The sequence below is a fragment of the Choristoneura fumiferana genome, chromosome 27, assembly GCF_025370935.1.
Source record: "Choristoneura fumiferana chromosome 27, NRCan_CFum_1, whole genome shotgun sequence".
Classification (NCBI taxonomy): domain Eukaryota; kingdom Metazoa; phylum Arthropoda; class Insecta; order Lepidoptera; family Tortricidae; genus Choristoneura; species Choristoneura fumiferana.
The window spans coordinates 7,879,907-8,009,635 of NC_133498.1; the positions used below are offsets into that span (position 1 = coordinate 7,879,907).

At 37.9% G+C, this 129,729-nt stretch overlaps 2 protein-coding genes and 1 long non-coding RNA gene across 3 annotated transcripts; 1 reads left to right on the forward strand and 2 right to left on the reverse strand.

The window, feature by feature from the left end:
* Window positions 1-42,165: 42,165 nt before the first annotated feature.
* didum (dilute class unconventional myosin) lies at window positions 42,166-108,305 on the reverse strand. Its single transcript, XM_074108508.1, has 40 exons — window positions 108,141-108,305; window positions 105,665-105,787; window positions 105,024-105,142; window positions 103,341-103,423; window positions 102,722-102,844; window positions 101,688-101,818; window positions 100,536-100,755; window positions 99,842-99,949; window positions 98,881-99,005; window positions 97,758-97,859; window positions 94,303-94,447; window positions 92,170-92,306; window positions 88,261-88,459; window positions 87,344-87,567; window positions 85,087-85,265; window positions 82,993-83,073; window positions 81,642-81,780; window positions 79,851-80,008; window positions 78,800-78,974; window positions 75,733-75,822; window positions 75,078-75,262; window positions 73,495-73,751; window positions 67,438-67,564; window positions 66,577-66,655; window positions 65,030-65,125; window positions 64,562-64,670; window positions 64,172-64,315; window positions 63,995-64,074; window positions 57,164-57,273; window positions 56,468-56,575; window positions 55,102-55,201; window positions 54,214-54,331; window positions 52,323-52,457; window positions 51,060-51,264; window positions 49,534-49,679; window positions 49,245-49,459; window positions 48,258-48,407; window positions 47,636-47,767; window positions 46,592-46,708; window positions 42,166-46,393 (listed from the first exon to the last, which is right to left on the reverse strand). The coding sequence occupies exons 1-40, from the start codon at window positions 108,165-108,167 to the stop codon at window positions 46,265-46,267; spliced, it is 5,430 nt and encodes a 1,809-aa protein (XP_073964609.1). The 5' UTR covers window positions 108,168-108,305; the 3' UTR covers window positions 42,166-46,264.
* Window positions 108,306-108,597: 292 nt separating this feature from the next.
* On the reverse strand, window positions 108,598-111,852 carry SIFa (neuropeptide SIFamide). Its single transcript, XM_074108507.1, has 3 exons — window positions 111,779-111,852; window positions 110,630-110,768; window positions 108,598-108,935 (listed from the first exon to the last, which is right to left on the reverse strand). Exons 2-3 carry the CDS (start codon window positions 110,766-110,768, stop codon window positions 108,844-108,846), a joined length of 231 nt encoding a protein of 76 aa, XP_073964608.1. The 5' UTR covers window positions 111,779-111,852; the 3' UTR covers window positions 108,598-108,843.
* Window positions 111,853-116,060: 4,208 nt separating this feature from the next.
* LOC141443526 (uncharacterized) lies at window positions 116,061-124,954 on the forward strand. Its single transcript, XR_012453045.1, has 3 exons — window positions 116,061-116,133; window positions 119,886-120,012; window positions 124,422-124,954. It is a non-coding gene; the product is annotated as an uncharacterized lncRNA (long non-coding RNA).
* Window positions 124,955-129,729: the final 4,775 nt, after the last annotated feature.

A 129,729-nucleotide genomic window follows, 5' to 3' on the forward strand; every position in this document is an offset into this window, starting at 1 on the left:
AATTATGAAAAAAGTTCAATATTTTCGCACCACACTTTTAAGGTTATATAAATAAAGTTTACCTACCTATCTAAAATACACCTTTTAAACTTTTTTTTACCAAAATTTGAAAATAGAAAAAATCATGGCAACATTAAGTTTAATTGTTTAGTGGCTGAAAGTCTCCGCTCTCATGACCAAAAAAAAAAAACAAGTTTTAGCGCGCGACCGCACTTGTCAAAGTTTCCCTCCAAACTAAAAATGGCTGCTGCGGTAAATTCAAACAATAAGATGACAGCTGGAGGTAGAGGTAATTGTGTGGTAATTTATTAGTGTATCCAATTACTATTAATTTCTCATACCACATTTATCCTTACTAGATAACTATAGGACACTATAGGTACACTATATACTACTTATTTATATTTACTAGCTGTTGCCCGCGACTCCGCCCGGCCCGCTTTGACTTTGTTATCGCTATCCCGCAGGGACTATGCACTTTTCCGTGATAAAAACTATCCTATCCTAAACTAAACTATATCTAAAAAAGGCCCCTGCGGCATTGTGCCGAAGATGCTGGCAGCATTTCCTCGTTGAATCGCTAGGTTAATTCTTAACTTAACGTAGGACTGTATAGGTCTTAGGACAGACAGACATTTTTGCGTCGGGGGCTGAAAATGTTGGAGTCCGACTCGCACTTGACTAGATTTTCTCGGTACTGTACGGGACCCATGCGCGGGCGCCGGTTTAGCACTTGACCGGTTTTGGGTTCGTGAGGCTTAAGAGGACGAATTTTAAGAAACCGCATATTTTCGATATTTTATAACAATAAACAGGACTAACGGGTATAATTAGTAAAGTATGCTGGCAACGCTAAAACTTCTTGTTTCGTGAATTTAAACCTTATTTCTGTGCGTTGAAAGTTCAACCTGAATTTGCGTGTATTTTGGTCGCTGGGTTAATGAGTTTCCTAAAAACCGTGCTCAAGCAGAATTTGGGGGCACACTGCCGGATTAATTTCACATGAAATTAATGGTCATAATATGAATTCGCATAACAGATTTGGTATAACATAATTGTGCATAACATTGCAAGTACTGGCAATGAATCCGTATAATTGAAATGTTCATAATATTATTAGTTATTTATAGCTTTAATTGTAGCGAAATGATTTTGCGTAATATTATCAGAGTGAGTGAGTATTATATGGGTCAGGCTGAATAGGTTTTTTTTTTGTAATAGCCCGATAATTTAGGTAATTATTTTCACATAGTAGTTCCCTTTTAGATGAAGTTTTAATTAACTTTTTAATGTACAATTATACTTTTTGATACTTATGCTATGGGAGCGCCAAAGTTCGCATACTCTTCGCTAGTCATACCGTAATTTTTGTCCGAATCATCGTTTGTCAATTTTTTTTCCACTTAAACCTAAAATTTTTCTGAAATTTTTAAATGGTCATCCTATAGAAAACTATAGGTTAGGTAGGTTTGTTTTATAACATTCTGAACAATTATTGGATTCAGAGAAAAAAGAGTTATGACAAACGATCATTCTGACAAACATTAAATTCGTTCTTTCAATAAGTATGCTTATTGCATTATCCTTTTAAATTAAATAGTTAAATTTATGCCAGTTCATCGTTATACCAATTTATATTATATATTTCACAGTAGGTAGGTGTGCCTATCTGTTGCCTAGTAGCCAAAGAACAAGTTGCGCTTAGTTTGGGACTTAGTTTAATAGATATCTATTATTTACAATAATAATAGTCGTTATGGTCACACCATTTTCACTCGCAAAGTAAAAAACAAAACGTGTTTTCCACAAGAGATAAAGTAACAATCCAATTAAATAGTATAAAGAAATAAGTATTGAAGATTTGTTGAATATTGTTTTAAACTGACGTCACTTAGTTATTCAATATAGTCAATAAAACGATACTTAAAATAACAAAGGAGATTTTTCACATCAACTTGTCTTAACAATAGAGTACTGTTTCAAGTTATTAACGTGTAAAGGCACTGCGATTATAAGGCGACTGCGTTTATTACCAACTACGTAAATATTCAGCGCTTTTGAGGAGTTTTTCACGTCCAATTACCCTTTCGGAAATTTATTATTTTCGGCAATTATTATTAGTTTGAAAAAGTGTCATGTAAAAGGGCCCTTCAACGTTTGCGGCCTAGTTGCAGAATAAACGTATTGGTTTTTGATTTTTTTGTTTAAAAGGATGAGATGGTGCTCTGAGCAAATTTTTTATGGAAACTGAAGCCAATTGCTCCTCTCTACCACTCAAAGGTTGACTGGCAGAAATCCCTTCAAAGACAAGTTCGCCTTTATATTTTTCGCTTTTTTACGTTAGCTTTTTTTACCAATATAGGTATTGTTTCTTTAAAAAAATATGGCTCTGTCCTTTGGAGGACAATTTTGCCAGTGTCTAGAAGTTTTTGCCGTTGTACGGTAAAAAAAATCTAGAAAACGAAATATGAGAGGTAGTGGTGGATGAACAATGACAGCGCGAATGGGCCTATATAGGTTTAAACAAACAATACCGATGCTAGCATCGGTTTGAGAAGTCGCAAAATTTTGATCATGCTAGATCTAATCAAACAAAAAAAACTACAAAGATGGATCGCGTCAAAGTTTGGAAGTGTGACGTTCTGTGCCGTGACGTCACCTAGAATTTCAAATGGCTATTATCTTATATATAGGGTTAGTCGAGAAAAAAAATCACCCTCACTACGTCATTGGGAGGTACCCTAAAAATTTTTTTCTTTTTTTTATTGTACCACTGTCGGTGTGACTGATATGTATATTCATGTCAAATTACAGCTTTCTAATACTAACGGTCTCTGAGCTTACCCGCTGACAGACAGACGGACAGACATGGCGAAACTGTAAGGGTTCCTAGTTGACTACGGAACCCTAAAAAAAGCTTGTAAAAAGTAGATTTTTTGCGTTTTTATTGTTTTTTGCATTGCGTCGTTACGTTACAGAATGTCGCCGTCTCCTGTGGATTTAACAGTTACGGTGAAGCGAAGGTTATTACTTCTACGGTTCATAAACATTCAACACGTTGTCATTTAAAGCAATTTCTTAGTCAACACGGTCGACTTATAAAAGAAACGATACGTTATTGCAAAGGTGTAAAACGGCTATCATAATAATAAGTACCTGTGCGACCGAGCTTTGCTCGGGCTGAAACTCTGTAACGAGCGTTTTCCCAGAGATAAGACCAAGCTAGATCGATTTGTCATCCCCGAAAACTCTACAAAGTTCATCAAAATCGTCGGAGATATTTCCGAGATCCCCAAAATATATACAAAAGAATTGCTCGTTTATAGGTATTAGATGTATGTAATCATTATTGTAATGTATCCTTTAATTTATCTTTTTTTTTTTCATTTTAGCATGAACATTGTCTGTACCTAATTCTTACTTATGCGAAATAAAGATTTATTATTATTATTATTATTATAAAACAACCAGCCGAGTGGGAGATGGATTCGCGTACCGAGGGTTCCTTACAAATTTGCAGGTGTTTAAATCATTCTATATCCTGAGGTGTGATGTTAGAAACCTCCCGAGTGCTCGGGCGTTACAGTTGTTTGTTGATCCATAGAATATATGGTAGGCTCAAAGGGCGCAAAGCACATTTTCAGGAGAAGATATCATTTGATTGTGATGTATTATCTCACTAATACTATAAATGCAAAAGTTTGTAAGTCTGTTTGTTACTTCATTACGTCTAAGCCACTGAACCGATTCAGATGTGAATTTCATTGCATTCAGATTTAGGTACCTCAGAAGGATAAAGGATAGTTTTTATCCGGAAAATTGCATAGTTCCCGCGGGATAGCGATAAACGAATTCTGCGCGGGCGGACTCGCGGGTAACGGCTAGCCATTTAATAATATTGTAAATCTGTTTAGAAAAAATATACCTGAGTTTCTTGTCGGATTCTTCTCAACAGAGGTTTTTCCGAATCGGTGGTAGATTTTTTTTGACATTCATAAGTGCCTAAATTGAATAAAGAGATTTCAAGCATAAAACTGGATTTTGAAAGGATGAAATGTGGTATGAGATAGTTTGAGATCCGAAAAAAGGAGTTTTATACCGGGAAAAATTTTTTTTACGCGAGATAACGAATTTTTTACTGGATTCGCCGTTAAGAGGTACTAAGTATTATTATAAAAGTTTACTTGTTTTTACTCTTTACTTTACAAAATGGAAATACCAATAAGAGTTCTTGACCACGGAACCCTAAAAACGTTACTAGAAAAAAAGGTGCAAAATACAAAGGCGGTTTCTGAAGGGATCTCTGCCAGTCACCCTTCAGTCAAGTTTGTGATATGCGTGACGTCAGATACGATCATTCTGTAGGAGCAGCAGTCGGTGTCCTTTCAGAGGTTTATCGTGGATACAATAAAATGAAGACGGATGATTTCTCAGATGAATCAGGATTTATTCAATTACAGCACAGCAACAAAATAACAAGCAGTGAGTCGACGGGCGGAAGACGAGATAGAGAGCAGTAGACAACCCATGGTGTTGTCATTACACAAAAGGTCATAAGGCATGCCATGCAATAGAGATAATGCATATCTACATGCCCATTCATTGTCAATCTTAACACTTCCCCTTATGCATTATAATCTAATGCCGAACACAACAAATTGCATGCTTGATGACTCTACATAGACTCTACATTGACTCTATATAGACTCTACATTAACTCTATATTGACTCTACATCAATCCTACATCGACTCTACATCAACACTTTATTGACTCTACACAATGCAAGATTCAAGTAGGTATACAGTCCAAACCATAAAATAACAACCTATCATGCTAACTTAGCATAAATAAACAATTCATGATGCATGTACACATAATCATAATTAGCAAGGCTTTACACACATTTTATTCATCAATAAACTGTTTCTTCTAGCACTTAATACCTTAGTTAGAGCATCGGCTATCATTCTTTCAGTACTCAGATACTTTACAACCATAAACCCTTTTTGCACTAAATCTTTAATAAAATGAAATCTAACATCAATATGCTTAGTGCGCTTATGACACAATTCTTTGTTCTCAATTAATTTATGCGCACTCTGATTATCATTATAAACAATAATGCTCATACGGGTATCTGGAAGTATCTCTGACATAAGGTTCTGAATAAAACATAAGTCCTTAGATACATCTGCTATAGCCATATACTCAGCTTCAGTACTACTCAACGCTACCGACCTTTGCTTTCTGGATTCCCAATTAACTGTGTTATTTCCCAGCTTTATAACGAAACCAGTATAAGACTTTCTATCAAGACAGTCATTTCCCCAGTCAGCGTCACTATATGCACTTAATGACAATTCCTTACTTTTTATAAACAATAAACCGTAATTAATTGTACCTGCTAAATATCGTAGCAAACGCTTGGCAGCTGACCAATGTGATTTCCCATAACAGTTATTATACTGACTAAGTTTGCTACACGCGAAAGCAATATCCGGTCGTGTACAGACAGACAAATACATTAATGAACCAATAAGCTGTCTGTACTTGAATGTGTCATCACTTAAACATTCATTTTTATTTTCCAATTCTAACTTAGTACACTGAAGCATAGGTGTATATACAGGCTTGCAATTAGACATATTAAATTTATTTAAAATGCTCTTTATGTACACAGTCTGGTCTAAAGACAAAGTCCCGTTTTTTCTATCTCTACGAACACGGATACCTAAGTAGCTTTGTATGGGACCCAGATTTTTAATGTTAAATTCTTTCTCTAATGTTTGCAATAGCTTGACTTTACATAAGCTATCTTTTTGATAAAACAAATAAAAATCATCAACATACAATGCTACGATAACAAAATCATTTTTTGACCTTATGTAGTACACACAAGGTTCACTTTTACTTTGAACCAAACCATTGTTACACAGAACATTGTGAATTTTTAAATTCCACATGCGACTAGATTGCTTCAGTCCATATATACTTTTTTGAAGTAAACATACCTTACTATGGTCTACATTATAACCTTTAGGTTGTTCCATATAAATGGTCTCTTCTAAATTTCCATTCAGAAATGCTGTAGTTACATCAATGTGATCTATATTTAAATCTAGTTCATTTGCCAAACTAAATAATATCCTCATGGTAGAGTGGCGTACGACAGGCGAGAATGTATCATTGTAATCAATCCCCTCCTGCTGCGTAAAGCCCCTCGCGACGAGTCGTGCTTTATGACATATAAAATTACCAGAGGCATCATTTTTAATTTTATATACCCACTTACTTTTTACCACATTGACGTTCTTAGGTCTGTCTACCAGTTTCCAAACCTTGTTCTTCATTAGCGAGTCGTATTCCTGCGTCATAGCAGCTCGCCAGTCATCAGCATCAGCGCTGGATACGGCCTCTTCATACGTAGTTGGCTCGAACGCACGACCATTCGCCATCAAAGATAAATCGTAATCGGCATACCTCTTGGGTAGAGCAGAACGCGTACTACGCACTGGACGCTCTGTAGAGGTCGAAGGTCGGGCTTCCGCCTCTGCCGTCACTTCCCCTCCAGCAGACGTGGTGCTGCCCGGTGAGCACTCTTTCACTCCCGCAGAACCATCAGATAGAGAGCCACTCTCACTTGCAGAGCAATACTCTTCATCAGCTCCATCTGAAAAATTTAATGAGTAATTATGATCACGTTTAATACTCTCTAAAATGTTGCTACTATCATTTACAACTCCTATATCAGTACTATCATTCCTGCTAATAGACTCGATGCTACTCTCATTTACATCACTAGGACTACTACTTTCGTTCCTATCACTAATTCCTATGCTACTCTCATTCACATACCTAGGACTACTCGTTTCGTTCCTACAAATTCCTATGCTACTCTCATTCACATCACTGACAATAGTACTCTCATTCCTACTGCTGGAACCAATGCTATTCTCATTCACATCACCTGACAATGACACATTGCAATTATCCTCATTATTTATAAATCCATAAATAAAATCCAAATTAAAATTATTGCAATTATCATTATTATTTTGTCGAAAATTATAAAACCTATTTTCTAAAAATTCTACATCTCTTGACAATACAACTTTTCTCGGGTCTAAACAGTCAGCCAACCTATAACCTTTACTTGTGTCTGAATAACCCACAAACACATATGGTTTTGACTTTGCATCTAATTTACCACGTTTAACATCTGGTACCTTTACATATGCCATACAACCAAAGACCCGGAGTTGACCAAGGTCCACTCTAGACCCAGTCCATACCTCCTCCGGAATACGTCCACCTAATGCCACTGTTGGAGATCTATTCTTCAAATATATGGCGGCCATCACAGCCTCACCCCAAAAACGGCGGTCCAGTCCCGACTGCTGCAGCATGCACCGGACTTTATTCATTAAAGTGCGGTTGAGCCTCTCCGATACGGAATTCTGTTGTGGACAATATGGCACTGTTGTTTGATGCACTATACCCTTTCTTTTCATGAAATGAGAAAGTTGTTTGTTGCAATACTCTCCGCCATTATCTGAACGTAGACACTTAACATACAGCCCTGTCTGCCTTTCCAACATACTAACTAATTCAATAAAACGGTCACATACCTCAGATTTCTTCTTTAATAAGAACCCAAATGATTTCCTCGTGCAGTCATCCGTGAAGGTGAGCAGATATTTCGCGCCACCCCAGCTACTCGGCAGTGGGCCACATACATCAGAGTGTATCAGAGCTAGCGGTTTATCAGCTAGCACACTTGCCCCTTTAGGAAAAGGCTTAGCGGCCAACTTCCCCTCAAGGCAAGGAACACATTTACCTTCCTGCTGTCCTTGGTTCTGTAACAAAAGATTGTTAGGTAACCTATCCCCAAGCGACTGCAAATCCCTCTGATTAATATGCCCCAGCCTCTGGTGCCACAATTGTTTTGCATCCTGAGTAGCAACTGCGGAACTAACAAACTCTCGCCCCTGTGAGGGTTTGTAGTTCACCACATTGCACGAATTCTCACCTATGCTCAATCTATACATACCGTTTTGTACAAAAGCAGACGCAACCCTGTTAAGCCCTTTGTCTACAATGACACACCCTGTCCTGTCGAACCTCACGCTGTAACCTCGACTAATGAGCCTACTAACAGATATTAAATTTGTTGAAAGACCTGGTACATACAAAACGCTACACAATTTTCTTAATTTACCATTTAAGTTCAAAAATACATCACCTATACCTTCACATTGCATTTGTTCATTATTTGCAACTGTCACTTTATTATTAAAAGTCTTCAAATTGACAAAAGAGTCCAGAGAATTACACATGTGCGAAGTACATCCAGAGTCCACGAACCACACATCCTGGTGCACCTCAAAACCTGCAGCCATGGCCTGGTCTTCGCTACTCTTGCTCCTGTGCTTCAGTTTCAATTTTAAACAATTTGCCTTCATGTGACCTACTTTCTTGCAGAAGTGACATCTTCCTTTAAATGATCTATTCTTCAAAAGAAATGCAGTGTTGTTCTCAGAGTCAGACTTCCTGTATTCCTCCTGTAATAAGCGGGCTCGGACAACCTCGCTGGACAATTTCTTTGTCATATTTGCGGTCTCCAAATTTGAAACAAGAGAATCATACTCAACAGGCAATCCACTCAACAATACCTCTGCTACTTCAGTGTCTTCAATTATTTTACCTATATCGGCCAATTGTTGAACATTTGTCATTATAGCTTCTATGTAATCTGACATAGACTTGAAATTGCAGAACTCTATTCTGTGTAATTGTCTTAATAAGAGTACTCTGCGCACCAAACCTGAATCTTCGAAGACGTCAGCAAGGCATTTCCACGCCTCCTTGGCGGTTTTGGCATTTCTTACGTATTGGTATAGGTTTGATTTAGTAGCTAAGCATATTCTTGCTAGGGCGCGCTGGTCACGCAGCACATCTCCCTCACTAGTACCAGTCTCCACAATGTCCCACAATCCATCATGCATCAATGACATTTTTACTGCGAATTTCCAAGAATGGTAATTGCGAGCGCCTTCCAGTTTTTCAATGCTGGCATGAGAGCTTGCGGCATGCATCACTGTCGCTTGCGAGTTCGCGGCAGGCATGTTGCCACGAGGTTCCAACACATCATCACCATTAGCAGGCATATCGCTCCAAAAAAAATATAAATATTTGCGCTTACTTGTGTTCAGTCAGATGCTTAACCTCATCCATCCACGTTCTTCGTGAACTGGGCATACATAACCTGTAGGAGCAGCAGTCGGTGTCCTTTCAGAGGTTTATCGTGGATACAATAAAATGAAGACGGATGATTTCTCAGATGAATCAGGATTTATTCAATTACAGCACAGCAACAAAATAACAAGCAGTGAGTCGACGGGCGGAAGACGAGATAGAGAGCAGTAGACAACCCATGGTGTTGTCATTACACAAAAGGTCATAAGGCATGCCATGCAATAGAGATAATGCATATCTACATGCCCATTCATTGTCAATCTTAACACATTCAACGGGGTCACGCAAAATGGCAAAAACGGAATCCTTATAGTTTCGTCAAGTCCATCTGTCTGTCTGTCTAATAAAAAAAGGAATATCTGTTTATTTCATAACAATTTTACAATTAGTTACATGATATTCCTAGCTAATCTTTATTTTATCTTTATTTTTTTGTCTGTCTGTCTGTCCGTCCGTCCGTATGTCACAGGCATTTTACTCGAAAACTACATCAATGAAATTTGGAGTACAGATGTCTTGTCAAAGCCGCTCTTTAGTTTTGTAGTTAAATTACAAAAATAAATATTTATAGGGGGGCACTCCAAACACGTAAGAGAAATTGAAATATATATTTTTTAACTCGCTTTAACGTGTGGCACATAGTTCGACAGCTCTTTTGAAAAGATAGTAAGGTTTCTCAAAAACTTTTTTGATTAAGTGAAGATTTCCGGAAATAATCGCTCCCAAAGTAGCAAAAATTGTGTCTCTCCCCCTCTATCTTGTAAACCGTTTGTCCAAAAAATATGGAAAGGTAACTCATAATAAATACTTTCAACGAAAATTGGTTTCAACATGATCGGATATACCGTTTTTGAGTTATTTCCGAAAAACTGCGCTCCTCAACAAAAGGACGTTAAGTGCCTTGAAGATACGCTCTTTTACTGGTAATAGATTTTAAGACTGTGTAGTAAGTGTTTTAATTGTGTTATAACGCACATAATATTACTTGTTTTTTTTCCTAATGGCTACGGAACTCTATCTTGGGCGTGTCCGACACGCTCTTAGCCGTTTTTTTGTTACACTTTGCATGGTGTGACTATGCACACTAGATATTTCCATTTATAAATTACCGGTTTCGTTATACGGCGCCGGTTACAAAAATTATAAATGTATGCTATGCACACCTAAAACTACTTACAACTACTAAGTAGTTATTAAGTAGTTATGCACCACGAGGTATGTACCGAACGTAGCGATAAAAAATCTCACGTTACTTTAAATTTTGTTTTTGACATCATGCTAGTTAGTTCTGACAGGTGAGAGCGACATCTGTTAGCGATATTTGATACCAGAATAAGAAATGGCCGAGAGCAGGTAGTTTCAAAATTTTTATTTATGCGCGGGTAGTTCATGAAACTCGTTTCGTGGCTTCGTTACGGCGCTGCTCAGTCACAACTAAAGGTACACCACGTATTTTTTAGGTGCACAAGATGCGTGTAAACGCTTTTCAAACGAGATTTAGTCACTCTTGTACTAAGTAGGTTTTTAGGAATTTTCATATGCCTATCCTCCTATACTATGCTCCTAGGCCAATGCTCATAGCGTATTTTTAAAGCACAGACGATGTGTACTTTGGGATCGCGCGTTTACGATGCCGGGAATTCCCAAAAAGCTAGTGCAAAAAGTTACACGAACTACCCGCGCATAAATATAAAATTTCAAACCACCCGCTCTCGGCCATTTCTTATTCTGGTATCAAATATCGCTAACAGGTGTCGCTTTCACCTGCCAGAACTAACTAGCATTATGTCAAATACAAAATTTAAAGTATTTTTATCGCTACATTTGGTACATACCTCGTGGTGCATAACTACTTAATAACTACTTAGTAGTTGTAAGTAGTTTTAGGTATGCATAGCATAAATTTATAATTTTTGTAACCGGCGCCGTATAACGAAACCGGTAATTAATAAATCAAAATATTGAGTGTGCATAGTCACACCATGTAACGTGTAACCTAAAATCATGTAGGACTCTGGGATATAAAGGTGACAAAACAGCGTGACCCCGTTGAGTCATCGTCTCTGACGTTGACTGACTGAGATCCATTCGGAAATAACTCTGCATTTGTAATTTACCCTTTTTAATAGCTTTATGTATATAATTTTGTACAAAAAAGAGGAAAAACAAACAAGCAAACAAACGTTTATATGTATAAGTAGTACTAGCTGTTTCCTGCGACCCGAATTATTTAAAAGTGGAACTCTTTTAAAAGTAAATATTGCTGTGCCCCACAGGGTCCATGATCATCACGTATCCTTTTGTAACATTTGTAACCGTACATTGTGGTGTGGATTTGTGGAAGAGCAATAAAGTATTGAATTCATCAGTGAAAAATTCGTTTATCGTTATCTCGCGTAAAATATGCAATTCTCCGGGATAAAACTGTTCTTTATCTTTGTCCTTTCTTTCCCAAACTATTCCATACTTAATTTCATCTAAATTGGTTCAGCAGTTTAAGCGTGAAGAAGCAACAGACAGACGGAGCTATTACCCAACCACACTAAGTTTACATCTCGCGTCTTAACAAGAACCGTTTATACTTAAATGTAAAATTCAACAAATAGGAGAGTAAAATTCGTAAGACGCGTATCGGCGACCAAGATGCTAGCTGCACTGACGCGACAGGGCGATCCAGGTGAGCTGGGAAGCGGGCGGGATTTCGCATTCCAGTTAGGTGCAAACTTAGCTTGGTCGGGATATACTTTCACATTTTAATATTAGTAAGGAACCTTTTAGATACGTCAACTAGTTCGGCAGACCGTGCTCGTCTCCTTGCGACTGCGGAGTGGGAATCGGGTCTGTGGCTGCAGGCGCTACCTTCTCCAAACATAGGTACTTTTTTAGACAACACCACCTTTCGCCTGGCAGCTAGCTTACGTTTGGGGGCATCAATAAATCAGCCACATCGTTGTCAATGCGGCGCCATGGTGGACATACTGGGTCACCATGGCCTCTCATGTGTCCGGAGCGCTGGTAGGATCTCCCGCCACGCCAGTATTAACGACATCATCCGTCGGGCCCTTGTCAGTGCGAGAGTTCCGGCAGTCCTCGAGCCCAGCGGGCTGGCCAGGACGACGGCAAGAGGCCTGACGGAATGTCGCTGGTGCCTTGGAGCATGGGTCGGCCGCTAGTTTGGGATGCCACTTGCGTTGATACCCTAGCACCGTCCCATATTCCAAGCACCAGCGTCACCGCTGGCGCTGCGGCATCTTCGGCTGAAAGCCTCAAACGCCGCAAATATGCCGCCCTGGGAACCAGCTACATGTTTGCGGCATTTGGTGTTGAAACCTTGGGCCTTGGGGCCAAGTGCGCGTCGGCTGTATAAAGATTTGTCGACGCGCCTAATAGAGGCCTCGGGCGACCAGAGGGCTGGCCACTATTTCGCACAGCGTATAAGTATCGCTATACAACGAGGAAATACGGCCAGCCTTCTGGGCACCTTACCCATTGACGGCGATTTAGGCCAAATTTTCATTCTATAATTTAATTATGTTTTATTATGTTTGTTTTTAACAATAAATCAAGCATCTAAAATCATTTACAAACACTGCCAGGCAAGACCGTAAGGAAGTAAGGATCAACAAATACGTCACTTTTGAATAATTTTGACCTACTGGGAAACTAGGTAAGTACATGATTGGTTTAAATACTATTGTTATTATTATTTTTTTATTCGACTGGATGGAAAACGAGCAAGTGGGTCTCCTGATGGTTAGAAATCACCACCGCCCAAAAACATTTGTAACACCAGGGGTATTGCAGACGCGTTGCCAACCTAGAGGCCTAAGATGGGATACCTCACGTGCCCGTAATTTCACCGGCTGTCTTACTCTCCACGCCGAAACACAACAGTGCAAGCACTGCTGCTTCACGGCAGGATTAGCGAGCAAGATGGTGGTAGCAATCCGGGCGGACCTTTCAGTAGACAGTAATATATATTGTAAAACTATCGATAGTGAGGTAACACTAGCTGCATTTTGTAAGTTTTTCTAACTAATTGCCACTGTCGTTGTAAAAAGACGACCTGGGCTTTCAAAAATAATTACAAACACTACCAGTAAATTACCTATCTTAAAAATAATCACTGGTAAGGAATACTCAAATCGATTAAAAGACATTTAATTTCTGCCTTATTGTCGCAAATTAACGCAACGTTAATTTTTATTCTATAAAAACAACGACATCTGTTGGCAATTGGCTCGTATGAAACTGAATCGAATGATAAAGAGCGTGTGGGTCGTTCACGAAAGTACATTCAAGTGCGGGTAGACTCTGGCCAAGCGAAAGCCGTCCACGCATTTTTTACGAAACTGTAATCTGGTATCATTTTTGAGACTGTCAAAATTAACTTAATTATGTTTATGTTTTTGAAATAATCATGTATGTAAGGAAGAACATATGTGATTTTGCCACTAACATCGATAAGCCAAAGGCTACTAGAAACACAGGGAAGCTTAAAGTTCCATCTTACAGACTGGCTAAAACCAAAAAGTCGTTTCTGGGAAATTGCATACTTTTTATAATAAAATTCCAAAAAATATTACAAACGAAACGGATACAAAATTCAGATCTATTGTCAAGAAGACATTAATATCTAAGGCGTATTATAAAGTTAATGATTATATCATGGACAGGGATATTTGGAAATAATTCCGATCCGCATTAGCGATCCCTTCAAATAGTGAACCTACTGTGTTAAAAATAAAGTTGTGTTAAATACTTGTGATGTTTACATATAATTTATATAAAAATATACCTCGTTGAGTTTCTTGCCGGATTCTTCTCAACAGAGGTTTTTCCGAACCGGTGGTAATTTTTTTTTGACATTCATAAGTGCTTGTTATAGCCTAAATTGAATAAATATATTTTGACTTTGACTTTGACTAACATATTGTCATTCTAGCCCGGCTTAGATAATTTTGATACTTCGTCTATAAGAAATAAAAAATATATAGATGCGTCCGTATAGACTCTTGCTGCGCATCTTCCTCGTACAGCTTCGTACCGCATCTTCCTGAAACGGCTACATAGCTTAGCATTAGTGGAAACGGTCACATAGTTTCGTAGCGTAGCTTTCACATCCTCGCAGGACAGCTGCATAGCACATCACTGGTGTAAGGCACCCTTATACTCACCAGTATCCAATTTACAACCACAATGACACACTTTATCCTTCATGTTGTCTATTTATTTATAACTAGCTGTTGCCCGCGACTCCGCCCGCGTTGAGTTTGTTTATCGCTGTTCCTAATGTCCTTTTATATGTTTCATCTATAGTAGTCGCAACGGGACTCAACACGATGGATGTAACTCGATTAAACCATCAACGCCCGTAGAATTCGTTTATCGCTATCACGCGGGAACTATGTAATTTTCCAGGATAATAACTATTCTTAGGTCCTCCCCCGGTTCTCAAACTATATGTATTATACCGAATTTCATCTAAATCGGTTCAGCGGTTTTAGTGGTTTTATTTAATAATACGTCATCATCATCATCCCAGCCTATATACGTCCCACTGCTGGGCACAGGCCTCCTCTCAGAACAAGAGGGCTTGGGCTATAAGTCCCAGTGCGGATTGGGAACTTCACACGCACCATTGAATTGCTCCGCAGGTTTGTGCCAATTTCCTCACGATGTTTTCCTTCACCGCAAAGCTCGTGGTAAATTTCAAATGTAATTCCGCACATGAATTTCGAAAAACTCAGAGGTGCGAGCCAGGATTTGAACCCACGACTCTCTGTTTAAGAGGCGATAGGTCAAACCACTAGGCCAACAAGGCTTTTTTTTTACTTCCAGAGATAATCTGGATTATTTTTAAGACATTTTGTGTAAACGAACAGTTACCGAAATTGATTCCGAGCACATCACGTACCCTTGTCGTAATCAACATTATTTCCTCAATCATAGAGGTATTCGATTAAATTACGATGTTAAGCTTATGAAGTGCTCGGAATCAAATCGGCAACTGTCAGTGAATGAAATATTATTACTTCAACTTGACCATCGCTAATTGATACAACGCTAACCTCTTCTAACACATTACAGCGACACCTGTCGGCAAACGGCACGCGTTATATCATATACTTAGAATAACCATGAATAACTGAATACGGATAGTTTGCAAATGTTTGTTCAAGTATGGGTATAGTTCCAAAAGCTTATTTAGTCTAATCTATCTCTTTTAAAGGTAATCAAGGATTAAAACAATTAATTATGTACAGTTAAGCAATGTAAAAGTGTGATAAAATGTTTTTAAATTATGACGCTGTAAATTCCGTAACCAGAGCGTTTTTATTTATATCTAAGAACATCCGTATATAGAATAGAATATGAAGAGGTATAAGCCTTTGGAGGTACAGCGTGACAGCCTCGTGACAACAGTGACAATAGCAGCAGTAGTACTATTAGATTCTGTGGTGACAGGCACTTGCTCCTCACGACTTCTAAAATATTGCGCGGGGAGTCGGATTGTCCCGAGCTTGTGGGTAGTCGTGAGATTGTTCGTCCTAGAGAAGTTCCGCTTTGCGGCCGCGGCTGCGTGCGCTCCATGACGGCAGCACCTGTGTGTGACCTGCAGGGCTGCTACGAAACTCGAAACTCGAAGCTCGCGTCGTGCGGTCCCTCTGGCACTTATACTATTTAATACGAGGGCGAGTGGGACGGTACGATACGAACTTCAGTTTCGTAGTAGCCCTGCTGCTCGATTGTCGTTGGCCGACTGTGTCGTGAATGTCTGAGATTTTGTGTGACGTGATGATGGATGATAAGCAATCTACTTAGTGTTTTTTCTCTCAATTTATATTTTTCTTTTTTTGCATATTTTATTTTATTTCGCGGTGTATTGGTCCTTAAAAACTGTATTGCCGTGTTTTATTAGGTTCTCTATCGTTTGCCCGGATTTCATATGCCATAATGTATCGTTTTCCATAATTTTCATTTGCCATAAAGTAATTTATTTCTAAAATAGTATTTTCTTCAGAGTTGATATTAAACTAACCTAACCTAACCTACTGCATTCTATAAGATAACTTTTTAAAAAATCCTGAAAATAGCACGGTTGTATATATTTTATGGCAAACGTTGGTATGGCAAATGAAATTGGGGCAAGTAAAGGTATAAGGATTTATTAAAATAGATAAATAAATGAAGCTAAAGAAAAAAAAGGTTGTTTATTGTTATATTAAAATTTTGTTGTATTTGTGTGTCTTTGTGAATGTGAATAAATTGATTTCTTTTTGTTTTTTATTTTTTTCAAATAGTGATTTCTTTTTATTCCTCTGTTATCTCCCTGGTGTCAATGGTAAGTTTGTAAATACTACGTTTTTTAAACATTTGACAAAATTGACGTAAGGTAGATCAGTTTATTTGAAAGGTTTAAAAACATATTGTTTAGGTGGTTTTATTAAATTTTTATTTTATTTAATCTTATTTATTATTTAGGTTAACTTTCAAATTATTATCCTTTAACCAGTTTATTATGTTACAAACAGTATTCTTAGTAAGTGTCTTTTATTTTTGCCAGTCACGATGACAGATGTCATCAGCAAACAGTATAAAATGATGATGCGTTAAGAGTGTGATGTCATTGAAAATCAAAAATACAGACACCCAATTCAATTCCCAGTCATCTTGAAATCTTATCATATCATAAGTAATTAATTTCATTTTGTCAATCCAACTGTCAATGTCATTATAACAAAGTTTCAGGATATCTTAGGAATCGAATTAGGTGACTGTACATAATTAATAGTTATTACGTTATTAGGTACTTGGACTTGACCATCTCAAACTGACAGAACGTTAACCTGGTCTAACACATTACAGCGACACCTGTCGGCAAGCGGCGCACCTTATATCCTATTAAATAACTGAATGTGAGTAGTTCGCTTCGCAATAACTTTTATATTATTTTATTTTGTTATTTAAACAACAATGATACACCCTTATACAAACAATGATAGGCTAGCAACCTGTCACTATTGTACCGTTTTTGTCAAACTTAAAACCTAAAATTGCTAAAAGTGGCTCCGAAGCGGTAACGTTTCGTGTGCTCTGCCTACCCCATTTGGGAATACAGGACAGGCGTGATGTGTGTGTGCGTGCGTGCGTGCGTGCGTGTGTGTGTGTGTGTGTATATATGTGATACACCCTTACGTTAATAGCTGAAATATGTTTACAATTAATTGTAGAAAAGTAAAAAAAGAAACGTGATTGACAAACGATGTATCATATTAATCAATCGCCTTAATGTGGATTAAATTATTACACAGGATTTTATAACACCATGTACACATAGTTTAACAAAAAGGATCCAAAGCACTGGCATGTTATTCTTTCAATTCGCTTTTGTTCCCACTGATAGTAGATCCAAAATTAAAAAAATATTTTTTGATGGTTGGATCCTTTTTGCTAAACTGCGTCGATGAACTGATTCAGTTCAGAGCTGGACGACTTTTTGAAGGACTGGCCCTAATGCAGCGGACAGAGAGCAGTGGAAGTATAATAACGCAATAAATTCAATTAATGATTTTTTCGGCCGAAGTCTAAGACTTCGGCTCCAAAAAACATATCTTTGGTTAATGGTCGGGATATTAAGTTTATAGACTACACTTGCGCTTACTGTAACTTAATTCTAACATGAAAACGAATCAGTTGTTTTTAACTAGACTCTTCGTTATTGCGACAACGTTAGCTTCTTCGGAACCGCGACAGCGACACCTGTTGACATAATACTAAAACAAACAAATTTTGGCCGAATGCGGGTAGTTCAAAAATAAATTCATGTTCGGGTAGTTCAGTAGCTCTAGTATAAGTTTTTTCACATTCCAATTCTGATACAATGAGGGCTATCGTTTTTAGTCTTACTAGATGGCGCCACTGTTGCGTGAGGTTTTTAAGTGTGGCTTTCAAAGTCTGCTATTACGGGCGTGAAAACAAAGTTTAGATTAAAATCATAAACCGTGCTATAAAAATATCGAGCAACCAGTCTTGCGTAGTCCTGTTTTGTTCGGAAAAAAGGGCGGACAAAAGTTTTCGAAAGTCAAAACTGTCCCAAAACACAGACATTCATTGCCCCTTATCACATAATTGCCATAATTAATTTCAGGTAATGCAAAATATTCACAAAATTATTCTAATTATAAATAAACCCGCGTAGCTCACCCAAAAACTGAGATTTGACTTTCGGAGACCTCACGCTACACTAGCGCCTCTAGCGGCGAATTCATACGCGATAGCCCTCATTGAATCACTCATTTTTCAAAGATTTTACCAAGGACTATAAAATAGTCCTTGATGTTACCAAACGAAGTATGCTTTCGCGCCAATTAAGAGTTCGTTTTTTTTTTGCTTTATTCGTCTGTCCGAACAGGCTAAGGTATACAGCTATACAGCCTCGTCATCAGGACTTATACCTACTATGAAGTGCAAAATTCGAACTTCGTATCTTGCCGTCCCGCTGGCGCTAATATTTTTTAATAAGAGAGTGAGAGGGACGGTGCAATACGAACTACGATTTTCGAATTTAATAGCCCCTTAGTACGTTATCAGTTTTTAGCTCATGTTTATTTATTTTTTTCTGGTAGGTACATTGGAAAATAGTTCAGTAGACTTTATTGCTTACTAGCAATAATTAATTTAACAAAATTGAAAATGTTCAATATAATAAATAGAGAATAACAGTAGATAAAGTGGGTATTTTAGTCAATGTATTTGTAAAATTAATAAGTTACTATATTGAACTAAGGAGCTAAGCAGTTTGAAATAGGCTGTATGGACTGGACACATACCATTGTTATTTACCGTCATTTACCTGCAGTGTTTTTATCCTTAAGAACTTTTTAACTTTTCTGATGATTCTGATGATTTCCTTGAAATTTGCGACACAAATTCAGCACTGGTTGTTAAAAAAAGTGCATAAGTGTGACTTACAATAACACTGAACTAAAATAATTTCCTTGCTCACCCGCGACCTTACGATAGCTAAGCTTATGCAAAATATGCTTGTTCATGCAATGTTAAGGTCGCGGGTGAGCAAGGAAATTATTTTAGTTCATTGATATGGACCTCCGCAAAGTAACGCCTGATTCAATAAATTATTTACAATAACACAACTAAGTAGGTATAAACAAGGACTATGTAATAACTAGCTTTTGCCCGCGGCTTTGTCCGCGTGAAATTCAGTTATCGCGCGCGGATCCCTCGAGAACTGTGCATTTTCCGGGATAAAAAGTAGCCTATGTCACTCTCTGGCCCATAAACTATCTCTATGCCAAAAATCACGTCGATCCGTCGCTCCGTTACGACGTGAAAGACGGAATAACATACCAACACACAAACACGCACACTTTTGCATTTATAATATTAGTATGGATTAGTTAAATAATCAGTCGCCGTACTATGCAACTTACTTCGTTAATTAGTATATTTCTACATACGACGACAGATGTCGGTAAGAGTGCCAACTCATTTAAAATTCGTTGTTTGGTTTCTCAATTACAGCGGACGCACGTAAAAGAACTGATAGCACAAAAGGAGAATGACTGAAATGAATGAAAAAAATGACAAAATCTTGCTGTCATTACACGAAATGTTGTAGCTGTGCGTGTAATCTTTCACTTAAAATCTCGTAGCACTACCTATACGTGGACGTGTATTGCAAACTACCCGCTGAAGGATCACTTTTTATTCATTAATTACATTTAACACCAGATGTCGCTGTCCTGTGTCATAACTGGCCAGCATTGTGTTAAACAAGAATGTTTAATCTCCAATTTTACATACTAAGCATTGCTCTACATACTACATGTAATAATTTTTGCAGCCGGAGTTGAAAAGCAACGACAACGGCCTAAAATCTTAACTCTTAAACGAGAAATTCTTGTATGTTCGTATATTTCGGGAATCTAGAGTATGCAGGGGTTTTCGGGTATGAAAAATCGATCTGGCTTATCTCTAGGAAAACGCTGGTTGCCGAGTTTTAACTCGAGCGGAACTCGGTCGCCCAGGTACTACAAGTATACTCGTATACGAGGGGGAAAACGAGCATGCGGGTCACCTGATTGGAAGCAATCACCGCTGCCCATTGACACCTGTCAACACGAGAGGCATCACAGGTGCGTTGCCTGCCCTTTGAGAGACTGATCGTAGGCTCATTTTTAGGGTTCCGTGCCCAAAGGGTTAGGGGTATTACTAAGACTTTACTGTCCGTCTGTCTGTCTGTCTGTCACCCAGCTGTATCTCGTGAACCGTGATAGCTATATAGACGGTTAAAACAACTAATACTAAAAACAGAATAAAATAAATATGGGTGGGCTCCCATACAACAAACATGATGTTTTTGCCGTTTTTTGCTCGATAAGTATTTATAACAGTAGACGCTTGAAATATTCACAATATTTAGTTGTACTTATATTCACTTTAAAAATGTATAATTAAATTAAAATAAAATAAACATTTAGGGGCAACAAACGTGATTTTTTTGCAGTTTTTTGTTAATGGGTAATGTTTTATAGATAAAGGTACGGTACCCTTCGTGTGCGAGACCGACTCGCACTTGGCCGGTTTTTGATCCCTAAGCTGCACCGCTCCGGAAATGCTGTCCCAGGAAGCTGGTTCCACATTTTTGTCTAATATTTTTTTTATATATATAGAGAAATAAAAATAAACATAAATATTTTAATTCTTCTCAAGAAAACAAAATAAAAATAAAAATATAAAAAACAAACACTTGTCCCTGGCGTAAAGGTACCTATCAAACTGGCCTCGTTGCCACGCTGAATGCCGATGGACAACTTTTGCACCACGTACGAAGCCGCTTTCCCTCCCACTTCCCGAATGAAGGCAACAGCCTCTGACCCCCAGCACCCAGTAGCCATATAATTCGTAATAGTATTTTGTAATTGGGACCTGTTGGTACCTACTCTTACCGACATCTGTTGACGAAGAAGTATACTAATCAGCGAAGAACGTTGCGTAGTATGGCGATTGTGAGTTAATTTAATTAATTATAGTCGTGGTTTACACTTAGCTGTTTTATTGTAAGTTACATGTATTCACTTTTTTTAACTAGGTATCAATGCGGGAATTTGTGTTGTGAATGGCCCGCTCAAGGACATCAGTGAACTGTCGTTTGTCATATCTGCCACCAGATGGCGTTGTAATTTGTCAGAACTAACTAACGTTGTGTTAATAAGTGACTTAAACCAAGTGAGCTACAGTAACGTATACCGGTGTATCCGTGGCTCTAGTGTTCGTGATCCTGTTCACTATCTTTTTCTATGCCTTTTGTCAGAAATAGATGCTGAACACGATCGCGAATCCCAGGGTTTCAGATAGTAAGGCCAGAGCTGTCAAATTTCCGAATAAAAAAAATGTGTTACAGAATTTACTATTGAACGCGCACGCTTTGCTTCATGAATTATTTTAACGTACTTAAATCCATACTATGGTAAAACGTATGTTTGTAGTAGATTTCAACTGCAGAAATTAAAAAGTAACCGAAAGTTTGTTTATTGATTTAAAATTCAATGTCATTTTAACAATTTTGTGCATCTCACGCTGATAATAGTCTAGTTGATGATAGAGTGGTATGACGTGGTGTCACTTTTTAGTAGACGGATGAAACCTTTTTATGTTTTTTTTTCCTATCGATGCCGGCTATACTTAATATAACTGAACAAAAATAAGTAGATTTTCTCTTACATTTTAAAAAATATCAATGTATAAGTAATTTTGCTGTAAGTAGATAAAAAATATGGACAAAACCCAATAATCCCGTAGCTCGCTGGCAACGAGCACGGTAACCTTGAATGAAACGAACTTCTGCGTTATAAGGCTATTTCTGTAAAAAATATCAATAGCAAAAAGACTTCTTTATTTCTTGTGGCAAACAAATAATCAAAGTAACATACATAAAGTTATAAAAAAAGTGTACATAAATAAATTAGCTATTTACATAACAGGGACAGTGCGGCTAAAACGCGACGATCGGCTTCGATGAATAATAATTTTACCTGTTAAGACTATATGCATAGTATCATGGGAAGAAACGTATTTATACTTGGGATGTTATGAACATTGATTACTATTAACAAGTATCACGTTTTATTAAGCAGATTTTTGCTGTGAGACAGTCAGTGTGTAAAGACGTGATATAGTGTTAATAGTGATCCAAGTTCAGATGGATTTTTCCGTTTACTGGCGAGAGGGTGAGCTATAAACAAAAACTATCCTGAACTCACACAACATTTGCAAGTTCCGCCACGCGACAGCGACATCTGTTGGTGTAATAACAAAGTAAAGGCTGACCAGGAATAAAAAACCTGACGCGAGGGCAAGCACTTCTACGTTTTATATTGCAACATTCTTTATACTTAACGGTGTCAGTGATGTTATTTAAAGGAATATTTTGTAATGCTTCAGACTTTTTCTATGGCAAATACTTTTATACATTGTGAATTATTTTCCTTCCAAGGAAGGCTATGGATAATCTTCAGACTCTCTTCACTTCACAAAAACACAAAATAATAACAATACGACGCGCAAACAACGTTAAACTTTGGCAGCAATAGACAGATGATATTTGAATTTATTGTAACCAGTGTAAGAAATTAGTTCTATTGGTTTTCCGCAATAGGCGAGGTTTTTTTAAATTCTGGTCAGCCTTTAAATTTGAGTGCGGTTAGATCAAATGTATAAATGTGCGAGTAGTTACATTAACCCGTGTGTCCGCCAGTGATGAACCTTAAACCTGATAATTCCTTAATTTAATAATCACTTCTACACTATGCTGCGGCTGCGGCTACATTATCAGACGCACTTTTGCGTTGTACGGCTATTTCTGTAAAAATATTAAAATAGTAAAAATACTTCTTTGTTCCCTATTATAGCAGCAGGATAAAAAGTTTTTCTAAATTCATGTGCGGAGTTATATAGGTACATTTGAAATTTACCACGAGCTTTGCGGTGAAGGAAAACATCGCGAGGAAACCTGCACAAACCTGCGAAGCAATGCAATGGTGCGTGTGAAGTTCCCAATCCGCACTGGGCCCGCGTGGGAACTATTACCCAAACCCTCTTGTTCTGAAGGAGGCCTTTGCCCAGCAGTGGGACGTATATCGGCTGGGGTGATGATGATGATTATGACCGGGCCAGTGCTGCTAAAACACGATGATCGGTTTCAATGAATAATTAGTTTACCTGTTAAGACTTTGTATATGTATGTGTCAAAGTTGTCTATGATACTATGTACATAGTATCATGTGAAAAGTATTTCACCAAAAGTCACTTGAACTAGAAATTACTGTTAACAGTTACCACACAACACAAGGCAATAGTCCGTTTAAAACGAACCTACTGTGTTAAAAATAAAGCTGTGTTAAAATAACGTTGTGTTAAATACTTGTGATGTATACATGTCATTTAATAATATTGTAAATCTGTTTTAAAAAATATATATATACCTCGTTGAGTTTCTTGCCGGATTCTTCTCAGCAGAGGTTTTTCCGAACAGGTGGTAGATTTTTTTTGACATTCATAAGTGCTTGTTGTAGCCTAAATTGAATAAAGATATTTTGACTTTGACTTTGAAAAAAAACGTAATTGTTAATAATAATCCTAGTTCAGATTACTTTAGCTGTTTACCGGCGAGAGGGTTGAGCTACATGACCGACATACATCTAACACTGAACTACCTACCTATTCTTAATTCTTGCAACGTTTTCAAGTGCCGGTTCCGATACGCGAAAGCGGCACCTGTTGGTGTAACAACAAACCAAAACTGAGTACGCGTAGGTCAGAATAATAAATGTGCGGGTAGACCTTAAGTCGTGTGGTTGCCAGTGATGATAAAACCTCAAAAAAAAAACCTTAATTTAACAAGCACTGCACTTAAAAAATAACAAATATCACACGTTAGAGGCATAATTCCTGAAATTGGTAAGACCTGATAACCAGTGTGGTAATTTGTGTTACGAATTGCCCGCTCAAGGACATCGTGTACTGTCGTTTGTTAGATCTGCCACCAGGTGTCGTTGTAACTTGTCAGAACAAACTAACGTTGTGTTAATAGATGTGACTTAAACCAAGTAAGTTACTTTGATATATACCGGTTTCAAACCTGTGGCCATATTGCTTGACACTCTCGAATTCGCGATCTTCCTCAGTTTCTTGCTACACCCTATAGCTTTTGATTAGTTTGGACAGAAGGAAGATTCCGAGCACGATCGGGAATTCAAGTGTTTCAGGCAATAAGGCCGAACCGAAACTGCTCTGTTAAATTTCCAAAAAAAAATATGTGTAACACGAAAATTTACTACGAACGCACAATGAGGGCTATCGCGTATGAATTCGCCGCTAGAGGCGCTAGTGTAGCGTGAGGTCTCCGAAATGTCAAATCTTATAGTTTTTGGGTGAGCTACGCGGGTTTATTTATAATTAGAAAAAAATTGTGAATGTTTTGCATAACCTGAAATTAATTTTGGCAATTATGCGTTGCGGGGCAATGAATGTCTGTGTTTTGACACAGTTTTGTCTTTCGGAAACTTTTGTCTTCCCTTTTTTTCGAACAAAACGAGACTACGCAACACTGTGGTTGCTCGATATTTTTATGGTACGGTTTTAAAGTATATCAAATATGATTTTAATTTAAACTTTGTTTTCACATCCGTAATGACAGACTTTGAAAGCCACACTTGAAAACCTCACGCAACAGTGGCGCCATCTAGAAAGACAAAAAACGATAGCCCTCATTGTTTTCCAATTTAATCTTATGTGTATTTTTGACAATTTCAGTATAAATTCTCGTAACTTTGACATGTACAAACTATGATGTAATTTTATACTGAATGAATAAATAATCGAATCTAATCTAATCCAATCTAAAGATTAAAGAAAAGATAATTACTTAACTATTTAGGGTTATTATTATTATCTACGTTAATTATAGCCGTTTTCGCTAAAACACGAATTCGGCTTCAAAAAACATTTCCATGTGGTTAAGGCTTTGTGAATGACTTCATGTAATTTCAGTTGTAGTAACAATGTAGATTCATGTGCAGAATTGGTTATTATTTACACTAAGTACCTATCTTACAAACTAAAGTTACAATTTAAAGTCAAAAGTAGTCAGAAATATTCTGATTCTGAAGCATTCTTAACTGAGACAACGATTGCTAGTTTCTACACGCAACAGCGACCCCTGTTGGGATAAAAACAAACCAAGTCCGAGTGCGGGTAGTAAAAAATTCACAAATAAAATGTAGGTAGTTCATAAAATAGGTCTGGCAAAACTTTTCGCTCTCACTTGTTTTTGATATTTGTCATTTTCATTTTAATTATTACATTTAATTGATTAAATTATTATAATTATTTAAATTCATCACTAACATCTATAGCTTAGGTAGGATGAAATAAAATAATATTATGAATAACTAAACGAAGTTTATGCAAGATATGTGTGTTCATGCAGTTCCTCCACCTCCAACTGTAACACACACAAATCACACAAACCCATCTATCACCACCACCACACTACACTGACGCGTTTCGAACTCAACCAAAGCTCATATTCAGAGCAACACAACCGTACATCTTATAAATGTCTATGATCGCTCTTTTAAAGCTACTAATTTAGTTTTGTTGTTTTTAAAATATTAACAAAAACATGTTTTCTTTTCATATGCACACTTTTTCTTAATTACCGGTAACTAAATCAAGAGAGAAACAAAAGTGTACCTAAGTTTATAACAAAAAATAAAGTCCGTTTTATTAGTTGTGAAGAAAGTACTTACCATCTGATTTTTACCGCCTTCACTATTGATTTTAAAATGAACGCCACAACGAACACATACATACCTACCAGTTTTACGTATATAGAAGAGAGGGCCGTACGAAAAATAACAAAATTGCTTCGTCACCTCCCAGTTATGCAGTGTCAGGACCGACTTCATAACGGCCGTTGACTATATATAACAAATTCATCATTTAAACGTATTCTTATACTATAACAATGAATTAGCCTTTAAGAGAAGTCTCTTCGTTCCATTCTCCATACAAACGTAGTCCCGGTCTAATTTGAAAACTAGGCAAAAGAAATAGATGACATTTTGTAAGTATGGACTAGACGTAATTATCTATGCCTGTGGTTTTTCAGATTTTCATATAAATGTGTAATATCAGAATTACAGGAGCTCAAAAGTCGACAAATAAAAGATGTCAACTTTGCACGAGAATTACAGACTAATAAAGCATTTTTACAAAAATCGAATATGAGGACAACGAAACCCAAAGTTCAACCGCCCAAATCTTGAAAAAGCCTACAGCTATCTCGATATAAATTACGGACGTCGTTGCGGAAGGCATGGGGGGGAGGGGACGGCTGCGAGCGCTTATGTCACGAGCGATAAAGACAGCAATATCCCAAACGAATACTTAACGCGGCCGCGCGGCCGGCAGGGAAACTTCTCTTAAATCAATGCTTTCAAACTTCGGCAGTTTCAGATTTTAGTTTAGAATTGTTTTTTAGACAAAATATGCTCGTACCATACGTGACGAACACTGACTTACAAGATACGGGCCTTGCCTAGTTTGTGAGTCAGGATTCAACTTTTTTAATTACTTATGCTATGTTTAACCTAAGTTTTTTTTTCTTTGTAATTGTTTATTTCATCTCTTGTGCAATTGTCTTATTGAATAAAGACTTTATTATTATTTTAGTATTCATTACTAAAAGCACGACACATTTGTCTAACTATACATTACATATATCGGTAAAAATGTACCATTCTTGTAATAATATTCACGTTATTTCCTTTTATACGAAGGCAACAATGTGGAAATCAAAAAATTCAAAATCTAAATCAAATATGATTTTGAATTTTGACTTTATTTTTGATCTCCACATTGTCTTCGGAGTCATACAACAAGTTTGGTATCGTTGGCCAACACCAATCAATATATTTGTTTTAATACGCACCAAGTACTCGGCCGAGAGCACTGTCTCGCCCGCTTGCTCGGTACGTGCGATCAAGCCATTAATGATTATCTATGCTTCCAATCACTCTTCCAATGATCAGTAAACACATAAATTAAAACACAATCCTGTTTTGAAATCAGTAAAAGGGTGGGTAAAAAATTTAAACGATAATTTGCTAACATTATTTATTTAATCTGCACTTTACAACGAAATATGTACGTTAATTAAATTAACTACACGATGGAATGTAACTCACAGCACACCAAACGATATTTAATTTTATGATATATTTTTAATTATAAAACAAGTGTATGTGTTAATTAGTATTCAAATGCGTAAGCTGCACCGCTCCGGAAATGCTGTCCCAGGAAGCTGGTCCACATTTTTGTCTAATATTTTTTTTATATATATAGAGAAATAAAAATAAACATAAATATTTTAATTCTTCTCAAGAAAACAAAATAAAAATAAAAAACAAACACTTGTCCCTGGCGTAAAGGTACCTATCAAACTGGCCTCGTTACCACGCTGAATGCCGATGGACAACTTTTGCACCACGTACGAAGCCGCTTTCCCTCCCACTTCCCGAATGAAGGCAACAGCCTCTGACCCCCAGCACCCAGTAGCCATATAATTCGTAAATAGTATTTTGTAATTGGTACTTGTTGGTACCTACTCTTACCGACATCTGTTGACGAAGAAGTATACTAATCAGCGAAGAACGTTGCGTAGTATGGCGATTGTGAGTAAATTTAATTAATATAGTTGTGGTTTACACTTAGCTGTTTTATTGTAAGTTACATGTATTCACTTTTTTTTAACTAGGTATCAGTGCGGGAATTTGTGTCGTGAATGGCCCGCTCAAGGACATCAGTGAACTGTCGTTTGTCACATCTGCCACCAGATGGCGTTGTAATTTGTCAGAACTAACTAACGTTGTGTTAATAAGTGTGACTTAAACCAAGTGAGCTACAGTAACGTATACCGGTGTATCAACCTGTGGCCTTAGTATCCGTGGCTCTAGTGTTCGTGATCCTGTTCACTATCTTTTTCTATGCCTTTTGTCAGAAATAGATCCTGAACACGATCGCGAATCCAAGGGTTTCAGATAGTAAGGCCACAGCTGTCAAATTTCCGAATAAAAAAAATTTGCTTCATTAATTATGTTAACGTACTTAAATCCAAACTATGGTAAAACGACTGTTTGAAGTAGATTTCAACTGCAGAAATTAAAACGTAACCGAAAGTTTGGTGATTGACCTAAAATTCAATGTCATTATAACAATTTTGTGCATCTCACGCTAATAATAGTCTAGTTAGAGTGGGATGGCGTGGTGTCACTTTTTAGTAGACGGATGAAACCTTTTTATGTTTTTTTTTTACTATCGATGCCGCTAAACAAAAATAAGTAGATTTTCTCTTACATTTTAAGAAATATCAATGTATGAGTAATTTTGCTGTAAGTAGATAAATATATGGACAAAACCCAATAATCCCGTAGCTCGCTGGCAACGAGCACGGTAACCTTGAATGAAACGAACTTCTGCGTTATAAGGCTATTTCTGTAAAAAATATCAATAGCTAAAAGACTTTTTTATTTCTTGTGGCAAACAAATAAAGTAACATACATAAAGTTATAAAAAAGTGTACATAAATAAATTAGCTATTTACATAACAGGGACAGTGCGGCTAAAACGCGACTATCGGTTTCGATGAATCATAATTATATCTGTTGAGACTATTATACATAGTATCGTAAGAAGAAACGTATTTATACTTGGGATGTTATGAACATTGATTACTATTAACAAGTATCACGTTTTATTAAGCAGATTTTTGCTGTGAGACAGTCAGTCTGTAAAGACGTGATATAGTGTTAATAGTAATCCAAGTTCAGATGGATTTTTCCGTTTACCGGCGAGAGGGTGAGCTATAAACAAAAACTATCCTGAACTCACACAACGTTCGCAAGTTCCGTCACGCGACAGCGACACCTGTTGGTGTAATAACAAACTAAAGGCTGACCAGGAATAAAAAACCTGACGCGGGCAGCACTTCTACGTTTTATATCGCAACATTCTTTATACTTAACGGTGTCGGTGATGTTATTTAAAGTAATATTTTGAAATCCTTCAGACTTTTTCTATGACAAATACTTTTATACATTGTGAATTATTTTCCTTCCAAGGAAGGCTATGGATAATCTTCAGACTCTCTTCACTTCACAAAAACACAAAATAATAAACATACGACGCGCAAACAACGTTGAACTTTGGCAGCAATAGACAGATGATATTTGAATTTATTGTAACCAGTGTAAGAAATTAGTTCTATTGGTTTTCTGCAATAGGCGAGGTTTTTTTTAAATTCTGGTCAGCCTTTAAATTTGAGTGCGGTTAGATCAAATGTATAAATGTGCGAGTAGTTACATTAACCCGTGTGTCCGCCAGTGATGAACCTTAAACCTGATAATTCCTTAATTTAATAATCACTTCTACACTATGCTGCGGCTGCGGCTACATTATCAGACGCACTTTTGCGTTGTACGTCTATTTCTGTAAAAATATTGAAATAATAAAAATACTTCTTTGTTCCCTATTATAGCAGACGAATGATCAAATTTACATGGTATGGATAAAAAGTTTTTCTAAATTCATGTGCGGAGTTATATAGGTACATTTGAAATTTACCACGAGCTTTGCGGTGAAGGAAAACATCGCGAGGAAACCTGCACAAACCTGCGAAGCAATGCAATGGTGCGTGTGAAGTTCCCAATCCGCACTGGGCCCGCGTGGGAACTATTACCCAAACCCTCTTGTTCTGAAGGAGGCCTTTGCCCAGCAGTGGGACGTATATCGGCTGGGATGATGATGATGATGATGACCGGGCCAGTGCTGCTAAAACACGATGATCGGTTTCAATGAATAATTAGTTTACCTGTTAAGACTTTGTATATGTATGTGTCAAAGTTGTCTATGATACTATGTACATAGTATCATGTGAAAAGTATTTCACCAAAAGTCACTTGAACTAGAAATTACTGTTAACAGTTACCACACAAGGCAATAGTCCGTTTAAAAAAAACGTAATTGTTAATAACAATCCTAGTTCAGATTACTTTAGCTGTTTACCGGCGAGAGGGTTGAGCTACATGACCGACATACATCTAACACTGAACTACCTACCTATTCTTAATTCTTGCAACGTTTTCAAGTGCCGGTTCCGACATGCGAAAGCGGCACCTGTTGGTGTAACAACAAACCAAAACTGAGTACGCGTAGGCAGAATAATAAATGTGCGGGTAGACCTAGAGACCTAGAGTCGTGTGGTTGCTAGTGATGATAAAACCTCTTAAAAAAAAACCTTAATTTAACAAGCACTGCACTTAAAAAATAAGAAATATCACACGTTAGAGGCATAATTCCTGAAATTGGTAAGACCTGATAACCAGTGTGGTAATTTGTGTTACGAATTGCCCGCTCAAGGGCATCAGTGTACTGTCGTTTGTTAGATCTGCCACCAGGTGTCGTTGTAACTTGTCAGAACTAACTAACGTTGTGTTAATAAATGTGACTTAAACCAAGTAAGTTACTTTGATGTAAACCGGTATCAAACCTGTGGCCTTATTATCTGATGCTCAAGTGTCCGTGATCGTGTTGAAAATCTTTTTCTATACCTTTGGACAGAAAGAAAATTATCAACACGATCGCGAATCCAAGGGTTTTAGATAATAAGGCCAAAACAGCTGTCAAATTTCCTAATAAAAAAATGTGTAACACGGAATTTACCACGAACGCACGCTTTGCTTTATTAATTATTCTAACTGAAATATTAACTATGGCAAAGCGTATGTTTGAAGTAGATTTTAACTGCAGAAATTAAAACGTCACCGAAAGTTTGATTGTTGACCTAAAATTTATTGTCATTACTTACTTATAACAATTTCGTGCATCTCACGCTGATATTAGAGTGGGATGGCGTGGTGTCACTTTTTAGTAGACTGAAGAAAACATTTTACGTTTTTTTTTTATTATAGATGCCGCCGGCTATACTTAATATAAATATAGCTAAACTAAAATAAATAGGTAGATTCTTTCTTACATTTTAAGGAATATTTATGTATAACAAATTTTACTAATCATCATAATCATCCCAGCCTATATACATCCCACTGCTGGGCACAGGCCTCCTCTCAGAACAAGGCGATAGTTCCCACGCGGGCCCAGTGCGGATTGGGAACTTCACACGCACCACTGATTTGCTTCGCATTGAATTATTTTCCTTCACCGCAAAGCTCGTGGTGAATTTCAAATGTAATTCCGCAAACGAATTTCGAAAAACTCAGAGGTGCAAGCTGGGGTTTGAACCCACGACCCTCTGCTTGAGAGGCGATAGGTCAAACCACTAGGCCACCACGGCTTTATAAATACCTACTCATATTTAAGCAAAGTTATGGACAAAACCCAATATCCCCGTATCTCGCTGGCAACGAGCACGGTAACCTTGAAACGCACTTCTGCGCTATACGGCTATTTCTGTAAAAAATATCAACAAAAATACTTCAGGTAACTTGGCAGACAAGGCTAACATTATTTTCAACTAACGTCAAATGTAGTAGGTACCAATGTTTTCACTACCCATTTTGTTTTTGTTGATTATATCTGCCAGCAGGTTACATTCTCGGGTGACAGAACTAGTTATTGCTATGTAAATTAGAAATTATTCAGTGTAAGAGGATTTATTCTAGTTACCTCAATAATTAACTAACGTACTTTTCTCTACATTTTTGAACCTGATTTCGTGTTTTGGCGAATTCGGCTTCTAAAATATACTGTTGGGCTACTCTTCGATAAGATCAAAGCATACGACAGAGTATCCGAGAATACGAGGAACAGTTCATAAATGGTTCACATCCTACCTACAAAATCAGAAACAATACGTACAGATCGACTATTACAAATTATTTGTATACAAAATTTGGCGCCAAAAGTCCGCCATTTTGATTTTTCAAGAATTTCATGAACCCAGTGTCACTCGCGTTATCAAGACGAATCCAATGACGTATAATTTATAGAAATCGGTTCAGCCGTTGAGTAGTTACGAGAGGACATAGGAATAGACATACAGTACATCAAACAGTCGCAGTCTTCGCAGTCGGGTAATAAAAAAACACAAATGAAATAACGATGATCTCCTCACGAATGCGTTGTAAGACTTGATCCATTCCTCAGGGAAGTGTCTGTGCGTGTCTCCTATTCCTGGTCTACATCAATGATCTGTCAAGGGTATTAGACTCAGAAACAAGATGCATAATTTTTGCTGACGACGTCTCACTATTGTTTAATGGCGCAAATAGCGCTGAATGTAATATGAAACTTACCTACACACTTTACACAGTAGCAGAATGGCTTAAAGATAATAATTTAGACCTAAATTTAAAGAAAACGAAAATTATACAATTTAAACCAAAACAGAAAACATCTTTGGAATTAAAGTTAAAAGTAAACAACACAGACATAGAAGACGTATCCCAATTTAAATTGTTAGGTGTAACGATAGATTCTGGTAGGTGTAGACTGGTGAGTTCATATTCAAAACATAAAAACAGAACTATCCAAATGTATATGCACTAAGTGTTCTAAAAGTCAGAACAGATTTTGAATCTACCTTAACTGTCTAATATGCGTACGCGTTTGCCTGGCTTCGGTATGGCTTAATACTGTGGGGGGGTTGTTCCGATGCACAACAACTATTTATTATGCAAAAAAAGTGTATACGCATTCTAGCGTACACACGTATTCCGGAAAGCTGCCGCCAGCACTTTCAGTTATAATAATGTACTCTGTGGCCAGCACTTTATAAATCATAAAATTTAACCTTACCCTCATAATACATACTGGAATCGGCGCTTTTTACCTACGGATATAAGTACCTACGACAAGGACACAATATAAAAATAAATTGCTTTTACCAAAGTTCAATGCAATGTTTTGCAATGTTCAAAAAGGTCCCCAATATAAGTGTCCAAGTCGCAAATAAAATCCCAGAATCGATTAGGCAAGGAACTCGTTACAATAAATTCAAAAATAAGTTAAAAATGTTACTACTTTGTAAATGAATTCCTTAATGATGAAAGTATAAAACACTATAAATGTAAATAAATCTAGTATTAACTGATACTTGATGACATATTATGTATTTACATACTAACTCCACAAGATAATATAATCTAATCATAATCAAATCAATATAAATGCATGATTTTAATTGAATTCAATATAAATATGATACAATGTAATGTTTAATTTAATTTAATTTAGTTTTAATTATTATTGTGTGCCCTTGCAGGGCGTCGTGGAGTGACTAATGTACCTAAATGTAACATCCTTTTGAAATGTACATGACTTTACAGTGACTATAAAGGTACATCGCAGAATACTGAAGGACAATGAATTCAGTTGATCAAACAAATACCGCAATGTAGTAAAACTTTTTTTTTATTCGTCTGGATGGCAAACGAGCAAGTGGGTCTTCTGATGGTAAGAGATCACCACCGCCCATAGACACCTGCAACACCAAGGGGATTGCAGATGCGTTGCCAACCTAGAGGCCTAAGATGGGATACCTCAAGTGCCAGTAATTTCACCGGCTGTCTTACTCTCTACGCAAGTTCTCGCTTAGTCTATAAAAGGGGCTTAATGATCTGAAACAATTAATTTGCTCACGCGCGACCTTATGATAGCAACGTGTTGCAAGCTACGCTGAGCTGTACCGCTCCGGAAATGCTGTCCTAGGAAGCTGGTTCCACATTTTTGTTTAATAATAATTATAACTATTTAAATTTTGTAATTGGTACTGTTACCGACATCTGTTGACGAAGAAGTATACTAATCACGAAGAACGTTGCGTAGTACGGCGATTGTGAGTAAATTTAATTAATATAGTCTTCGTTTACATTTAGTTGTTTTACTGAAAGTCACACGTATTTACTTTTTTTAACTAGCTATCAAGACGTCAGTGTACAGTCGTTTGTTACATCTGCCACCAGGTGTCGTTGTAATTTGTCAGAACTAGGTAACGTTGCGTTAATAAGTGTGACTTAAACCAAGTAAGTTACTTTGATATATACCGGTTTCAAACCTGTGGCCATATTGCTTGACACTCTCGAATTCGCGATCTTCCTCAGTTTCTTGCTACACCCTATAGCTTCGATTAGTTTGGACAGAAGGAAGATTCCGAGCACGATCGGGAATTCAAGTGTTTCAGGCAATAAGGCCGAACCGAAACTGCTCTGTTAAATTTCCAAAAAAAATATGTGTAACACGAAAATTTACAACGAACGCACAATGAGGGCTATCGCGTATGTAGCGTGAGGTCTCCGAAATGTCAAATCTTAGTTTTTGTGTGAGCTACGCGGGTTTATTTATAATTAGAAAAAAATTGTGAACGTTTTGCATAACCTGAAATTAATTTTGGCAATTATGCGTTGCGGGGCAATGAATGTCTGTGTTTTGACACAGTTTTGTCTTTCGGAAACTTTTGTCTTCCCTTTTTTTCGAACAAAACGAGACTACGCAACACTGTGGTTGCTCGATATTTTTATGGTACGGTTTTAAGGTATATCAAATATGATTTTAATTAAAACTTTGTTTTCACGTCTGTAATGGCAGACTTTGCAAGCCACACTTGAAAACCTCACGCAACAGTGGCGCCATCTAGAAAGACAAATAACGATAGCCCTCATTGTTTTCCAATTTAATCTTATGTGTATTTTTGACAATTTCAGTATAAATTCTCGTAACTTTGACATGTACAAACTATGATGTAATTTTATACTGAATGAATAAATAATCGAATCTAAGCTAATCCAATCTAAAGATTAAAGAAAAGATAATTACTTAACTATTTAGGGTTATTATTATTATCTACGTTAATAATAGCCGTTTTCGCTAAAACACGACTTCGGCTTCAAAAAATATTTACATGTGGTTAAGGCTTTGTGAATGACTTCATGTAATTTCAGTTGTAGTAACAATGTAGATTCATGTGCAGAATTGGTTATTATTTACACTAAGTACCTATCTTACAAACTAAAGTTACAATTTAAAGTCAAAAGTAGTCAGAAATATTCTGATTCTGAAGCATTCTTAACTGAGACAACGATTGCTAGTTTCTACACGCAACAGCGACCCCTGTTGGGATAACAACAAACCAAGTCCGAGTGCAAGTAGTAAAAAATTCACAAATAAAATGTAGGTAGTTCATAAAATAGGTCTGGCAAAACTTTTCGCTCTCACTTGTTTTTGATATTTGTCATTTTCATTTTAATTATTACATTTAATTGATTTAATTATTATAATTATTTAAATTCATCACTAACATCTATAGCATAGGTATAGGATGAAATAAAATAATATTATGAATAACTAAACGAAGTTTATGCAAGATATGTGTGTTCATGCAGTTCCTCCACCTCCAACTGTAACACACACAAATCACACAAACCCATCTATCACCACCACCACACTACACTGACGCGTTTCGAACTCAACCAAAGCTCATATTCAGAGCAACACAACCTTACATCTTATAAATGTCTATGATCGCTCTTTTAAAGCTACTAATTTAGTTTTGTTGTTTTTAAAATATTAACAAAAACATGTTTTCTTTTCATATGTACACTTTTTCTTAATTACTGGTAACTAAATCAAGAGAGAAACAAAAGTGTATCTAAGTTTATAACAAAAAATAAAGTCCGTTTTATTAGTTGTGAAGAAAGTACTTACCATCTGATTTTTACCGCCTTTACTATTGATTTTAAAATGAACGCCACAACGAATACATACATACCTACCAGTTTTACGTATATAGAAGAGAGGGCCGTCGAAAAATAACTAATTGCTTCGTCGCATCCCAGTTATGCAGTGTCAGGACCGACTTCATAACGGCCGTTGACTATATATAACAAATTCATCATTTAAACGTATTCTTATACTATAACAATGAATTAGCCTTTAAGAGAAGTCTCTTCGTTCCATTCTCCATACAAACGTAGTCCCGGTCTCATTTGAAAACTAGGCAAAAGAAATAGATGAAATTTTGTAAGTATGGACTAGACGTAATTATCTATGCCTGTGGTTTTTCAGATTTTCATATAAATGTGTAATATCAGAATTACAGGAGCTCAAAAGTCGACAAATAAAAGATGTCAACTTTGCACGAGAATTACAGACGGATTATACGAGGTTTATGCCATTATTGTTTCTTCCTATTCGCGATTCTGCACAAAATAAATTCCACACAGCTGAATTTGATCACATGCGTAATGCTTCATAGTCCTTATTTCTACGCAATCTTGTTTCTTCCTATTCGCGATTCTGCACAATATGAATTCCACACAACTGAATTTAATCACACACGTAATGATTCACAGTCATTATTTCTACGCAATCTTGTTTCTTTCTATTCGCGATTCTGCACAATATGAATTCCACACTACTGAATTTAATCACATGCGTTATACTTCACGATTCTGTAATTATTATTTTTTAAATCTCATACATAACCGGGAATCGAACCCGGTCGAAATTGGGGTCGAGAAAAAAAAAGACTATACGATTTACTTAATTTTACACCGAATAGCTTAAACTACTCGTCTGATATAGATATATGAGGTATCAAATGATTCTTAATTTGTGGTAGTCGGCCCACAAACGTTTATGTCGCGTCTTAACGGGTCCTGTCAACGTTTGCTGAAGAAGATAGAAATAATGGGGGTCTGAGTCTGATCTGATCCACTAATGCCCGTTGACATCAAACTCTGAGACGACTCACAAGCGTGTAGAACCACTTCAGGTATCTGAAATTAATAGCAGAATCGGAGTGGCTGCTGCTGCCTTCGGGAAGCTTCGTCTCAAGGTGTTCCGTTCACATAACTTATAGCTCGCGACCATGATCATTTTTACCGCGGGAAAAGTGACTCATGCGACTAGGAAGAAACAAGATAGTATAGAAGATAGATAGAATTAAAGATAAAGATAGAGATTATGATAGTATCGTGAAGTATAACGCATGTGATTAAATTCAATAGTGTGGAATTCATATTGTGCAGAATCGCGAATAGGAAGAAACAAGATTGCGTAGAAATAATGAATGTGAATATTACGTAATGTGATTAAATTCAGTTGTGTGGAATTCATATTGTGCAGAATCGCGTATAGGAAGAAACAAGATTGCGTAGAAATAATGACTGTGAAGCATTACACATGTGATCAAATTCAGCTGTGTGGAATATATTTTGTACAGAATCGCGAATAGGAAGAAACAATAATGGCATAAACCTCGTATAATCCTTACAGACTAATAAAGCATTTTTACAAAAATCGAATATGAGGACAACGAAACCCAAAGTTCAACCGCCCAAATCTTGAAAAAGCCTACAGCTATCTCGATATAAATTACGGACGTCGTTGCGGAAGGCATGGGGAGGAGGGGACGGCTGCGAGCGCTTATGTCACGAGCGATAAAGACAGCAATATCCCAAACGAATACTTAACGCGGCCGCGCGGCCGGCAGGGAAACTTCTCTTAAATCAATGCTTTCAAACTTCGGCAGTTTCAGATTTTAGTTTAGAATTGTTTTTTAGACAAAATATGCTCGTACCATACGTGACGAACACTGACTTTAAAGATACAGGCCTTGCCTAGTTTGTGAGTCAGGATTCAACTTTTTTAATTACTTATGCTATGTTTAATCTAAGTTTTTTCTTTCTTTGTAATTGTTTATTTCATCTCTTGTGCAATTGTCTTATTGAATAAAGACTTTATTATTATTATTATAGTATTCATTACTAAAAGCACGACACATTTGTCTAACTATACATTACATATATCGGTAAAAATTTACCATTCTTGTAATAATATTCACGTTATTTCCTTTTATACCAAGGCAACAATGTGGAAATCAAAAAATTCAAAATCTAAATCAAATATGATTCTTAATTTTGACTTCATTTTTGATCTCCACATTGTCTTCGGAGTCATACAACAAGTTTGGTATCGTTGGCCAACACCAATCAATATATTTGTTTTAAAACGCACCAAGTACTCGGCCGAGAGCACTGTCTCGCCCGCTTGCTCGGTACGTGCGATCAAGCCATTAATGATTATCTATGCCAATCATCGGTAAACACATAAATCTAAACACTAGGTAAGGGTAGGTAAAAATTTAAACGATAATTTGCTAACATTATTTATTTAATCTGCACTTTACAACGAAATATGTACGTTAATTAAATTAACTACACGATGGAATGTAACTCACAGCACACCAAACGATATTTAATTTTATGATATATTTTTAATTACAAAACAAGTATATGTGTTAATTAGTATTCAAATGCGTTTCTATTTGCTACTTAAATCTTGTAAAGATAAGGAGCAGTTGCAGGTGGCTTAAAGTGAACGCCCTTTTTATGAATTGGTTAACAATGAACGCCCCTCTTATAAATTGGTTAAGAATGAACGCCTCTAAACCCCTTTTTCACCTTTATCTGTCAGTGTGTCGGTCTGTTAGAGTTTTATTTTCAGGCATTTTCACTTTAAATGACGCCTTTTTCAGAATTAGGTAATTCTTGGTTCTTCTCACTCAGAATTAGGAACCCTAGATTTTCACGAAGAAAAAATGTTCCCATTTTTCCATAAAAAATGTACGAGTCAATTTTAACGACCCAAATGAAAAAAAGTCACAAAAGTGCAAAAATAATCAGGGTCATTTTTATTCTTCGTCAGAATCGATAGTGCTCGTGATTCTGAGTAAGGAGAACCCAGAATTATCTAATACTGAAAAAAATAAATAAAGCGTGGTTTAAACTGAAAATGTCCTTTTACCATAAATTGAAATTTTCACAAAGTGTACTAACTGTTGTAATAAAAAAAATTGTACTACAGTTTCGGAGCAGTGGAGGTCAAAGGGGGAGTGGGGGACCTAGCAACGAAACATTATAAAGAAGAAATATCAAAAGTGTCTTATAAACACTTTTTTTTTCTTTATGATGGTAATGAACTCTTGGTGTGAGAGTCCGTTACTGGGCCGTTTCAGTTGTAATTAAATGAAGGAACACTTCAAAATACTAATTAACACAGTAAAAGTGATTAAACTACAATATTGCCCAACATTTTGATTTCATCATTAAATAAGTGTAAACAATAAATAGCCCAGATTTTATTAAATAATTAATACAAAGATATGAACCATATTGCTTTTAATTGTTATTATTAACAGGAACGTTTGAGATCTAGGGTGGGCTCAACAAAAAAGTTTTTAACTTGACTTAAAAAAGGAAACAAAAGTACTAGTGAACGAAAGACCCAGTCCTAGACACTGGGTCTTTTTTCTTTCCTTACGGCCTGGATCTACTATACGCGAGCAGCGGCGTAGCTAGCGAAAATTCCATTATTCGGACGAGATAGGGCGTTTTCACAAAAAAAAGTTTTTTTTAATTTTGGAAAAAATATGGTTTTTCCTACTCAGAATCAAAAGCACAATCGATTCCGATAGTTTAAAAAAAGTCCGATCACGAAAACAAAGATAGGTTACAAATGCCTAGGTATTTAGTTAATCATCAAACTCACTACAAAGCAGCAGGGCTACTACGAAACTCGAAACTCGAAGTGCATGTCGTATCGTCCCTCTCGCTCTCGTATTAAATAGTACAAGTGTCAGAGGGACCGAACGACACGAACTTCGAGTTTCGTAGTAGCCCTGCTGTTAATTGATAACGCAAACGTTTTAAAAAATCTCGCTGCGCTCATAGCGAGTACTGGTAGCCAAGCCGTAACTATAAATTGACTTCAGTTTCTAACTTGTTGGTACAGAAAATACATTTTTCACACCTCTCCTTCAGAAAAGTAACTTTTCCTCCCTGACGAGAGGGAGCAAAGTGCAACTTTTCTGTTCAAGGCTTTTCTAAGTGTTTTATTGCAAATGCCATTTTTTGAAGTTGATAATTGTAAAGCCACGCCATTTTCTATGCTGGTTGTTGTTTAATAATATGTAGTTTTTTTTTTCAAGTTTCTTAATGCTCGGTGTGAAAAGTTGTATGAGCCACTCGGGAGCAAAATTATTTTCATCTTGGGCGTTAACACTTGAATCCTTCATTACGCTCAGGATTCTACTTTAGAATCCCTCGCTACGCTCAGGATTCTATTGTAGAATCCTTCGCTACATTCTGGATTCAAGGTACGCCCTCGCCGTAAATACACCATTTTGCTCCCTTGTGACACAAATAACTATTTAACCTCAGAATATAGAATAAACCAAAAGCCGCGGTACAAGTGTAGTGACAAGTGTTTATCGAACCAACTGTATCGTCGCCCACTGTGGAACCTTTCTGTAGAAAAAGTCATGATGACATCGCATGGACAAGAGAATTAAGGGGACACTTAAGCTTTGACTTCCTAGGACAAGCGGTGCCGTCATTATAGCGAGCATAATAAGCAGTGAATGACGTCACTAGAACGTTGTCTACGTAAACACAAACTTATATATAACACCCCTCTTTTTGCGTCAAGGGTTAAAAATGGCGCTGTTTCCTAGAGAGCGGTGTCAATTACCGCCGCTATATGATGGCACCGCTGATTCTATTAAACCAAAGCTTTACTGTACAGTAAAGGATATTTTTCATCGGTGGATAATAACATCCTAGGTTTTGTAACACGACAGTACCTGTCAAAATACATATACATTTTTATAACATATAAATACAATTCGATATACATTTTTTTATTAAAATTTGAAGAATTATCCAACAAGAAAGTTATAATTGAGCATCTAATAATACAGAATAATACCAACATTCTAATACTTTATAACACGCTTAAAAGTATAAAGATAAAACTGTGAAACGTTTACTTTCCTAGCTTCGCTCAGCGCAGCTTTCCCACTGGTGGATTTCATCATAACTCACTAGTTCATTACTTATCATTCGACATTATTTTATTTATATTTTTAAACGTGCGATTTCTTTAATTTTAATACATTTAGTACCATCAAGTATTTTTTATATTATTATCATTAAATAGGTTCTATTTAAGTCAAGTATTTTTCAAGGAACACATTATTTTTTTAAACGAAATTAGGTATTTGCTAAATTTTAATTTACCATATTAGAAATGTCTATTATATTTATCGGAAATGGACCTATTATTTATAATTAAACATAATAGATGTTCTGAAGGCAATTAATTTCATTTAGCAATTATTAAGTAGCGTTTATAGAAATGTCATAAAAGTCCTATGATAAAAAATATATTTTTAATACCATTGGAATGTTTTAAAATTAAATAATACAAATTATCTTATTTTTGAACTAAAAAAAAACTTTTACTAAAAATAAATAAGTACCGAATCAATACTGGTCACAATATCAACAAAAATATAATACACATAATTTACTTTCACATAAATAAATGGAATTTTATAATTTTAACCGTGTATTAAGCACCTAATTTATAATATATGGTAACATTTAGTAATCGATACTTTTTTTTATAAAAAATGCTATTTATTCTCGAGTTCATCTGGAAGCAGAGTAAATAATATTTTCCCCTATAATGATATCAATAAATTAATAGAAAAACTATTATTTATATTTATTTAATTGGATTGAATTGTGTTGTTAACCTCCGACACAAAATAGAGGTGTTACAAGTTTCACAGTGTATCTGTGTTCTTATGGCATCGTAGGTATAAAATAGAACGAATGGGCAGATTCAAATTAAGTTTTTTTACCAAGTTTAACCGCAAATATTCTTAGCAAAGTTTAAGTAAACTCGGTTTAACCGCTTTTGAGATATTGAACTTGGAAATAAAAATGTGGGGGGGGGTTTCTTATAAATATTTTTTCTTATAAGCTTACGAACATTATAACAAATTGTCATAATTCATAATATCATATATTTTTTATTCTATTAGCAAACTTGGTATAATAAATCTACAATTAATATATCATATAAACTTTCAGCTAAATTCAACTTGAAAAGGCATGCCGCAGCTAAATTTTATATGGTCGATTATTATGTGAAACGTTATTATGTGAATGCTTCATCTACATATACTCTTTCTCTGTTTTTAGTCTAAATTAACACATTTTACTATCTTAATAATTAGTTATAATCTAATAATATTGGAATGATATAAATAAATATAACAAATTTGAACTAAGTGTAACAACTAACGTACAAAATTTATAAACAGTTAAAAATATAAAACAGGAATAAAATTAATTCGTTGATATAGGTAGGTAAAAGTCAATAATAACTTTAGATACAGAACATTAAAGACAAACCCAACAATTTATGAGTTTTACAAAGCACAATTCAATGACAAGTGATTATGTCAAACAATATTATGCGAATTTGTGTGCCATAAAATGTTCTCGACTAAAGTTATTAAAATTGTATTGGAAATGCTAAATCAAGCCTTTTTCGATTTGTATATCCTTAATTCACGTATAAACATTATATTTTACTTTAAATAATATTAAAATGTCACGCCATACAGTTCTCTATAGTAACACTACTTGGTCTAGTTTCAAACAAAACATTGTATAAATGGTCTATGGCAAATGTCCTACAAAATTTCAGTTTTTTTTATCAAATAATTATGTATTTTGTTTCTTGTACAAAACAAAAATGGCACCGAAATATTAATAATTTCAATTTATATGGCAATCACATAATTTCTAGGAACCAAATAAACACAGTAAGACGTTAATTAAGTGTATCAATGTACCACAATAAATTAATCTCAAAAGCGCTGGAAATATTATTGAGCAGTACATTTCAATTGCAAAGTCATCAACATATATTTTTAAAAAAAGGTTATGATTTTGCAGTCTATGTATGTATCCACAAAAACTGTAACCCTTGCTATTTACCAAGGTAACAAAGTTTTTGTTCATTGTGGTGGATCAATAGTGAAATGTTTAAGCCACATTCACATTTCTGTCGTGTTGTGTTGTGATGCTCTCTGTCTCCCTCTTTCTATAGCTTTGACGCGACACAACACAAGCCGTTACAACACACTGCATCAGATAAACGTGAACGCAACCATATACAATGTATGAAACCGATACCGTTCTGATGCGTCACGACACAACACGACAGATAAGTGAATGTGGCTTTGATTTGTTAGGTTATCATAAAATATTGGACACGTAATTTCTTCTTATGTTAATTAAACAAAAAAACAGTCAAGCGCGAGTCGGATTCGCGCACAAAGAGTTTCGTACCATTATCTAAACAAGTTTGTTGTATGGGAGCTTCCTTAAATATTTATTTTATTTCAATTTATTAATTTATTTTAAAAGTGATTACACAACTAAAGATTCTGTGAATATTTCAAGCGTCTACCTGTTGCTGTTATTAATATCAAGCGAAAAACGGCAAAACAATCACGTTTGTTGTATGGGAGCCGCCCTTAAATATTTATTCTATTCTGTTTTTAGTATTTACAATACAATACAAAAATTCTTTGATGCACACCACAAATCAGTACACGAAATCTATAACGTATAATGTATTTATTATTATAAAGGCCACAGTAATACATAATCTGTGAAAATTTTAAGTGTTTAACTATAACGACTCAAGATATAGAGCCCTGTGACAGACGGACGAACAGACAGACAGACCTTTGGGTATGAAACCCTAAAAAATGATGAAGATATAGTCGGTTAAAGTTCCGCGTGCCGACACTGGCCCCACTCCAGAACTTTGACCCTCATCTTTGCCATTTTTTGTTTGATTGACTAACAAAAAATAGGAGTCCAATATTTGATGATAATCCAACAGATAGACTAACGGACTGTTTCACCACCCATTCATTAATTTTATAAAAAAAAAATTAAACACTAGACACCAATTGACATGGTCCCAGACTTAGCAAAGCTTGTACTATGGATACTAGGCAACGGATAAACATGCTTATATAGATAAATACATACTTAAATACATATTAACCATCCATGACCCGAGAACATTCGTATTGTTCATACAAATATCTGCCCCGGCCGGGGATAGAACCCTGGGCCTCAAGCTTCGTAGTCAGGTTCTTTAACCACTTGGGTATCCGGTCGTCACCTCAATTAATGTGATGCCGTCTCCGTCTATTCGAACAAAACAAATAGAGACGGCATCAAATTTAATCAATGGGTGGTAAAACAGTGGGTTAATAGAATAATATTTTATTTACCCAGGATATTACCCTATTATTTCTTTATGTACTTCTCCGAATTGTGTGTTGTATAGTGTTAAATAACGAGTCGTTGTACTATTGTATTGTATTAATTATCTACGTATATTTGTATTTACTGTCCTCCGTAGCGCCGAAATACTTCTTTCGATTTTAAACAATGTTTTAAGTACAGCTTTTTTCCTCCCGTAAGGCGTTTTACGCTGGGTTTTCGGTTTTATAAAGAAGGCTTTATAATGCCTCAAACTTGGTAAGCAAGCTGCCTATGAATTCTTTTATGGTAAGTACATTTTTTTTCTTCCCGTAAGGCATTCAGATTGCCGAGTCTCACTCCCATTTTGCCGCACTATATTTGTTTTTAAATTATGTTATTTTATCTTTTCTAATGGCTGTATGTTATGCGTTGCTTAATATTTTTTTCTTATTATTATTTTAAGCTGGTTTTACATAGAAGAGCTCTATATTCAATCTTAGTAAGCAAGCTGCCTATAGCTTTTTGTTTTTTTTTTCCGTGCATTACATTATTAAGTACAGTTTTTTGTCATGCCCTGAGGCGTTTTAGACCACTGAGTTTACAAATAAGGCCTTATAAAATTTCCAATGTTTGTAAGTAAAATGCCTATGGATTTTTGATTGTTTTTTTTTTCCTTCCGATAAATTATTAAGTACACAGTTTTTCTCTTCTTATAATACGAGTACTTCAATCTTGATAAGGAAGCTGCTCATGGCAACTTTTTTCTCTTTTTTTCTGGGCCATATAAGGCCTTAATCATTTTAAACAATCTTGACCTGTACTTTTACTCAAAAATGTTTTTTTTTTAAATCACCAACTGGTTTATAACGAAAATAACAGTGCGAATGACTATGTCAGTCAATTTGATTGTTACTAGAAATTAGGTAGGTATTTATATTGTAAAAAAAAATAGATAGATTCAGAATAATGAGGTCCAAGGAAACAATCGTGTCTGTATCGAATTCTAGGGACCTAATATAGCACGCTAAGCGCTCTCTCCTACGTTGAGACGTTTTAGTGTCTTTATTAGGGTAAATAAGCTTTTTCTTAATTATTGTAATCGCTTCTCAGTAATAAACATTATTTCCGTGTAACGTCTGGTTTAAATCGTCGCTTCCCGCCACTTCCCCTTGCTAAAAGGTTCTATATAATTGCAATTAATAACTATCAGTTCTTCTATACCTTCTATTTTCAATGCATTGCTCCTCCAAGGAGAAAGACGATGCCGACTCATACACGAACGAGGATTGTAAAAAATAAAATGCATTTCTTGATTCTCAGTTGTGTTCGTTTTAACGGCGACGTAAAGCTCGTGGTAGTAGTTTAGAAAAAATAATTTCGTTAATATTATAAAATTACTCACGGGACAGCTATAAAATGAGAGGTTATATCCATGTGCCTCTCAAAACAGCTCACTCTTCAGCTCATACATTTTGATAATCAAACAGCCCTGTCTGATTTTTAATTTAGTTTTTCATCATTTCCGTGCAGTATAAATATTTTCTATTGCGCCTTGAAAAGCAGGCTTTAATGTTACAACACACTTAATAGCAGCTCTAGCTCAAACAATGTTTTATTTAAGTTTTCTGGCCTTATAAACCATATGGGCCTTATTTTATAATTTCAGGTCTTATGAACCTAATGGGTCTTATTTATAATGTCAGCTCTTATAGGCCTTATGGGCCTTATTTATAACGCCAGGCCTTATAAACCTCATGAGCCTTATATTTTGGTGAGCAGTCCCTCTAATCCGAGGACTTCTGGCAGCTCGATGTCTTCCAGGCGAATGGGTGAAGGATCGAAGGGGAATTGCACGGAGAATATCATCTTGGAATCCATTAGGAGGTTTTGCTGGTGGCAAGAAATGGTTTTATAAGTTAATGGTATTTATATAAACTATAATAAGACCCATGCGTCAAAATGGACCAAAAAGCAGCAGAGATGAAAGTTAGATCATTAAAAAGGTCTGCTTATCTACTTTATTTCGTTCTATAAACTAAAATATGAATATGTCAGTTTTCCAATGTAGTTAAATTTAACGATACTTACTGGTTCTTTATCAGCGTTGGGAGCAGCTTTCTCTTGCATCTTCTTCTGTATCTCGTGGATGAACTCCCTTGTTACTTTGACCTCGTATTCCTCGGCCGGAGTGTACATGTTAAGGATCTGGGGGTTGAAGAGGTGATACGTTGGATTAATATAAATATAGAAGAATTATATGTTGGACATTAACAAATAATTTCCCAAAAAAATATCAAAAATGACAAATATCAACACAAGATATAGTCAGTGAAGCGAAGCACCCCGCGTCACACCAGGCACAAAGGTGCCCAATTTGTTAATATAAATTAGAATTTAAGTTAATAATAAGGTTGAATCAATATAAAAAGCAATAAGAAAACAAACAAGACAAATTTTTAAATAGTGTAAATAAAAAAAAGTTAATTTACAAAAAAAAAATTGTTTGCAATCTGCTATTTAGACGCGCATTCTTCCCCTTGACACACACGCACATACGGATATATTCATTAATATTGACTTGATTATGACGTGAACAGACTTTGATCCAACTTTAAATTGATTTTGACTCGACTTTGTCTTATCTTTAACCTGACTTTCATTCAGCTTATGACCCGAATTCGACTCAACATTGACTTGATTTTGACTCGATTTTGACTTATCTTTAACCTGACTTTCATTCAGCTTATGACCCGAATTCGACTCAACATTGACTTGATTTTGACTCGACTTTGACTTATCTTTAACCTGACTTTCATTTAGCTTATGACCCGAATTCGACTCAACATTGACTTGATTTTGACTCGATTTTGACTTATCTTTAACCTGACTTTCATTCAGCTTATGACCCGAATTAGACTCAACATTGACTTGATTTTGACTCGATTTTGACTCGATTTTGACTTAACTTTAACCTGACTTTCATTCAGCTTTTGATCCGAATTCGACTCAACATTGACTTGATTTTGACTCGACTTTGTCTTATCTTTAACCTGACTTTCATTCAGCTTATGACCCGAATTCGACTCAACATTGACTTGATTTTGACTCGATTTTGACTGGACTCTGACTTACCTTGCAGACTTGCATGGCGGTGAGGTTGGAGCACATATCGACTGTGCTCTGTACATCCGCCATAGACTTCCTGGCCTGTAACAGCTGCACTGCTTGCGTGATCGGTTTGAGCACGCTCAGAATCTCTTCAACCTGGAATACAAGGTTTAATATAGATTATTCAAGCAAATATGGTTAAAGAAAGGTCAAGGTTATAAATATAGGGCGCATCAAAAGGTCATGGTCACAAATACAAGATGTCTCCAAAGGTCAAGGTCACAAATACAGCTAATCAAAAGGTTAAGGTCACAAATACGAAATGTCAAGGTCGCAAATGTAAGATGTGTCTAAAAAGGGTAAGATTACAATACAAGATGTCTCAAAAGGTCAAGGTCACAACTACAAGATGTTTTGAAATGTCAAGGTCACAAATACAAGGCGTCTTCGAAAGGTCAAGATCACAGACAGAATGTCTGAGAACGTTTGTTCTGTGTCACCCCTTTTTGGGGTTGCACTTTATTAATAGAGAGACATTTATTAACATAATATATTCGATACACAAGACACACATTGGGACGGAAAAAATTTCGGAAGAACATCGTATTAAATATTTTAGTTATTGAACACCATTTTCTATACTCACGCTCTTCTGTCCGTACTCGGCGAGCTGTTCCTTGATCCAGGTCTCGAGATGGCTGATGTTGTACCGGATCTGGAGCCCCTTGGCCCAGCAGCACAAGTCTTTACGCAGCAGCAGCTGGTTCAAGCTGTACGCGCAGATGTAGTAGAACAACTGAAATGATGAATGGTTCATAATATCTTGAACTGGTACAAGTTTTATTGATTGGATTTTTAACGTGATCGATATGGCAGATAGCTACTAGAAGAAAAAATGGATTGCAGATGACAGTAACTTAAGACAGGTCATTGATGCGACAGTTACCTAATTACTCGAAGGGCTGTAGGCCCGATGGCCGAAAATAATGATGCTAGTTAGCGAAAATAATGGTGGTAGGACCTTGTGCTAGATCCGCCCGGATTGCTACCACCATCTTGCTCGCTAATCCTGCCGTGAAGCAGCAGTGCTTGCACTGTTGTGTTTCGGCGTGGAGAGTAAGACAGCTGGTGAAATAACTGGCACTTGAGGTATTCCATCTTAGGCCTCTAGGTTGGCAACGCATCTGCAATACCCTGGTGTTGCAGTTGTCTATGGGCGGTGGTGATCTCTTACCATCAGGAGACCCACTTGCTCGTTTGCCATCCAGACGAATAAAAAAAAAAAAAAAAAAGGAGGTAGGCCCGAAGGTCGATGATGATGATGACAGTTACAATAAAATACAATACAAAGACTCTTTATTGTACACCAGACATAGTAAGCGATACAGACAACAAATTATTAAAATTACAAGGTGAGCAATAGGCGGCCTTATCGCTTAAGAGCGATCTCTTCCAGGCAACCTTTTTTACTTAGTTGCTTGAGGGTTGAAGAGGCCCGACGGCTGCTGATGATGGTGATAGTTACCTAGCTGCTCAAAGGGGGGTAAGCCCGACAGCCACTGATGAAGATGCCAATTAATTAGCAGCTTTAGCCCCGACAGCCACCAATGATGACGATGATGATGATGATTACCTGTTTAAATATGCTGACAGTGAGCGGCGCACTGTTATGATGGGCGCGTAACGTGGCGTGCGCCTGCGCAAGCTGCTGCTTGAGGCGCGCGGGGCCGGCGCCGGGCGGGGACGGGGGCGCGCGCGCCGGACCGGACAGACCGCTGATCTCCTCGTACTCCAATATGGCGCCGACGATCAGACGTTCGACTTGACGCTCCAGTAAGTTGATTACGCCTGACGAGCATACGAAAATTTTAAGATAGTGTGAAAATTATTATGATAATGACAATGATAATAATGGCACTGACCTTGATATATCCAGACAGCGGTGTCGCTCAGCAGCTGCCGATACTCCGACAAGTCAAATATGCGGAGGCATTGTTGGTTTTGACGCGGCGTGTTTTCTTTTTGGTAGATCGCGTCTCCACTGTACTGGCGGAGGTTGTTCAACAATCTGCAAGTGTGTTGTATTGTATAACTCTTTATCTACACCCATATAGTAAATCCTCAATTATGCGTTCAAAAACCATAGGTAATACCAGCATTACATTCATTCAGCATTGGATTCTATTATCAACACGGCTGTATTGTAATGAGATTTCATACATCATTACAGCATTTGGGGGGCGCCGCGACCACGTGCAGCAACAGGTCGTCGCGGGCGCAGCTCGTGGGGCAGACATACCTACCTAGTTAGAGTTAGAGTTAATGCAGGTCATTCTCAATGGTTCGCGGAACACATGATAGAGGATTTAATATATGGATATAGATAAAATATTGTATGCAACTGTACGTAATTAGGCCTTAAAACACTCATGTGACCCTATAATAAACCCACACTCGTGATTTAAGGACCCCTATTACGATAAAGTTGCATAAAATACTATTATTGTACATAAAACACATGAAATAACAGTTAACAAGAGAAAGAGATAAAGGTGAACGTATCCCATTGAAATAATAACCTTAAGAGAGCCAATTTCAGACTAAGAGACGATTAATTAACGAATGGGATTCGGGCAGTAAATACAACTAAAGTCTCCCCGCTCTCACACAAACCTCACACCTTTTCCTTAACCTTTGCGAGCCTTTTGTTAATTGTATTCTTATGTATTTTTAATATCATGCTTGTTTTGAAAATCTGACTGATTTATTACTTACTAGTTAGGTCCTGCAGCTGAATTGAAATTCCGGGATTATTAAAAATTCCCGTGGGAATTGCCGAAAATTAAATCGCTGTTTTCATTTACGTTAAAATTAAAACAATCATGGTCAAATTTCATGACTCCAAGCCCAGCGGTTGTTGTCTCGAGATTTGATTCCTATCCCTTGGGAATATCGGGATAAAAAGTAGCCTATGTGTTATCCCAGACGTGCAGCTACCTACATACCAAATTTCATGACTCTAAGCCCAGCAGTTGTTATTTGGAGATTTTATCCCTATCCCGTGGGAGTATCACGATAAAAAGTATCCTATGTTAAAACATCCAGGTTACAAACTAACTTTACGCCAAATTTCATCCAAATCCGTACATCCGTTTCAGCGTGAAGAAGTAACAAACATACTCACTCACTCACAAACTTTCACATTTATAATATTATTATAATATAATAATATTAATAAATATATGTATATATATATAATAATATCCTACTAATATTAATAATATTATAAATATATATATATAATATATATATATATATATATATATATATAATATTATAAATATTAGTAGGATATTATTTTAGCAATCTACAATCTTCCCCCACTCTCCCAAAAATAATTAGTCGGTTTAACATATTCTTTTATGGAGCTTGTTTATTGGAATCTCACCTGAGCATGTTAGCAAGCCACAGCGCATTGTACTCCACACTGTCGGCCCTCTTCTTCAACACTTTCTTAACGCCGTTCCTGAACGCCTTCATCAGCTGGTGCATCTTGGGTTCGTCGTCCACGTGGTCCATATGCCGCAGCATCATGAACAAGATGTACGCCGGCAGACCGGGCAGGAGGGACATGGCTGTTCTGGGCTTCAGGTCTGTCGGCAAACGGGTATAGGTTAGCGAACTTGGAATAAAACCGGCCAAGAGCGTGTCGGACGCGCCCATGATCGGGTTCCGTAGCCATTACGAAAAAATTGAGTAATATTTTTCTAAGGATTTCGTATTTTACACGGAATCTTCCAAGTTTAGGTATATTTTATACCTTAGGCTGCTATTTACTCTTAAACTACTAATAATTCTCAATCAATCTTAGCCGTTATGATTTTCCTTGTAACTTTGATATACTTACTACCATCCTGAATTTTTAAAAAATTTTCCACCCAATAGTTTATATTTTATAGGGAGGGGGGAGGGACGCTCGATGAACAGCTTGCTCACTGAATCGGAAAATCATCTTGGCAACCCCCAAGGATATTTTTCGTTTTATTTGTTGCAAGTTATTGATGTCATTTTACTCATTAGGTAACGTATGTATTTTTGATATCAGTTTAAAGTTTTTTGATATTATGTAATATTTATGTAATCAATGAACTAAAGCAATAACTTTGCTCACCAGCGACCTTACAATAGCTAAGTTTATGCAAGATATGCGTGTTCATGCAGTTCCTCCACCTCCACACTGTAAGAACACACACAAATCACACAAACCCATCTATCACCACCACCACACTACACATCTGTCTAACATCTGGTAGCATGGTGTTCTATTATATTGCTCTGAAGATTAGCTCTAATTGAGTTCGAAACGCGTTAGTGTAGTGTGGTGGTGATAGATGGGTTTGTGTGATTTGTGGGTGTTCTTACAGTGTGGAGGCGGAGGAACTGCATGAACACACATATCTTGCATAAACGTAGCTATCATAAGGTCGCGGGTGAGCAAAGTAATTGTTTTAGTTTATTGATATGGACCTGCGCAAAGCAACATCTGATTCAATATATTAGGTACGAAATCACGGAAAATTAAAGAGGGTTTAGCCCTTAAATTGAGAAAGTTCATGGTTTAAACCTCGTCATTACTTTATAGTCCAAAAAATTATACAAAAAAAAAAATGCAAAAAGATAGTCTAAAGTTATAGGTTAAAAGTATACCTACCCAGTATAAGTTTCTTTATTATGGTCCCCTCGTCTTGCACTTTGTATTCGAACATGCCGAGATACTCCCTCTCTTTCTTGCGCGTGACTGGCGCTATCTCGGGAGCGAGAGAAGCGTTCTGTGGCACCACGACGTCTGAAACAAAAATGAACGTAGCAAATACATGCTTTTTTTTTGTTTCAAACAAAAGTATTTTACAATAATAATTGGTGTTGTCTACTTTTTACAATGTTATCGAAATCATTTCGAGATATTTAAACGCAATCAAAGTAAAAAGTAGAGTAAAACTCGAGCAATAAACCCATTTTCCCCTCGACGTATCTATTCACCCTCGCCGTACCAGCTCGGATGGCTATACGAACGTTTCGGGTAAAATGGCTCGTTTTATGCTCTTGCCGCTCCGCTTTTTTTCTACGGCAGTGCACAGTAAGGCCCTACGCTATCTGTCGCGGGTGGACTGCGCGGGCGCACGCCTGCGGGCGGGTGCAGGTACAATCCTATGCACGCGACGCGCGCAGTCAGCGCTGCTCACACTATTGCTCAACAGGCGGCCACCCGCGCCGCGCAAGCGTCAGCTAGGGTTCTCTACCGTTTGCCCGAATTTCATAAGCCATAATGCATCGTTTCCCATAATTTTCATTTGCCATAGTTTTTTTTTATTCGACTGGATGGTTCAAAAAGTTCAAAAGTTCAAAGTTTTATTTGCTATATAAACGCAAAACGTTTGCTATGGCAAACGAGCATGTGGATCTCCTGATGGGAAGAGGTTACCACCGCCCATAGACACCTGCATGTCCAGGAGGATTGCAGATGCGTTACGTTGCCAACCTAGAGGCCTAAGATGGGATACCTCAAGTACCAGTACTTTCACCGGCTGTCTTACTCTCCACGCCGAAACACAACAGTGCAAGCACTGCTGCTTCACGGCAGGATTAGCGAGCAAGATGGTTGCACAAGGTCCTACCACCTGCAAATTTATGTCTGAAACAGTATTTTCTGCAGAATTTATATTAAACTAAAAAAATACGAATGAAAATACGAATGTTTGTTCTCGGGTCTTGGGTGTTTACTATGTATTTAAGTATGTATCTATCTATATAATTATATTTATCCGTTGCTTAGTACCCATAACACAAGCTTTGCTAAGCTTACTTTGGGACTAGGTCAATTGGTGTGAATTGTCCCGTGATATTTATTATTATTATATTATTTTATTAAACTAAACTAACCTAACCTAACGTATTGCATTTTATAAGATGGCATAGTTCTACAAGCGTGTCAACCGCTATCAGTGTCCTGTCGCATATATTGAAGAAATTAGAGACCGTGAACAAGAAATTTTAATGAATTGTAAGTAGCATGCACACCATATAGCTTTATACAGGATGATTTCGGGGTTTAACTTGAAATTATGGTCACCCTACTTTTTAATCTCCAACCTTTTTTGAAACTAACTGTCTTTGCTAGAACACTTTAAGAAATTATGAGTAATTATGTCACATTACGCCAAAGTCAATCAACATGAAAATAAAGATTGAAAGAGTAGGGTGATTATCTCCATTCATTCGAGTTTCTTTATGTTTTGGTTGCTGTACAAAACAAATTAAGGCATAAAACATTAAAGTATGTTTGACGCTCATTCTTTCTGAAATCACTCTGTATAATCCTTCCATTTTACCTAAATCATTTCTTCAGTATAAGCGACAGGAAACTAATAGCGGTGGAAACTCTCATAGAACTACCCGATGACGTTAAAAAACCGGAACACCGCACGATTCTATAATTTTATGGCAAACGTTGGTATAGCAAGTGAAATTATGGCAAATAAAATTATGGAAAGTGAAGTGATCCGTTGAGCTTGTAGGTTAACACGTTAAGGTAGTGTCCGTACCGCTCCCGTCGAGTATATCGCTGACGTCATTAACTCCGGCTTCGCGCAGGCGCGTTACGAGCAGACGTATCTGGTTCTTGTAGCGGCGACAACTCTCTGATAGTTTGTCGACGCGTTCCTGTACAAACACAAATAATACAATAAGATATTATTATAAATGATTGAGCTTCGCGAATGTTTCAAACAATAAGGTTCTTTGATTGAGCGTACGTTGGTATCTACTTTAGATAGCTTAAGTCTTGGTATACTCTCTCTTTGGGTAGTGAAGTGCAGAGCAAGTGGGTCTCCTGATGGTAAGAGATTACCACCGCCCATAGACACCTGCAACACCAGGGGTATTGCGGACGCGTTGCCAACCTAGAGGCCTAAGATGGGATACCTCAAGTGCCAGTAATTTCACCGGCTGTCTTACTCTCCACGCCGAAGCACAACAGTGCAAGATGGTGGTAGCAATCCGGGCGGACCTTGCACAAGGTCCTACCACCTGCAAAATCATATATTATATTATTTGGGATATTGTTTCAAAATTCTCAAGATTCTTTTTTCAATGAACCATTTGTACTTTATGAAGTACGTTCGGCCCTTAGTCTTAGTGTTAATTCGTCCTTTATAAAGTACGCGAGGGCCCACTAGGCTATACTATGAAGTGCAAAATTCAAACTTCGTTTCTTGCCGTCCCGCTGGTGCTAATATTATTTATTACTAGAGTGAGAGGGACGGTACGATACGAACGTCGATTTTCGTAGTAGCCCCCAATATCGATGCAGTTGGGATTTGTAGATTAGAATGTCTAAGCCTGCCTGCACTGCCACGGCAACCAGCATCCCTTGAATGGTGTATATGTAAATATATATTTTTTTCTTTTAATAATTTTGTTTCATCCTTTACCTGTAAAGCTAGACTTTCAGCGGCGAGCTTTATGATCTCGTTTTGTGCGAACTCTTGCTCTTTGTTCTTCGGTTCCTGGCTCAGTTCACCGCTTAGGATCCTAAAAATCAACATTTTGTAGTAGGGCCGACTGAGTTAAAAATATCATTCTATTCAGTCCGACAGTTAGATTATGAAAAATATGGGACACGTATTTTTTGGTTTATCAAATTATTAAAAATCGAAGCTATAGATCATCAAACTTCCGGGGTGGGGGCTTGTGATGTCACTATTAGGTAAGAATCGTACCATAGTAACTTCACTCGAAACTTCTAAGCACTGTATCTTCGTCATTTTGTGTTTGTCAAACAAAAGGAAAAATACGTGTACCTACAATATTTTTTAATTATCAAACTGACGGACTAAACAGTTTTTTTTTAGTCGCCTATTTAATTCAATTAATTTGGTAATTATATTAAATTTCCTTTGTAATTTGTAATTATTAAATAAAATTTAAAATATTTTTAATTCAACTCAATTTAATTTTTTAATTTAACTCAATTTAATTTTTAATTTAACTCAATTTAATTTGTAATTTAATTAAATTTAATTTGTAATTTAATTAAATTTAATTTGTAATTTGATTTGTAATTTAATTTGTAATTTAATTCGTAATTTAATTCGTAATTTAATTCGTAATTTAATTCGTAATTTAATTCGTAATTTAATTCGTAATTTAATTCGTAATTAAATTCATAATTAAATTCGTAATTTAATTCGTAATTTAATACGTAATTTAATTCGTAATTTAATTCGTAATTTAATTCGTAATTTAATTTGTAATTTAATTTGTAATTTAATTTGTAATTTAATTCGTAATTTAATTCGTAATTTAATTCGTAATTTAATTCGTAATTTAATTCGTAATTTAATTCGTAATTTAATTTGTAATTTAATTCGTAATTTAATTTGTAATTTAATTGGTAATTTAATTCGTAAATTAATTCGTAATTTAATTCGTAATTTAATTCGTAATTTAATTCGTAATTTAATTCGTAATTTAATTCGTAATTTAATTTGTAATTTAATTTGTAATTTAATTTGTAATTTAATTTGTAATTTAATTCGTAATTTAATTCGTAATTTAATTCGTAATTTAATTCGTAATTTTATTCGTAATTTAATTTGTAATTTAATTTGTAATTCAATTTGTAATTTAATTTGTAGTTTAATTCCATTTAATTTATTAAAATTTCAATCAATGGCTCGTTCAAGCCCCATAGGCTTGTCTGGAATAAACTTTATTTAATTTTGTATCATAACTTTCTTTCCTGTTCTTGAAGTGTTACTTCTACACTCTACTGTACTTGGATTGGACTGAACTTACTTCTGGTATTTCTCGTTTTCCTCTCTCAGCCGGTCTATTTCCGTCTTCGTCTTGGAAATATGCTCGGAGTAGAACTTCTTCTCGGCCAACAGTTCTTCTTGCAATTGTCTGTAATACATGTGGTAGTTAGCAAATGTAGAGTTCCGTCACACCATCGAGGAACCACAAGAAAAGCTGGCGCAGCGGCCGAGAATAAAAATAAAACGGTCAAGTGTGAGTCGGACTCTTACATGAAGGGTTCCGTTCCGTACAATGTTTTAAAAACAGTTCACTGATAAGTTTTTGTTAAAAAATCTAATACCAGCTTTTTTGGTACTTTTTGCCCCAGGTTACCAAAGTACTCGTCAAGAAGAATCAAACAACAACATAGGGTCACTTGCGTTGCCCCTAGCAGCTGTGACCTTAGCTGCCTAGCAACGCCTAACAACGCCTAGCAACCAAAAAACGCTGAAAATTAACGTTTCTTGAATGACGACCCCCTCCAATTTGTAACTTTATTTTATTTTTAATATTTGTTGTTATAGCGGGCACAGTAACACATAACCTGTGAAAATTTCAAGTGCCTAGCTATTACGGCTCAAGAGATAAAGCCCTGTGACAGACAGACGGACAGACAGCGGAGTCTCAGTAATAGGGTCCCGTTGGCACTCTTTGGGTACGGAACCCTAAAATGCTGTATTATGTAGCTACTCTTACCTGTTAATACCCTTCTGTGTTTCATACGCCGTAGCCAACTCGCCATCTTCGTTGACAATATCAACATCGGAACCATAGCTGGACGACGTAAGCGACTTTAGGTTCACCGTCTATAGCAATAAAGGTCAGATTAGAATGACGAAGGGATGTAGATGGACCGGCTATGTAAGACTATATAGGTTCTTGGAAATGTATCTATATCTAAGTGTATAATGCCGCATACAGACTCACGCCGAGAACCCCCGAGAACACCCGAGAAGCGTGAATGTGATCGCTTTCTCGCCGTCTCGTTCTCGCGCTCGCCTGTTCTCCGATCGGTGTCGGTATTTTCAAAGGGTTTCTCGGGCGAGACACGAGAACGGTATTACATTCTTGTTCGGTCTCAGTGCGACCGTGGACTTAATTGTGTGTTGTCGACGTTGTCGTGTTTACAAGTGTAATTCAGTGCTATAAAATGTGGAGTAACGCATTAGAATTAAAGTTCATAGAACATTTTCATTCAGAGCCTATTTTATGGGATGCAAGCCGCTGCACTGTCGTCCATTCCGGATAACGATCGAGAATGCGAATGAGAAGGTCGCATGAGTGTAGATGCCTTCTCGGTTCTCGCGCAATTTCTCGGCAAGACTTCTCGCCGAGACTTCTCGCGTGAGTCTGTAGGCGCTATAAGGTTGCATGTGCACTAGAGCGGAGCAACGGAGCGGGGCGAGGGGTAATGCGCAGCGAAGTTGCGCACAGGGCGCTACTATGAAACTCGCAAACCGAAGTTCATATCGCACCGTCCCCTTCGCTCGCGTATTAAATGACGTAGGCATCAGCGGGACGGCAACATACGAAGTTCGAGTTTTGCACTTCGTGGTATAGGACGTGATTTGCCACCCACGGTCGTTTCTCCGCTACGCTTCCTGGCTCCGCTTCAAGGTTTGTATGAGCTATAAGCTAGTCACCAACTCCTTGTCCACTGGAGAGGAACGGAGATTTCATACAATTCTATTGGTAGAATTTTTCTCGCTCACCGTTCCGCTGCCTCGCTCCGCTCAAGCACAAAACAGATACAGAATTCAATCTACATACAAAGTGCGCTCAAGCAACGCACACATAAACACTGCTCACGGACACGATATCTCGGACCGGTTGGGACCAGTGCGAGCGCGAGTGCCATCCGCTTGAGACACGCGTCTGTGAATTCTACATCAGATGTGTTTTTGTCTAATACTTGTTTGTAATCACAATGGTTTTCTGGGATGATCTCCGCGACAGGATTCTACCGAGTACCACGTACGAACTTGTCAACGGATAGTCTTAACTTTAAAGTCTTACATAGCCGAATAGTACAGAGATAGGGTCAGCAACAAAAGTAGCAGACTTTTGTACTTTGTCGTTTTACAGCCACGTATAACGCATTCACTGCCACCTGACTTCCACAGGTGCCACCGACGCACATGTGCGTTCAAAATGTATGAATAATTACGACAGCGTCACTGGGCGAAGCTCCGAAAACGCATATGTGCGTCGGTGGCAGTGAACGCGATAATTGAGTCAACTGAATCGCGATTCAAGGAACCTTTGAGCTACAATTATGAAATGGTTCCATCCTGGCACGTGCATCAGTCAGTTTCCTCGACCGTACTTTACGACACAAGATTGGCAATAAGGGGCTGTTTCACCATCCATTGATTAGTGTTCATCCCAGCCTATATACGTCCCACTGCTGGGCACAGGCCTCCTCTCAGAACAAGAGGGCTTGGGCCATAGTTCCCACGCGGGCCCAGTGCGGATTGGGAACTTCGCACGCACCATTGAATCGCTTCGCTGGTTTGTGCAGGTTTCCTCACGATGTTTTCCTTCACCGCAAAGCTCGTGGTAAATTTCAAATGTAATTCCGCACATGAATTTCGAAAAACTCAGAGGTGCGAGCCGGGGTTCGAACCCACGACCCTCTGCTTGAGAGGCGATAGGTCAAACCATTAGGCCACCACGGCTTAGTGCATTGATTAGTGTTAACTGACGGTTAAATGTGATGCCGTATCTATTTGTTTTGTTAGAATAGACGCAGACGACATCACATTTAACCGTCAGTTAACACTAATCAATGGATCGTGAAACAGCCCCTAAATGTGTTAATGCGTCAGAGTAAAAAGGGATCCGCTACTTTTGATGCTGACTATACATGAACATGACAAAGATATGAAAAAAGTATTAATAAAAAATAAATACCATGCAATGGTCGCAACAGAATGCGTAAATTGAAAAAAAAAAACAAATTAGTAAAATAATGGCTTTTATCACCACTCTCTTATAAGTTACGGATACTAAAAGTGTTATTTTTTATTTCCGTTAACCTTAATTTATCCAAAACACTAGTGGCTTGACTTTTAATCAAGAATTAAGATAATTAATAAGAATCAAAATGTTTACAGATATTATATTTAGCAAAACTAGGCTATCAATGTTTTTTTGTCTCTTAATTGTCACGTCAATGCCACGTGTCAAGTAAGAATGACTGTAAAGTTGTCATTTAAAAAAAAATACCGAGAATTCACGCTGTCATCGTTCATCCACCATCACCTCTCATATTTCGTTTTCTAGAATTTTTTTACCGTACAACGGCAAAAACTACTAGACACTGGCAAAATTGTCCTCCAATGGACAGAGCCATATTTTTTAAAGAAACAACAACAAGTTTTTTTTATCAATGAGCCATCTGCCAAAGTTAACGAGAATCAAGAAAAACACGGTGTATGAGATGAGTTTATTTCAACCGAATAAACAAAGACAGCATCACAGGTACTAGCATGTCAGAAATATCAGTAACTTATAAGCGAGTAGTGAAACAGTCTCTAAAAAATACACAAAAATATAACTTTACTTATAACTAAAATCGACACATCAAATATGTGGTAGAAAAAAATCGATAATTCATGCATTATACAATCAATACGAAAGGACAGTACTTCCGATTTTACTTCTCTATCGCTTTAGGAAAATGTCGTGTTTCTGGCCGTTGAATAACGCAAAGGAGTAAGACTTTGTAGTAATTTTTTAGCATAAACAATAAATTCAGAACTGTTAGTAACACGATTTGGTAATACTCAGAGCCCGGAATTTTCGCGCCATTTTTGATCTGTCATAGTGATTTCCACTTATCGACTCTACGTCAACCGAAACCCTCATCCTAACTGACATTGGCCTTCAGGCCGCCATCAAGAGGAATAATAATAATAAAGAAATTATATCGATAATCGTAATCCATACTATAATATTATAAATGCGAAAGTATGTATGTTTGTGTGTTTGTCCGTCTTTCACGCCGTCACGGAGCGACGGATCGACGTGATTTTTGGCATAGAGATAGTTTATGGGCCCGAGAGTGACATAGGCTACTTTTTATCCCGGAAAATGCACAGTTCCCGAGGGAACAGCGCGCGATAACCGAATACCACGCAGGCGGAGCTGCGGGCAAAAGCTAGTATCTTTTATAAAGACACTAATGGAACACATATTTGCACTAAAACAGACTTTGAACATGAAATTAAATTACTAAATTAAAAATTGTTAACTATTAATTGTTTTCATTGCATAATGCATATTTATGACTATTTCACAATTTCGACTGCTCAAAAGTTAATTGGAATCGCTCTTTAACGATAAAACCGTCTATTGTCAACATCTACTTTTAATCTTTTTTATCATGTTGCGTATCGATATATCGATTGAATATCGGAAGTCGATAAGCGAGAAGTTACTATGACAGATCAAAAATGCCGCGAAAATTCTGGGCTCTGAATACTAATATAAAATTGCAAGTACTGTCAACAAAGTACAAATGTAGTGAATAACCCTTCCGCATCGTATTATCTCGGAAGCGTTCGTATTTCTTATGCTACTTCAGTCACCCTCACTAACCATCAACACAGCGTAAAAGAGAGAGAAGATTAATAATCGACATAGAGTATATATCCAATCGATTATTACACCTAAGTAAATATCGTTATGCAATTTTTGTTTACATTGAATTCTCTATATTTTCCCAGTAGTCAGATTGACTTGAAATTTTGCATACTTATGTAAATTGCGTGACAATACAATAATCTACAAGTGACATCCTGGTAGTCCGGCTAGCATCGTCTCCCAGGACGGAACTCTTCTTCAACGGTTAACGCATTCACTGCCACCTGACTTGGCTTGAATGACCACAGGTGCCACCGACGCACATGTGCGTTCAAAATGTATGAATAATTATGACAGCGGCACTGGAGGAAGTTCCAAAAACGCATATACGCGTCGATGGCAGTGAATGCGTTAATGGCATCGACTTGAAATTTGGTATTCAAATGTAGTCTGGGTGACAATGCGAGTAAAGTCGACAAAAAGTACAGTCAGCAAAAAAAAGCTGGTATTAAAAATGTTTTTTTTAGCAAAAACTAATTATTTAATACAAACATCTCTTATTAATACAATAGTTCATAGACACGTCGGCAGCATTCGAACGTATTCGTGTATTCCGAATTATCACGATGGGACCGGATTGTTCACTACATTTGTATTAGGTATATGAAAAGCGGTCGTTTTGTATCGTCTTGTTGTATTTGGACTTACGACATTTTTCAATGTTTGGAACCATTCCGTATTTCCGGTTTTTTTCTGTTTTGGGAAAAGAAAGGAAATAATGTGCTTAATAATCCAAGAATTTGTTTTTAGGTAACTGTTGGCAATACCAATTAGAGTATTGTGTTGGTAGTATGAACGTAAAATCCGGTCTCTTTTTCCGGTCCTTTTTTTCACAATATACTTCTACTACTGCTCACCTCATGGTTGTTTTTACCTCTCCGAGTTTTCCCTTAAATTGAACACTAGAATCAGTGCGAACCGGCGTCCACATAAATGGTCCTTCGAGCCGGAAAAACGAGTACCACAAAAACTTAGAGAACCGTTGAACATGTGTTTAAATCCGTGCTGTATTGCAGCCTGAGTCAAGGCATACAAGGTGAAATTTTTCAATGCATTTTTGGAACGAACTAATAAAGAATTTAAAATTTCAGATTTTAGCAGTGATTTAGTGAATTTTTTTAGTTGTCATAATTATGAAAAGATTATTTTATTTGTTGGGTTGAGGACGATATTTTTAAATTACTCAAAAATTGAAGAATATGGACGTTTCAAATTGTCAATTAAACAGAGAGCCGGCATGTACTATAGCGTCATTTTTCTAGCAAGAGATGGCAAACTTTATTTGCGCATATATTTTTTATTTTACAACAGATATTGATGATTTTTAAGTCATCCGTATTACTTTCTAGTTTCGTATCACGCTCAATTATTGTGAAAATTTGTATTCCATGCATTTAGACGCTTTTGTCACGTAATTATATTTGGTAACTTGCAATATTAAGTACAGTTTAGACGCGGAAGATTGAAACTTCAAGCTCGTTCCCTTTACGACCTACCAATGTATATATATAGTTAAAGTGAGAAAAGTTTTTCCATGTCAAAGTCTTTATGACATTGGCATATGATTGATTTCGACTTGGTTTGTGTAAAAACTTCTTCCACTACATCTATAATACAACTTGCACCATTTTTCTTGCAAGTCTAAACTGAGCTTAGTTTAAGATATTACTTAAAATACCTTTTTAAAACCTTGCATTAAATTACTTCGAGCCAACGGGTGATCCAGTATGAAAAGCTTCGACAGTTTCAACTCTCTAGAAGGCGGCACTTTAACCAGTTTCTTTGCAACTATATTTTCTTCAACAACTTCCATATTTTTCAAAAATCAATCAACTTGATCGACAAGTAAATATCACAGATATGAAAATCTTCTGAGATCCAAACAGATAATCAATAAGAACTAAAAATATTCACATATTTTAGACAGACGTCCGATAGCCAAATAGATGTGTGTACACTAAAAATATGCCATGTTTATTTTAGTATCAAATCATATGATAAATCTATTTGTTTAAGATAAATCCGTGTGACGGACGGGCAGGATAACGTCACTATTATTTAATGCTTATGTTTGGACAGTTGTGAATAAAACATCAACAAACGAAAACTAGAATTATTTCAAACCCTAATAGTATTTTACACAATCGTTAGGAGTTCTTACGTCTGCGTGACAGTGACACATACATATGAATGCATGTAAAAAGCCACTTTCCTATCGCTCCAAGAAATCGACGAAATTAACAATAAATGAATTGTACATTAATTACTACATTTTGAAAAGTAGTTTTATTTAATGTGTTATTTTGTTCATCATCATCATCATCATGTCAGCGGAAAGACGTCCACTGCTGGACATAGGCCTCCCCCAAAATAAATAGAGATTTTGAGATTTTGTTCATAAAAATATGTTTTCTTTCACGGCAGTATACATTTTACTTACACGAGCAAAGCAACGGTAAATAACTATAACAATAAATTAAATCGTTCCTCTACAGGTCACAGTATTTCCTTGAAAAAATTAAGTAAATTTATTTGTTACTTCTCATAAAACTAGACATACATAATCATGACATGAGAAAACAAAGACTGTTTACCGAAGAATTACAAGATTTCAATGTTATTATGTGTTTTAATTTCGTTTGTGACCAAATTTTACGACCGGACGTTACGTTTAATTGTATAATTTTGCAATCGATTGAATTGTACTTTTTGAGAACGTGTCAAAATGCGATAAATCCATTATATTTTGTCCTATGTTCAGGAAAATTCGTTATTGTCAGCTAAGATTATACCAAATATTTTCCTTTTCTAGACGAAATTCTACGGTTAGAAGTGCTTTGGGTTCACAATTCGGCATCAGTAAGTAAAATAATTACTTACGTGATTAGTTAGCACGCTCTTCAGTTGAATGCACTCATCGCGTCGTCTGTCCAATTCCTTCTGCATCACGCCCAGTTGGTCTACAAAATGAATTTGAACCATTTTTTAATTTCTCCTTTAGCTATCCACCTGAAGGTGGTTGATGGGAAGCCGATGTCAAAAGAATCAAGCACTAACCTATAACCTCCTTGGACAGTAAAATACTGTCTCCTGATGCTCGTAAGCGTTCCACATGCTCACGAAGCTTCTTATTCTCGATCTCCAGCTCCTCGACCTTGAATCTGTCCAGATTGGGGTTGGTGGGTGGAGAAGACAGTCGGCCTGAGAAAATAATAAAGTATACAATACATTTTTAGCATCCTGGAAAATATTAACAGGAGTATTCGGTTAAAATAATCCGATCACCTGCTGTGATCTAGAGATTTAATTTTATGACGCCTTGTTTGCTTATCTAGTTGATTCGGATTTACATTGGAATTCATACATATAAGAGCAATACATAATGTAATGTTTGCCATAATGATCATTTGCCATAAGTAACTCTTTTTTCTTAAAAAGTCTACTTACTCATAAGTCTCTCCTCGAGGTCGGTGGCCCGTTTGGTAGTCCTGGACAGTTCGCTTTGAAGAGCTGATATTCTGTTCTGCATCCGCAACACCAGGCCGGCATCAGCGATCTACAAAAACAATTTCTAATCATTTAATACTTTTCATTTTCCAGTCAGTTGTGTCTAAAACCGGCAATTAGGGGGTCATCGATAAATTACGTCACACATTTAGGGGCGGTTAGTGACACAGGAACAAAATAAGTGCAATTTTAATTGCAACACATATGACAAGGGGCTAAAAATGGTCAAAATTGGTGTGACATAGTTTATGAACGGCCCCAAAAGCAAGCGACAAGTACAATTTTGTTAGAGTTACAAAACAAATAGGACCACGGACTGGACAAATGATAAAACAACATGTCCCTTTTTGCGTCGGGGATTAAAAACAGCGATGTCTGAGCCTTGTATTAGTTATGGTGTAGACATACCGGCATGGGTCCGTTATGGGAGCCGGCAGACCAGTTGACAGCCTCGAGCGCGGGCCGCGAGTTCTCCACAGACCGCACTGAACCATACCCGTAGTCCTGCAAGAAACCATCATCATCATCATCGGCCAAAAGACGTCTGCTGGACATAGGCCTCCCAAGAATGCCGCCAGCATCCATACTCCGACAACTCTAAGAACACATTAATATCAAAGGCGTATTATAAAGTTAATGATTATATCATGGACAGGGATATTTGGAAATAATTCCGATCCGCATTAGCGATCCCTTCAAATAGCGAACCTACTGTGTTAAAAATAAAGTTGTGCTAAATACTTGTGATGTAACATATCATTTAATAATATTGTACTTAAATCTGTTTTAAAAAAAATATATACCTAGTTGAGTTTCTTGGCGGATTCTTCTCAGCAGAGGTTTTTCCGAACCGGTGGTAGATTTTTTTTGACATTCATAAGTGCTTGTTATAGCCTAAATTGAATAAAGATATTTTGACTTTGACTTTGAACATAAGCTTCATAGTTTTCTTGGGATAGTGTTAAAAAATCTATTTGGCGTCTATGACCTATAAATAGAGTTACACAAGTACCCCGTAAAGGTTAAATGGTATCTATAAAGAGTCCATTTACAATATTTGGAAACCGTAGTATAAATTTATGTCACTTGTGAAAGAGTTCGATGTCAAAATACAATAAGTCCTATATAAAGGACGCTGGTCGGGCAAGACTACCATCGAAAAAAGAAATGCCCACATTATATTTTTCATTGATATACAAACCCTATTTCAGTCAAATTAAGGTGCGACCAAACCTTAAAAAACGGTGACGGCACGGAATCGCAGTGACGCACCGTATGCGCACCGTTTTTATCGCATGCTCTCCACACCGCTGCTTAAAATACGGAATCGCAGTGACGTGCCGTTAACGTCAGGTCTTTACCGAACCAAAGTCGTGACGTTTACGGCAAGTCACTGCGATTCCGTACCGTCGCCGTTTCTTAAGCAGCGGTTTGGTCGAACCTTTAAAGAGTATACGCAGAATGTTTTTTTATGTACATTGATTGTTACCTAATATTCGCAGGACGACAAAGAGTCTTAAAATAGGTATCACCTATCTGTTAAATCATCATCATCATCCCAGCCTATATACGTCCCACTGCTGGGCACAGGCCTCCTCTCAGAAAAAGAGGGCTTGGGCCATAGTTCCCACGCGGGCCCAGTGCGGATTGGGAACTTCACACACACCATTGAATTGCTTCGCAGATTTGTGCAGGTTTCCTCACGATGTTTTCCTTCACCGCAAAGCTCGTGGTAAATTTCAAATGTAATTCCGCACATGAATTTCGAAAAACTCAGAGGTGCGAGCCGGGGTTCGAACCCACGACCCTCTGCTTGAGAGGCGATAGGTCAAACCACTAGACCACCACGGCTTTCACGGCTTTATCTGTTAAATAATCTGTGCTAACTCCGGTGTCTCCGGTTGTATATGATGACTGCTGCTGACAGACAACTATGGATGCGGCTTGTAACTTACATCTTCGACTGTCGTCTCCTGTTGTGAGTTGTTGCTGGCATCCGAGAGAGACCTCCTGTGCTCCTTTGGTGCCGGAGCCCTGAAAATATTAACAAAATATATATAGTTCTATAATATTAAATATAATGACCCGGATAACTCACGTCTTAAATCGAGTTTAGCTCGACATGTTTCGGGCTAATCCGTAGCCCTTCGTCTTCGGAGCAACGCGACGCAGCGGCTGCTGCAACACGCGCACTCAAGACGTGAAAAACGTCTTTAAGACGTGAGTTATCCGGGTCATTATATTTAATATGAGTGAGTCTCACGGTAGTTTCAAGTTCTATAATAATCAAAGCCCAGGGACAGATTTAAAGGTCTAGAGGCCCTGATGCTACGAAAAAGTGGAGGTCTTTAAGGTATCGGTCGAATTTGTTTTTTTTTTAATCTCTACTGTGGAGGCTCTCTTTCGTGTAATTCTCAGCTCATGGTATATACTGAAAATGTGCGCTTGTGCGAGCCCGACATCGAACCCACGACCGTCTGGTTGAGAGACATAGGCCAAACCACTGGCTACCGCTGCGACGTTGGCATGGCAACCATAATAAGTTTTTGATAGAAAAATCATTTTAATACAAGCTTTTCTTGGTGAGTGTACTTGCATTATCATCTAAAATACATTCTGTAGCAAATTTCAAGTAGATGCCATTAACCGTCGAGGAGTTCCGTCCTGCGGAGACGATCCTGGCCAACAGATTTACATAAGTATGCCAAATTTCAAGTAAATTCGACCACAAGAAGTGGGTCTTTAGCTTTCAAGATTTGACCCAAATAAATAAACAAAAAGGGCGAGCTATATTAATAAAAGAGCTATGTTCTTACCTCTGCAAAGAGTCCAGTCTCTCCTGCAACTCATACTGAGTAGAGAGCAACTTCTGCCGACTCTGTCTCTCTGCTTCCAATTCCTCGCTCAGAGCATTTTTCTCTTGCTCGTGTTGCTTGTCTCGCTCTGTAATAAAGACAACGATATATAGAAGATACAACGATAAATGTTTCAAAATATTTCAGCTGATGGGATACCCTATGTCCAACAGTGGACGTCCTATGGCTGATATGATGATGATATTAGCTGATGAATGTACACCTCTGTAAGAGATATTTATTGCATTTTTTGAATAATGTATTCTATTATTGTCGCGTATTAAAAATTTTCTAATAACTAAAATTATTCCCTTTCATGAAAGGGATAAAGTTTAAAAAACATAATAAACATAGGTATTTTGTATGCTTTGATTTTATTTGAAATACCTACCTTTTCTCTACCCTGTACTACCCTATCACTGCCCTACCCTACCCTACCCTACCCTACCTATTCAAACATCTTTGGTCGTCATGCAGATGGCGACATTAACTTACCTTTCCAGAACTGCGCTCTGCTCTCAAACTCTTTCGACCACACCTTGTAGGGTCCATTTTCCAAAGACCGGGGACCATTCTGCGTTACATCCACAGAGACAGCCTCAGAAGGTTCCATAGTGATAGAGTCCGTAGGGACCACCATTTTTACCTTATTTACATATACGTTTGTACGTGAAATTTATAACACTAGTTTTAGCCTGCGACTACGTCTGTGAAGGATTCATGTTCTATCCCACGGGAACTATGCTGTGTTACGGGTTTAAAACTAACCTATGTCCTTCCCAGGGTCTCAATATATGTCCATACAGAATATATCTAAACTAGTTCAGCAATTTGAGCGTGAAAAGGTAACAGACAGAGTTACTTCCACATTTATAACATCAATAAGGTCAAAATTACAAACATTTTTTATTCGACTGTATGGCAAACGAGCACGTGGGTCTCTGATGGTAAGAGATCCCCACCGCCCATAAACATCTGCAACACCAGGGGTATTGCAGACGCGTTGCCAACCTAGAGGCCTAAGATGGGATACCTCACGTGCCAGTAATTTCACCGGCTGTCTTACTCTCCACGCCGAAACACAACAGTGCAAGCACTGCTGCTTCACGGCGGGATTAGCGAGCAAGATGGTAGTAGCAATCTTGCACAAGGTCCTACCACCTGCAGATACATACACCATAAATGAAAAACACCATAATATATTTATAACATTTACACAAGTACCCCGTATTGTATTTACCTATGTTGACGAAATAAATGAATTTGTTTTGAACATGAAACTACCGTGAGACTCACTCATATTAAATATAATGACCCTCCGAAGACGAAGGGCTACGGATTAGCCCGAAACATGTCGAGCTAAACTCGATTTAAGACGTGAGTTATCCGGGTCGTTATATTTAATATAAGCGAGTCTCACGGTAGTTTCATGTTCAAAATTGCAAATCTTTACGGAGAGATATGGCAAAATAAAGTCAGAGCGTTCACACGGCTTAGAAGCTCCGAAGACGAAGGGCTACGGATTAGCCCGAAACATGTCGAGCTAAACTCGATTTAAGACGTGAAATGAATTTGTTTTTTTTTATTTGAATTTGACAAATTCAAAACCTATAAAAATTTAAGAAAATCCCAGTTTAAATTTGACCGCTAAATGTATTAGTTTACGCGAACAAATATAACAACACAAACACTAATCGTATATTTTTTATTTTTTATTTGACTGGATGGCAAACGAGCACGTGGGTCTCCTGATGGTAAGAGATCACCACCGCCCATAAACATCTGCAACACCAGGGGTATTGCAGACGCGTTGCCAACCTAGAGGCCTAAGATGGGATACCTCACGTGCCAGTAATTTCACCGGCTATATGTTGTGGTCTTTTTAAATATGGCTATGTGCATATTGTCCATTGGTGGTGTACGTTAAAAAAAATCGAGAAAACGAAATATGAGAGGTAATGGTGGATGGACGATGACCCGCGTATATGTTTCGTATACCTAACCTAATCACAATTCTAGATAACCTGATAAACACACCACGTAACACACACTACATTTTAACACTTGACATTTGACTTTCTTTGCAATATCCGACGCGTATACTTTTCATACGTGTCAAAATAAGGTTATGCCCACAAACTGGACGGCATAGTCGAAACTAAACATATACAGTGTTATCTGTTATCAAGCGATATCTTTAATTATAGATAACTAATAAATGACGTTTTTTTCATAATGCATAGATAGAGAAAGTGGTAAATAATCAATCAATTCAGCCTGCATTCCCTGCTGTTTGATCAAAAATCAAAACTTATTCTGTTAGCTTTTGTCCGCGGCTTCGCTCGCACAGAATTGGTAATCCCACAGGAACCCTACATTATTTCGGGATATTTTTATCCTATATGTTAATCCAAGGTATATATTACCTGTATGCCAAATTTCTTGCGAAGTTTCTGCGTGAAAGAGTAACAAAACATCCAAACATCTATCCATACAAACTTTCGCGTTTATAATATTCATCATCATCATCATCAGCCCGAAGACGTCCACTGCTGGACAAAGGCCTCCCCCTTAGAACGCCACAATGAACGACAACTTGCCACTTGCATCCACCGGTTTCCCGCTACTCTCACGATGTCGTCAGTCCACCTGGTGGGAGGCCTGCCAACGCTTCGTCTTCCGGTTCGTGGTCGCCACTCGAGGACTTTTCTCCCCCAATGGTTATCTGTTCTTCGAGCGATGTGGCCTGCCCATTGCCACTTCAATTTGCATATTTTTCCAGCTATGTCAGTGACTTTAGTTCTTCGACGAATTTCCGTATTCCGGATTCTATCGCGCAAAGAAACTCCAAGCATAGCTCTCTCCATAGCTCGTTGCGTGACTTTGAGCCTCTCTAAGAGGCCAACAGTTAAGGACCACGTCTCAGCGCCATAAGTCATCACTGGCAACACACACTGGTCGAAGACTCTAGTCTTCAGGCACTGCGGAATATTGGACGAGAAGACATCACGAAGTTTCCCGAACGCTGCCCATCCGAGTTGGATTCTTCGGGCGACCTCTTTGTTGAAGTTGGACCTACCCAACTGGACAACTTGTCCCAGGTAAACATAGTGGTCAACAACTTCGAGTACATCGTTCCCAACGATAACCGGCACGGGTGTGACATGGACATTTGACATGATTTTAGTCTTGTCCATGTTCATCTTAAGACCCACCTGTTGGGAGACGATACTGAGGTCACTGAGCATAGTATTGAGCCCCTCCAGCGACTCCGCCATTATGACTATATCATCGGCAAAACGAAGATGGGTGATGTACTCGCCGTTGATATTGATGCCGAACCTGTTCCAGTCCAAGAGCTTGAAAACGTCCTCCAACGCATTTGTGAACAGTTTCGGAGAAATAACGTCTCCCTGTCTCACACCTCGCTGCAGTTGGATTGGTTGTGTACTCTCGTCCTGCAACCGGATCGACATAGTGGCGCTGCTGTACAAACTCTTTAACACCTCGATGTATCTATAGTCAATATGGCATCGCTGAAGGGACTGCAGTACAGCCCAGGTCTCGATTGAATCGAAGGCTTTTTCATAGTCCACAAATGCTAAACATAGTGGCCGATTATACTCCTCGGTCTTCTGTATAATCTGGCGGAGCGTGTGAATGTGGTCTATGGTGCTAAAGCCTTTACGGAATCCAGCTTGTTCGGGAGGCTGGAAATCATCAAATCTTCGCTCGAGACGATTCGTAATGACCCTCGAAAACAACTTTTATAACATTAAACAACGTTTATAATATTAAGTAAGATATAATATTTCTTCATCATCATCATCATCTCAGCCTGTAACGTCCCACTGCACTCAGGTCACCGGAACACAGGCCTCCTCTTAGAATGAGAGGGCGTGGGTACATTTGCGTGCATTGGGTCGATTCTAGGGTAAGCAGTCGGTAGTTTGCGCGACAGCAGCACCAGTGCAGCCTACTCAACGCACGTCATAGCTTGGACCACAAAACAGACATGTTCAGAAATCAATCTACATACAAAGTGCGCTCGAGCAACGCACACATAGACACTGCTCACGGACACGATATCTCGGACCGGTTGGGATCAGTGCGAGCAAGAGTGCCATCCGCTTGAGACACGCGTCTGTGAACTTTTTGTGCAATAATGGAGAATGCGAATTTATTACACTTTAAAATATAATAATCGTGCATCTCGCCAATGTCGAAATCATCGCATGATATTTACTGTGCCAAATTTGTAATATAACAATGCCATTAACATTAAAATATTTTAATTATTATTAATTTATATTTCCATTCTTCCCGTTTCATTCTCAACAATAAATCCAACAACTAGATACAGATCTATTGAATAATGTTTTTCTCTCTCTTTCAAAACTCTTTTTTTTTATAAATTAACATGGGTACGAACAATCCATTCGTGTAATCGACACTATCGCAAAGTTATCATATCTGTAATAAAATAATCCTTTAGCTAACGATTATGTAGAATCAGTTCTCGGTGAATCAGAGTCTCGCTATGTATGGTGTATGGATGATGGGACATAAATCATGTATATTTATTAAATACACATTTAAAACATTGTATTAACAGCAAATTAGTTTTTTTTAAGTGTTAAAATAGGAACTACATTTTTATGTTCTTCTGCCTGAGCCCTAACTTTTTTAACAGATGTAGTACTTTGTTATTTTGGATATTATTTCAACATTATTAAAATTATTATGCCATAAGCCGTGGTGGCCTAGTGGTTAGACCTATCGCCTCTCAAGCAGAGGGTCGTTGGTTCAAACCCCCGGCTCGCACCTCTGAGTTTTTCGAAATTCGTGTGCATCGTGAGGAAACCTGCACAACCTGCGAAGCAATTCAATGGTGCGTGTGAAGTTCCCAATCCGCACTGGGCCCGCGTGGGAACTATGGCCCCAGCCCTCTAATTATGAGGAGGCCTGTGCCCGGCAGTGGGACGTAGCTGGGATTCTTAAAATTCTTTATAAAATGAACAATTTGTGCTTCATAAAGCACATTCGGCCGTTATTATTTGTGTTAATTTGTTCTTTATAAAGTACTAGAGGACTCCCGAGGGTTTTCATTTGATATCCATACCCATATTGTTACAATACAATTTTTATTTATTCCTTCGCCATATTTGTTTTCGCAGACGCTATATTGAAACATTATATACCCTATATCACTCCGACAGTTATAACGAATCCCATAATACCTTATACGTTAAAATCCGTTCAGCGTTTAGGCTGCAGCGAGGACCAAATAAATGGACATACATACCCACATACATACATGTGCTCGCAAAACATAACCCTCCTTCAGGAAGTCGGGTTAAAACCCTGACATTATCATTTCATAGTTCAATATCTCAATAATGGATTACTAATGTATGGGCAAAAAACGTTCCCCAAAGTATCACATGCCAAAATATTTTACTCAAATTATCATTTGGCAAAAATCATTTGCTAAAACAAATTGTCGCAATTTTACAGTTAGTAAATTTTTTTTTACTGCGATAAGTTTTTTGGGAAGTAAAATTTGGCGAAAAATATTTTGCCGAAACGGCAGTACACACATTTTATTTACCTATTAAGAATAATGAATTATGAACCTAGAGTCCGAATTATTTTACGGGTTTTAAAAAGAAGCAAAAGCTATGTTTTGAATATCATCATATTTTAGCTACCATGACTTTTGAGGTGCCAAACCCTATAAATACATTTTAAAAAATCTTACTTTGCTCCAAGAAGGGCTACGAATTAGCCCGAAACATGTCGAGCTAAACTCGATCCAAGACCTGGCCCTATACTACAAAGTGCAAAACTCGAACTACGGATGTTGCCGTCCCGCTGACGCTTATGTCATTTAATACGCGAGTGAAAGGGACGGTGCGATACGAACTTCGATTTTCGAGTTTAGTAGCCCCTCTGAGTTATCCGGATTTATTTCAAATATGAGTGAGTCCAACGTTAGTTTCATGTTCAAAATCTTACCTTCAATAGTCAAATCATACTGCTCCTTACAACTCTTCAATTCATTTTGTAACTTCTCGCTCTCGCCCTCCCACGCCTCCCTCTCTATTATATACTTCTTCTCTATCTCCTTCTTCTCTTCTATCAGCTGCTTGTTGCTGTCCCGCTCGCTCTCCAGCTCAGCCTGCAGCGCAGATATGATGCTATCCTTGTCTCCGATGGACACTTTGAGAGTCTTCGCTTCGATTTCTACTAGACGAAGGAGGTCAAGTTTTGCCCTGGAAAAAATAGACACGATTAGGCTGCATCCCCACCAGAGATGTGCGAGAAATGTGTTCTTCATGAACCAATAGGAACGCTTATTAATTTACTTGTATTCAGGGTTGGGCAGTATTTGAAATACTATAATATCTAGGGCCCGGAATTTTGCGTGCGGCTATTGACAGATTGTAGGGAGAGAGCACCGCTTTTTATCGATGTTATCGACAAATCGATAGTTTTTTTTTATTTATGTTGTAACTTTAATATATAATTGTAAATATATTTTTGCTTGGAATATTATTATTATAAAATACTTTATATTGGCTATGGTAAGAACTGAAGGAATACAAAATAATATTTTCTCTTTTATTTTATCAAAGGGTAGGCAAACAAGCTACCTAACGTTAAGTAGTCTCAGAGGGATCTTTTCTCAAGTAATAAAATATAAAGGTAGGTATTCGTAATTATAGTGATTCCAATAAAGCAATTTGAACGGATTAAACTTTCCAATATTTTGAACTTTTTTCATCATTGACCGCTGAAAAAAGTACGTACTAGTATCATCGTAAAGTTTGAGGTTTTATTTAATTTAAAAAAAATATCAATTTGTCGATAACATCGATAAAAATCGATGCTCTCTCCCTACAACCTGTCAATAGTCGCACGCAAAATTCCGAGCCCTAAAATATCTTAAACTTTCGTGATTTTCACATGAGTGACTATGAAGTCAAAATACCACGCACAGGACTTCACGCTAACACACACGAGAAATATTTACCTCGACGTTTTGGCAACATTACAGTGGCCGTGGTCACGAGTAGACTGAACTGTGGGATGTCAAGTCTGCCTAGCAGCGCGAGTCCTTCGAACTACCCGCACTTGATCACTAATAGTACCGGCACTCGTATCACGAACTACCCGCACTTTGAAATACTTGTAATTAAAATATGTAATTGTAATACAAATACGTATTTGGTATTTGTATTACAATTACTTGCTTAAATAAAATGTAATTTGTAATTCGAATTTCAAATACCTGACGCCGAGGTATTTTGTAGTTAGTATTTCAAATACTTATGGCTTCAAAATGGGCGTTTTCGTGTACAGATGTCCCTTTCTTTCTTTTCAATTTTCCGATATTTTAAAAAAATATCCCCATTTTTCATAAAAAATTGTACGAGTCAGTTTTGTTACGCCCATACTGAGTGTATGAAAAAAACGTAACGAAACTGTCATTTTTGGGGTCATTTTTTTAAACTATCTAAATCGACTGTCTGTCTGTCATTCGATTGCGATTGCGAGCGTCAGAAACGTTAGGCAATGCGGCTCTGGTTATTACTTACTTGAGTTCAACGCACTGCTGTACCAGCGGCTCCATGGCCCTGGCCTTCTGTTGGGACTCTCCCAACCGCTGCTGCAGGCTTATTATCTTGTTCTCCAGACCCTTGTTCAGGGTCTTAACGTGGTCCAGGCTGCGCGCTTCTATGCGCAAGCGCTTGTATTGGCGGCGGGCGAGGAAGCGGCGGATCTGCACACAAGATTAGCATTAAGGCGACCTTGTGCGTACGCGTGGACAAGGTCACCTCTCCTAGCGCGCTTTCTTTTACTATGTTAAATTAAAATCATTGATTTCAGGTCATTTTGGTAACCCATATTCACTACATCTAAATTAAGTTATTATTTTTTAATTAAATTCTAATTACAATTACAATTTTATGTCATTGGAATAAAAATTAAATAAATATTTTAGTTTGAAGAAAAGGGAATATGCATGGACACAAATTTGCACAAGGCGATACTTGTGCAAAATTAAACCTGTTAGAAAAAGCCGCGGACGGACAGACAGACAGCGGAGTACCAGTAATAGGGTCCCGTTGTCACCCTTTGGGTACGGAACCCTAAAAACCAGCAAATCTATTTAGTTAGCGCTGTGGCGCGGGGCGTCCAACGGGTTAATGCTGAATCTTCTTGCTTTTAAATCGGTTAAAAAATACTTACAGCAGCTTGAGCAATAACCAGCTGTCGTCGCATCTTCTTGACGCGTTTCCTTGCGAGATACCCGCGCGCATAACGCTGTATGACCATCGCCTAAAACACCAATTAACTCGTTAACACAATGGTGAAACATTTGTATTATAAAATACAATACAACAATATAAATTTGGACCGAGAGCACAGATTTTTCGAAAATCCAATCCTTAAGGGAGCAGGGGGCAAGGGGGTGATGGGTAGGAAAACCTTCGTCAGTAATTAAATTGATTCCTTTACAAAGTATTTCCTGTGTAAACACTGTTGGTATATCAATAAATAATCCATACTAATATTATAAATGCGAAAGTAACTCTGTCTGTCTGTCTGTCTGTCTGTTACGCTTTCACGCAAAAACCGCTGAACCGATTTGGATGAAATTTGGTACAGAGATAGAATAGACCATGGGAAAGAACATAGGCTATCTTTTATCGCGAAAAGGAGGTTTTAAGGGGTTGAAATAGGGGGTGAAAGTTTATATGGTGGAAGTTCGTCGCTGTCGGAAATAAAACCATGAAACTTGGCATTTAGGCACTTAATCCATACTATCCATACTAATATTATAAATGCGAAAGCAACTCTGTCTGTCTGTCTGTCTGTCTGTCTGTCTGTCTGTCTGTCTGTCTGTTACGCTTTCACGCAAAAACCGCTGAACCGATTTGGATGAAATTTGGTACAGAGATAGAATAGACCGTGGGAAAGAACATAAGCTATCTTTTATCGCGAAAAAAAGGCTTTAAGGGGTTAAAATAGGGGGTGAAAGTTTATATGGTAGAAGTTCGTCGCTGTCGGAAATAAAACCATGAAACTTGGCATTTAGGCACTTAATAAGAAATAAGTCGGTATGTGTTTTAGCTTTTTTGAAAATTCGACCTGTGAGGGGATGAAATAGGGGATGAAAGCTCATATGGAAGGTCGTCATTATCGAAGATAAATCGATGTTTCTTTATGAAACTTGGTATTTGGGCACGTGATAAGAGATAAATAATTGTTCGAGCGTTTTTAAAATTTCTTTCTGTTTGGGGGTGAAATAGGGGATGAAAGTTTATATATGTAAGATCGTCATTTTCGAAGATAAATCGATGGTTCTTTATGAAACTTGGCGTTTGGGCACGTGATAAGAGATAAATAGATATATTTTCGCGCATTTTTTTAAATTCTTCCTGTATGGGGTTGAAATAGGGGGTGAAAGTTTATATGAAGGTCGACATTGTAGAAGATAATCGATTGTTCTTTATGAAACTTGGCATTTGGGCACTTTGAAAAATAAATAGATATTTGTTCAAGGGTTTTTGAAAATTTTACCTGCGAGGGGATGAAATAGGATAAAAAATTATATGGAACGTCGTCATTATCACAGATAAATCGATGAATCTTTGTTGAGGTATTCGATAAGAACAAAAAAAACCGGTTAAAATCGACTCGAACTCGCGCATCAAGGGTTCCGTGCATAGGTATTTATGAATATCAAGTGTTAGCAGAGCCAGGCTAATAAGCAAAATGTACGCAATGTGGGGTCATTTTACATGGCTTATTAACATAGACAGTCAGACATGAAAAATTATGATTTTCAGATTTTTCTTACTTATTTTGCTATAAAGGGAATAAAATTTGCTATAAGAGTTTCCTTTATACAAAATTTCAAGTTTCTAGGATAGCCAGAAGTACCCTATAACTTTTTTTGAGTTTAGGGTTTTAATTTCAACTCGATAAATACTCCGCACGTTTACGGGATAAAGGGTCTTGACAGACAGACGGACGGACGGACAGCAAAGTCATCCTAAGAAACATATGTTCCGGCTCTTTTCAAATTTCGACATTTTTCATACCTACCTACTTGAAAATATGGGGATGAAAGTTCGTAAGGAATTCCAAACAAATTTACTAAAAGTACCTATATTTATCGGAAATATGTGTAGCAATGCTTAGTAAGAATGCCGTCTTAATTATAATCCTACCCTCCTAACTTACAATAAAGGACGTAAGATGTCAAGAGCTCACTATGAAGAATTAGTCCTTTTGTGTTGGCAGGGAAGAATACTTATGTTTTACTAAAGAATGGAAGAACAAAAAAAAATAGTTTAGATATAAAGCAATGTATTAAAATAGGTTATTTTCAGTAAACCGTAGAAGTTTCTATGTGCTATTATTGGCAGAATAGGTACCCTAAATAAATTAAATACTTTCCAAAGTTACTATTCCACGCGGACGAAGTCGCGGGCAAAAGCTAGTAAATAAATAAATAAAGTCATAGACTCTTAGTACGTTTTAAAACCAAAGTACTAAGTAGACAAGTGCATATCAAATTATACTTACTTGACATGATAACAAGGGTCAAAACAGTATACACCTCTAACATATATCTAGTTTCATATCAATACAAAACCTCATATTAAATATAATGACCCGGATAACTCACGTCTCAAATCGAGTTTAGCTCGACATGTTTCGGGCTAATCCGTAGCCCTTCGTCTTCGGAGCAACTCGACTCAGCGGCTGCTGCAACACGCGCACCCCACACGCGCCACAGCCCGAAACATGTCGAGCTAAACTCGATTTGAGACGTGAGTTATCCGGGTCATTATATTTAATATGAGTGAGTCTCACGGTAGTTTCATGTTCAAAAATACAAAACCTTTTTAATGAACAACTTCGTAAAAGTTTAAATCAAGTAATGTTCTATTTAATTGTCAGTGTTTGTCAGTGCCAAGGTGTAGTGGTAGGGTTGCTATGGTCACCTTATGTTTAGCAGGTTGACAGGTTGACGCAGTATGTCCTACTCAATCGGTAAAGCAGATTAGCGCTCATAATGAGCAAAGGAAAATAGATCTTAGGGTGACAAACCTTTTTTTACTCCGACTGTACGCGGAACAAAACTCGAATTTAAATCATAACATTGATGCATGTTTTTTTTATTACAAATCTGGTATTTTTACGTAGAATCTGATATGTTTTTCATTTTGGTTAGCTTTTGCTAAGATATACAATATATATAAGTTTGAAAGGAATATTTGTAATAATTCAACAATGGTCTTACAGCTTTGACCCTCCGTCGGTCGCGGTACAGCTGCCTCGCGAGGTAGCCCCTGGCGCGAGCCTGGAGCCCTATCGCGAGTCTCCGCAGTCTCTGGTACTTGAGGCGCGCGAGCCAACCTCGCACGTTGCGTTGTATTTTGATGGCGGCGCGTAAGCGACGGACTTCCTGCGCTTTGCTGTTAAAGATATAAAAATAAAGATAAATAAAGATGTTTTTGCGATGATTATGGCACATCTGGTAGTACGGTGAACGGGTGTATTGCTCTGAGGATGCAAAACTCTAATTGAGTTCGAAACGCGCAGTGTTTTGTGGTGATAGCTAAGTTTGTAAGATTTGTGTGTGTTCTTATGGAGGTGGAGGAACTGCATGAACACACATTTGTGGTAGAAGTAATAGCTATTATAAGGTCGCGAGTGCGCAAAGGAATTGTCTGTAGTTAATTGATTATACGTCTTTTTTATTATTACTTCTCGAATCGGCAACAGCCGCGTAGGATGTCCTCCAACAAGATGGGCGGATGACCTGGTTAACGCGGGTTCACGGTAGATGCAAGCCTTTTCATTCGCGGTATGATAATAATGATGATGATCGACAATGACGACACTGAAGATGATAATGAATTTTATTGGTGTAGTTATACCATAGGTATATATGCATGATGGTGATGATGACGACGAAGACGACGACGATGATGATGATGACGATGACGACAACGACGATGATGATGATGATATGATGATGATGTTGTTGATGATGATGATAATGATGATGGTAATGACGATGATAAAGGTGATGGTGGTGGTGGTGGCCCTCACAACAGCCGATACCAGTAGATACTTGTCGCATGAGACGCTAGACTGCTTTTGTAACACTTTGTATAGGTCGGGATGATGATAATGAGGGTGATGATGACGATATGATGATGATGGTGACAACTGTGGTAGTTGTGGTGGTGATGATAATGAAGATGATGACGATAATGATGATAATGGTGGTGGTGGTGATGATGAAGACGACGATGCTGATGTATCTCGCCGGTGTGTCAGCGTACCGTCTGGCCAGGTATCCGCGGCAGTGCGCCTGTAACCCTCGCAGCAGCCGCATGCGCCGTAGATACTTGCGGCGCGCCACAAACCGCCGCACGCAGCTTTGGACGCGCACGCAGTAGAGACGCTGAATGTCCGCACGGAGCTTTTCTAGATACGCCACCTGGGGAGGATATCGTGTTAGAAAAGTGAAGGAAGGGGGTCACGGAATAGGAAAGAAAGCAGGCAAGAAACAAAGATAAGCTTTATTCGTGAAGGCAATGAAGAAACAGTACATGGTGCATTAAAGGGCGTAAGAAGGGGATTACTAATGAGTCTATGAATGACCCGAGTTTGTAATCCCCTTAATTTTTGGCATAGGGATAGTTTATGGGCCAGAGAGTGACATAGGCCATTTTTTATCCCGGAAAAATGCAGTTCCCGAGGAAACAGCGCGCGATTACCGAACTACAGATATAGAATAGCGTATCGACGGTTGAAAGGCTAATTCATCTAAGCGTCATTTTTTTTAGAAATTGAGGTATATCAATAGTCGGAATCTGTAAATTTTCCTCTGTCGTTTGAGCTAAATACGTTTCAAATTTTGCGCAAAAATGTCGCTTAGATCAATTAGCCTTTCGAATGTGTTATTCCAGATGTTTAGCGACGATCGGACGTTGTTAGTGTTGTGTGTCGGTGTGATAGGGTGACAAATAAAAATTACCAAGCGCGGGTAGTTCGCGGGTAGATGCTTGATCACATCTACCCGCGAACTACCCGCGCTTGGTAATTTGTGGGTAGTACGAAGGACTCGCGCTACTAGGCTTGACACCTCATACTTCTACTTGTGACCACAGCCACTAATATGGTCGAAACGTCGAGGTAAATATTACTCGTGTGTTTTAGCGTGATAATCCCGTTTGTGATATTTTGACTATGAGTGAAAATCACAACATTTTAAAACGTTATATCTACATGTATATTTATTATTTATTTTATTTATTTGCCAATAAAAATTACAGCATTACAGTAAAACCAATGCGCTGTAAAATACAAATTATACTTACAATAAAAAACACAAAAAATACATTAAAAACAAAAAAAAGTTATTTAGGGATTTTTATCCTTGCTTCACTAAAGCGACAGAAGACTACGCCCTCCGGCCAGAAGTCGGAGTGCAGGAACATCTGCTGGTGCTTAGCCGGCACTGGGAGTCTAAGGCAGTTGTCTTACCGCCAGCGAGGAAACGATTGGCTATCGACTATTTTCTCGCTCAAGAAACGAACAAAAGATATAAGATCCTGAGTGAGTAAAAAAGACGCATATATTAATAGTTGATCGCTGGCTGTTCACACTGTCGGCGAGAACTCGCTCTTACATCTTTTGTCGCAGCGACAAGAGCTATAAAACTCGCTGAGCTATAAATACTCGCTCAGCGATGTCAGCTTGGCGGCCGCACCGCACGAGCGAGTCGAGTGGAGCGACAAAACTACACTCGCTTCTCGCTGCTCGCCCACTCGTTTCTAGTTACTCGCTCTACTCGCTTCTCGCTCATCGTCGGCGGTGGGACAAGTGCTTTAGGGGCTGTTTCACCATCCATTGATTAGCGTTAACCGACGATTAAATGTGATGCCGTCTCCGTCTATTCGAACAAAACAAATAGAGACGGCATCACACCTAACCGCCAGTTAACACTAATTAATGTCTGATGAGACAGCCCCTAAAAGAGCGAAAATTGTTGGCTCTATTAGACTCGACCGGGCGGATAAAACCCTCGGCTCCCTTCAACCGACCCCGAGCATGTTAGTAGGATTTACCTGTCCTGCGCGGAAGAATATCTTGGTGGCACCGAACTGATATTTATCCGGATCTTTGAGGTGCTTCTCCAGAATTCGTCTGCAAGTGCCCTTGATGTCTCCACGGTCCAACTCCTTGTGGGCACAGAGGAGGCGGTATCTGATGACAAAGCAATCATCATCATCATCATCTCAGCCTATATATGTCCCACTGTTAGGCACAGACCTTAGAATGATGGCTTGGGCTGTAGCTCCCACGCGGGCCCAGTGCGGATTGAAAACTTCACACACAAAATTGTATTGCTTCGCAGATTTGTGGAGGTTTCCTCACTATATTTTCCTTCACCGTGGAGCTCTTGCTTGTGAGCAATGGCCCAATGGTTTGATCTATGGTCGGTCGGTCGCTCAAGCATAGGAGCGTGGGTTCAAGCCCGGGCTTGTACGGTCAGCCAACCAAGTGGTCTATTTTTAAACAAGTTCCTATCAAATGAATATGTCGCTAAATTCGAACTTTCAAGTTGACAGACACGTCTATTGGCATTATTGTTTTATGACATGCAAACTTTAGGGTGGTAGACAACATATTTGGCTGATAGTACCTACCTCTGAGTTTTCTAAATTCATATGCGAAATTAAATTTAAATTTTACCACGGGACAAAGAAATGTTCTTACTTATTTTTTTATTACTTAGGGTTAAACCACACAGGGTCACTGTCTGTTTGTCTGCAAATTAGCCTTGTGACCTTCTGTGAATTTGCTCCGAAACTACTGAACCGATTGAGTTAAAAATTTGTACACCATTAGAGCTCATAAAAATCGCTTAACCCTTTTTCAGGCCCCGCGAATTTAGATGTGCTACCACCAAATAAATCATAGTTTTATGTTATACCCATGAGGGATTAATTTAATAACAAATAATATATTTTTTATTTAACTTTTTTTTTTTTATTCGACTGGATGTCAAACGAGCAAGTGGGTCTCCTAATTTTTGCCGAATTCAAATGATTTTGTGCCATATTGTATATTCAGTAAGGTCGAATATTTGTGTACATTTATGTGGTTGCCATATGCACTATGCCTGGAAAAGGGTTAAAACAAACTAAACAAACTCCCTTCAAGGCAAACAAATCATCGATAAATACAAATACGAAATTATAAATGCCTAAATTTATCGTCATCAATACGTCAACAAAATTGAACCTTGAATGGTCATAAAGTGCACTCAGAAAAGTTATCCATTTTGAGATAAGAGTTTTTTTTTTAAGTAGTGACGATATCCCGATAAATATTTTTTGACCTGAAAGTTGTTTCCTCAGAATCGAGAGTACTTTAAAGCGGGTTGTACCCAAATTATTATACAATAATACCGACCTATTGAAGAAGTCCAGGTAAAGCCATCGGGATGGGAAACCGGCTGCTGATATCCTAATGGTTTCTAAAACACCGCACGCTCTGAAACAAAAGTCATCATTTAAGGGAGATCACTTCTGAGATCTGTTTGACGTAAGTCTCGCTTCCACTCCCACTCAGACACTGGTACCTGCACTCCTACTCGCACTCCCACTTCCACACATGGTTCTCTATCGTTTGCCCGAATTTCATATGCAATAATGCATCGTTTTCCATAATTTTCATTTGCCATAAAGCAATTTATTTCTGAAATAGTATTTTCTTCAGAGTTCATATTAAACTAACCTAACCTAACCTAACCTAGTGCATCCTATAGGATGACATTTAAAAAAATCTGAAAACAGCACGGTTTTATATAAATAAATAAATATCATGGGACACTTCACACCAATGAGGGCTATCGTTTTTTGTCTCACTAGATGGCGCACTGTTGCGTGAGGTGTTTAAGTGTGGCTTTCAAAGTCTTTTATTACGGGCGTTAAAACAAAGTTTAGATTAAAATCATGTTTAATACACCATAAAACCGTACCATAAAAATATCCAGAAACCACAGTGTTGCTTAGTCCCGTTTTGTTCGGAAAAAAAGGGAGGACAAAAGTTTCCAAAATACAAAACTGTCTCAAAACACAGACATTCATTGCCCCGTAACGCATAATTGCCATAATTAATTTCAGGTAATGCAAAATATTCACAAAATTGTTCTAATTATAAATAAACCCGCGTAGCTCACCCAAAAACTATTAGATTTGACATTTCGGTGACCTCACGCTACACTAGCGCCTCTAGCGGCGAATTCGAAGTCCCAAACTAAGCAAAGCTTGTACTATAGATACTAGGCGACGGATAAACATACTTATATAGATAAATACATACTTGAATACTTATTGAACATCCAAGACCCGAGAACAAACATTCGTATTATTCATACAAATACCTGCCCCGGCCGGGAATCGAACCCGGAACCTCAGCTTCGTAGTCAGGTTCTCTAACCACTTGGCCATCCGGTCGCCATTATATATTTTATAGCAAACGTTGGTATGGCAAGTGAAATTCGGTCAAATGATATTCGGGCAAGTAAAGGTATACGCCCACACGCCAAGTCACATTCCCACTCTCACTTCCATTTGCACTCGTATTACAAATACCCGCACTCATCACACTAAATCACTCTCGCACTTGTAATGTCACTACCAATCACACTCCCTTTCACACTTCTATTCGCACTCGCACTAAAACTTACACTCGCACTCGCAAACATCCGCATTTATAATATAAGCAGGCGCAAGATGGCTGCTTGTTTATTGACATGACACTTAAACATGTCGTATTACCTGAGCTGGTTGACAGCCCTTTGGGGGTGGAACTGGAAGGGCTCTTTAGTATTAGGCTTGATGCAGCGCACGTAGTGGGGGGGGGGGGGTGGCTGACAACGTCCCCATGCGACGTGCGGAACTGCGCGCCCACGGTCTGCTTCTGTCTGGACGCGACACACACAAGCTCTCTCATTCGCACACACTCGCACTTCCCAATCGCACTCGCACTCCCCAATCACACTCCCACTTTCAATATATACCAATCGCACTCTCACCCTCATCGCACTCCCACTCGCACTTCTATTCGCACTTGCATTCGCACTTGCAAACATCCGCATTATAAGCATGAGCAAGATTGCTGCCTATAACACTTAAACCTGAGCTGGTTGACGGCCCTGTGGGGGTGGAACTGGAAGGGCTCCTTAGTGTCGTTGGTCTTAATGCAGCGCACGTAGTGGGGGGTGGTGACCGACAACGTGGCCATCAACGCGGAAAGATAGACCCGGATCTGCGCGCCCACGGTCTGCTTCTGGCCGGACGCGACACAAACTAGCTCTCCCACTCGCACTCCCCAATCACACTCGCACTTGCAATGTCACTACCAATCGCACTCTCACTCACACTTCTATTCGCACTCGCACTAAAACTTATACTCGCACTCGCAAATATCCGCATTTATAATATAAGGACGAGCAAGATGGCTGCGTGTTTATTGACATGACACTTATACATGTCGTATTACCTGAGCTGGTTGACGGCCCTGTGGGGGTGGAACTGGAACGGCTCCTTGGTGTCATTGGGCTTGATGCAGCGCACGTAGTGGGGGGTGGTGGCCGACAACGTAGCCATCAAAGCGGACAGAGAGGCCCGGAACTGCGCGCCCACGGTCTGCTTCTGGCCGGACGCACGGCGCGGCGGTTGCTGGAACAACACTTGTTTATAAAAAGCTGCACGACATATAAAGGCTGACCAGAATTATAAAATACCTCGCCATATGGCGGAAAACCAATAGAACTAATTTCTTGCACTGGTAACACTAAATTCAAATGTCATCTGTCTATTGCTGTCAAAGTTTAACGTTGTTTGCGCGTGGTATTTAAAAGTGTTATTTTGTGTTTTTGTGCGTTAAAATGCCGAAGATTATCTATAGCTTTGGAAGGAAAAAAAAACATAAAAGTATTTGTCATAGAAAAAGTCTGAGGGATTAGAAAATATTCCTTTAAATAACATCACCGATACCGTTGTCAACGTTTGGCAACCTAGTTCATTTCAAAATAATTCATTGAATCAGGCGTTACTTTGCGGAGGTCCATATCAATGAACTAAAAGAATTTCTTTGCTCACCCGGGACCTTATGAGATGTGAGCAAAGAAATTCTTCTAGTTCATTGATATGGACCTCCGCAACTTTTAATTTCCCAAATGTTATATAATTCTGAAAATGTTAATATTCCAGGATTTTTATAAAAGTTACTTAACCTAACCTAAAGGGTTCTACACGATGGCTCTGAAATAAATCCTGAAATATATACAATTATGACTGTTTTTTTTTTGGAGTCTTTTTGTATTTTTTTATTTCAACTCCGAATTTGTTACTTTTACGGGTATCCCGTGAAACCATATCGAAAATACAAATTGAGACATGGATGCACAGAAAAACCAGAAAAAGAGACCAGCACTGGGAATCGAACCCAGGTCCTCAGCAATCCGTTCTACGTGCTATAACCCCTACACCACTGCTGGACAAAAACCCACAGCACCAGATCTGAAATATATACAGTTTTAGAGTTTGCGAAATTAAACAGGTTGCCAACTAAGCATTTAAATATTGTATTTAAAATTACTTATAAATTATTTACTTGCATGCATTCTTTCATTAATTATATATGTAGTATTTATGGAACGCTTCATAATAATCGCAACACAGTGATAGATTTAATGGAACTGAATTATAAATATGAGTATACTGACAGTCAAACTGGCCTGTGGCACCGCCGGGGCGCGTCTCCTGCTAGGAGGCGGCAGCGTGGCGCTCTGGTCCGCCCGGTCCGACTCCAACATGGCGTGGACCAGCCGGCAGCTGGTGGCTGACTTGATGCACTCCAGCTGCTCCGAGGAGACGGTGTCCCTGTTCTATACTCACAGTCAAACTGGCCTGTGGCACCGCCGGGGCGCGTCTCCTGCTAGGAGGCGGCAGCGTGGCGCTCTGGTCCGCCCGCTCCGACTCCAACATGGCGTGGACCAGCCGGCAGCTGGTGGCTGACTTGATGCACTCCAGCTGCTCCGAGGAGACGGTGTCCCTGTTCTATACTCACAGTCAAACTGGCCTGTGGCACCGCCGGGGCGCGTCTCCTGCTAGGAGGCGGCAGCGTGGCGCTCTGGTCCGCCCGCTCCGACTCCAACATGGCGTGGACCAGCCGGCAGCTGGTGGCTGACTTGATGCACTCCAGCTGCTCCGAGGAGACGGTGTCCCTGTTCTATACTCACAGTCAAACTGGCCTGTGGCACCGCCGGGGCGCGTCTCCTGCTAGGAGGCGGCAGCGTGGCGCTCTGGTCCGCCCGCTCCGACTCCAACATGGCGTGGACCCGGCAGCTGGTGGCTGACTTGATGCACTCCAGCTGCTCCGAGGAGACGGTGTCCCTGTTCTATACTCACAGTCAAACTGGCCTGTGGCACCGCCGGGGCGCGTCTCCTGCTAGGAGGCGGCAGCGTGGCGCTCTGGTCCGCCCGCTCCGACTCCAACATGGCGTGGACCAGCCGGCAGCTGGTGGCTGACTTGATGCACTCCAGCTGCTCCGAGGAGACGGTGTCCCTGTTCTATACTCACAGTCAAACTGGCCTGTGGCACCGCCGGGGCGCGTCTCCTGCTAGGAGGCGGCAGCGTGGCGCTCTGGTCCGCCCGCTCCGACTCCAACATGGCGTGGACCAGCCGGCAGCTGGTGGCTGACTTGATGCACTCCAGCTGCTCCGAGGAGACGGTGTCCCTGTTCTATACTCACAGTCAAACTGGCCTGTGGCACCGCCGGGGCGCGTCTCCTGCTAGGAGGCGGCAGCGTGGCGCTCTGGTCCGCCCGCTCCGACTCCAACATGGCGTGGACCAGCCGGCAGCTGGTGGCTGACTTGATGCACTCCAGCTGCTCCGAGGAGACGGTGTCCCTGTTCTTCTCGAGGAATCCGCCGCACTGGTATTCTACGTTGTCAGCAAAGTGCTTTATAATGAAAGCTGAAAGAAATTGAACATATTTATTATAATATATCTTTTTAGACTCTGCAAGCGCAGCGTTGGACGTCCACCGACGAGATGGACGGATGATCTGGTTAAAGTAGCGAGTTCACGGTGGATGCAGGATGCAGGCCGCTTCCAACCGAAGCAACTGGAGGTCTATGGGGAGGCCTTTGTCCAACAGTGGACGTCCTACGGCTGATATGATGATGATGATATCTTTTTAGATAAAAAAATAAATTAAAATATCATGTGACAACTGAAACCAATTGACCTAGTCTCAAACTAAGCAAAGCTTGTGTACTATGGATAGTTATATAGATAAATACATACTTAAATACATATTAAACATCCAACATTCATATTATTCATACAAATATCTGCCCCGGCCGGGGATCGAACCCGGAGCCTCAAGATGCCATTACTCTTGGTGGCATACCAAATGTGTGTTCATGCAGCAAAAACACACACCAGAGATGTGTGAGGATATGTTGCGAGTAAAAAGTGTCCAGAAAAATGAGACGGTTGAAACACTCGAATAATCCCCCTAAAAACCTCGGGTAGCCCCTTAAGCGATAAGGTCGCCTATTGTCTACCTAGTAATTTAATTTTCCCTCTGTGTACCTGTTTTCTGTTACTATTTCTGGTATACAATAAAGTAAAGAGTCATTGTATTGTATTGTTAACACTGACCAGCATTCCCGAAGCGCGGCTTCATAAAATGCGGGTACTTGTGGCAAGTCTCGTGCAGCTTGGTGACGAAGCCCTGGTCGGAGCCCTGCGGCACGCGGCACTGCTCGTCGAGCAGCGCCAGGACTCCCAGGCGGTCCTCTATCAGGTCTATACACGGCTGGTTGTCGTAGAAGTCTATCATCTTCCACGATATTTCCTCCTGTGGTATAAGAGTACAGAATTAACAAACTATAGTAGATTGTACAGCAAGAGCATAAAACGAGCCATTTTACTCGCATTGCGGCTCGGATTTATCACTCATCAACTCATTTATAAAACCTTACTTACCAACCTCGTATCACAAATAACAATTACCGTAACCTTTTATCAAGCAAAACTCTAAGACATTTATTTAATGTGTTGTCATGGTAACAAGAATCCTGTAAGTAAACAGTTGTCGTCGTATATCTATATATATAAAAGGCAAAGGTGATTGACTGATGTATCAACGCACAGCCCAAACCGCTGGACCTAGGGATTCCAAATTTAGCACGTAGGTTACTTTTAAGGTCTAGGGGTGCACTAAGAAAGGATTTTTCAAAATTCACCCTCTAAGGGGGTGAAATGGGGGTCCAAAGTTAGTATGGGGAAACAAGATTAGTTAGACTATTTTATTCGAAACTTCACAGGAGTACTCTTAACAATAAATAAGTAAACACGTGTTTCAGTTTTTTTGAGAATTCAACCCCTAAAGGGGGTAATGTGGTGATAAAGTCAATCAAAAACCAATCGTTGATATATCAACGCACAGCCGAAACCACTGGACCTAGAGACTTAAAATTTTGCACATAGATACCTTATACAATGTAAGCATCCAATAATTTGGAGATTTTTGGAAATTCTTACGGAAACGGGAAAAAACGAGATTTATATATTCGATTCCGAGTGACCCTATCTCAGTTAACTATAATAACTAGACTCTTCAAATTTGATTTACAAGTAGGTATTACATTAATCAGAAAATCGATTTCAGGATTTTTGGAAATTCCTACGGGATAAGGAAAAAACGGAATTTATATATTCAGTTTCATGGAATCCTATGAACTATAATTAGTACTAGACTTCAAATTTGGCATAGAAGTAGGTGATTATAATAATAAAAAAACAGTCTTAAGTGTTTTGGGAAATTCCCACGGGATAAGGAATAAACGGGATTTATATTCAGTTTAACGGAATCCATTTTTCGTTTTACTGGTCCTAGAAAACTGATATTTGGCATTGAGGTTCCTTGAGAAGTGTAGGGGAACACTACAAATGAATTTCCCTAAATTCTGACGGGAAGGGGAAAATATGGGATTTTTCGTTTTACTGGTCGTAGAAGGCTGCAATTTGGCATGTAGGTTGCTTAAAGAGTGAAGAGAACCATTTAGAAATATATTCCCGAAATTCCCGCGGGAAAGGGCAAAAAACGGGATTTTTCGTTTTACTGGTCCTAGAAAGCTGAAATTATGCATGTAGCTTGTTTGGGGAGTGTAGAGGAGCGTTAAGAGAGGGCTTTCAAAAATTCCCACGGGAACGAGAAAATATCTAAATAACTGAAATTTGGCATTTAGGTTCCTTGGGGAGTGTAGGATAGTACTACAAAAGGATTTCCCGAAATTCTGACATAAACGGGAAAACACGGGAAAGGGAAAAAACGGGACTTTTCTTTTACTGGTAGAAAGCTGAATTCGGCATGTAGGTTGCTTGGTAAATGTAGAGGAGCATTGAGAGAGGACTTTCCAAAATTCATACGAGAACGGGGAAAAACGGGATTTTTCGTTTTACTGGTCGTAGAAAGCTGAAACTTGGCAAGTGGGTTCCTTGGGAAGTGTAGGGGAGCATTGAGAGAGCATTTCCCGAAATTCTTATGGGAACGGGAAAAAACAGGATTTTGCGTTTTACTGGTTGTAGAAAGCTGAAATTTCAAAATTCAAAAGTTTATACTGCACGTACGCTGCAAAAAGCCCTTTAACCGACTTCAAAAAAAAGGAGGAGGTTATGCGTTCCGCTATATATATTTATTTATGTATGTTCACTGATTTCTCACTCAATTGTGTACCAATTTTTAAAATTATTTTTTTATTCGAAGGAATATCTACTCCCGAGGCAGTCCCATGTCACCAAATCAGAATCTGATGACGGGATCTCAGGGAAATCAAGGGCAACCCTCAAATTTTGTAGGCACGCATTACGTTTTATATAATATTTTCTCGAGTTATTTAAGTATTTCCGTCTGGTAGACATCTTCTCATGTTGATGAGCTGATGATGGAAGGTAAAACTCCTTAACGGTCAGGAGTAGAGGATATTTTTTTAAATATTATATTTACGTGTAGACTGATAGTTGTTTTCTTTCATGTTATCTAGGTGAGCTGATGATGAAAGGTTAATCTCCTTGACGGTTAGGAGTTAGAGGAAGTTTCTTTAAATATCATATGCATGTATAGGTACACCTTTAGTTGTATTCTTTCTGTTTATTCAGGTGAGCTGATGATAGAAGGTATAACTCCTTAACGGTTAGGAGGACACATTAAGTAGGTACCTACACCAAACCAATCAACTCATTACGTAACAAAATTTATCCATACCTATAAAACAGTATACTGTGACAGGCTGACTGACTGACAGACGACGCGTAGTTAAAATACAGATTTTACAGACCTGAATTTGGCACACATGTAGATAAAGTATCATAGAAGTGCACTAAGTAAGGATTTTTCGAAATTCCCATGGGATAAGGAAATATTTAACTTTGTCTGCTTCTTTGTTTGTTTGGTTTGGGGGAATCTCTGGAAAAACTGAGCTGATTTAAAAAAATCTATTAGTGAAAGCTTTTTAAAAATCGATACCTGAAATAATGGAAACCTGTTTCAATTCAATCGCGGACAGTGTGGTTTTCTATTGAATTTACTTATTCCTATCCCGCGGGAACAATCTATGCCGCGTAAGGTACGAAGTCGCGGGCAAATGAAACACGTGGGTTTCCTAAAATTACAACCCTGACCTAAAGATGTGAAATAGGGGTTCAAAGTTTGTACGAATTATGACTATCTAGGTTGATTTTTAAATTCAAAAATTTGCAAATAGAATTCTACGAAAAATCAATTAAAACACGAAAATAAAGATCGTAGAAAGTAAATCTGTGTTACTCCACATTTAACGCGAGCGAAGCCGCGGGCAAAAGCTAGTTTCTAATAAAACATTAAATTAAATAAATCCAAAAACCCGACTGCTAAAACTAAAAAGAAAAAAATAAGTCTAGTGGTCTAGAACTCTGTCAAGAAGCTCATTTAAGGTTCAACAGTCGGGACCCATTCAAATCGTAACCAGCTCAAAAAATCTTTGTAATGGGTCCCGACTGTTGAACCTTAAATGAGCTTCTTGACAGAGTTCTAGACCACTAGACTTATTTTCTTCCTTTTAGTTTTAGCAGTCGGCTTTTGATTTATTTAATTTAATGTTTAATTTTACATTTTTTCATATTTATGTGAAAACGGTAGATTAAAGTATTATAACCCATATGTATTTAGAATGGGCTATTTATTAGCTTTCATTTGATACCCATATTGTTACATTCCAAAATATTTTTTTCATTCCTCCGCCATATTTTTTTCGCAGACGCCATATTGAATTATTATATAGCCTATATCACTCCGACAGTTAAATGATACCTCATAAGTTACAATCCGTCCAGCCATTTAGGCTGCAGCGAGGACCAAAGAAATGGACATACATACCCACATACATACATACGTCATACATACGCTCAAAAACATAACCTCCTTCGGGCAGTCGGGTAAAAATAGCACGGGCATAATTTACAACAGTTGAGTTAAGACGGCGTTAAGCTATTTCTAATGCGGGCGAAGCCGCGGGTTTAGTTTAGTACCTTAATATATTCGTCCTGCTCTAGCTTGAAGACGTGTGAATTGAACTGCTGCTGCAGTTTCTCGTTGGCATAGTTGATGCAGAACTGCTCGAAAGAGTTAATCTCGAACGTCTCGAACCCGTATATGTCCAATACACCTGGTAATAACCGTTAAAATAAGTTAGTATTATGATTATTTTTTGGAGTCTTTTTGTATTTTTTATTTAATATAAATATATGTATTATATATTTATATATTTGCATATATATATATATGTATTTTTTAATTCGTGTCTAGATTCCTGTCCAGCTGTGGTGTAGGGGTTATAGCACGCAGCATGGATTGCTGAGGACCTGGGTTCGATTCCCAGCACTGGTCTCTTTTTCTGGTTTTTCTGTGCATCCATGTCTCAGTTTGTATTTTCGATATGGTTTCACGGGATACCCGTAAAAGTAACAAATTTAGAGTTGAAATAAAAAATACAAAAAGACTCCAAACAACCAATCATAATTTGATTGCTTAGTAGCGACATCTCTTGTCTGGGTGAGCGGTTAGTTCCGAAAGAGTGTGATGTCTGTCGACGAAACATAGATGTCGCTAGTGCTACTGCTTAAGTAACATAGTAGAAATAAGCAATCTGAGATATGCATGCATAGGAAAAATTCGTGTCTAGATTCCTGTCCAGCGGTGGTGTAGGGGTTATAGCACGCAGCACGGATTGCTGAGGACCTGGGTTCGATTCCCAGCGCTGGCCCCTTTTTCTGGTTTTTCTGTGCATAGTTAAAGAGTAGACTGTACAACAAGAGCATAAAACGAGACATTTTACCCGAGACGTTCATATAGCCACCAGAGCCGGTACGGTGAGAGTGGATAGACACGTCGAGATGAAAATGGGTTTAATGCTCGAGTTTGACTCTGCTTTTCACTTCGTTGGCGAGGAAAGGAAATAGCAAATTATAAATTTCGATTGATTTGATTGACTTTTAGTTTTATATAAATTTAAAAATATATATAAAATATATATGTATAGAAACGGTTTTTTGTGGCTGTTGACACCTGATTACATTGATCTTAGACGAAGATTTTACTTTATGCACTAGAGCATAAAAAGTCATTTTATGTCGCCTAGATACAGCATAAATACGAAGTTTACGAGCATGAGAAGTGAAAAAACTATGAATGCGATTGCGAACGTCAGCGCGTCAGACAATACGGCCTCTGGTCAGATAGTCTCCATAGAGCTGAATACATTTTGCGCCTCCATGGTTTCACGGTGAGAACCTACTAATATTATAAATGCGAAAGTTAGTAAGTCTGTTTGTTTGTTACTTCATCACGTCCAAACCATTGAGCCGATATAGATGAAATTCAGTATACAGATAGTTTGAGTCCCGGAGAAGGAGATAGGATAGTTATCGAAAATTCAAACTGAGACATGGATGCACAGAAAAACCAGAAAAAGAGACCAGCGCTGGGAATCGAACCCAGGTCCTCAGCATTCCGTGCTGCGTGCCATACCACTACACTACCACTGGTCAGGAGTACAGACACGAATTTCTCCTATGCACACATATCTCAGGTTGCTTATTTTTACTACGCTACTTAAGCAGCAGCACTAGCGACATCTATGTTTCGCTCTCATCGAGAGACGATACATTCTTTCGGAACTAACCGCTCGCCCAGACAAGAGATGTCGCTTGTAAGCAATCAAATTATGATTGGTTATTTGGAGTCATTTTGTATTTTTTATTTCAACTCCAAATTTTTTTTTGACTAGATGGCAAACGAGCATGTGTCCTGATGATAAGAGATCACCACCGCCCATAGACACCTGCAACACCAGGGTTATTGCAGATGCGTGGCCAACCTAGAGGCCTAAGATGGGATACCTCAAGTGCCAGTAATTTCACCGGCTGTCTTACTCTCCACGCCGAAACACAACAGTGCAAGCACTGCTGCTTCACGGCAGGATTAGCGAGCGAGATGGTGCTAGCAATCCGGGCGGACCTTGCACAAGGTCCTACCATCTGTTACTTTAACCAACATAGGATAGTTTTTATCCCGGGCAATCGCATAATTCCCGCGGGTTAGCAATAAACGAATTCTACGCGAGCGGAGTCGCGGGTAACGGCTAATACAGCCCTAAAACTCACCAATAAAATGGCTCCGATGCTGCGCAGTTTCCAGCGCCCTGTTGACGCATTTGACGAGCCAAGCGAACAGTTCCCCGTACATTCGCTTTGCCAACGCGTCGCGGGCGAACGCCGCGCGGTGTATATCCATGCGAGACACAATTACCTGTAATAATCATCAGTCATTCAGTAATCAGTCATTTATTTGCTCAAACATAGTACAAAGGAGATGATATATAGTTAAGAGGTTTATTTTTAGTTTCTTAACCAAGGGACCTCATACATTCATCCCTGTATTTAAGTAAGTTTTTACAAATTAGTTGACGAGTTTCCATCGTCAAGAGTTTGTGAAACCTTGCCAACCGTGTACCATACGACGTTTTTTAATACATTTGTGAGAAAAAAGGCAATTAATAACACAAAATTGAAAATAAAAATAATATCAAATATATCATGGGACACTTGACACCAACTGACCTAGTGCCAAACTAAGCAAAGCTTGTACTATGAATACTAGGCAACGGATAAACATACTTATATAGATAAATACATACTTAAATACATATTGAACATCCAAGACCCGAGAACAAACATTCGTATTATTCATACAAATATCTGCCCCGGCCGGGAATCGGACCCGGGACCTCAAGCTTCGTAGTCAGTCATTTATTTGCCCAAACATAGTACAGTCAACGTCATAAATAAGTGATCACTTTTGTACCTTGTCACTTGTCACAAAAGCCATACGAAATTGTGTAACGACTGAAAGCGACAAGGTACAGAAATGATTAAAATGATCACTTATGTATAACGTTGACTGTACAAAGGAGATGATATATAGTAAAGGGGTTTAGTTTTAGTTTCTTAACGAAGGGACCTCATACATCCCTCTATTTTTTTATATAATTTTTAATTAACTAAAACAATAACTTTGCTCACCCGCGACCTTATGACAGCTACGTTTATGCAAGATATGCGTGTTCATGCAGTTCCTCCACCTCCACACTGTAAGAACACACACAAATCACACAAACCCATCTATTAGAACTCAACCAGAGCTTATCTTCAGAGCAACACAACCGTACACCATGCTACCAGATGTTAGACAGATGTGTAGTGTGGTGGTGGTGATAGATGGGTTTGTGTGATTTGTGTGTGTTCTTACAGTGTGGAGGCGGAAGAACTGCATGAACACACATATCTTGCATAAACGTAGCTGTCAGAAGGTCGCGGGTAAACAAAGTAATTCTATTAGTTCATTGATATGGACCTCCGCAAAGTAACGACTGATTCAATAATTTATTTATACTTTTTCTTATATACAGTGGTGGCCACGTAATTAAGAACGATTTGAAGTTCCAGATTATTTTTAACTAAATCATGTCATGTGTAGTCGTGGGTCCTTCTTAGAAGTAACTAGTTACGTTATGAAATAGCCACATGAATAGAGCAAACGGGATTTAGAATAAAGAATAAAATTACTGTCATTTTTTTTTCAAATTTTGTTTTTATTCTCTTTAGTAACAAATTCAAATAGTAATGAAGCTGGACAAATAATTAAGAACGATTTATTGAACGGTTCGAAAGTTTTTTATTTGAAACTTAGATTAACTAAATCACACTAACGTGAAGTTTGTACAGAAAAAAAGCAATGTAATACATTTTAACTAAAATTAATAGTTAGTAGCATGTCCACGGCTTTTTATTACTGCCTTACACCGGCGAGGCATTGAATCTATCAATTTTTGACATTTCGCAAGAGAGATAGAGTTCCATTCTTCTAAGAATACGTCATACAGTTCTCTTAAATTGCCACACTGTCGATTTGAAACTTTTTCTTGACTTCGCACCAAAGATGCTCTATTGCTCTAAGATCGGGGCTGTTGGCTGGCCAATCTAAGACAGAAACTGATTGCGATGTGAGGAATTCCTTAACGGTAAGTATGCTTGGGATCATTGTCGTGCTGGAATGTCCAAATAACCGGAAGCACGCCTTCAGCATATGGTAACATTGTTTCTTCCAGTATGTTTTGTATTGAAATTGATCCATGTTTCCTTCTATCAACCTAACAGGTCCAACACCATGTCCAGAAAAACATCCCCAAATTTTTACATTTCCCCCGCCATGCTTTAAAGTTACTTTTGTGTACTTTGGGTCGGATGCTTTATTTGGAGGCCGTTTTACATATCGTTTGCCATCAGAACATACCCTATTTATTTTTGTCTCGTCAGAAAAAAGAACGTTTTTCCACTGTCTGACTGTCCAGTTTTCATATCTTCTTGCAAATGCAAGCCGGGCTTACCTATGACACCGTTTCAACATAGGCACCTTCCTTGCTATCCTTCCGTGCAACTTTTCTTCACCATACGCATTCGAATACTGCGTGCCGAGATTGCTGAAGGGTTGTTTTCGCCAAAATATTCTTTCTCAACTCATTAGACCCTTTAAAAGAATTTTGTTTTGCCAAACGAACGATATTTCGATCATCTCGACGAGATGACTTTCTTTGTCTAGGTACACGCGGAACATTTGAAGTAGTTTGATACGTAGCAAAATGCTTTATGGCGTGGAAAACCATAGTTTTTGAACATTGCAGATGATCGGCTATGTGTTTATACGACCAATTCTTGTCGCGAAGTTTTAGTATTACTTTTCTTGTAGATCTATCACAACTTTATTTTTCCCCGTTGTTTTTATATGAAGCAATCGCCTTTAAGACTTTTACGGCACTAAATGGCGCCAAAATTATTCAAATAATAACTTAAAACCACAAAGCGGCGGTCCGTTCTCTATTTAAATTTGAATAAAAAATAAACTATTCAGCGTTCTTAATTATATGACCAGCCAGTAAGCAGTAATACTAGGTTTAGATGTAATATATAAAGTTTATCTATTTATTTTTAGCCAATTATATGTATAAATGAATTTACCGCTAGTAAGGAAAAGTTTTACGATACCGAGAGAAGTACAAAAATATACATACACTTAGTAACACTTGTCAGTTTAAAAAAATCTTCTCTATAAAAAATCGTTCTTAATTATATGACCACAACTGTATTTTATTGTAATATTTATCTATTTTTTGTAATAGTGTACGCGTGCGAAGCCGCAGGGTAAGGTCTAGTAAATGATAAAGTAAGTCAGTAAAATCGCTTTTAAGCGATAAAGAGCGCCTTTACCCTACTGGATTATCTACCCTGCATTTTGTCTTTGTATGGTAATTTTATGTACTGATTTTTGGCGCTCAATAAAAAAATATTCGTATCGAATTGTATTGTAAATACAAATCGAATGGAGACCCGCGGGCAAGCGCAGCGTAGGACGTCCAGCGAGATGGACGGATAACCTGGTTAAAGCCGCGGGTTCACGGTGGATGCAGACCGCTTCCAACCGAAGCAACTGGAGGTCTATGGGGGAGGCCTATGTCCAACAGCGGACGTCCTACGGCTGAGATGATGATGATGTAAATAAATACCTCGTGTGCCGACGCTATGCGACGATGCGTCAGCCATCTTGAAAGTTCCGGCTTTGATATGCCGAGTAAATTGCAGACCTTCTGTAGATGCTTGTCCTTTTGCTGTAAGATATTTTTTCCAATATTGGTACAAGGAAAAAGTGTATAAAAATATCGCATAGAAAAATCATTCCTTGACAAAGCGTCACTTAGTTGCTTGTCACATGTTGCACGACAATAAACACGTGAGCGATCTGTCAATAACAATATTTCTAGATAAATGCTTTTTAAACTACGGACAATTGCTGTTTAATGTAAAGGCTGACCAAAATTATAAAAAACATCGCCATATGGCGGAAAACCAACAGAAGTAATTTCTTGCACTGGTAACACTAATTTCATTGTTATTTTGTGTTAATGTGCGTTAAAATGCCGAAGATTATCCAAAGCCTTGGAAGGAAACTAATTCACAATGTATAAAAGTATTTTTCATAGAAAAAGTCAGAAGGATTACAAAATATTCCTTTAAATAACATCACCGACACCGTTCTCAATATGACTGATGAGTATCGTATAGTAAGTGTAAAGAATGTTGCAATATAAAACGAAGAAGTGCTGCCCTCGCGTCAGGTATTTTATATTCCTGGTCAGCCTTTATTTAAATAATTTTGTTTTAATGTTATAAATTCTGTTGAATGTAGTTAAATAATTTGGTTATAGGTAATGTTATTAATTTATTACATAAAAAATACACAATAACCTTCATTTGACTTTCAAAACTATGACGTAGGTCCAAGTTGTGGTTTATTCTGTGAAGATTGGATTTCTTGACAATTTATACGTGTATGCAATCTGACATATGTCACGTTAACAGTAGTAGTGTCATCTTAGAATGTCATTTTGACAGTTTACCACTTTACCACAGATAAAAAGTAAAATAATGCTGGTCCTCAACATACGCACATACATTAAATTTATAATTGGCATTGGTGTGGCAGAACTAACTAGTTCTTTAATCTCAAAGTATGAAGTCTCAACCAATTACTTTCAATAATTAATTTAAAAATTAGTGACTTTAAATAAATTACTTTTGTATACAAAAATAACAAAAAGCTTGTTGTTTTTTTTAATCCCAATTACTTACGTCGATGTAAGCACCATCTTCTTCCGCGTCCGTGGACTCGGGTTCGCACGTTAGCTCAATGTTTCCAAGATGGAGGATCGTAGCCAGCACCGTGAACATGTTCTGTTGCTCTGTCTCTGTCACTCCTGCAAAAAAAAGTTTTAAAAACTATAGACACGCTGTAATGGTAAATGCTGCCTGCTTTATCATAAGAGCCTGGATACCATTCTTAGTCAAAGTACACCCTACTAATCAGCCCAAACACTGCTACCTAAAGTGATGAGCGCGTTCCTAGTATAATAGAAGACATATCTAAAGTAATGAGCACGAGTCTAGTTTCATTGAAGCTTACCTAAAGTGATTAGCGCGTTCTCGGTCTCATTGAAGACTTACCTAAAGTGGTGAGCGCGTTCCTAGTATAATAGAAGACATATCTAAAGTAATGAGCACGACTCTAGTTTCATTGAAGCTTACTTAAATTGATTAGCGCGTTCTCGGTCTCATTGAAGACTTAACTAAAGTGGTGAGCGCGGTCCTAGTCTCATTGAAGACATATCTAGAGTGGTTCGCGCGATCCTAGTATCATTTTTATAATTTATTTTTCTGTGTATCGAATATATACGTATTTATGTGTAAATAAATGTTTCTCTCTCTCTCTCTCTCTCGCTCTCTGTTTCTCTCTCATCTCGTCTGGGTGAGCGGTTAGTTCCGAAAGAGTGTGACGTCTGTCGACGAATCATAGATGTCGCTTGTACTGCTGCTTAAGTAGCATAGTAGAAATAAGCAACCTGAGATATGTATGCATAGGAAAAATTGGTGTCGTAGATTCCTGTCCAGCCGTGGTGTAGGGGTTATAGCACGCAGCACGGATTGCTGAGGACCTGGGTTCGATTTCCAGTGCTGGTCTCTTTTTCTGGTTTTTCTGTGCATCCATGTCTCAGTTTGTAATTTAAATATTGTTTCTCTCTCATTGAAGACTTACCTAAAGTGGTGAGCGCGGTCCTAGTCTCATTGAAGGCCCTCAAGTCATCCACGCCGTCAATATCGGGGCTCCCTCCTTGGTTCAAATAGTGGAACGAGTCTTGGTGGTCTGAAAATAAGGAATAGCTGTTAAGGTTCCGTATCTCAAAAGGATGTACTATAATCTTAGGCCTCTAGGTTGGCAACGCATCTGCAATGCTGGTGTTGCAAATATTTATGGGCGGTAGTGATCTCTTACCATCAGGAGACCCACTTGCTCGTTACACACGTCGTAACACACGTTGCTAGATAAATGCGTGACTTAGTTTACTTTGTTGATACTAGATGGCACCAGTAGTAACGCCAAAAATTCCAACTTTAAACGTTTTAATCTGTCATCTCCCAGGATAACAGGATCAAAGGAATTTGGGCACAAATTTGTGCCTCTGGGAGAGGACAGGTTAAGAAACTTTCCTTGGCCAAGGCATGACACCACAGAATTCCAACTTTAGTCGTTTTAGGATACTTTGCTAGGCCAATTCGTGAATTAGTTTACTTTGTTGATATTAGATGCCGCCAGTAGCTACAACTTTCGTCGGATTTACGACGCTTTGCTAGATGACTTAGTTTACTTTGTTGATACTAGATGGCACCACAAATAATTAAAGTTTTGACGTTCGTATTGTATGTATATTCTTGTCTGTCTGTATACTGACCTAGTTCCAGCTCGGGCATGTGCATCGCGGCTGCGCACAACTGGTAGAATATGTGGTAGTTCCTCTCTCCCGCGCTTTGGTAGACAACCCGGCTCTTCTCGAGAAGATATGTCCGCATGCTCGCACCCGATATCCGATATTGATCATCGAAGTGGATCTCAATGAACTTGCCGAAGCGGGAAGAGTTGTCGTTGCGTGTTGTTTTAGCGTTACCTATGGCCTGGTGGATGAAAAATATCGTGTGAGTGTAGAGTGAATTGAATAGGCTGCTAATTAAACAGTAAGCTACAAAAAAAATTAAATTAAACCCTTTTAGTTCAGTGAGCTACATGTTCGGGCTAATCAACACTGAAAATAAAGTGGGGGTAGAGGTTCAGTTTAAAATAACACCCAAGGCCAAAAGTTTGAAACAAAGTTGTTGTTCTTAATATTTAATGTCCCCATTATTATTATTGTGTATTGGTAACGCAAAACTTACTTTAGGCAGCCTCAAAAGATTAAAAATACACCTAAAGTATTAAAACATCCGAATAAAATATTTTTGTAAAACCAACTAAAAGCGTAAAAAATATATAAATTTGGCAGAAGTTACAAACCGACCTTTTTAACAACTACGAATATTGAATTTACAATTATAGTAAAGAGAATTTTAGTTACTTATTTATTTTTAAAATGTTCTATTCTCATTTTTATTCTTTTGTTTTCGAATCACAAATAAAATAAAATCACTGTTTTCTATTGTCTTATAAGCTTATTTCCATACTTTTGGCCCGGGGTGTAAACTTTCATCTACAATGGACTAGTTTCTTACAAAAACCTTGTCTGTCAGTTAGGTTATCCAGAAAAGATTTCGTATTGTTACAAAATGTCATTCTCATTGGCAATGGCCAAATTACTGTCTCAGAAAATACATATCAATATTTTTATTTCAGTAAAATAACGTAGCCAAAAATGCAACTTGGCCCGCCATATATTTCGTTAGTATATATCGGCACTATAGCTGTCACGGGTGCACTGCGCAGGCGCAGGTGCAGGTACAATCCTACGCACGCGACGCGCGCAGTTAGCGCTGCTCACACTATTGTTCAACACGCGTCCCCGTCTGTGCAAACCGCATCGGCCAGCGTAGGCCCAAAATGATGATGTACGCACCTCCATGATAGGACTGGAAGCGAGCACTTTCCGCTCGACCTGCGTTTCGCTGGCATTACCCCCCACAGCCGCGAAGTAGCGCATCGCGTACTTCGCTGATACTGTTTTGCCGGCGCCAGATTCGCCGCTCACTGACAACACAAATAAAATGTTATTTTATCTCTGACTAGTTTTTGCAGTTACAAATTAACAAGATGCTGATTGTAAATTTTCAGATCATTATCAGGACGGAGATTCGGAGTCAGTGTGTTATTCCATGAGCTTTTATTCAACTCAAAATTGTACAATTAAACTGAAAAAAAAAATCATAAACAAGCATTTATTTATGATTAACTAGCGTTTACCCGCGGCTTCGCACGCGTAAATCATTAGATATAGCAGTTGAATTGTAATTCCGGGATTTTAATAAATTCTCGTGGGAATTCAATAAAATTGCATCGTGGTTTCATTGACGTTAAATTAAAACACCCATGCCAAATTTCATGACGGTTGTTATTTCGAGATTTTATCCCTATCCCGTGGGAATATCGGGATAAACGGTAGCCTATGTGTTATTCCAGATGTTCAGCTACCTACATACCAAGTTTCATGACTCTAAGCCCAGCGGTTATTAGTTCGAGATTTTATCACTATCCCGTGGGATGATCGGGATAAATATTAGCCTGTGTGATTTCCCGACGTCCAGCTACCTTCATACCAAATTTCATGACTATAAGCCCAGCGGTTGTTATTAAGAGATTTTATTCCTATCCCGTGGGAATATCGGGATAAAAAGTATCCTATGTTTTAATCCAGGTAATAAAGTAACTTTTTGCCAAATTTCAGCCAAATCGGTCCAGCCGTTTCAGCGTGAAGAAGTAACAAACATACTCACTCACTCACAAACATTCACAATTATAATATTAGTAGGATTTTCTTTTTTTAGAGCATAAATATTATTTTAGTTATAATATTTTAGTCTATCGCGATATCGTGTGCAGATATCATCGTTGTCATGTTACTCTCTTATAGCTATAGGTATAGATGAAACTGACCTATGATACTCTGGTCTCGTTTTTCTCGCTCCAGCTTAGTATAGGCCTCCTCGGAGACGGCGAATATGTGCGGGTCGAGATCCCCCATCGCCTGGCCGCGGTAAGCCATGATGGTTTCATCGCCTGTAAAAAAACTTTCATAATACAAGTACCAAGTGACCACGCTAAAAATAAGATTTGATCAAAAATTACCTTTTTATGCAACCTTTTTTTTCTCTTTTTTTTAATTCGACTGGATGGCAATCGAGCAAGTGGGTCTCCTGATGGTAAGAGAACACCACCGCTCATAGACATCTGCAATACTAGGGGGATTGCAGATGCGTTGCCAACCTAGAGGCCTAGAAGTGCCAGTAATTTCACCGGCTGTCTTGCTCTCCACGCCAGAACACAACAGTGCAAGCACTGCTGCTTCACTGCAGGATTAGCGAGCAAGATGGTGGTAGCAATCCGGGTGGACCTTGCACAAGGTCCTACCACCTGCTACAATTTTTTTCTGACTGTACTTTTTATCAACTCGAATCAACCACTGGAAATTATTCCAATTTGACTTCGAATATTTGGACCCATACTAACATTAAAGGTAAATAAAAACTTAACTTAAGTATCTATGGAAACCTACCGTAAATAGGCAACTCGTTGTATGGATTGATGGCAACCAGTACGATCCCGCAGTATGTGTAGATGGCGTTGCGGTCGCAGAACCTGGAAACGCACACGCATTAGTTGTGGCGACGAGAGCGCCATCTAGTAGCAAACAAACTAACTTAAAACGGTGCGGCAAAACTACATACACTAGTCACATAATCACATTCGAATATCGATATAGTGCGCACATTTAAATGGGGACAGTTGCATAGAAGTAGATGTAGGACGGATGCTCGGCAAAAAGCTCCAAGCAAATTTAGAAATAATTATTTGGGCGTTTTCAGAAAAAGTTATTGAAACGACTTTTTTTTAGATTTGGATGAAATTTCGTTTTCTACTCAGAATCAGGAGCACTTTTGATCGTAATAGGAGAAAAATAATGTCTCAGGTTTTTCATATAATTTTGTATAATCCGTTACAGTACCGCCACAGAACCGTGTTTGAAAACGGTAACGTAATTAAATAAAAAATCTTGGGACACTTTTTTTCTCCTATTACAATCGAAAGTGCTCCTGATTCTGAGCAGGAAAACGAAATTTCATACAAATCTAAAAAAAAAGAGTCGTTTCAATAACTTTTTCTGCAAACGCCCATTTGAAAGATTTCGTCACAAGAAAACAACAAGAAAAGAAAAATATCCAGTAAACTATGAACAGCATGAAAACGATTCACAGGATATCAGAAACAAGAATAGACACTACGAATACAACGAAAGATAAAAGAACCGAACCTTATAATAATTTCATTATTATATTAGTGCCGATATAAACACTTCTAGATATCGCAAATCATCATACGTGACTCAGATACGCGTCATAGTAAAGATTGCGGGATCCAGTTCGGATGTGAGATAACTATATCCGTGAATTATATATCAATTTTGTAGGCGGTTTTTGATTCTGTCATTTTATGTTACAGAAAAACTTATTTTGGATATTAATCAAGAAGTTTTCTCTAAATAACAAGGAAAACAATACACAAAAATATTACATTAAATAAAGAAGAAATAAAATACCTAACTAAATTGAAACTAAAATAAAAACTAGTTTCTTATAGGTAACTTAAATCTAGAAATAGCCCATGAATTGTTTTTTCAGGTGTGTTTCTCCATTTCTGTACAATAGTTTACATGTAAATAAAAAAAAAATACATACATGCATGTACTAAATTTCTGGTCAAAACGGTCAAACCAGCGGAAATGAATCAAAATTCACTTGCCGTTGCAAGATTTGAATCAAACACACGAAGGAATAATAAAGTTTTTGCTGACTGTACTTTTTATTGTCATCCAATCTATGACCTCAAGACAATCCGAAATACTTACATATTACATACAAAGAATACAAAAGCTTTTAATTCTTTTCCCTTGAGTGTTGTTGGTACAGTCAAGTGCAATACGAATAATATGGACTTATTTAACACTTCAAAAATATATATCACAGACTCTTATTCCGATCTAATAAGGCCATGGTAACATATTTTTGAGTGTTTTGAATAGATACATATTTAAACTTTTCACTAGACTGTACTCATGACGGTGGTGATTATTTCCCATCAGATCACCGCATGCTCTTTTACCTCCTTCTCATTATAAAAAAAAAGTTAAAGGAGAGTCTCCACACAAGAAAGTAGAAATGATGATGATGATGGTACGTACCTAACTTTGAGGTTATGCAGCACGGCCGGCTCGTGCAGGTACGAGAGAGAAGTAAGATCATTCTGACCAATCAGCAGCGACGGATTACGAAGAGGCGGCATCTGCTTCTCATCTTTAATCTGAACAAAAAAAATTTAGAGGAAGAAATTGTAGCAAGACCGTAGAAAGTATGAAGCGTGGAGAAAATGAACACAATCTCTGTTCAGTTCTCTGTCTTTTCGCCGAAATATTATTCCCAAATGTTTCAGTTGCCAAACTGTTTCATGTCTCAACTCACGATTTTCTCTGAAACCATATTTTTTTCAGAACTTTTATAAAACAAACCTAACTTAACCTACAGTATTCTATAAAGGAGCGGCTATGCTGCTCAAAATACGGAGACAGTACGCAATCGCGGTGTCGTGCCACTGCTCGAAGTATGCTGACGGTGCAAAATCGCAGTGACGTGCCGTAAACATCACGACGATCGACATCGAAGTCCTGACGTTTATGCTGCACCGTCAGCGTATTCACACCGTAAGAACACACACACACCAACCTATCTATCGCTACCACACTACACCGACGCGTTTCGAACTCACAGAGTTCATCCTCACCTCAGTGCAATACTGTTCACCATCATCAAATCAATCCAAGCATACCTTGATCTGCCGGATTTCCTGAGTCTGGTCCACTTTGACTATGAGCACTCCGGAGCGGTAGTCTGCAGTCACCGTGGCACTCTCCCACACCTTCTCTGGGTGCTCCACCCATATCCGGGCACCCTATGATGAAACATACATACAAATATTATTGGACAAGTAATTTCCATCATTCATCAATACAACCTAGGGCCTCTCAAGGCTAGAGTGTGTTAATGCATGGCAGCCCTGGGCTTTATAGTAAAAGTAATTTTATAATGAATGGTACTCTTCACTGTCTAATAGCTCTATGCATCATGGTTTAGCTTTATGGTTGATAATATTATTATCGACTTCTTTTATAAGGTGTCTGTCTGTGCTCATTCCCTGTTCGCCACCACATCTAGAACATTAAATGACTCCTGTCTCCGAAGCCTTATTGTTTCATTGCCAGCACCACCTCGTTTGGGCTCCTCCAGCCCCTTTAATAGAGTGAATAGGCTGTTACTGAACCAGTGTGATAAATGTTTGGCCTCATTTGCACTTTTCATAGGGGTCAATCATGGGTATTTAAAGGTTTATGTAAATAAAAAGTATGTATGTATGTATGTAAACTCTTTATTGTACAAAAGAAAAGAAACAAAACACAATTGACAAACTTTGAGATACTTGTACAAAGGCGGACTTATCCCTTTAAGGGATCTCTACCAGTCAAACTTTGAGTAGATGAGAGGTATAACCAGTTAGGGTCCGACAACGAGTGAGTCTGTGTAAAAAAAAAAAAATTGTGGAAGCTACTATAAAAAAAAGTAAAAAGTAAAAGTAGTCACTAACACCAATAACTAATACAACAAAGTGCATAAATATATATATATAAATAAAAAGAAAATTCATTTTAGCGTTTTAACATACTTCAAAGAAAGAAAGAGGTTATTGATTTGGTTATATTTTTTTTGTTTGTTACCGCAGAACTCCCATAATTTATGAACTGATTAAAAAAAAATTGTTCAAGTGGGAATACTTTTAATTGACGTCAGGATTTGATGAGTGGGTGCTAGGGAAATAGAGGGAACTCTTCATTTATTGTAGGGTAATAGGTCTGTAGTGATTTGGGTATATTTCATAGTAAGTAACTTGTGCATTTGCCAGAAGCGTCTTTACCTATAGTGCAGGGTGTGCCTTGCACACGGGCGCAGCGGTGTTAGGGGCGCCGGCCGCGGCATTTTGAACCTATTCCATTTTGACCGCACGCTTCCTAGATGGCGCTAAAGTAATAATTGCACACGGGCGCTACATGGGCTAAAGACGCCGCTGGCATTTGCTCTTGGAAATCACAATTCGGTAAGCAACTGATGATAAAGACCAATTCAAAAAGCAATTTGTGCTCATTGCATTGCATTGCAACTGAACGTAGATTATAGTTAGAGTTTAGTTGTGTAACTAAGGGACCCCATACATCCCTGTATTATTATTATTATTATTATTTTGTATTTTCTTTTATTTCATTGTATAGGTACTGTAGTTTTTAAGTATTTTATTTGTAATTATTTTATGTTGAAAAAATGACTTTCTGCCAAGTTTCTTGCGGCGCATTCTTCTTGGCAATGATGGTCTTTCCGAAAGCGCTGGTAGTTTTAAAAAATGACGTGTAAAAGTGCCCATTGCGGCCTATTTACTGAATAAATGATTTTGATTTTTTTTTTTTTTTTTGCATATGTTGAAGTGGCGTGAATCTAGTATTAAGAGGAATCCTTGCAAAAAATAATTTAATGAACCCAAAAAAACATTAAAATATCTTTTGACCACTTTGAAGTAGATGCCTTGGCATGAGCTTGGCATAGCGAAAATAATTATGAAAAAGTTTTTGCCCCAAGATTTGACTAAACCACCGCAATGTTGTGGAATCCCATGTGTAACCTTTTGTTCAGTTATCATTCAGATTAATGGTTGTTTGCACAAGATGATGGTTGTTTGACGACCGGATAGCCAAGTGGTTAGAGAACCTGACTACAAAGCTTGAGGTCCCGGGTTCGATTCCCGGCCAGGTTTATTCTCAGATCTATATAAGTAACATTATTATTGAGCTAACAACAGTGTGGTTATCTGAGGAAGAAAACTATAAACAAATCATAATGGTTGTAAAAGTTAATCATGTGTTATCCGCTCCGTAAATACATAAATATGCATAACAAAATAAGGTGTAAACTTTGATAATAACTTGTTAATTAATAACTAAGTGATGAAAGATAGTAAAACTGATTATTTATGGCACACTGTGATCTGTACCGTGAAGAAATTATGGCAAACATTTACAACTACTGAATAAAACATGATCATTATGTACTTGTATCAAGCCTAATGTAATGATAGTAAAAGTGGTGTAAACTTAAACGAAAACAAGGCCTCATCGTATCAAAGGCCACTGCCTCAAAAATGCTAATTAAGAAAAAACAATTCCAAATTCAAAATTGTTTCATAGCAGATTACGAGTTTTTACCTTCGTGTAAAGCTCTTTCGTAGTCATCTTGGTTTTTAACTGTAGGCTTGGTTCAGGAAAGAAACTGTGTTCTATATCATTATTTCACCACTAAATCAGAACTTTGATAATTCATTTTAAAAAAGGTAGATTCGAATTCGCTAATTTTCACAATGCGAAACGTCACTGCATTGCATTGTATTGACAGATGTCAAATTAGTGGCAATGTTATCAACTTATCAATAACTTTTAGCACAGCTGTTTAGCGAATAACAGGACAATTTCTCATTACAAGAAAGTATCATTGCTGTCTAACGTAATAGCATTAATTCCAATAAGAAACTAGTTGGAATGTTAAAAAAACTGAAACAATTGCGAAGAAAGTCATCTCTTAACTAAATTTTCCCACGTGGGCTGCCAGCTTTAAAATAATTTAAATGTAGGTCAAATAGGCAACGGGGTCAAAAAAATCCACAAAATTAATACGCCACAATTCTGTATTTCATAATTCAGACTAAACTTATATAAACTATTCCAGCCTTAATGAATAATTACATAATGTATATCATTTATGATAAACTTTTTATTAAGTGCATAATAAGCCTTTCTGGGTTGCCAAGTAATTGTTAAATATTTCCACTAATTAGGGAGTAAATGGTCATCACAATCCAAGACTAAAATTATCTCGTTCGTTCCTTTATGTTTGCGATGTAACAGAAAGTTTTCACTTGTTTTCTTGAGAAGGGAACCAGGCTTGACATGCTTCTGTCGCGATTTCACATAGAGCGGTGAAGGTTTTACCCCGGGAATCATACTCTGAAACAAAATTTAAATGACACATGACGCCAAACTTCTTTCGTCCCTACGTTAAAACAAGGAGATTCTATACATTTTAATCGAGTTCAAAAAAGGAGGAAGTTATGAACTGCATTTTTTAATACTTATGTAGGTACTTTTGTTCGTCGATTATTTTTGTATTTTTAACGTCGGTAACCAATTTCGATCATTCCTTTTTTCTTAAAAATTTTAAGTAAAGTATTTTAATTTAATAAGTGCTTGCGATCGCTTTCACAATCTCTTTCTACCTTCATCCTACATGTGACAGAAAGAAGAGGTAAACACGATTGTGATTCTGAGTCTGAGTGCGTTACACAATAATGGCTCAGACGCCGTATTGCCAAACGTTTCTGACGCTCGCGATTGCAATCAAAAATGTCATTTGATTGCAATCACGAGCATCAGAAATTTTAGGCAAAGGTAATATGGCCTCGTTACACGTACACGAGTCCGACGGAGGCGGGGGGCGCACAACCGGTTATTTTGGTTGATTTTTTGGAGTCTTTTTGTATTTTTTATTTCAACTCCAAATTTGTTACTTTTACGGGTATCCCGTGAAACCATATTGAAAATACAAACTGAGAGATGGATGCACAGAAAAACCAGAAAAAGAGACCAGCGCTGGGAATCGAACCCAGGTCCTCAGCAATCCGTGCTGCGTGCTATAACCCCTACACCACCACCACCACCACCACCACCACCGCCACCACCGCTGGCAGTTATTTTGGCTTTTTTGGGGAAGGTTTTGTATGGACGTCTTGATGATGAATGGTCCCTGTCTAATAGGTATACAGGGAGTCTCTGGCCATGGGGCTTTAAATCCAAGATTCGATTCTAATCACATAACTAAGCTACTTTTGTTCTGCAACTTTTTAAAAATATGATCACTGACAATTTATTTTTTTTTCATCACGCTTGCTCGTAAACAGTGTCGTAACATGCCCCAAATAAAACCCTCGTCCTTAATGTGCTTGTCATGAAACCCATGGTCGGTAAATGAGCATAGTATGTCACACGAGCGGTAGGTACTAGAATTACGAACATCGACTCATTAAAGACTCGTTCTAATAGAATCGTTCTTAATTCCTTATTTACCGCCCTTAAGACACAATGTACTATTTCATACTGATTAAATGTAATTTTCAATGTGTACCTTCATCTTCTCTTTTAAAATACGGCTTTTGTGTCCTAATTAATAGGACAATTTCGCCAGGTAAACTCTCTTTGAGAGGGACGTTGTCGGTGATTGTAGTTTTTGCAACTTGATAGTAAAATTCCAGAAATCACGTGGAGACAACTTGCGCATTAAAAAATGTCAGACACGAGAGCAATATAGAATTTTGTGATCACTGTTAAGGTTAATCGCCGCATAAAACACTATCAAAATTATACTTCAACTAGCTTAAGAAACAGAAATAGCAAAATTAGTAGATATTGTCTACATCCGCCATGTTCGAATGCTATACAAAATTGACAGCACATTGATAAATGTTAATCTGAGAGATGTCAAATAAATGTCAAAAAATATTCAAAAGCTCCCGTATAATTTCAAGTTATTTGAAAAATGTTACAAAACAAAAGTAGCTTAAATATGCGAGTAGAATCGAACCTTGAATTTAAAGTCCCATGTGCAGAGACACCCTGTATTGATTGATTTCCACAAAAAACCATACCAGAAGGTCCTCTTTTTCCGAACATGATGCCGTTCATCGGAGCGTTCTTGTAGTTAGCCTCACTGGGCTCAGCCAGTGATAGTAACACGATGGCCACGCAGACCACAACGACAGCAAATCTCACCATGTCTCCGGCCATCTGTCAAAATAGAAAGTTTGGTTTCCGCTATCACACGTGCAAGATAACGTGCAAAACGATTATGTATTTTAATGAAGTACATCCGGATAATTCACGTCTAAAATTGAGTTTAGCTCGACATGTTTCGGGCCAATGCGTAACCCTTCCTCTAGGAGCATCCCGACACGACAGCTGCTGCAAAACGCGCACAATTGGGCCGAAACATGACGAGCTAAACTCGATTTATGACGTGAGTTATCCGGATTTATTTCATTAAATTTGAGTGAGTCTCAAAGTAGTTTCATGTTCAAAGTAATAATGTGTTTTGATGCAGAAACCCTTTCTCCTCCTAATCCATATACTCGTAAATCACATAAACTCAACTTTCACCAGCAGCATACAGGCAGTAGTGAGATAGAAATATTAAATTCAGGCAGTGCCACTGCCAGTAATTTACTGACGAAATTCAAGAACTATCACAGGTTACCTTAAAATATTGTAAACAATGTCATAAAGAATTGCACTAACAGTTTTTTTAAATAACTACCTGATACTTGTTCTGGGTAACAAAAATATATCGAATACTGTAAAGATGAAATGGAATCAAAGGATGAATTTTCCGATTGTCTATGCGTGCGTACGTCTGTCTGTCATCACGTGCAAAAGTACTGATTTTAAACTAGTATAAAAAGCTGCAGTTTCCTAAAATCATCAAAAAAGTTGAGTTTCTTGTCTTAGCTTAATTTTTAATAAATAAATAAATATTTTGAAGACAATCGACAATTGATAAGAAAACAGTCACTATTAAATTAGCTAAATAATATAAAACCTTGTTAAGACTTTATTTGCGAATGCTGCTTTACTTTGTAAACTTTTAGACTGGGCATAATGAAAAAGGGATTTTTCTTAAAACAAGCTGATTTAAAGTATGAATTTTATACTCGTATATAAGGAACTTCTTTTATTTATAAACACTGTATGTTAGGTAAGGTATTTGTCATAAGTACTTACTCAATCAGGGAAAACCTTACCTTGCTTGGAGAATTTTTTTTTCTGCTGGTAACCTTAGAAGAGACAAACGTCAACTGATGCCAGCGCCAAGTTTTCCCGCCATTTTATAGGCCGTAAACTAAAGATGGTGGCTGCCCGATCAATTATTGGATTAGCAAGCGCTGACCGCGTATTGACACTGATAGGGACGTTACTCAAGGGATTATAACTTCGTTAGTTAGTGCATATTAGTTGAACGATGTCCGCGGCTAGTTTAATCATGTTCGTAATGTAGTTCCAAGCCTTGTTTACCCTATGGTGCTTGATGCTATGGAAGAATTGGTTTTGGTACGAAAACCATTTAGAAACAGTAATTAGTACAAGATGACCTACAATAGATTTGAAGCTAGATAGGTAGGTACTATAGATTTTTATGGCTTGAGTTGCACGCCTCGCTGCGTACCTACCTACTAACTGCTTACCTACCTAACACTAGCTTTGATTTTAATGACTGATACACGCTATAAATAAACTATGTAGGTATATATACCTTTCATAAATGCTTTTAAGTCTCTGATAGGTACCACTGTCTCTGTAGGTTATATAATGAGGGCTATCGTTTTTTGTCTCACTAGATGGCGCACTGTTGCGTGAAGTATGGCTTTCAAAGTCTGTTATTACGGGCGTAAAGACAAAGTTTAGATTAAAATCATATTTAATACACCTTAAAACCGTACCATAAAAATATCGAGCATGCCACAGTGTTGCATAGTCCCCGTTTTGTTCGGAAAAAAGGGAGGAAAAAGGTTTCCGAAAGACAAAACTGTCTCAAAACACAGACATTCATTGCCCCGGAACGCATATTTGCCATAATTAATTTCAGATATTGCAAAATATTCACAAAATTATTCTAATTATAAATAAACCCGCGTAGCTCACCCAAAAACTATCAGATTTGACATTTCGGAGACCTCACGCTACACTAGCGCCTCTAGTGGCGAATTCATACGCGATAGCCCTCATTGTTTGCACTTCGTAGTACAGGGCCAGATCTCTCTAAGCAAAAATTATGCCTGGGGAAGTGGAGACCGAAGTCCGAAGGAAGAGCGTGGGAAGTTCTATTGCGTCCGAGTTGAGAAACATACACGGCGCGATGCAGGATGTTGAAGTTTCTAAATTTGTTCACTAGATGGCGCTAGGAGTCGCTACGTTAGCCGTTCGTTTTCAACCCCGACCCAAAAAGAGAGGTGTTATAAGTTTGTCGCTAATCTCTTTGTATCTGTTTCTCTGTGGCATCGTAGCTCTTAAATGGATGAACCGATTTCGATGTGGTTTTTTTAATACCTACATTAAAGCGAGTTTAGCTGCCATTTCAGATATTGAACTTTCAAATGACAATGTCGGGAGGTGTTTTTCATGAACCAATAGAAACGCTTCATTTACCCATTCTCGTATAGCACATCTCTGGTGGAAGGAAACAGCTGAGCGGAGCGAGGCGAAGTAAGTAAATGAAGCGACTCTATTGTTCATGAAAAACACATTCCTCGCAACACATCCTCGCACATCTCTGGTGGAAACGGGGCCTAAGGCGAATGATACATAAAAGTATTTTTTTAATGTAAGAGGGAGCAAATGAGCATGCGGGTCACCTGATGGGAAGCAACCGCCGCCCATCGACACTTGTCAACACGAGTGGTATCACAGGTGCTTTTGAGAGACGATAGGGTCGTTTTTAGGGTTCGTAGTCAACTAGTAACCCTTAGAGTAGTTTCACCATGTCTGTCCGTCTGTCTGCCTGTCTGTCCGCAGTTAAGCTCAGAGACCGTTAGTACTAGAAAGCTGTAATTTGGCATGAATATAAATATGTATCAGTCACGCCGATAGTGGTAAAATAAAATAAAAAATTTAGGGTAGGTACCTCCCATAGACGGGGATAGTATAGTCCCATAGACGTAAGTACAGTGGGGGTGATTTTTTTTCTCGACTAACCCTTTAGTGAGGGGTATTGTTGGATTGGTCTTTTAAAACCATTGGGGGGTTACTAAAACGATTTTGCTATTCAGTGATCTGTTTGCGAAATATTGAACTTTAAAGAGTAAATTTTTAAACCGAGCCCCCCCCGCTCCTCAAAAATCTAAACTGTTGGGTGGAAAAGTTTGGAAAAATTCAAATTTACAAGGAAAACTATAACGGCTAAGATTGCCTGAGAATTATTAGTGTTTAAGAGTAAATAGCAGCATAAGGTAAGGTAAGGTAGTAGGATAAATAAAAGCTTTTAAAATAAACCTAAATTTGGAAGATTTCGTACCTACCGAAATCCTTAGAAAAATATTACTCGATTTTTTCGTAATGGCTATATACGGAACCCTATCTGGGGCGTGTCCGACACGCTCTTGGCCGGTTTTTTAAAGATCCCTAATCTGTATATGGCTCCGGAAGCTGATGCCGTATTGCTTATCGTTTCTGACACTCGCGATCCCAGTCAAAAGACAGTTTTCGCATACAAAAACTGTCATTTGATTGTGGTCGCGAGTGCCAGAAACGTTAGGTTAGAGTTAGACAATATGGCCTCTGTTCATCTGGCCATAATATAAAATATTATTTATTAAAATGGCGTTTCAACAATTCCACTTTTCCAGGGTCTTTCAAAATTTCTGTCTTTGTTCAGGTGTTCCGTTTCTCATTACTATTTGTTTTATTATCTGCGTCAATAAATGCAATTCTTTAAATGACATTCAAGTATGCAAACAGATAGCGATTTAATTAAAATAAATTAAATAAGAAATCGGAGGATTCAGCTATTATTTAAAGTGGCAAAACTACCTATCTCTATTTTAGTTAATTAAAAATAAATTATCTCTACTTACCACAGAATAAGTTAGACAATAGTAATAATAAAATAAGCTTCTATCATCCCAGCCTATATCGTCCCACTGTTGGGCACAGGCCTCCACTCAGAATCAAACAGTCAGCCAAACCACATTCACAGATGGCATTGTCGCTTATTCGAAGCTTTGCTAAAAATACAGGAGAACAAAAATGGCCCAGTCTTAATCTAATAATGATGGAGGTATTTAACTTAGAAAATTCTCTATTAATAAAAAACCATGGTCTCGTAGGAATAGATGATTGAAGGTTTCCAAAATGTCTTCCCTTAATTAGCCGAGATGATTGCCACAAATCATTCCAATCTTTAAACATTTGAGGGTGATTATACTTATAATTTCTAACAGCCTTATTCATAAAAAATCCTTAATTGAGGTTTGATCGGTCTGTTACTTAGCAGACTGATTAAGCTTGTTAGACGGTTGTCAAGAAGTATGATTCATAAACGCTTGCTAGCAGTCTGCTAGTTGTTGAGCTGCTGATAGACGGATTAGACGCGTTATGTTGGCCACCTTGACAAATCAAAGACAAAAAATGGCCTAATCGATAATTTAAAAAAAAAATGACAGCAGTGACAGCAAATTAGCAGGAAAAAAATAAAAAGCGAGATATTTGTTTTCCCGCCATTTCCGATTCGCATGTTTATGTTGTGCAAAAAACCATAATTATGTTAATCATCCTAATTTTTTTCATATTTATTGTTAATTTATTGTTGCTAATTTAGAGGATTTTTAAATACAAATTCCTGAAAATAAATTTTCCAGTTTTTTTTTTTTAAATCTTTGCGTAGCCCTGTCTTCACTATAAATATCTTCAGTATGGTTTTTTGCTCTTGTCAAAGTCAGCTGTTCAAACTTGTGGCGGCCATTTTGTGACTTAGCAGGGAGATAAAGGAGGGTCTACGGTCCTCTAACTTTAGCAGAGCCTTGATCGACTGATTAGCGCTAACAGACGTTTATGAATCATGTTTTTTAGCATCGGGCCTTCAAGGAGCCTTCAAGGAGGCTCTAACTTTTTATGAATAAGGCTGTAACTCTACACTCATGATTTGTTTTTGCTTTGACGTTTTTAGAAGAAAATCACACAGTGACAGCAAACCGGCCAGTATTAATATATCGAAATAGTATTGCAACCTCGTTAAAATATTTAACTGGCACATGTTGCAGTCGTAACTTTTAGACTGGGCACAATAAAAAAGGGATTTAAAAACACAAACACAGCCCGATTTAAAACATAGTGTAATCGATTCTACCTACTCTCGATTCTGAGCAAAAACTACTTTCTGGTTTTCAGTTATTTAATTAAAACCTTGTAGAGCCATTTTAATGTAGGTATTGTTTTTTTTGAGATATCGCCTTTAGCCTCAAGACTTATACATTATATAAATTCTTTTGTTTTTCGCAACTGTGTAATTTTGCGTCGATGCGAGCATTCCATATTTTTGACAAACTGGGTGTGCTGTATTGCTAGGTTGTCAGCAGTGGTTGTCAGTCTTACCGCCGGAGTTTCGGTAAGATTTTAAATTATTTATTGAATCAGGCGTTACTTTGCGGAGCTCCATGTCAATGAACTAAAACAATTACTTTGCTCACCCGCGACCGAGCGACCACGACTTTGGTCGCGGGTGAGCAAAGTAATTGTTTTAGTTCAGATAGTTTATAATAGTTATTTGTGTCACAAGGGAAGGGGAAATGTTATGTATTTACGGCGAGGGCGGTACATTGAATCTAGAATGTAGCGAAGAATTCCATAGAATCCTGAGCGTATAAAGATTCAAGTGTTAACGACCAATATGAAAATAATTTTGCGCCCGAGTGACTCCATACCACTTTTCACATCAAGTATGACGAAAATTGAAATAAAACAATTCTAAATATAATTAAAGAGCAACCAGCATACGAGTATATATGGCGTAGTTTTACAATTATCAACTTCAAAAAATTGCATTTGCACAAAAACACTTGGAAACTTGAACAGAAAAGTTGTTGAAAACGTTGAATAAATTCCTAACTTCCCGGTAGATGTCGCTGTACTTGATTCAAACTAACTATCGTTTGTTTTACTAAGCAACTTCATGCATGTAACGAATTATTATAAAGTTTACTTTATTACTCGCTAGATGGCGCTGTACTAGGCGACCAACTAGCTAATGTTTGTTTCTATAATGTTATCTTATACTTTGATTTTTTTTGGATTAAATTGGGCTTTGGCAGAGCAATAATTGTTGAATAAGACATAAGTGTTTTATTGTAAATGTCAAATTTTGAAGTTATTAATTGTAAAATGTAAAGCCACGCTATTTATTTTCTATGCTGGTTGTTCTTTAATGATATTTCGATATATTTTATTCAAGTTTCTTAATGCTCGGTGTGAAAGGTTGTATGAGCCACAAGGGAGCAAAATTATTTTCATCTTGGGCAACACACTTGAATCCCTCATTACGCTTAGGATTCTACTTTAGAATCCTTCGCTACTTTCTGGATTCAATGTACGCCCTCGCCGTAAATACACCATTTTGCTCCCTTGTGACACAAATAACTATTTCTTAATGAGAGGTGTAAAAAAAATTTTCGTTGGTAATATTGAATAATAATAATACAAATTGTATGGATAATTTTTAGGGTTCCGCCTTGTAGTTTCGCCATGTCTGTCTGTCTGTCTGTCTGTCTGTCCGTCCGCGGCTTTGCTCAGGGACTATCAATGCTAGAAAGCTGTCATTTTGCACGAATATATATATAAACTAAGCCGACAAAATAGTACAATAATAAAATCAAAAAACATTTTTTTAGGGTACCTCCCATAGACGTAAAGTGGGTTTTTTTTTTCTCATCCAACCCTATAGTGTGGGGTATCGTTGGATAGGTCTTTTAAAATCATTAGGGGTTTTGTAAGACGATTTTTCGATTCAGTGATTTGTTTGCGAAATATTCAACTTTAAAGTGCAAATTTTCATTAAAATAGGGCGTCCCCCCCCCTCTAAAATCTAAACCGGTGGGTGGAAAATTTTTAAAAAATTCGCAGTGTTTGTAAGTATATCAAACTTACAAGGAAAACTATAACGGCTAAGTTTGCTTCAGAATTATTAGTAGTTTAAGAGTAAATAGCAGCCTAAGGTATAAAATATACCTATAAACTTGGAAGATTCCGTATAAACTACGAAATCCTTAGAAAAATATTACTTATTTTTTTCGTAATGGCTACGGAACCCTGTTTTGGGCGTGTCCGACACGCTCTTGGCCGGTTTTTCCTAATAGATTAGGAAATTGGCTCATTTAGTTAGATTAGATTAGATTTTTTAGAAAAATATGGCTCTGTCCATTGGAGGACAATTTTGCCAGTGTCTAGTAGGTTTTGCCGTTGTACGGTAAAAAAATTCTAGAAAAACGAAATATGAGAGGTAATGGTGGATGAACGATGACAGCGCCTTCGGCTCATTTAGTTATTTAACTGATCACGAGCAAACGTCAAACGGATCACACGAAACTAACGCCATCTAGCGACATTTCGCCTCTGTGAAAACACTCATTCGGTTGGCTAAGTATGTCGGTGGCCCTCGTTCTTCTATGTATCTCCTCATTTCTGATTAGATCCCCCCCGTATTTAGAGAAACCCCTAGCATAGCTCCGTAGCTCGCTGAGCAACTCTGCAGTGCCCTTAGTGTAAGTTTTCGGTTACAAAATACGTCTCGATCGCGTTCGCGTTAAAATCTCAATTTGTATGCAAACACGAACAGCGCCTCTAGCGAAAAGTTTGCGCAACAACTTTTGTGAGTGTAGGTTTGCTACGTTAACTATTTCGTCCGCGCATCGTAACGAAAACGTGTGACGACGCCGCCCCGTGGACATGTGGCGGCTACGTATCGACGATCGAACGCTCGATTTACGTCTTCGAATAGCAAACGAATGTTTTGTGAGAACGCCACACTAGAGGCACAGGGCTACTACGAAACTTGGAACTCGAAGTTCGTATCGTACCGTCTATCTCGCTCTCGTATTAAATAGTATGTGTCAGAGGGACCGCACGACACGAACTTCGAGTTTCGAGTTTCGTAGTAGCCCTGCTGAGCCTATTAACTATAAGGTCTATAGTGAACGACCACAAATGGAATCGAGATCGGTGCCCTTAGTGTAAGTTTTCGGTACAAAATACGTCTCGATCGCGTTCGCGTTAAAATCTATTGACTGATTGATTGATTGATGTATAACCCCTTATTCATAAAACTTAACAAGCCTATGTTAACTAACAAATGCTTTGTCCCTTTCTAACAAATACTAATGTCGAAGTAACAGATAAGGACAAACGAATTTTAGCGGCATTTTAACTAAAATAGGTTTCATTGTCGTTTATGAATAAGGGGGTTAGTTTATTGACTTTATTATTATGTATTAGTGTGTACCTATATATATTTATAATGAATTGTTTGAGTTAATTTAAAATTTCTTTTTTTTATCTTTTCATTGTACTCGTAGTGTCTACTCTTGTGTCTGATATCCTGTCAATCGTTCAAAGGTTGACTGGAAGAGACCCCTTTAAGGGATAAGCTCTCCTTTGTACATCTTATTATCCTGTGTTCTGTTATTTTCATGTGTTTTTATGTACAATAAAGAATTTTACAATACAATAAAGGCCCCTAGGCCTCTTAGGCCTCTAGGTTGGCAACGCATCTGCAATACCCTGGTGTTGCAGTTGTCTATGGGCGGTGGTGATCTCTTACCATCAGGAGACCCACTTGCTCGTTTGCCATCCAGTCGAATAAAAAAAAATACAAATCTCAATTTGTATGGAAACACGGACATCGCAAGCGTTCCGCTAGAGGCGCTGTTCGTGTATTTTTTCTTTTTTATTCTACTGGATGGCAAACGAGCAAGTGGATCTCCTGATGGTAAGAGATCACCACCGCCCATAGACACCTGCAACACCAGGGGGATTGCAGATGCGTTGCCAACCTAGAGGCCTAAGATGGGATACCTCAAGTGCCAGTAATTTCACCGGCTATCTTACTCTCCACGCCGAAACGCAACAGTGCTAGCACTGCTGCTTCACGGCAGGATTAGCAAGCAAGATGGTGGTAGCAATCCGGGCGGACCTTGCACAAGTTCCTACCACCTGGCTGTTTGCATACAAATTGGGATTTTAACGCGAACGCGATCGAGACGTATTTTGTAACCGAAAACTTACACTAAGGGCACAGATGTCGGTCGCATAAAAATTACTTATCGATAAATGATGAAACTGGCTCTAACTCTTATATTTCTTTTGCAGGTTACAGCGGATTAAAATCACAAGAATGATGCAGAAATTGACTTACCTTTTGATTTTCTGCTTGCTTGTTTGTACCTTGCTGCAGATCGTTAATTGTGATTCGGACTGCGCCGTTTTGGGTGCGTCGGTAGGTGCTCTTTTTACAAGCTTTTATTTATTTTAGTTTCACCCGACCCGTTGTCTGTCTGTCTGTAGTCAAATCTTGCAAGTTGAATTTGACCAACTTCCAATAGTCGGTTACTTTAAATTTGGCATACTTAAGTAGATTGCGTGACAATACAATAATCTAGTAGTGAAAGTCTGGTAGTCCAGCCAGGATCGTCTCCTCAGGACGCAACTCTTCAACGGCTAATGGCATCGACTTGAAATTTGGTATTCAAGTGTAGTTTCGGTGCAAGTAAAGTCGACAAAAAGTGCAGTCAGCAAAAAAAAACTTGTATCAAAAATGAAATTTTTACTAAAACTTATTACTATCTTTTATTTAACTTGCAATGTACGTAGTAGTATGTACGGGTTGATACGAAATTATATCTACATCTATGCAGCCCACAAATTAGATCTTGTACCACTACCATGAGTTTACAGTGACCGTACTTGATAGCGACGGCGTAAATTATTTGTATGGAGAATTGTACAGTGCCTCTATAAATAATTTACGCCCTCGCTATCAAGTACGGTCACTGTAAACTCATGGTAGTGGTACCTAATTGACGTTTGACGTTACATTATAAACAACAGAGCCAAATTTTATGACTCTATGCTAGCCATACCGTACGTGCCCAATAATAAGAAAAAAACATACAGCGTAGGTAGTGAGATGGTACGTGTACGTAATAAATAATGAAACTTTCTGAGAATTTTAGAGCTGTTAGCGATCTTGAATGGGTCCCGACTGTCCCTTTCTATGTATATCATTATTGTGTAAACAAGTACATACCTTGTTGTTCCTTTTTTAAATGCCGAATAACATTTTTATTGTCTTTTTTTTCTTCAAAATTCAAGTGACTTAAAAGGGTTCTAGACCACCAGAATTGTTTTTTCTTTTTAGTTTTTCATAACGCAGTCTAGTTTTATGATAATTCGGGTTTTGTATCGTGTAGGTATGTACAGTCACCAGCATTAATATCTTCCACAGCGGAGCGTGCTAAAATCTCTGACACGTCCTTCCGGCCCTAGAAATAGTCATATCAGATATTTATGCACGTTTGTTGTGTCAGATATTGGTGCTGGTGACTGTACGTGAGGTCAAATATGTGGTCTACCACCCTAAAGTTGATAATCGTTTGCATGTCATAAAACAATAAGGCCAATAGACATGTCTGTCAACTTGAAAGTTCGACTTCAGCGACATATTCATTTGATAGGAACATGTTTAAAAATTGATAGACCACTTTATTTTAGAGAAGCTCGATATTTCGGCACAGTTACCGAGACGACAACATAAACCCGAATTTAAAAATCGTAAAATTAGTAATGGCCGTGATAGTCTAAAACAAGTCTACAACATTGTGCAGTAGTTTTTTTGATTGCCATTATCATTCATCACATCTAACGCTAGATGTCGCTGTCCCGTGGCAGAACTGGGTAGCGTTGTGTTAAGCAAGAATTCTTATCTGCATTATAGTACGGTCAATTAAGGCGTAAATCTGTTTAAAAAAAATATAATTTTTGAAGCCGAAGTTACTTAGCAATGACACCGGCCTTAATCAGCAACAAAAACACATCTCTCAAGACTCTATGTTCAATTTAGCTTTTAGCAATTTAGCGAAAAATGCTGAACCGACGCACGCTTCTCAGAATTTGTTTCCTTTTTTTTGTTATTAAGTTAATTAATTGATTGCCATAAAAAGGTTGCCTGGAAGAGACCGCTCTTAAGCGACAAGGCCGCCTATTGCTTGCCTTGTAATTTTTATCTCTGTGTACACTCAAGGACTTTTATCCATGAGCCACCATGGAACCACTTCACAGTAATAATTGTATTGAATTGAATTGTATGATTACATACAATCCTACTTCCTAGTCCCTACTTATAATCCTACTAATATTATAAATGTGAAAGTTTGTGAGTGAGTGAGTATGTTTGTTACTTCTTCACGCTTAAACGGCCCTCTCTTCGTGGTATATATTATACACATTCACAACAAATCTAAATACATAGGTAGGCAATGGATGGGGTCAGATATTTTCGTGGTGAAGAGGAAGCAATGATCGCTTACATCTTTCATAAATTCTGTATGTCTTGATGTTCTATTTTGTAATAATGAGGGCTAACGTTTTTTGTCTCACTAGATGGCGCACTGTTGCGTGAGGTTTTAAGTATGGCTTTCAAAGTCTGTTATTACGGGCGTGAAAACAAAGTTTAGATTAAAATCATATTTAATACACCTTAAAAACGTACCATAAAAATATCGAGCATGCCACAGTGTTGCATAGTTCCACAGTTTTGTTCGGAAAAAAGGGAGGACAAAGGTTTCCGAAAGACAAAACTGTCTCAAAACACAGACATTCATTGCCCCGGAACGCATATTTGCCATAATTAATTTCAGATATTGCAAAATATTCACAAAATGATTCTAATTTTAAATAAAACCGCGTAGCTCACCTAAAAACTATGAGATTTGACATTTCGGAGACCTCACGCTACACTAGCGCCTCTAGTGGCGAATTCATACGCGATAGCCCTCATTAAGCAAGCCAGTGGGAATACACAACAACAACATATAAATAAACTAACTATAACATTCATACAGAAGATAACTACTTAAAACTATTAAACTTTTGCCCACGGCATCGCCCGCGTGGAACTCGGTTATCACACGGTGTTCCCTCGGTAACTACGTGCATTTTTCTTAGATAAAAAGTACCTAGCCTATGTCACTCTCCGGCCCATGATCTATGGCAAAAATCACGTCGATCCGTCGCTCCGTTTCAACCACATTAAAGCGGACATGTCTGAAGTGAAGTGTCGAAGCTGGTGAGCTTGGAATGGATGCCCCCAAATACTTAGCCGTATTCGACCATAGTTGAAAAAAAAACCGGCCGAGAGCGTATCGGACACGCCCAAGATAGGGTTCCGTAGCCATTAGGAAAAAAAGACAAGTAATATTATGTGCGTTATAACACAATTAAAACACAACTTTCTACAGTGCTACAGTCTTAAAATCTATTACCAGAAAAAGAGCGTATCTTCACAGCAATGAGGGCTATCGCGTATGAATTCGCCACTAGAGGCGCTAGTGTAGCGTGAGGTCTCCGAAATGTCAAATCGCATAGTTTTTGGGTGAGTTACGCGGGTTTATTTATAATTAGAATAATTTTGTGAATATTTTGCAATATCTGAAATTAGTTATGGCAAATATGCGTTCCGGGGCAATGAATGTCTGTGTTTCGAGACAGTTTTGTCTTTGGAAACCTTTGTCCTCCCTTTTTTCCGAACAAAACGGAGACTATGCAACACTGTGGCATGCTCGATATTTTTATGGTATGGTTTTAAGGTGCATTAAATATGATTTTAATCTAAACTTTGTCTTTACGCCCGTAATAACAGACTTTGAAAGCCATACTTAAAAACCTCACGCAACAGTGCGCCATCTAGTGAGACAAAAAACGATAGCCCTCATTACGTCCTTTTGTTGAGAAGCGCAGTTTTTCGGCAATAACTCAAAAACGGCATATCCGATCATGTTGAAACCAATTTTCGTTGAAAGTATTTATTAAGCGTTATCTTTCCATATTTTTTGCATATTTTTTGGACAAACGGTTTACAAGATAGAGGAGGGGGGGGGGACACAATTTTTGCTACTTTGGGAACGATTATTTCCAGAAATCTTCACTTAATCAAAAAAGTATTTGAGAAACCTTACTATGTGCCACACGTTGATGCGAGTTAAAAGACATATTTTTTTTTCAATTTCTGTTACACGTAACAGAAATTGAAAAAAAATATAGATATTTTTGACTGTGTAGATATTATTGCCCTTGACTGTATAGATATTTTTGGCTTGGGTTTTGTTCTTATATATGTGAGAGTTGCGCGTATAGATATTTATGGCCTCCTATTCGCCTACATATATTTGACTGACATTGTACATTTATTTATGGCCATGTAAATGTTTAGATCTTTTTGACTAACTAACTGATCACATATTTTTTGGCCGGATTACCGTACAGATATTTCTGGCTAATCAACTGTACAGGTATTTTTGACGCCTTGGGAACGCATATATATTTATGCCCTTGACTGTACCTATGGAGTGCCCCCCCTATAGATATTTATTTTTATAATTTAACTACAAAACTAAATAGCGGCTTTGACAAGACATCTGTACTCCAAATTTTATTGATATAAGTACATCTTGTAGTTTTCGAGTAAAATGCCTGTGTCATACGGACGGACAGACATACAGACGGACTTGACGAAACTATAAGGGTTCCGTTTTTGCCATTTTCTTTTATAATTTTTCACAATTTTCAATAGCGACTAACTTCTTAGATGATGTAGCTATACTTAGTCAGCGAACATGTATTTTTTTTTAGTGCCAAGAGAAAAGTTGCTGTGATCCAGAACTGGCATGTCAAGATACGGATTATGGCTTCGGACTTCGGTGTTATGCACCAGAGAAGCCCTTGTGATTATATAAGCGTATATACGCTTGATAAATAAATAAATATTTAATAACAAATAAAATTGTTTTTTTCCATTTTATTTTTAATTGTGACATAGTTTAATTTTATTTTATTTGACATTGTTTTTGAAACCTTTTTTGAAGCTGTATTTTATGTAACTCGTGTTTTAACAAATAATTATTTTTATCTTTATCTTTGAATATTATGTATTATTAAGCAATGGTTGACTTTGAATATAAATAAATGTTAGTGTATGTTTTAATATATAATAATAAGTAACAAATTGTTTTATTAAATTTTATCTACTGTCACAGAATGAATAACTGTTGTAACCTTAACGCCGTTGGACTGTAATGTTCCATCTTATGTGAACATATATTAAGATATATGTATATAGATTTAAAATATATTTGTTTTATTAAATTAAATTATTTTATACACTATTGAGACTATTTCATTGTAAAGTTAAGTATCAATAACAAATTTATTATTAGATAAAATACTCGAATAAGATCACTGGCAATACTGACTGACGGATCGAGGAAGATTTCTGACTAAAACCCAATGACAGTTCATCTTGTGACAAACTATAAAACCGGCCAAGAGCGTGTCGGACACTCCCAAAATAGGGTTCCGTAGCAAGTTTAAAAGTAAAACTACTAATAATTCTCAAGCAAACTTAGCCGTTATACTTTTCCTTGAAAGTTTGATACATTTACTACCATTTCAAATTTTTCCACACCGGTTTAGATTTTAGAGCGTCCCCCGCTCGATTTTATTGAAAATTTGCACTTTCAAGTTGAATATTTCGCAAACACATCACTGAATCGAAAAATGGTCTTAGCAAACCCCTAATCAAATGGTTTTAAAAGATCTATCCAACGATACCAACACAAATTATAATGGGTAGGTACCTACCTAACAAACAATTTGGCGATAAATATAGAGCAAATAGTAGCTTTGAGTCTTATAATAGCTTTATAAGGTCTACAGTAATAGTTTTTGGTGACACTATGGAGCTGATTGAATACATTAGTCAACTGACGATAGTAAAATGATTTAATAGAAATAAGAAAAATATAATAGCTCGAAGCTGTAAAGTGGTGCTATAAGTTATCACGTTATAGATTGTAGTTGCAGCTATAGGGTGATTTTATCACTGAGTGCTCTTTTGGAGTGTCTACTAACGCGTCTTAACGTTGTCGCTCTGTAAGAGTGTTATGTTTACCTTCTAGTGCTAAATATCGCCTATAGTGTTAAATAAGCCGTAGGAAAATCCTAAAGCTACGTAAAGGTTATAATGGCAATTCTAATAACTCCCAATGAGAGAGTGATATAATGGAGTTAGTGTACCCCGTTGAAACACTGTGTAGCTGTTTTAGCGTTTATGGTGCTATAAAAGAAATTGAAAGTACAGCTCTTTAAGAGCTTCAAGTTCTTTAAGAACGTTTGTGTGAATGTTACTTACTCTTAAAGCCCGTTTAAGATGTTTCATATGTAAGAGGCCCTATTATATGACCAAAACCTGTTTAACATGATTACTTGAAGCTAAAAGTTGGAAATTAGGTTTCGATACATCTTTTTTAACTCATACAGAACTAAACTCCATTGAAAGTTGTTAATAATAATTTTAAGTGTTTAAAATCGCTGCTATATTCTTATTATCGATGCAATAGAGATATCGAAATGATTAAGAGTTAAAGATAACAACGCCATTTTTGTTTACAAACAATAACCTTAAAATTCCAGACACATCATGGAAACTAAGTTCAATTTACTGTAATACAGTCTTCAAAAATATAAGATCTAGTGACTTTAGTATTCCCATTTGAAAACCTAACCCGTTAAATTAACAATTCGAAAAAAAAATATTCTAAGGCGCTTGAAAATTGAGATGTAAAATACCACATATAATAACAGAAAACTTACAACCGCAATAGTATTTTACGTATCTACATAAAAATAATTGATATTAAAATCACGCATTTACCGTTTTCAATGCCTTTCCCGTCGCCATTACAATATTATAGCACACAGCACTCGTGTTTTGTTATTAATGACACATGTTTATTTCCAGATAGAAATATTTCTATAAAATTGAATACAAAAGAGTACACTATCACGCAAAGAGTTTGTTTTCACCACTGTAGCATTTTTGTTGCGCTTTAAGTGATATAAGAAAACGTTCTACAGGTTTCATAGAATCTTTGGCACAAGTTAAGGCTATTGTGGCTCTTTATTATCTCCTTTATGCGCAAGAGTTTGATTTCACCACTGTAGCTTTTTTGTTGCGCTTTAAGTGATATAAGAAAACGTTCTACAGGTTTCATAGAATCTTTGGCACAAGTTAAGGCTATTGTGGCTCTTTATTATCTCCTTTATGCGCAAGAGTTTGATTTCACCACTGTAGCTTTTTTGTTACGCTTTAAGTGATATAAGAAAACATTCTACAGGTTTCATAGCACCCTTGGCACAAGTTACGGCTGTTGTGGCTCTTTATTATCTCCTTTGGTAATATGCGTCGCTACTAGTACTATTATACCACTTGTTTACTACTTTTGGAGTTAATTCCTTCTACTAAAGAGCCTCTAATAAGTGATAACGTATGTGCCAAAATCGGACTATAAGAGAGTTATAGCGTGCTATATCGCTAATTTTTAGGTCGTGCTAGAGCTATAGGATTTTAAAAGAACTATTAAACGGCGGTTATAGAGCTTATTCCTATCGCCAAATGTTAGTTGGGAAAACATTCAATTCAATAAAGGCTGTGCCAGGATAAGCTACTCTTAAGTGATTCTGCCCCCAGCGAGTTTCAGCTTGTAATTTTTTAAAATTTCAGCCCCCTAAACTTACACCTTTACTTAGCCTTTACTTAGTTAAAATAAATAAAAAATAAATATGATTTTTCTTTCATATTTTTTTCCAGCCTACCGATTTTAACTTGCGTCACACATGTTGTACAAAGGATGATTATATGTCATAAATTATTCTAATATTCTCCGTAACCAGCTGAGCAAACATTCGAAAGTATATTGAAATTGGAACGCCACCTCAAACTGGTCGTTCAGCAGAAAAAATCCAGCTAAATAGTCGAAACGAGTAATCGAGTCCGGGAAATAAACACTAACAGCCTTATTCATAAAAAGTTAGAGCCTCCTTGAAGGCTCCTTGAAGGCCCGATGCTAAAAAACGTGATTCATAAACGTCTGTTAGCGCTAATCAGTCGATCAAGGCTCTGCTAAAGTTAGAGGACCGTAGACCCTCCTTTACCTCCCTGCTAAGTCACAAAATGGCCGCCACAAGTTTGAACAGCTGACTTTGACAAGAGCAAAAAACCATACCGAAGATATTTTTAGTGAAGGGTGAAGTTACGCAAAGATTAAAAAAAAACCATGAAAATTTATTTTCAGGAATTTGTATTTAAAAATCTTTTAAATTAGGTACTTATTACTGCTACTTTACTACTTTACTAACAATAAATATGAAAAAAAAAAATTAGGATGATTAACATAATTACGGCTTTTTGCACAACATAAACATGCGGATTGGAAATGGCGGGAAAACAAACATCTCGCTTTTTATTTTTTCCTGCTATTTTGCTGGGTTACCTAATGATTAGCCGACTATTTTTAGGCAGATTATTGATTTGCAGACAACGTTTCGCCGAGTAACGGTACGCCGATGAATTTGTACGCAGATGTATTGTTTCGCAGACTAACGTTTCGTAACTCAACCTTTAGCAGACTATTTACTTGGCATATGAGTCAGTAAGCCGAACAACTATTTACAGAAATTCGTTTAGCCTATTAATCACTACACATTTTGCACATTTGGTCGAACAACCTTTCGCTTTTGTAACGGTTGAACTATTCAGAGCGCATATCAACTTTTCGCATCTTTTCGTTTCGCATGGAGACTGGCATTCAATACCGTGAATATGTGTGGATTACACTATGGCCTTATTGGCATTTTTACACGCCGTGCTGACCGCGCATTCTTTATGATTTTTTTATGTACCCTCACAAGTTTCAAACGTATAACGCAAGTAATAAACGTATTTTTCACCATCATTTGTATTTATTTTATATTGAAGTTTAAACAAACCAAGTCGCGATGCTAGCAGTTCGGTTCTGGCACTTTGCCGGCCGCTACCGCGGCACGCTCGCTTCGCTCGCTCAGCTCGTGCGTTGTTGGTTCGCAATTCTACCTAACACTCCTCCTCGCTAACGCTCGTCGTCGCACCTAACTTCATTTTGATAAAACCTAGTATATTTATATAGTCAACTCAGTAAAATCCTACCTGTCGTTTGGCCGATTTATCTACGCAGATTACGAAACAAAAATCGACTGAACATTAAATCTACTTAACAATATGAATGCCATGTGATAACTCTGCTTATCGTGTCTCGACGAACAGTTGTTCGGTTAACTGAAACAATTACGAAACAAACAATCTACTAAACGTAAATCTGCTTATCGCTATTCTTCCTACCGACTACTCGGCGAAACGAATAATAGGCGTAACGAAATTATACCAAACGTTGCTCGGCCAAAAGAAAAATCTGCCAACAGCTGTCTGCGAAACGAAAATCTGCGTAATGAAACTCGGCAAAACGACAGGTCACCATTTTGCTGTCACTGCTGTCAATTTTTTTTTTAATTATCGATGAGGCCATTTTTTGTCTTTGATTTGTCAAGATGGCCAACATAACGCGTCTAATCCGTCTACCAGCAGCTCAACAACTAGCAGACTGCTAGCAAGCGTTTATGAATCCTACTTCTTGACAACCGTCTAACAAGCTTAATCAGTCTGCTAAGTAACAGACCGATCAAACCTCAATTAAGGATTTTTTATGAATAAGGCTGTAAGACGTTTCGTACTCAATCAACAGTCTGAAATGCGTCATTTTTCAGGCAGAGGTTAAGTGCGAAATGATTGACCCCCAAAAGTAGTCAACACACTTAGGTTACTTGGTCAAATCCAATTGCTCCAACGAATGTTAGGCAACAAACCTAATTCTAAGACCTAACAACTAACATTATACCTAAACACATATGGAATACCTAAATAAATAATCCCATATATATAGACATAAAGAAATACGACATCAAATATAAACAATGCTCAAAGTGAAAAAACATCGTTTATGCGATACGACGAAAACAGACAGACATACATACCAAATTAGGTACGGTCAGCAACACAGAATAGCCGAAT

Bases quoted from the DNA above. Each gene is read 5' to 3' on its own strand.
- didum (XM_074108508.1), bottom strand. From the start codon at position 108,167: ATGACTACGAAAGAGCTTTACACGAAG. The intron at 92,307-94,302 runs GTGAGTTTTAGG...GGTTATTACCAG, and splicing joins GCATCGGAGCCATTTTATTG to GTGTATTGGACATATACGGG. The intron at 81,781-82,992 runs GTCGGTATTATT...CTTTGTCATCAG, and splicing joins TACCTGGACTTCTTCAATAG to ATACCGCCTCCTCTGTGCCC.
- SIFa (XM_074108507.1), bottom strand. From the start codon at position 110,768: ATGGCCGGAGACATGGTGAGATTTGCTGTCGTTGTGGTCTGCGTGGCC. The intron at 108,936-110,629 runs GTATGGTTTTTT...ATTTTGTTTCAG, and splicing joins CGGAAAAAGAGGACCTTCTG to AGTATGATTCCCGGGGTAAA.